At 41.9% G+C, this 144179-nt stretch overlaps 3 protein-coding genes across 10 annotated transcripts; 1 reads left to right on the top strand and 2 right to left on the bottom strand.

Annotated features, from left to right (window-relative positions):
- Positions 1–56630: 56630 nt before the first annotated feature.
- spocd1 (SPOC domain containing 1) lies at positions 56631–83971 on the bottom strand. Of its 5 annotated transcripts, none has more exons than XM_008117910.2 (16): positions 83825–83971; positions 81763–82049; positions 77581–78940; positions 76263–76316; positions 71677–71781; positions 71121–71205; positions 70046–70166; positions 69055–69214; positions 67196–67312; positions 66043–66168; positions 64721–64817; positions 63737–63863; positions 63433–63568; positions 62398–62487; positions 60959–61145; positions 56631–57546 (listed from the first exon to the last, which is right to left on the bottom strand). In XM_008117910.2, the coding sequence occupies exons 2-16, from the start codon at positions 81996–81998 to the stop codon at positions 56681–56683; spliced, it is 3867 nt and encodes a 1288-aa protein (XP_008116117.1). In that variant the 5' UTR covers positions 81999–82049; positions 83825–83971; the 3' UTR covers positions 56631–56680. The 5 variants fall into 5 exon arrangements, with proteins under 5 accessions (XP_008116117.1, XP_062818463.1, XP_062818464.1 ...); XM_062962393.1 differs by having other exon boundaries at positions 64721–64814; XM_062962395.1 differs by lacking the exon at positions 56631–57546 and adding an exon at positions 57601–57832.
- A 2952-nt stretch (positions 83972–86923) lies between these two features.
- Positions 86924–115125, bottom strand: ptp4a2 (protein tyrosine phosphatase 4A2). 3 transcript variants are annotated; one of them, XM_008117912.3, is made up of 6 exons: positions 114965–115125; positions 99028–99708; positions 96773–96865; positions 91103–91233; positions 89870–89944; positions 86924–87206 (listed from the first exon to the last, which is right to left on the bottom strand). In XM_008117912.3, exons 2-6 carry the CDS (start codon positions 99121–99123, stop codon positions 87098–87100), a joined length of 504 nt encoding a protein of 167 aa, XP_008116119.1. In that variant the 5' UTR covers positions 99124–99708; positions 114965–115125; the 3' UTR covers positions 86924–87097. The 3 variants fall into 3 exon arrangements, with proteins under 3 accessions (XP_008116119.1, XP_008116120.1, XP_003225586.1); XM_008117913.3 differs by lacking the exon at positions 114965–115125 and adding an exon at positions 114576–114728; XM_003225538.4 differs by lacking the exon at positions 114965–115125 and adding an exon at positions 100667–100803.
- A 4353-nt stretch (positions 115126–119478) lies between these two features.
- khdrbs1 (KH RNA binding domain containing, signal transduction associated 1) lies at positions 119479–136542 on the top strand. Of its 2 annotated transcripts, none has more exons than XM_062962623.1 (9): positions 119479–120064; positions 127695–127819; positions 128222–128338; positions 129501–129647; positions 130052–130185; positions 131227–131347; positions 132345–132412; positions 132846–132904; positions 135171–136542. In XM_062962623.1, exons 1-9 carry the CDS (start codon positions 119710–119712, stop codon positions 135266–135268), a joined length of 1224 nt encoding a protein of 407 aa, XP_062818693.1. In that variant the 5' UTR covers positions 119479–119709; the 3' UTR covers positions 135269–136542. The 2 variants fall into 2 exon arrangements, with proteins under 2 accessions (XP_062818693.1, XP_062818692.1); XM_062962622.1 differs by having other exon boundaries at positions 119480–120064; positions 131227–131440.
- Positions 136543–144179: the final 7637 nt, after the last annotated feature.

Below are 144179 nucleotides of genomic sequence, written 5' to 3'. Positions count from 1 at the left end.
GTGTGTTAAAGCACTGAGCTGCTGAACATGCAGACCAAAAAGTCCCAGGTTCAAATCCCAGGAGCGGAGTGAGAGCCCGCTGTTAGCTCCAGCTTCTGCCAACCTAGCAGTTCAAAAACATGCCAATGTGAGTAGATCAATAGGTACCGCTCCGGCAGGAAGGTAACGGCGCTCCATGCAGTCATGCCAGCCACATGACCTTGGAGATGTCTACAGACAACGCCGGCTCTTCAGCTTAGAAATTGAGATGAACACCAACCCCTAGAGTCAGACATGACTGGACTTAACGTCAGGGGAAACCTTTACCTTTACCTATAGAATAAAATCTCTTTATCTGCATATTCAGTTACCCACAGTGGAAATATTACATAGGTCACCTTTAGCTATTGTTTGGATTTCTATTTCTATTTCAATCACAATAAGCTATGGAAATGGTCTTCAAAAATTAGTATCCAAAGGATACAAGCGATTTTCACAATGCTATCTCAGAAACAAGGACATAAAACCTTAAAGGCATCAGGATCCAATCTGATCATGAATACAACACAGAATAGGGTAAAGGTAAAGGTTTTTCCCATTATGTCCAGTCGTGTCCGACTCTGGGAGGCTGGTGTTCATCTCCATTTCTAAGCTGAAGAGCCGGCGTTGTCCGTAGACACCTCCAAGATCGTGTAGCCATTGGCATGACTGCGTGGAGCACTGTTACCTTCCCGCCGGAGTAATACCTATTGATCTACTCACATTTGCATGTTTTCGAACTGCTAGGTTGGCAGAAGCTGGGACTGACAGTGGGTGCTCACTCCACTCCCCGGATTCAAATCTGCAACCTTTCGGTCTGCAAGTTCAGTAGCTCAGCACTTTAACACGCTCTAATACAGAATGTCAATCATTAATTCTTAATCATTTTTTTGATATTGTGCCACCATGGTTATGCAGTGAGCATGACAAACTATGCACTTCTCACCTCTTTGCACATGCTTGTGCAGTGTTGCAGTGCACTAATGCACTATCATAATGCAATTCCCGGAGTATCAAATTGTGCTCCATTTCATTGTTGCAGGATCTCAGCCGCAAATAGGTCTTTTTAATGTAGATACACAACCACAGCACCATCACCGCAGGACAGTACGACTCCACCACGCTGCAGTCCAAAATAACCCACCGCCGTTCTCCCAGTGTTGTCACCTTTCTCGGGGGAGCCGTGCCGAGCGAAGCGCACAAAGCCATTTGTTTTAATTAGGCGGACTTAATTGGCTGCATTCTAAGTGGGGGGAAATGGTTCGTAAGGATCGATATACCTCTTGTTCCTCACAAAGGCATTGATCCAACTCCGATAACTCCTGCCAGGCAAGGAGGGGACAAGGTGCGAGTGAGACAATTACCCAAAAAATGGCACAGACCCAAGCAAGAGGCAATTCTCAGAAAAGTCTAGCCATGGCACAATGCTATGGAATTTTGAAAGTTACAGTTTTAGCTTTGTTTGTCAAATACCGATTGCAACTCCCATGATTCCATAGCAATGGGCCATAACAGTTAAAGTGATCTCAAACTGCATCCATTGTACAGTGTAGCCTACTGGTGCACCACTCAAACCACTCCAGGGCCAGGTTTAGCACAGTGGGTTAAACCGCTAAGCTGCAGAAAATCCTGCCGATCGAAAGGTTGGCAGTTCAAGTCCGGGTCAGGGTGAGCACCTGCCATCAGCCCCAGCTCCTTGCCCACCTAGCAGATTTATTTATTTATTTATTTATTTATTTATTTATTTATTTATTTACAGCATTTATATTCCACCCTTCTCACCCCGAAGGGGACTCAGGGCGGATCACATTGCACCTATAGGCATACATTCAATGCCTTTTAACATAGAACAAAGACAAACAAACATAGGCTCCGAGCGGGCCTCGAACTCATGACCTCCTTGGTCAGAGTGATTCATTGCAGTTAATTGCAGCTGGCTTGCTCTCCCGCCTGCGCCACAGCCCGGGCCAGATCGAAAACAGAAAGGTGAGTAGATAAATAGGTACTGCTTTAAGCAGGGAGGTAATAAAAGACGTCCATAAGGACATGCTGGTGATTTAATCCAGAGGATGTCGGCATGGAATATGGAGAGAAAACACCACCCCTGCAGCCCCCTTGGCCAGAGTCAAACACAGTCTCCAGATGCCAAAAATGAAAATTTATTTATTTATTTATTTATTATTACAATATTTATATCCCGCCCTTCTCACCCAATAGGGGACTCAGGGCGGCTTACAATAAAACAGCTCGGGCTGTGGCACAGGCTGGAGAGAACCTGCAATGAATCACTGCAATGAATCACTCTGACCAGGAGGTCATGAGTTTGAGGCCCGCTCGGAGCCATGTTTGTCTTGTCTTTGTTCTATGTTAAAAGGCATTGAATGTTTGCCTATATGTGTAATGTGATCCGCCCTGAGTCCCCTTCGGGGTGAGAAGGGCGGAATATAAATGCTGTAAATAAATAAAATAAATAAATAAACACATATATAAAACTGTACAATACATTGTGAATCAATTAAAAAGTTATTAAATTACATCAGACATTCATAAAAACACTTATAAAATACAGACGGGCAGAAAAAGATGAGGAAAGCCTTTACCTCTGTTTCTGTATTGTCTGCCCTTGTTAACTGTATAATGGCATTGAATGTTTGCCATATATAAGCCCTGAGTCCCGTCGGGTTAGGGTTAGATAATTAAATAGTTGATGAGCAGTATTACTAAGTATTTAAGTATATTTTCCAACCTCAAAGTGAACCTATCACTGGGTTTTCTGGGACTGTGAGTGTGTGCCAGCTTAGCTTTCCAGAGGTTTGCCATCACCTTCCTCTAATGCTGAGAGTTGTCCACAGCTATCTGTGGCTGAGCAGTGATGCGAACCCTGGTCTCCAAGCAATCCTCGTCCTGCTCTCAAACCACAACATCACATCTATCTGCTGCATGGAAGATAAAGCCATAATCCCTACCAATCTGACGCTTCTGAAGGTGGAGTGGAGGCGGAGTGGGAAGAATCTCCTGCAACCGTAAACATCCTGCTTTCCTGTGGCCTGGATCCGTCAATGTCCAATAAAAACACTGCAGAGGAGAGAGATCAATGGACAGCCAAATGAGGAAGGAGGGGCAGCTGCTGTGGAGCATGTCTTGCCCAGCGATGGCTGGGTTCATGAAAATGGCAGTGTGTCCCCCGAGCGCATGGCAGAGGAATCCGACAGCCGGCCGGGGCTTTAATAAAGCAGCTGTCTCGCACATCTCGAGGACAGTCGATAGGCCTGTAATTTTCCATTTATTTCCTCGAGGTTGTTGTCAGGTTTCACGTACTCACCAGGAAAGGAAGGAAAGGAGTATGTCAGCACAGAGACGCAAGGCTTCCAATGCACCCACGTCCGAGTCCTATCCACCAAATTACTGTTAAAAAGCCGCACACTGTATCATAGTCCAAAGTCATACGCAGCAGTCAGCCAAAATAAAGGCAAGACTCAAGAGTAGTTCAAAGTCTTTTCCACAATGTTCAAAGCAAAGTAATCTCAACAACTGCAAGACAAAAGGTATTCCACACACCAAGGCTCACCAGCTGAAGCAGTTGCACCAACGTTGCTTCCAGCAACTCACTAATCCAGCCTCATCTATTGGTCCTCTTCTCAGTCAATGGACTGGATCTCCTCAGTTGAATGGCATCCAATCGTAATTCAAACCTAACTGGAATACTTAGTTACCAATCTATGTTTGCCTCTAACTCAGATGCTTCCCCTTCGTCCTCAACACAAGCCAGGACAACAAATAGATCCCACGTGTCTCTCGTTTTACCCAGTGTTTGAGTCGCTATGCAATTCCTTTTATAACTCACACCAGACTTCATTGTGGTGAGGCCAAGCTGAAAGTATACGTGACAATAAGGACCTCATCCCATGAGTGGTGGGAAAACAGGGGAAAGCGGAAGGAACCGTCTTGCTTCATTCCCTCCTGTTGAGATCCATCTTCTGAAATAGCCAGCCATCCCACATCCCTTTCCCATCTTTCCCTATTGGTTGCAGTTTGGAGTCAAGGAGCACCCAACTCCTGAAAATGTATTCTGGGCTCTGTTTCCAGAAACAGAGTCCCATGGAGTCCCACCAGAAGTGTCCTTACATTGTGTGATGGCCTCCGTTGGACTCCGTTTCTGAAGCACATGGAAACGGAGCCCAGGCTGCATGGGATGAGGTCCTTAGAAACAAATTGTTTGTTTCCAGAATTTTGACGAATTCTGGGTGTTATGTGAGAATGGGAAACTGTGCTTTCTGCTTATGCCCAGAAACACCTTTTCCTTTACATTACTTTGGATATTTGTGTGTGTCCTCTGTGCCCTGAAGGCAAGACCAAGGAGTCTGTCTGGGCATGAATCATTTCCGCTTTGCTTGGTGGCTCCAGAAGCTACAGAGAATGTGCTGAATTTTAGTACTACCTGCTAGTTGCTAAATTATCTTTCTTCCCTAAATAGTTTCAGGAATTTGGACAACTCCTCTTAACTTCTGACTAGAACCAAAAGTTTGATCACTGTCCCATTGACCTAGAAGCCAGTAGCATCCACTGTTTCCATCCCTGTGGCCATCCGTGTCTCACAATGGGTTACAATTATTATGACAACAGCAAAGCACCCAACAAATAAAAGCTGCCCTCAGGCAACCTCTAGCTTTCTAAACCCTTTGCCCCAGAGGAGTGGAAGATTGGCACCTGTCAATCTTTGCCTCCTCTTAAAGCCTCCCAGCTCCCTGGACATGCATATTCATATGTTTGTGTCAGCACCGCAGAGGCTCCGAGGGGGTCTCTTGACGGGCACCCAGCCCATTAACTATTCATGGAATACACCAGGCCAACGTGTAAATACTAATTACTTTGGCAGATCGCTGGCTTATTAAGTGGAGATTTCAAGCGTTGCTCTGACAATTACGCTCTGGCAGGAAACAGTCTGGCATGTTCCACAGACGGCACACAGCTACTCACCACCACGTTCCTCTGCTTCTCCCTTCCCCTGTTGCAGTTTTATTAATCCTATGTGGAGCAAGTGCTACAGGGCCACAGAACAGAGATACTTTGGAACTGAAACACGAGGATGTAATTGCTCGGACTACAACTCCCGCCATCCCCCAGTCATCGTGGCCATTGCCACACTGACCATTGCATTTGCGGAGGTGCACTGAACTAGTATAACAGTTGGAATCCTGTGAGCGGTATACATTGGCATAGCTTGATGTTATGCACAGGTATTGTTGGGAACTGACGAGCTGTTAAGTTCTAATCACCCCCTTTATGAGGTACATTCCCATTAAAATGGCAGAGTAAAAATGCAGCGGTGAGACTTACGCGATGTGAGTTTTGGAAGGCCTCTGTGTCTTTAGGAAGGCAAAGGAACACAAAGTTAGCTTTAAAGTTTAAAAGCATTTATTGAGGTAAAAGGAAATCCATTGATGGATAGAAAAGGTTTGGAGCTAACTAGCTGATCTATCATGTTCTAATACACATAGACGGATCAAAATAACAAAGGTATAGATAGCTACATCTTGGTTAGTAGAGGGGACAATATGCGTCCTCTCTGGAACAAAGCAGGAAGCAGGAATGGCGACCAAGCCTCGTGGGTCGCTTCTTCTCTAGGGCCATAACATTCCAAAGGCCAAATTGGGGGAAGTTGCGTCAAAGCCCTAGGAGAGATCACATTTCTAAAGCATCAAAGGGTGGGGCTGACCTAAACAGGACATGAGGGAGGAAACAATAGTAAAGCCTAATCAAGGCATGCATGGAACTGGGGAAGGTGTCCCTAACTCTTTTTCTAGGCTTCCTATCTAACCATAGAGACTTAAGCAGTGCAGGATGACATTTTTCCAACAGGTATTACTTGTTTTGGATGAGGCACAATTTGGTGAAGAGAAAAGGAAAGGAGATGACAGCATGGGAGATGCTGGCTGATCTTCTCTCCCTCAAAGGCCAGAGGAATTAGAATATGGAAGTCGGTTGCCTCACTGGTCACTGGGACTGAAGCACAGTGAAATTGTACTAGGCAGTTCTTCTCTCTCTTAGAAGCCAAAGGAAGTGGAGCATGGTGGGAGGGTCTCTCGTCAAATAACAATGGACCTGGATCAGCCTGCTCTTCTCTCCCTCAAATGTTATAACATTGGAATTTGATGGTAGGTCACTGATGCCAAATCACAATGAGTCTGGTCAGGCTGTTCTCTCCCTCAAAAACCAAAGGAACTGAAACATGGAGATAAGCATCTCATCAGTCATTGGGACCAAACCACAATGGATTTTGACCAAACTACTCTTCTCTCCCTCAAAGGTAAGAAGCATTGAGGCATGAGCCGGGCTGTGGCGCAGATAGTAACCAGCTCCAATAAATCACTATTGACCGAGAGGTCATGAGTTCGAAGCCCGGGTCGGGTTAAGCCCCGACCATTAAATAGCCCGGCTTGCTGTTGACCTATGCAGCCCCGAAAGACAGTTGCACCTGTCAAGTAGAGAAATTTAGGTACGCTTTATGCAGGAGGCTAATTTAACTAATTTACAACACCATAAAACTGCCAGCAAAACACGAGGAAAGGAATGAGGAAGTACAGCCACTAGTGGATGGTGAAGCAACAACTCCCCCTGTGGCCGGAATCATGAAGCTGGAAAAATGTTAAAATGCCTCTGTGTCTGTCTATACTGTATGTTATTTGTCTGTTGGCATTGAATGTTTGCCATATATGTGTTCATTGTAATCCACCCTGAGTCTCCTTCAGGGTGAGAAGGGTGGAATATAAATACTGTAAATAAATATATAAATAAATGGCTGTAGGATGCACAAAATACAATGGATCTGGACTAAGTTGTTATCTCCCTCAAAGATTGGAGAATTGGAACACAGAGATAGGCCTCTCACCAGTCCCTGGACCAAAGCACAATGGATCTTAGCCAGGCTGCTCTTCTCTCCCTCAAAGGTCAGAAAAATGGAATATGAACGTAGGCCTCTCACCAGTCACTGATGCCAAAACTCAATGGATCTGGATCAGGCTGTTCTTCTCTCTTTCAGAGGCCAGAGGAATTGAGACATGGAGGTTGGCATCTCACTAGTCACTGTGGCCAAAGAACAATGCATGCAGATCAGGTTGATCTCTCCTTCAAAGATCAGAGGAATCGGGACATGGAGGTAGGCCTCTCAACAGTCACTGACACCAAAATATAATGGATCTGGACCAGGCTGCTCTTCTCTCCCTCAGAGACGTCACGATGGCAACAATGATGAGGATGAGATTCTCCTTGCTCTTAATCAAGGTAGTATTTTGTGTGGAGGAGGACACCATTGAATGGGACCAACATTTCTCCACATTGTGGCGGCTGCTGCTTCTGTTACTGCTGTTGTTAAGTCACCCATTGCAAACTGTGTCACCTCCATCCCAAGAGGTTTTGCATAGTTTTGAGAAGATTGTGCTCCCATGTCACATCCACTTCCACTACCTAGCTTCACCGAGCTGGGTATCAGGAGGCCTCATTAATGTCAGCAAAGTACCTCGGCCAAGTAGCTAAGTCAAAAATGCAAACAAAGGAATTACAGTGAAATCAGCTGAGAAGTCAACCATTTCAAAGGAAGCTGGGGGAGGAATGCCCCCCCAGGGAGAAGCCAACTCACAAAGACAGCAATTTTGACAGGCTTTGAGTTCGGGGAAGGGAACTTCTGAAAAGAAGTGGCAATGTGGAGGGAACAGGGGAAAGAAAAGGGGCCGGATGTTGCGTTCCAGCACTTAGGTATTCTCTTGTATGAATTAATGAATGGGTTATTGTACTAGCCATGGGTCATGACATCAATAATATATATTGTATAAGAAATTGCTGAATTTCAAGGTATTCACAGTGCTGCCCCCTAGAGGAACATTGCACCAAGACCTCTCAACACAGCACCCCCTAGAGGGCAAAGCTGGCACAACTCCTCCTGAGGACAATGCATCACATTCTTCCTGGTGATACAGAATCACCATGTTTTTTCTTGGACAAAAGTGTCAGTGTTTGGGGTGTTATAGTGTGAAATGTTGAATCAAATTGTTGCTGTTGGATGTGTCTGCATTCTGGCAAGCTTTCCAGCAGCACAGGAGTTAATTACGTGCCAGCCCTGATTGATTGTCTGCAAGGCCAATGGGTCAAGACTTCTGTTTCAACTGCGTGGACGGAACATTTGTCATGACTGTGGAATGTTGGGAGGTGCCTGCTAGTACTGATTGCAAACTCCCGAACAGAGTGGACGTGCCATGCTGTCCTGATAGCGATGGTGTTTGGAGTTGTATATAGTCTGTAAATAAAAATTTAGTACCGCTGAGATCAGCAGATAATTTACGACTGAGGTGTCGTTTTTGTCGGTGCCACTTTCGCTGGCTGCTTAAGTGGTCTGACTAGTGAGAAGAAGGTGAGAGACCTGACTCATAAATAAATCAGGGTGTTAATTAACCCCTGACAAAAAGGACTTTGTTGTTGTTATTGTTGTTGTTACTATGTGTCCCATACTGAAAGTATCTATTGAAATTGACCTCATTGGAGACCTTTAGGCATCTCTTGTCACCAACAGACAGCTGATTAAAGGCTTCTGAAAACTATAGCCCCCAAAAGCAACTTTTCCAAGCACTGAAAATATTTCAGACTAGGTCCATCTTTTCTCTGTTGTTTCCCCAATTTTGCATTTCTTGAGCTGGGGGCTTCTAATGGTCAGAAATACACTTCTGCTTCAGGGAGAGACCAATAATGTTTATATAATGTAAATCTGTATTAATGCAGTTAACTGGTAAGTATGCGACACCTCTCTTCTGCCGAATTCGACACTGGGAAATGGATTGTATTGTCTTCCGTTGTGCCCATCTCTGCGACCAAGCCACTCGGCAACAAGGACAGGAGAAAAACGTAGTTACCTTAAGTGCCGCAATTCGAATGAAGCAAGACTTATCATAGAAACAAGGCCGGGATGATCAACTGAACTTTGATAGCAGATGAAGGGAGGGAAGCAACGTTTTAGTATCCACCCCACGTTCTTCTCCGAAATGTCAAAAGTATGCTTTTCTATAAGAGCATAATAATCAAACTTGCCAAGTGTGGGAGCTGACTCCGATGTTACCCTTTGTGGGCCCATCCTGCAAATCTGCCTCCAGAAAAACAGAAGAAAACAAAACTCCACTCATCCTTAGTAATTGCCGACTGCATCCAGTCCTGTCCAAACAGCCTGTTTTCGGTGACGCAGCAACCGCAGAAGTGAGGCAGCTGGGTTCTGTTTAGTACCCCGCACAAGTAATGATCTGACGCCACGTGTGGCATTGGAAGACATCAACCGAAGGGCCACCGAGATCCCATTAACGAGCCTCTGAGAGATAATTAAGCAGCAGTTAGTGAAACAGTCATTTAGCAGAAGGGGGGATGAAAAGGAACCTGTCAGCTGGATAGCTAAGGCCCCTTCGCCATAGCTGTTGCGTCGCACACCCACGCATCTCCCGGCCCCGGCATTTGCCTTGGATCCTTAAGAAAGATCTTTGCACATCAGCGCAGTAATGGATCAAACTCAGCAACATGTGAGATGAGAAGATAAATGCAGGTGTTTTCTTGCACACTCTACCCATGACAGTCATTTCTGGAAAGCTGGTACAGAAGGAAGACCAGCAAAACAATTGCAGCTGGTGACTTCCATGGATGCAAATGTAAAATTGATGTTGTGACTCAGCTGGAGTCTCAGAGTGACTCTGATGGGGATTACGGAATTCAGGTTCAAAATGACTCTGATAGGGATTTTGGGATTCAGGTTCAAAGTGTTCCTGTTGTAGAAGATGAGAAACAGGGAGGTTTTCCCACAGCAGGGAGTGATGTTGATGATACTGAAACTAGCCAGGTGCAAATTGACTCAGAAAAGGAGGACAGTTCTCAGTCTGATAGCATGCTGACAGACGCTAATGAGCTGGCTGGCCTTGATGAAACGGAATCTCTAGATCAAGCTGACCACTTGGAATTCAGGATTCGAAGGAGTGTGAGAACAGCAAACAAGAAGGAGGTCAGGGGCCAAAGAAATGCTTTCATGCTTTGCAAAGGGTATTAAAACAGTTTGTTGAGAGACAAACCTTTGTCAAAGCAATTTCTTGCTCAAGCCAAGAACCAAGCTCTCGTTTTCCTGGATTATCTTGCAGCCTTTGTGTGTTCATGTTCATGGGACTTTGTCATGCTCTAATGGGGCGTTGTTTATTCCTGGTGATTTCTTGGATTATGCTCTAAGGCAGGGGTCCCCAAACTAAGGCCCGGGGGCCGGATGCGGCCCATCAAAGCCATTTATCCGGCCCCCACAGCACAAGGGCAGAAGGGGGTTGGGCTAAATGACCCAAGGGGTCTCTTCTTCTCTTACAACCATTATTATTATTATTATTATTATTATTATTATTATTATTATTATTATTGTTAACATTGAGGCTGGTGGCCATCTGTCAGGGGTGCTTTGCTTGTGCTTTTGGTGCACAAAGGCAGAAGGGGATTGGACTCAATGGCCCAAAGGGTCTCTTCCAACCCTCTTTTTTATTATTGTTGTTGTTGTTATTATTATTATTATTATTATTAATTATTATTGCTCTGTGGCCAACTATAGTTCGGCCCTCCAACGGTCCGAAGGATCGTGAACTGGCCCCCTGTTTAAAAAGTTTGGGGACCCCTGCTCTAAGGCTTTGTTTTGTAACGATCTTTTGGAACTTTACTTCTGCTTTTAAAGAACTATTTATCCTCTATTTTCTAATATACTACAAAAGACTTCAACCTGTGTGCAGCCTGGTGTATATAGCAAGGTGAAGCTAACCTGAGGTGTGACAATTGATGCCTTTCGAGACCACTATAACTGCCATGGAATCATGGGAATAGCGGTTGCACATCCTTCTCTGTCAAAGTCCTGGTGCCTCACCAAACTACACATCCCAGGGTCCCATTGCATTAAGTCGCCACAGTGTTTAACAGCATAGTGTAGATACATCCCGAATTTGAAAGGATATTATAAGGAAGAGAAAACAGACATTGTTTCCTGCTGCCCTGGAAACTAGGATTCAATGGAGCAGTGGGTTCAAATGACAGGGGAGATTCCACTTGAAGATTAGGAAGAACTTCCTGACTGTAAGGAGAGTTGTTCAACCGTGGAACCAGTGGAGGCTCCTTCTCTTGAGGCTTTCAAACATGGACTGGATGGACATCTGTCGAGGGTGCTTGGATTGTGCTTTTCCTGCCTGGAAGAAAAGGTTTGGATGGTCCTTGGGATCTCTTCCAACTCTACAATTCTATGATCCTATGTCAACAGAGTTCTGGAGCTATCCGTGGTCCTGGGTGCATTCTAGGGTCTAGAGCTGTGTCTTGGTTTGTATTGCATATTGATTGCATCATCCAGAGTGTACTATAGTCTGTAAAGAGTTAATTACTGAGAAGCTGTGATGACCTTGATGTGTGGCTGGAACTGGGGAGTGTCCAGACACAAGTGTGTGTGCATTACTGATTACATCTGTTCTGTCTGCCTAGAGTGAGAGTCCTGTGTCTATTGTCTGCAAGCCTGTTTGTCTTGTACAGTAAAACTTTGTATATAGTTTTACCAGCGTCTCTGGGTGTCTCTTCGTTCTGCATTCCACTAACTCCATCCAACTACTGCTGCGCTGCGTAATTACTCTGACAATTTCAGCACCTCGAAGAGCTCCTTCAAATTTTGATTTGAACGAAAGTGGATTTATTGGCTCATTGAAAGAGAAGCCAGCCTCTCAAAGGCCACCATACCAATCGTGGTCCTACTGGGCCAGACCTAGCTTAGTCTCTGACTTCCAATATTAGCTAGGAAATATTGTAAAGAAACTTCCAAACTGCGCAGGACAGTAGGAGTCCTTAGATGACTCCACGATGTCTTGGTGCAAATGCTCTAAATGGATGAAATGAAATCAATAGAGCTGCTTTGCCCTCTAAATGTCTGGCTCCACACAGCATGGAAAAGGTACTTGTTTGGACCACATCTTTCAGAATCCCATGCATTCCAATGTAGCCAACAGCTTCATCGGTTTTCAGCTGGAAGATTTTGTGTGAATGTCTCCAGGCCTGTGACTCCTGTGTCAGGGATAGTGTGAATCCGTGCTGGGTTTCAGTTCAAACTTTAGAGGCGGAATGAGACATGCTGTGCCATACCCACCAAATCAGGTTGAATGTTTCCTTTTCTATTCAGGTTGAAGCCGAGAGCGCATTCCCCCCCCCCCCCTTCGGCGTCGTGTGACATGAAGGCTGTCAGCCGCTGGTGTTTTCCAGCTCTTGCCGGTCTGATTGATTGCAGGATTGATTGATTGCAGGGATGGGAATGGATTGATTGCAGGGAGCAGGCGCTCCCCTTAATGTCTCCTTCAAGCCTGTAATGATTGTGATGGATGAGGGCCCTGGATCAGCTTCGAAACCGGCAGGTGCTCCTGACCCATCCTGGCAGGGCTCAGATACACCAGAGGCAACTAAATTCAGCCTTTTTTTCCCTAGCTATTATTAGCCTTCATTGTACCAGTCTTAATCCCAGATCAAAACATCCCAGGAGGCGGGTTTTGTCCTCCTTTGCTCAAGTTCAATCATTCCCAAACTCTAGACCTCCAGGTGTTTTGGACTTCAACTCCCAGAAGCCTCGGTTACCTTGGCCAATGACGAGGGATTCTAGGAGCTGAGCTGTAAAAGGCACCATGATAAAATGGATTGACTGGAAAGGCAGGTGTCAGCAGCTGATTGGCTGAGCCAGTCAGGAACCAACATTCTGATTGGCTACCATCTCTGGCTTGCTGCTGAAACGGTTTTAACTGCCATTCTTACCTCGGAGAGTGAAGAGAGTGCTGACTGGAAACAGTCAGAAAGGAAATGGCTGATTATTTCTAAGGCAAATGAGGCATACTTAAAGACTGTTTAAAAGGACTGTTAATTCCCTCTGTTCTCTGTAAGAATTCAGGGAGACTGCTGTATATATTGTTGCTCTGTTTGATCTTTTGAACTGAAGTAAAGTTGCTGTTACTTATTACACAAACCTGAGTGACACATTACCGTATATACACGAGTATAAGCCGACCCGAATATAAGCCGAAGCTGAGTCCACCTGAACATTAGGAAGGACTTCCTGACTATAAGAAGAGCTGGGTTGTTGTATGTTTTCCGGGCTGTATGGCCATGTTCCAGAAGTATACTCTCCTGACATTTCGCCCACATCTATGGCAGGCATCCTCAGAGGTTGTGAGGTATGGAGAAACTAAGCAAGGAAGGTTTATATATCTGTGGAAGTTCCTGGGTGGAGGAAAGAACTCTTGTCTGTTGGAGGCCAGTGTGAATGTTGTAATTACCGTATATACTCGAGTATAAGCCGACCGAATATAAGCTGAGGCACCTAATTTTACCACAAAAAAACTGGGAAAACATTGACTCCAGTATAAGCTGAGGGTGGGGAATTTCAGAAATAAAAACAGATACCAATAAAATTACATTAATTGAAGCATCAGTAGATTAAATGTTTTTGAATATTTACATAAAGCTCTTATTTAAGATAAGACTGTCCAACTCTGATCAAATCATTATTCTCATCTTCTTCAATGTAAATGTGCTTATGTATCCTTTTAATAATAATAGAGTAAAATAATACATGTAATAATAATAATAATAAATACAGGAAAATAATACAAGTAATAATAAATAGAGTAAAACAATAAATGCAATAATAATAATAATAATAAATACAGGAAAATAATACAATTAATAATAAATAGAGTAAAATAATAATTGCAATAATAATAAGACCAGAGTGAAATAATAAATGTATTATTAATAGTAAAAATAGAGTAAAATAAATGTAATAGTAGCAACAATAATAGAGAAAAATAATAAATGTAATAATACCAATAATAATAGAAAAATATATATATTCTCGAGTATAAGCTGACCCAAATATAAGCCAACCAGGCCCCTCACCTGAGTATAAGCCGAGGGGGGCTTTTTTAGTCTTAAAAAAGGGCTGAAAAACTAGGCTTATACTCGAGTATATACAGTATAAGATTCATTCCACAGCTCTGTTCTAAATGGGATTAATTCGTAAGGTTTAAGATAGTCTCCAAAGCCAATCTTGGTTTTAAGGACCAGAGACCATACAAAAGTGGCCTGAATACCATTGTTAGAATAAACATATTGAGTCAGTTGAATTGACCAACACTATTTTGTAGTAAATTCAATAGATCTGGTCCATTTTTGACTCATCCATTCGATTTTGGCCTTCAAAATAGTCCTTGGCTATTTAATCCGACCAAGTCTCAACCCAAGGGGCATTGAGAGTGAGAAGGGTTTCAGTCTCACCTGAAATATTCCCGAAAGTCAGCTGCGAGGCTTCGGCTCAGCGCCATATATCACTCCCGAAGCCGAATACATAAACCTGACATGGAAATGATGTTGATGATGTGCCATGCTCCTCAATTTCGAGCTGACAGGAGCAATTCGAATGGCTGCCTCTGAGAGACGGATGGCTTTCACCCATTTTCACCTGCTTGCCAGCATCCAGGTCTTGCGAGGATCCTGCTCAGGGTTGGGTTTTCCTTGGACCTCCCACATCCAGCAGGACAAAAGTGAGCAGCCCAAAATGTCACCTGTCAGTCACACATCATTGTGGAACTTCAGCACATTTTCCTCCAAGTTGCTTTTCAATAACCTGGCAGATGAAAATACACTTCAAATCCCTCTGAATTGGCATATGCAAACTCTGGCAATTTTGAGCTTCGACTCCCACAATTCCCAACAGCTGGGACGATGGGAGTTGAAGTCCAAAACACCTGGCGGTCCAAAGTTTGCCCATGCCTGATATAGATGTATATTTTGTGTGTTGAGAGCCATGTTGGTATAATGTTTTGAGCATTACCCTATGATTCTGGAGTCCAGGGTTCGAATTCTACTTTGTCATGGAAACCCACTGGGTGACCTTGGGCAAGTCACATTATCTCAGCCTCAGAGGGAGGCAAAAGTAAAGCCCCCTTTGAGCTCACATTTCCATAATCGGTTGCATCTACACTGTAGAATGAATGCACCTGAACTGCCTTGACTCAATCGTGGGATTTGTAGTTTGACAAGGCCTTGAGCCTTTGCTGAAGAGAGCTGGTGCCCACCCAAACTATAGCTCCTATGATTCCATCGCATTGTGTCATAGCAGTTAAAGTGTAATGCACCTGAACTACCTTGACTCAATGTTACGGAATCATGGGATTTGTAGTTTGACAAGGCCTTGAGCTTTCTCTGCTGAAGAGAGCTGGTGCCCACCCAAACTATAGCTCCTATGATTCCATCGCATTGTGTCATAGCAGTTAAAGTGTTATGCACCTGAATTGGCGGGGTATAAAAATAAAGTTATATTATTATTATTATTATTATTATTATTATTATTATTATTATTATTATCTGCCTTGACTCTATGTTACAGAATTGTGGGAGTTGTAGCTTGACAAGGCATTGAGCCTTCTCTGCTGAAAATAGTTGGTGCCTGCTCAAACTATGACTCCTATGATTCCATCTCATTGTGTCATAGCAGTTAAAGTGCAATGCACCTGAACTGCCTTGACTCAATGTTACGGAATCGTGGGATTTGTAGTTTGACAAGGCCTTGAGCTTTCTCTGCTGAAGAGAGCTGGTGCCCACCCAAACTAAAACTCCCATGATTCCATTGCATTGTGTCATAGCAGTTGAAGTGTTATGCACCTGAACTGCCTTGACTCTATGTTACAGAATCGTGGGATTTGTAGTTTGACAAGGCCTTGAGCTTTCTCTGCTGAAGAGAGCTGGTTCCCACTCAAACTACAGCTCCTATGATTCCATCGCATTGTGTCATAGCAGTTAAAGTGTTATGCACCTGAAAATAAAGTTATTATATTATTATTATTATCATTATTATTGTTATTATTATTATTATTATTATTATTATTATTATTATTATTATTATTATCTGCCTTGACTCTATGTTACAGAATCGTGGGACTTGTAGTTTGACAAGGCCTTGACACCTGGAGGGCCCAAAACACCTGGATGGCCCAAGTTTGCCCATGCCTGCCATAAAGCTTGGAGTGGATTCACCTCTTCCTTGACAAAGAACACTCTGTCTTCTGATGGAACTGATTCTGATCGTGGGAAGTCTGTCCCTTTTCTGTTATGGGTAAAACATCCCATAAACATTTTCTATGTTTTCTGCAGTCCCCGAAATCCAAAGAAGGTCTAACCATTGCCATTTAGAAGCCTTACACCTGGTTTTCGGTCAAGAAAGCAGTCCCTTTGGGGCCAAAGGAAGACACCGAGAGAGCGCCAGCCGATATTCTCCCTCCTGCCTAATTGACCTTAAATAAAAATTGGCTCCTTCCTCCCCGCTCAAAGGAAATCGAAGCCATTTAATAGAAAGCTTTAAGGGCTGAGTTCTGGTAAGCAAAGAGGAGGAGAAAGGGGGGAACAAACACAATCTGAGAGGGGACGCTCTTGTGCGACACGATGCAGAAGGATCTTGAGCTTAGGAGAGTGAGCTCCACAAATAGAAGAGTTTGGACCAGACAGGACCGGAATATTTTCCTGCTTGTTTTACACTAGTCCTTTTTAAAGGGAGAGATAACACTAGGAGCCCCCGGTGATGCAGCGGGTTAAACACCTGAGCTGCTAAATTTGCTGGCCGAAAGGTCGGCGGTTTGAATTTGGGAGAGTGGGGTGAGCTCCCAATGTTAGCCCCAGCTTCTGCCAACCTAGCAGTTTGAAAACATGCAAATGTGAGTAGATCAATAGGTACCGCTCCGGTGGGAAAGTAACGGTGCTCCATGCAGTCATGCCAATGGCCACATGAGCTTGGAGGTGTCTACGGACAATGCTGGCTCTTCGGCTTAGAAATGGAGATGAGCACCAACCCCCAGAGTCGGTCACGACTGGACTTAACATCAGGGGAAACTTTTACTTTATAGTTTGGGATCATAGGGGTTTTCATAAAATCCGGATGCCTCACCAAACTACAAATCCCAGCATTGCATAGCACTGAGACATGACAATTAAAGAGATGAAGTCCTGAAAGAGGAACTCGTGAAGTAGCTTCCCCTTTTGCTTTGGCTCCGCACTAAGATTCCTGTATGATGCAAATCTAATGCGCACTCTAATTTTGGCAAGGTAATTTAGCCAAAAAGAGGTGAGCATTAGATTCGAATAAATAAGGTATTTTTCCGCCTTCTTCGTTGCGATTCCCAAATCTTTCTCATCGCTCGCCCTTATCTAGTGCACACCGTTCTTCTTCTCGGCAAAGCAATTGCTCTCAGCAGCCCAGATCATTTAGGACTGGCTGACCTTCTCGGGGCGGCTATACTTTCCGCGAGATTATCTTCCAGACCGGAGGAACAGCCGCAGGCATCGGAGCTTATTCTCCCAGGGATATATCGAGAAACGGGCTGTCTCTTCCCCCCCCCCCCCCCCTTGTCTATTGAGTGCGGAAGAGGAACAGGAGCAGACGGTTGCCATAGAGACCCAAGGAGGCTGGGAAGCGCACAGACGGAGCGCGGAGCCGGCCAGTCGACCAACAAAGACGTGCCACAGAGGATGCCAACCACATCCCAATGGAGAGGCAGCTTCTGAAATCCGGGAGCCAGTGCTCATCTCTGTCTTTGTTCGACACCAAGATCCTACAGAGTCTCAATCTGTCCTTGCGTACCTTCGTTCCATGGTGGTTGCGACATCGTGTCACCAACCCTTCCAATGTGCAATGGGGAATGTTGCCCAGTCTCTGCTTTTTCAGACCTATGGAACAAAAAGGGACACTGAAAGCATGGGCACCATCCAGGAAGGCATGACTGCATAGTGGAATCCTGTAAACTCAGGCTGCATCTACAAGGGCTATCCAGAAAGTAGATTACATTTTGGAATTAAAAATGAACAAATTATAGGAGAAAATATTTACCATATGCAGTTGAAAACCAGACCCAAACGCCACTTCTCAGCATAGTCCCCATTGAAATCTAGGCACTTATCATAGCAATAAAAGTGTTTGGAAAGTCCTTCCCCGCCAAACTTTGCCGCTCTTCTGTTTTGCAAGTGCTTGCAAGGAAGGTTATGACGACCGTTTTTTGGGACAGGAAAGGTGTGCTTCTTGCAAAACCTTAGAAGAGCGATCCAGGATGAGTGTGGGGGAAAGTTGAGCACATGCACAGGCTCAGCTGCGGAAAGGGACACACGCCTGGTTGAGGACGCAAGCCAAGCGGCAATGTTTGGTGGGGAAGGACTTTCCAAACTCTTTTATTGCTATGATAAGTGCCTAGATTTCAATGGGGACTATGTTGAGAAGTGGTATTTGGGTCTGGCTTTCAACTGCATATGGTAAATGTTTTCTCCTATACTTTGTTCATTTTTAATTCCAAAATGTAATCTACTTTCTGGATAGCCCATGTAGTATAGGGTTTTGAATCGGCACCTAAGCCATATAGGGTTTGATTCTGAACCTAAATTGTATAGGAGTTTGAACCTGAACCTCAGCTGTATAGAGTTTTTAATCTGAACCTAAACCATAGGTACCATCTAGACACTTATCATAGCGATGAATGAGCTTGGCAACTCCTTCCCCACAAAACTCTGCCGCTTGCATCCTCAATGCAGCGTTTTGGCAATGATGCACAGCTGCGGGAAGAGGTGACCGGCTGGTTGAGGATGCAAGTGGTTGAGTTTTGTGGGGAAGGAGTTGCCAAGCTCATTCATTCCTATGGTAAGTGCCTAGATTTGAATGGCAACTATGCTGAGAAGTGGTACTTGGGTGTGGCTTTCAACTGCATATGGTAAACGTTTCTCCTATACTTTGTTCATTTTTAATTCCAAAACGTAATCTACTTAACCCTTTGCACCACGGAGGGCTTATTCAACAGGTGACTTAGCAGTACATCTACACTGTAAAATTAATGCACTTTGAAACCATTTCAACCACCCATAGCTCAATGTTATGGAATCGTGGGAGTTGTCATCTAACGAGACAACAGCCCTCTTTGGCAGAGAAGACTTTGGGAAACTCCGGCTTTCATGATCCCATAGTATTGAGCCATGGCAGTCAAAGTGCAATCATTCTACAGTTGAAATGAACTGCTAAATGGACTATTGAATAGAGAGTTAACACAAAGGTAAATCCAATTGATGCAATGGCTCTGTGAAATGGCTGTATGTGTGCAACTCCCCTTGTACAACCGCCCAACACAAATCTGGCCTAAAGGAGCTCTCCAATGTGTTGGATTTCATGTCCAGCACCTTGGACAGCTCCTATAGTTTGCTAAGCCTCAGAGCAATCTGAGATTGAGCAATCTGCTCCCATTGAGATCAAAGCCAGTTTAGTGCAATGTTTTCAGTGTTGGAATAGGACCTAGAAGACTGGAGTTCAAATCTCCGGTCAGCCATGCAGACATTTGGCTAGTCCTCCTCTCTCATCCTTGAAGGCAACGGTGAAGCTCCTTGGAATAAATGCTGCCAAGGAAATCCTAGAAGAGGGGTCACCTTAGGCCAGAGCGGACTTGGAGACACAACAGCAATAACAACAACAACAATGCTGGTAAACCCCTGACCCGGCCATTAGGGTCCGATGCTCCAGCCACCGAGAGCTGCTTTCTGACAAGTTCGGTGACACACAAGTCTCCAGAGAGAATCCTCTGGAAAGAGTGACAGCGAAACCCCTGACGCTGACAACCGCTATTCACCCATCACTTGCCTTTGACAGTTTCAGTGTCTTTCTCTCCGCAGGGAGAGAGATAAAGCATTTCAGGAAGATCTCTGCTTCCAAGCTCAGACTCCGAGAGGCAGACATTTCCAAAGGCCAGGCCCACTATTCGAGCTCTTTTGAGTCCTTGGTCAACCAGAGCAGCCCTTCCAATTTTGCTGGTTTGGCCACAATGGCAGTATCTTTAATATGGGCATACTAGTTTGTCCTTCCTTCCTTCCTTCCTTCCCTCCTTCCTTCCTTCCTTCCTTCCTTTCCTCTCTCCCTCCATTCTTCTTTCTTACCTCCCTTCCCATCTTTCTTTCCCATTGACATCATAGGAGTCCCCAGTGGCACAGTGGGTTAAACTCTTGTGCCGGCAGGACTGCTGACTTGAAGGTTGGCAGTTCAAATCCAACCCGGGGAGGAGTTCCATCTATCGGCTCCATCTCCATGCAGGGACATGAGAGAAGCCTCCCACAAGGATAGTAAAAAACTTCAAAAACATCTGGGTATCCCCTGGGCAACGTCCTTGCAGACAGCCAATTTTCTCACATCAGAAGCGACTTGCAGTTTCACAAGTCGCTCCTGACATGAAAAAAAAAATTACATTGCAGAGGGTCACTTTATCGAGCAACAGCCTTTGTGAGACAGAGGCTGGAACTACATTACCATGTAATCCAGATTATCAAGGCCAATAATCAAGATTATCTGCTTTGAACTGGATTATATGAGTCTACACTGCCCTATAATCCAGTCAAACTGGATAATCTGGATTATATATTGCAACATAGAAGGGGCTAGACAGAATACTTGGATAGATAGATGATAGAGAGATAGAGAGAGAGAGAGAGAGAGAGAGAGAGAGAGAGAGAGAGATAAGATAGATGAGATAGATAGAGATAGATAGATGAGATAGATAGATGAAATAGATGATAGATAGATAGATAGATAGATAGATAGATAGATAGATAGATAGATAGATAGATAGATAGATGATAGATAGGGCTCGGGCTATGGAGCAGGCTGGAGAGCAGCTGCAATGAATCACTGCAATGAATCACTCTGACCAGGAGGTCATGAGTTCGAGGCCCGCTCGGAGCCTATGTTTGTCTTCTCTTTGTTCTATGTTAAAAGGCATTGAATGTTTGCCTATATGTGTAATGTGATCCGCCCTGAGTCCCCTTTGGGGTGAGAAGGGCGGAATATAAATGCTGTAAATAAAAATAGATAGATAGATAGATAGATAGATAGATAGATAGATAGATAGATATCAAACCTATCTTGCAAATGTCAAAATCCAACACACATTTGCATAGAAGAAAGCTGTAGCCATGGAGTTTGAAGGTGGTTGCGCTCCACTTTTGCTGAATTCTGACATTGTCAAGCTCTCCTTCACAAGTCCTCACTTCTTTTGATTTCTTGGCTGCAATTTCCTTTATGATTAAGGACTGACTCCAACCTGAATTTATTTCAAGAAAGTGGATGATCGTAAATGCAAATAAAATACTCTGGGCACATGGATATTTTGGTTGTGACTCTTTTGGTGCCCCACTCTTTTGGTAAGAGCAGACTAGATAAACACTGGGTTGGGATGGAGAAGAGTTTGGATGCTGTGCAATCTGCAAAGAATGACCCAAAAGATAAGTTATGCTGACACTGTTTGGGGTCAATCCTGTGTAATTCACTAATAAGATGCTTGCAGATAGGAAAGATCCCGATTTGTCTCGGTGGAGTAAATAAGTTCACCCTCTCTCCGTCGATTCTACAGGCCCAGTGGATTTCCAGGCCGTTACTCTTCCGCCTAATTTGATTCGGTGCATTCATTAGTCACAAGGCAACTGAGCCAGACCTCCAGGGACGCCGGGAGCAAACACAGGGACAACGTCAGAGTCACGTCCCGTAAGGAAAACGGCTGCTAGTGAAGCAAATGAGGCCTTGGTTGCAGTGGAAGAGAGACCCCGGCGCTTGGTCCTGACAGTCGCTTCGTTCCACCAGCCCTAGACATCACCCTAGAGATTCCTTTGACTCTGTTGCCAAGAAATCTGGATGCAAACTTTGAAAGTTGCACACCACGTTTAGCACCCTATAAGCTATGTTATTTGTATCTGGTGTCCTGAAAGTAAAATAATAGAATCCTAAAGTTGGAAGGAACCCAAAGGCCATTCAGTCCAATCCACTTCTGCTGCGAAGGAAGTCACCATTCAAACCCTCTCAATGGATAGCCATCCAGACTCTGGTTCTGTCTATTCCATCATCCATATACTGAATAGTTCAGGACAGTAGACGATCTCATAAGACCATAGGTAAGCAAAGAGACCTCCAAAGACCATCTAGATGGTCTCATAAAACCATAGGTAAGGAAAGAAACCCTCAAAGGCCATCTAGATGATCTCATAAGGTCATCAGAAGACCATAGATAAGGAAAGGACCTCAAAGACCATCTAGATGGTTTCATAAGACCATAGGTAGGGAAAGGAACACCCAAAGGCCATCTAGACAATCTCATAAAACCATAGGTAAGGAAAAGGACCCACAAAGGCCATCTAGAGGTCTCATAGGACCATAGGTAAGGAGACCTCTAAAAGCTATTTAGATGGTCTCATAAGGCTGTAGCTAAGCAAAGAGACCTTCAAAGACCATCTAGATGATCTCATAAGACCATAGGTAAGTAAAGAGACCTCCAAAGACCATCTAGATGATCTCATAAGACCATAGGTAAGTAAAGAGACCTCCAAAGACCATCTAGATGATCTCATAAGACCATAGGTAAATAAAGAAACCTTCAAAGACCATCTAGATGATCTCATAAAACCATAGGTAAGTAAAGAGACCTCCAAAGACCATCTAGATGATCTCATAAGACCATAGGTAAGTAAAGAGACCTCCAAAGACCATCTAGATGATCTCATAAGACCATAGGTAAGCAAAGAGACCTCCAAAGACCAGGTAGACTTAGGTCAATCCTAAGTCTAAAGTTTAGGACAGGGGCCAGGGAAATGACCCTGGAGGACTGCATCTGGCCCACGGGCCATAGTTTGGAGACCCCTGGTATATCCCAAAAGCCACTTCTTTCCAGGACAAAAAGGAGCCATTGCACAGAAGCTGTCTTTGGGTTTGGTCAGTCAACCAATTTCCAACCCACCTCACAATTGCATCGTCTCACCCACATTTTATTCACTTTTAAAAAACACTATCTTAAGTCCCAGTCTTGGAAGAAAGTCAAGAAATAAATCAGTCAAACAGACAAACCGATAACCAGATAAAGTGAAATACTGTGTGGTTTTTCTTTAGGCCAAATGCAATTGCTAGTCTGAGCTGGAGCAGACTCATTAAAGGAATGGAAACTAAGTGTGTCAACACTGGCCTAAGTCCCATTGATTGAATCATTATGTTTTAATCGGCCTGTTCCAATTGGGACTTATCTATAGGATTTAAGTCTCCGAAGTCTCCTAGGGTTTCATTATCGTGGGTGGAGATCTCATTTTGTCTTGTAAAATTTAACAATGAGGGGGAATCAACCCAGGAATATTTTTGTTTGCTTGTTTAGCCAAGAACCTAAGGCACTTGAATGCAGAGGTTGGTGCAGTTCGAAAAATATCATCAGTGCCCAAAAGGAAATAAAAATTGCTACCAATGCTAAGCATAAACGTTACCCAGTTTGCCTGCTCCCCTTCGCTCGGTTTAATTGCTTCGTTAGCATTAAGTGTGAAGGAATTGCACTTGAATTATCTGCAAAAACAAACATATTTGGAAAGTGTTTGCATAGAGGAATCGTTCGGTCTGCAGGAACAATATAGCCACAGATTGGATATGATTCCTTCATCAGCGTTCTTGTGAGAGAAGCACCCTTTGGGTTCGGTCATTCAACCGATTACAAATCCACCTCACAGTAGTATTATCTAGGCCTCATTTTACTTGTTTGTTTTCAAGAAGATCATGGGGGGACATTGTCGAAAGCCTTGGGAGTCCTTGGAGAGGTCACAGACTCTCGGCCTCAAAAGAAGGAAATAACAAACATCCCCTACAGCAGGAAGAAGAAGAGCAAATGTTGGTTCAGGACCTTGGATAGCACCAAATAGGGCTGGGCTTAGCACAGAGGGCTTTTTTTCCCCCCGTGTCAGGAGCGACTTGAGAAACTGCAAGTCGCTCCTGGTGTGAGAGAATTGGCCATCTGCAAGGACGTTGCCCCGGGAACGCCCGGATGTTTTGATGTTTTTACTATTCTTGTGGGAGGCTTCTCGCATGTCCCCGCATGGAGCTGGAGCTGATAGAGGGAGCTCATCCGCGCTTTCCCCGGATGGGATCCAAACCCGGCAGCTTTCAGATCAGCAACTCATCCTTCAAGTCACAAGGCTTTAATCCACTACACCAGTGATGGCCAACTTATGACACGTGTGTCAGCACTGACACGCCTAGCCATTTTTGCTGACACGCTGCCACATACAGATTGATTGGATGACTATGTCTTTTGTGGCCAAATTTGGTGTGATTTGGTCCAGTTGTTTTGTTGTTTACTCCATGGGAATTATGCACATTACACACACACACACACACACACTTGTGAGATATATATATCACATTCTATTATTATTCTATTATTATTGTAGTATATTATTATATTATGACCATTATATTATTATTATATTATTCATTATTCATGACTACATTGAAACTACAATAGAGAGAAATCAGTGTGGAAACTGCAAGAGGTACCATAGATTGTTGCACATGGAAATAATGGTAGTAAATAGTTTTTGATTTATTAAATAAAGTTATATATTACAATTATATATTTTTGTTATTTAAACTATATATATTGTGAAATTATGGGGGGGGGGTCTCGAAGTGACACACCACCCAAGTCATGCTAGGTTTTTTGGTGAATTTTGACACACCAAGTGCAAAAGGTTGACCATCATTGCACTACACAAAAGTACACAGAAATCTATGAATACGTGTAAAGATACAATTGTCCTATTGCTAACTAATATCCAGAATAGAACATAGGTAACAAACTGATTATAATCATTACAGGCGCAAGAGTAATGCACAAATGAAAACTGTTTACAACATTGCATCAAACATTATTTTCATGCTTGTATGTTTTTTCAGTAACAGATAAGTATATTCAGGGACTGAGTACAACACTTTGAATTTCAGTATTGTCCCACACAGATAAAAGTCTTAAGAATGCATGGTCAATGAAATAAACAACTGATCATTTCTTCTGAAAATTGTGGTTCACACTTTAGATAAATTCTGCATTGTCCCATGCAAGTTAATGTCTCGGAGATGCGTATAAAGGAATGTAAAACATAAAGGAGTGAAGAACAACAAGGATTCCCGGGTATTTTGCAATCCTCGTTTCTGGATCAAGATCCCTTCTTCAGGTTGCTTCTGAGGGTTCTGTTTGTGGTAGAATCTCCTGAAGCTTTTGTAAACTATATTTTAAAAAGACAACGTAATAGATTTGCTGTTGCCAGCACCCAGTAACATTAAACAATTCCTCATTTAATCCACCTCGCCATCGGGGGCTCCTAAACCACTAGCAGTAGAAAATCCTGCCAATCAAAAGGTCGGCAATTCGGGCCCAGGTTGGGGTGAGCACCCACCGTCAGCCCCACCTCCCTGCCCACCTAGCAGATTGAAAGCAGAAATGCGAGTAGATAAATAAGTACTTTTAGTGGGGAGGTAATAAAATGCGCCCTTAGGGACATCGATTGGGAGGACATCTAAGGACGACAAAATTCTTCGGCATGGAAGATGGAGCGAGAGCACCCTCCCGTGGCCAGAATCGAGCACAGTTTCCAAGATGCCGGAAATGGGAAAAGTGGGAAATGCCTTTACCTCTGTCTGTGTGTTGTCTGTCCTTGTTAGTTGTATAACTGCGTTGAATGCTTGCCGTATGTGTGTTTGGTAATCTGCCCTCAGTCCCCTCGGGGAGATAGAGCGGAATATAAATAAAGTATATTAGATAAAGGTAAAGGTTTCCCCTGACGTTAAGTCCAGTTGTGACTGACTCTGGGGGTTGGTGCTCATCTCCATTTCTAAGCCGAAGAGCCGGCGTTGTCCGTAGACACCTCCAAAGTCATGACAGCATGGAGTGCCGTTACCTTCCCGCTGAGAAACATACATTTGTATGTTTTCGAACTGCTAGGTTGGCAGGAGCTGGGGCTAACAGCGGGCGCTCATTCCACTCTCGGGATTTGAACCTGGGACCTTTCGGTCTGCAAGTTTAGCAGCTCAGCGCTTTAACACACTGCGCCACCACCAGGGGCCCAACAGTATCTTTACTTCAGTTCAAAAGATCAAATAGGGCAACAATATATACAGCAGTCTCTCTGAATTCACACAGAAAACAGAGGGAATAAACAGTCCTTTTAAACAGTCTTTAAATATGCCTCATTTCCTTATAAATAACCAGGCTTCAGAGAGTTGGCAGCCATTTTCTTCCTGACTATTTCCAGTCAGCGTTCTCTTCACTCTCCGAGGTGAAAGTGGCAGTTAAAACCGTTTGTCTCAGCAGCAAGCTAGAGATAGTAGCCAGTTGGAATTCTGGCTCCTAGCTGGCTCAGCCAATCAGCTGTCAATATATGCCTTTCCAGTCAACCTATTATATCATGGTGCCTTTTACAAATACTCACAGGCATGTGGTTTGGAGAAATGAGCCAAGAAACAGGATGCATCTCAAAACCCTAAAGGCCATCTAGACTAACCCCATTCTGCCAGGCAGGAATGTGGTTCGGAGAAACGAATCCTATGAACCAAGAAATGGGCTGCATCTCAAAACTTGGACATTCATCGAAATGGAAGGGGTTCCCAAATGCCATCTAGTCTAACCCCATTCTGACAGGCAGGAAGACACAACCAACGGATGGGCATTCACACCAGAGAAGGAGACCCCACTGGACTCCCAGACAGTATATAATAATAATAATAATAATAATAATAATAATAATAATAATAATAACAACTTTATTTTTGTACCCTGCCTCCATCTCCCCGAACGGACTTGGGATGGCTTACATATGGCACAAGGTGCCGAAAACAACACATAAAATAAACACACCATACAATACAAAATAAAACCACCAGTATATAAAATTACAATTTGTACTCAGAACAGTGCCAAAAACCTAAAGGGTCTTCTGTCATAAAAACATGACCAACTGTAAACAAGAAGAAAGGAAAGGGATAGTGCAAGTTGTAACTAAGGAACAAGGGAATGGGATATTCCACTGTGGAATAGCTCTTCCCATCAGGAAAAAAAGTCCCTTGTGCTCTGCTACTGTCCATCCCTTTCACCGTGATGCTCCATTTCAGGTTTCTTTGCCCTCCTAGACTGAACCAGGCTCCTTCCAAGCAGAAAGCGTCCTTTCTGGGTTTATGAACACCCGTGATCAATATCCCAGCCTTTCCAGTGGCCTCTTTCTCCGGCTTAAGAGGCCCATAATCTCATTGCTTTGTTCACACTCAGATGGTCTCCTGCCAAAAGAACGGGAGAGGCGATCACACTGCTTGGCGTTATCTGTTTTGTGCAGCAGGGCAGGTGGAAAGATCGTGCTCCGGAGCAGCCAAAACGTCAATATTATACATCATTCCAAGAAAAAGGCCAACAGTAAGGCAGCAGGCTTCCCCAGCTTGGAGCCTTCCAGATGTTTTGCTCCCAGATGGCCATAAGGAATCAGCTCTGGGTTTTAGTCTGAACTTTAAGGGAACTCTCCCAGTTGCTGAGCATTTTACAGCCTAGATTTGTAATGATATAATATACTTTATAGGGGCCCCTGATGGCACCGTGTGTTAAAGAGCTGAGCTGCTTAACTTGCAGACTAAAAGGTCCCAGGTTCAAATCCCGGGAGTGAAATGAGCACCTGCTGTTAGCCCCAGCTCCTGCCAACCTAGCAGTTCAAAACATACAAATGTGAGTAGATCAATAGCTCCAGCAGGAAGGTAACAGCGCTCCATGCAGTCATGCTGGCCACATGACTTTGGAGGTGTCTACGGACAACGCTGGCTCTTCGGCTTAGAAATGGAGATGAGCACCAACCCCCAGAGTCGGTCACGACTGGACTTAACGTCAGGGGAAAACCTTTACCTTTACCTCAAGATACTGTTAATTGTTATACAAGCCTAAGTGACACTTTATTATACTGCAGGGTATATCTTGGTTCAGAAACTGCGGCAAAGCTTCTATTTATTTATATCTACAACCTATAACTATTCCTGCCTGGCAGAATGGGGTTAGGCTAGATGTCCTTTGGGGACACCTTCAATTTCGATGAATGTCGAGGTGTTTAGATGCATCCCGTTCCAGTGGCCAATAGGATTCGTTTCTGCAAGCCGCATTCTCTTGCACGTCTCTGTCCTTGTCATTATTTGTGGAAGCGCTGCCAATTTCTGGGCTAATATTTGCACGTTGGGGGACGGTGGCTCCACCTGGACCGCCTCCCCACCTGAGTCCCTGCTTCCGCTGAACCCGCTCTTTAATTGATTCGTGCAGGTGCGGCAAAGTCTCCCTCGCATGGCAACCAGCTGATGCTCAAATCAATTACCCGCCCAAGGCAAGCGCGCCACTTGCATCGCTTTCGCGCCACCAGATGTCAATCAGAAAGTTGAAGAAGACTGTGATGCTGGGCATAGACTGGGAGGAATAGAACCTCATTTCATGGCATGCAATCCGAAGGTGGAAGCAACAGCAAATATCTCACTATGGGTCCGTCTACATTGATGATTTGATGCTAATTGAAGTGCCATGTGGCTCCATGGTATGGACTGCTGGACTTTATAGTTTAGGCAGCAGCAAAGAAGGCTCAAGACCTATAAAACCACATCTCCCATTATTCCCGAGCTTTGAGCTCAAGCTGCATTCATTCTACAGTGTAAATGTACCAACAAAGGACTAAACTTGGTAGAAGGTGGCCAGGCTTTGAAGCAGCAATGCTACTCTGTACTATTGAAGCTGACCAACCAAAGGTTCCCCTAGGTAGCAGGCAGTCAGGCTTTGAAGTAGTGAGGCTATTCATTGCAATTCTAGCAGCCCAAAAAGCCATAGAATGCAAGTACCCAGCCTTCCAAGCATCAAGCCTATACCATTGTATTCCAGCTCACCAAACAAGGATTCCCATAAAAAGAAAACAGACAGGCTTTGAGGCTGCAAGGCTATTCACTGCTATTCCACCTGGCCAACAAAGGATTCCCATAAGCCACAGCAACGCGTGGCCGGGCACAGCTGGTCTATATATATATAAAACCACGCGTGTAACACTTTACGATTTACACAGAGAGATTATAAGATCGCAATATAAACAATGGCCAAAAAGTTGCCTTTTTCTTCATGGCTGCTCTGTGCTTTGGCTTCTTTCCTCTTCCTACCAGTGCCTTCCAGTTAGGCCAGTCCCAACTGGAATGGTTAAGCAATTAAGCTGGTCATCACAAGCAAAGCAGTGTCAAACTGGGTTAAAACTGAAGTGTAGATGCACCTGGTGAAGCAAAGGGAAGAGAAAAGGCGCACGGCCTCAGGAGCCAGGAAGCAGAGCATGGAATTGGTGCAAAGCAAAATCCCAGTTTTCCCTTTTCGCGTTTGCACAGAGTCCCCTATTTTTTCATCTTTAAACATACAGAGATGCATGAAAAAATCAACGTTACTGGGAAGAGACAGGCGTAAAGGCCTGGGAAGCAATTAAGAGGCAGTGAGGCATAATTAGTGTTGAAAATGCAAGCACTGGCAACGAAATAAAGTCGCATTCGGAGGCAATCAGGGCCATGCCTGAATTATGAACCATTCGCTGAATTGCTAATTATGCTCAATGAGTGAATCACATCTTATGGAGGTCCCTGACTTAACACACCCTCCCGCAGCTGGTATTGGCCATTTTTGCTGCTGCATCACACTGTCGGCTCATGTTCGGCTTGAATCGACAAAGCTAATGAGAGACCCCAAAAGTTTAGGCTGAGAAGACACGGTGGTGCAGTAGGTTAAGTTGCAGAGCTGTTGTCCTTGCTGACTGAAGGCTTAGCAGTTCGAATCCGAGGATTGGGGTGAGCTCCCACTGTTAGCCCCAGCTTCTGCCAACCTAAATAAAAATAAATACAGTCAATGCAGTTTATCTTTCCTTAGTTGTTTATCCAAAATCTGACTTGATCATTCTAAGTATTGTTTAAATCTTCTATTGCTCTGTTACATATAGGTAAGGTAAAGGTTTCCCCTGACGTTAAGTCCAGTCGTGTCCGACTCTGGGAGTTGGTGCTCATCTCCATTTCTAAGCCGAAGAGCCGGCGTTGTCCGTAGACACCTATGGTCATGTGGCCGGCATGACTGCATGGAACGCCGTTACCTTCCCGCTGGAGCGGTACCTATTGATCTACTCACATTTGCATGTTTTCGAACTGCTAGGTTGGCAGAAGCTGGAGCTAACAGCGGGCGCTCACTCCGCTCCCCTGGTTTAAACCTGGGACCTTTCGGTCTGGAAGTTCAGCAGCTCAGCACTTTAACACTCTGAGCCACCGGAGGCTCCTCTGTTACATATTCATATTTATTATTTTATTATATTTATTATTATATATTTATTTTATTTATTCTATATTTATTTTATTTATTATATTTTTATTTTTATTAGATGTATTATATTTAAGTTTATATTTTTTATTGTTTGTATGTTATATTAGAGCCCCTGATGGATCAGCAGGTTAAACCACTGAGCTGCTAATGACCGAAAGGTCCCAGGTTCAAACCCGGGGAGGGGAGTGAGCGCCCGCTGTTAGCCCCAGCTTCTGCCAACCTAGCAGTTCGAAAACATGCAAATGTGAGTAGATCAATAGGTACCACTCCGGTGGGAAGGTAACAGCGTTCCATGCAGTCATGCTGGCCACATGACCTTGGAGGTGTTTACGGACAATGCCGGCTCTTCGGCTTAGAAATAGAGATGAGCACCAACCCCCAGAGTCGGACATGACTGGACTTAATGTCAGGGGAGAACCTTTACCTATATGTAACAGAGCAATCGAAGATTTAAACAATACTTAGAATGATCAAGTCAGATTTTGGATAAACAACTAAGAAAAGATAAACTGCATTGACTGTATTTATTTTTATTTAGGTTGGCAGAAGCTGGGGCTAACAGTGGGAGCTCACCCCCATCCTGGGATTCGAACCGCTACACCTTCAGTCAGCAAGGTCAGCAGCTCAGCGGCTTAACCTACTGCACCACCGTGTCTTCTCAGCCTAAACTTTTGGGGTCTCTCATTAGCTTTGTCAATACAAGCCGAACATGAGCCGACAGTTTGATGCAGCAGCAAAAATGGCCAATACCAGCTGCGGCCACATGACCTTGGAGGTGTCTACGGACAACGCCGGCTCTTTGGCTTAGAAATGGAGATGAGCACCAACCCCCAGAGTCGGGCACGACTAGACTTAATCAGGGGAAAACCTTTAGATTTACCTATATGGGGAAAAAAATCCTTTGCTCGTCTTGGAAGGCAGCTTCATCCACAGATTTGGCCTTTCTGTGCATGGCGGTCCCAAAGGGCCAAAGCTGGAGGCTGTCATGGCACACACATAAAGGCACATGGCATCCGCAATAAATCAGAATATAATCGCAACAGGGGGTCACTCCCGGCAGGACCGCACTTAGCGACTAATACGTGACGAGCAGAGCCCACAGGGGTCCGGATTAATTATTCATATTTTAGCAAATTCAGACACATCGCTCTTAAAGGTCTAACAAGTTGTTCCAGTCCCCGAGGGAACGCTCCATGCCACGGGCTCGTCTCCTTTCATATTCCCCTTCTGCTTCAAAAATAATTTTGTCTTCATTATTCGTATCTTTTTTCCACCTCTCTTTCCACCCTCTGCTTTAAATCAAATCCTTTTTACTTTTCACCCCATTGCATTGCTGCTCTGTGCACAGAAGTTGGTATTGTTTGGGACGAGGGGATCATTATTATGACTACATATTATGCAACAAAATCTGGAAAATGTTCTATTCCTGGTTTAAAAGTGTTATTTCCGGTCCTTATTGTTGTTATTATTATTACATTAGAGTCTCACTTATCCAAGCCTCGCTTATCCAAGCCTCTGGGTTATCCAAGCCATTTTTGTAGTCAATGTTTTCAATATATTGTGATATTTTGGTGCTAAATTTGTAAATACAGTAATTACAGTAGTACAGTAGAGTCTCACTTATCCAAGCCTCGCTTATCCAAGCCTCTGGATAATCCAAGCCATTTTTGTAGTCAATGTTTTCAATCTATCGTGATATTTTGGTGCCAAGTTCGTAAATACAGTAATTACAGCATATCATTACTGCGTATTGAACTACTTTTTCTGTCAAATTTGTTGTATAACGTGATGTTTTGGTGCTTAATTGGTAAAATCATAACCTAATTTGATGCTTAATAGACTTTTCCTTAATCCCTCCTTATTATCCAAGATATTCGCTTATCCAAGCTTCTGCCGGCCCGTTTAGCTTGGATAAGTGAGATTCTACTGTATTAACATATTTTAACTATATTGCAACCCACCTCGAGCCTTGACCATATAAAAGGTATTATTAGTATTAGTATTACAGTAGAGTCTCACCCCTAACATAGGATTCCCCCAAGCAGGAAGCAGCCAGACTTTGAAGTTGCAAGGCCATTCAGTGCTAACCAAGGTGGCCAATTGCAACATTCACGCTTTTTCCCACTCTGGACACTCTATAGATATATAAACTCCACTTGCATAGTTTTCCAACAGACCTCACAACCTCTGAGGATGCCTGCCATAGATGTGGGCGAAACGCCAGGAGAGAATGCTTCTGGAAGATGGCCAAACAGCCCGAAAAACTCACAGCAACCCAGTAAATTATTATTATTATTATTATTATTATTATTATTATTATTATTATTATTAGGGTGATATTTTTCACATTTTCTTTTGAGATGTGTCCAGGCATTCTAAAAATTTAATGGGGTTTTAATATGGATAGTTTGTTTAACTGGGTTTTTTTTAAACTTTATTATTATTCGGTTTTCAGCTTTCACTTATTCAAGCCGAAAGGCGGGGATAAAAAATTAATTATTTAATGGTTGGATTGATTAATTTAATTATTGATGTCCTTAATACGTGGGCTTATTTTCTTTTTAAATATTTTAAGGTGAGGGTTTTTTTGTTTTTTTTCCAGCCGTCTTTGCTGTAAGCAGCTTTGAGCGAAAGGCCTTGCCGAAGTGAAATGAAGCAAGCTGAAGTCAAATTAAATTTTTAGATTAAAAAAAGAGAGGTGCAAAGAAAGTCCACAAAGTTTGGCTACAGAAACAGAAGTTTCAACCATACTTTCTCCAATTCAGGACCTACTAATAGTTAATTACTTAATGAATAAGAAATAAATCCTTCTTCTTGTGCCCATTTTACAGAGGGAAAACTGAGGCACAGCTTGGCAAAACTGTAATCAAGAAATCAACCCATCCTCTTCCCAAACTAATAACTTAAAGTAAGTCTCTGGAGCATTGTTTCCTTTCGTTATACCATGTACCGTATATACTCGAGTATAAGCCGACCCAAATATAAGCTGAGGCACCTAATTTTACAACAAAAAAACTGGGAAAATATTGACTCCAGTATAAGCCGAGGATGGTAAATTTCAGAAATAAAAATAGATACCAAAAAATTACATTAATGGAGGCATCAGTAGGCTAAATGTTTCTGAATATTTACATAAAGCTCAAATTTAAGATAAGACTGTCCAACTCTGATCAAATCATTATTCTCACCTTCTTCAATGTAAATGTGCTTATGTATCCTTTTAATAATAATAGAGTAAAATAATACATGTAATAATAATAATAATAATTACAGGAAAATAATACATGTAATAATAAATAGAATAAAATAATAAATGTAATAATAATAATAAGATCAGAGTGAAATAATAAATGTATTAATACCAATAATAATAGAGAAAAATAATAAATGTACCATATATTTTCGAGTATAAGCTGACCCAAATATAAGCCAACCAGGACCCTCACCCAAGTATAAGCCAAGGGGGGCTTTTTCAGTCTTAAAAAAAAGGGGCTGAAAAACTAGGCTTATACTCGAGTATATACAGTAATTTTAAACCCCTTTGCCATTGATCCCCTCCTGCTAGGCTTTCCTTCCCTCAGACCAGTGTTGAGTTACAACACTAGCAAAGCACAATTTCGAGCCTGGGTCTACATATATGTAAATGTAATGTGCATTTTTCCCATGGAGTAAACAACAAAACCACTGAACCAAATCACACCAAATTTGGCTACAAAAAACATAGTCATTCAATCTATGTATTTCAATAAAAAGCTAGAAAAATAAAGTCCAAATTTCAGAGGACTAGGAAGAGCCGTTCTCCCCCATTGCTGCCAGTCAGAAGGGTAGGCCCCGCTCCCTTTAGGCCCACCCCTTTTGTGTCATAGCAACCCCCTCAGCCACAATGGCGCCTGGGGGGACAGACAGGGTTCACTCAGGCCAGCTAACACCTCCCAACAAAAGATTCCCACAAGGAGGAAGCAGCCAGGCTTTAAAGCTGAAAAGCCATTGCATCCTAATCATTCTGGCTAATTGCAGCATTCATACTTGCTTCCAACTGACAAAAAAAGGAACAACCAGAAATATTGGATATTCACAAGCTTTAGAAAATAACATATATTAACTAACACCAATTCGTCAATACTTTATTTCCTATACCACCACACTTCGCCACAGCAGCGCATGGCCGGGCACAGCTAGTTACTATTAAGGAGAAAATGCAGCAAAAGCTAAGTGGTGATGAATGCCCATTGCACCACATGCCTGAAACGATTCAGCACGGGCGAATCTGTCAGATCCCATCATATGTGTTTTTGGTATTAGTGACAATTCTGGCATGAGCCCGGGGCTCAAAAAACATGTTCTGAGCTTTAACTCTGTTATAGCTCAGCAAGAGGCAGAGGATTTTTCTGATGATGGGTCAGAGAATTAGGGAGGTGATGGGTTTCATAGTGAGGAGTCTGTGACTGATCGGAGAAATGAGACAGATGTTGTGGATTCCTGTGCTCGTTCCCAAGAAACAGGGGAAAGTGGAAGTTCCAGTTCCCTTGAGAAAAGGCCTTGAGCCAATGAAGAGTGTTCTCAGGAAACTAGATTAGGCCTGAGAACACAAGGAGTGAAAAATAGACAAACGAGATATTCTCAGAGAATCCAAAATAAGACCTTGAAGACCAGGTGTCTTTGGTATGAATTCATGGGTGCCTGGCCGGGCTTAAATTAAGTGATGCGGGCTTCACAGTGTTGTGAAAACATGTCTAAAAAGCATGAAAAGTTTAGAAAGTTCTGATCTAGACACTAGAGCAGGCACGGGCAAACTTCAGTCCTCCAGGAGTTTTGGACTTCAACTCCCACAATTCCTAACAGGCAGATGAAAAATAGACAAATGAGATATTATCAGAGAATCCAAAATAAGACCTTGAAGACCAGGTGTCTTCAGTATGACTTCATGGGTGCCTGGACGGACTTAAATTAAGTGATGCGGGCTTCACCGTGTTGTGAAAGCATGTCTAAAAAGCATGAAAAGTTTGGAAAGCTCTGGTCTAGACACTAGAGCAGGCATGGGCAAACTTCGGCCCTCCAAAACTCCTGGAGAGCCGAAGTTTGCTCATGCCAGTGCTAGAGTCTTATGGATGCAGCCTAGAATTGCATTGACCTTTTTAGCTGCCACATCACACTTTTGACTCATGTTCAGCTTGTGGTTTTTCCGCATTTTGTTTTCCAGAGAAAACCTGGAATGGAATCACTGACCCACTGGCTTGGGATCCAACGGGTTACAGTCCTGTTTGTTCCTGCCAGCTCCCTCCGCAAAAAGGCATCTCCCGTTTTAGTCAGATAAGAGGAAACCTGACGGTGGAGCAAAGTGGAGGAAGTTAGGAAGATGAAGGGAAGATCAAAGAGCATCCTTCATCTTTTTTAATAAGCCATCGCCTAAATAAATCCGGGAGGCCGAAACGAGGAAGGACATTCCAAACAAGATCAAAGCCCCGTTTGAACGCTGCCGCAAGAGAAAGCAAAGCCAAGGAAGAACTGAAAGGGAGGGGAGAGAAAAGAAAGAGAAAAAGAAAGGAGTGAATGAGAGGCGGGTAAACGAGTGCAGTTCGGAAGCGGGACTGGCGGCATCACAGGAGCCGGCGGAGTCAGCGTTTTGAAAAGAACGAGGCACCAAAGGCTGCGGAGAAAAAGGGAGATTTTCTCCATACTCTCTGCCTCTGCTCCCATCAAAAGAGCCTTTGCGAATCAAAGAACCCGGACCTTTCCCCATCACTTGCGCCGAGTGATTTGATCATAGGTAATGCATCCTTTTAGCGGCTGGTTTGGCTGCTTCCTGGGTGTGTAGCATTTGCCATGACAGGTTTCTGGGATCCGAAGTTGGAGAACGGTAGCATAACTCTACCATGAAGCAGTTGTGCATCATGGCAAGATTGCCAATGTACAAAACAATCGTGCAGAATAGCATCACACTGTCACTTCATTGTAAGATTGCAATGCTGTGCACCCAAATGCGCAATAGAGTACAATGTACAATCCACAGCCAATGACGTGCAGCACCCAATGTGCAAAACACAGTGCTTCTTCATTGCAAGACTGTGATGCGCTACAAGCAAGTGTGCCATAGATTTCAATGTACAATGCACAGACAATGATGCACAGCACTCAATGTGGAAAACACAATGGTGCAGAATAGCATCACACTGTCACTTCGTTGTAAGATTGCAATGCTGTGCACCCAAATGTGCAATAGAGTGCAATGTACAATCCACAGCCAATGACGTGCAGCACCCAATGTGCAAAACACAGTGCTTCTTCATTGCAAGACTGTGATGCGCTACAAGCAAGTGTGCCATAGATTTCAATGTACAATGCACAGACAATGATGCACAGCACTCAATGTGGAAAACACAATGGTGCAGAATAGCATCACACTGTCACTTCGTTGTAAGATTGCAATGCTCTGCACCCAAATGTGCAATAGAGTGCAATGTACAATCCACAGCCAATGACGTGCAGCACCCAATGTGCAGAACACAATGGTTCCGCACATTGAAATAGCATCCCAATGTCACTTCATTGCAAGACTGTGATGCGCTACAAGCAAGTGTGCCATAGATTTCAATGTACAATGCACAGACAATGATGCACAGCACTCAATGTGGAAAACACAATGGTGCAGAATAGCATCACACTGTCACTTCGTTGTAAGATTGCAATGCTGTGCACCCAAATGTGCAATAGAGTGCAATGTACAATCCACAGCCAATGACGTGCAGCACCCAATGTGCAAAACACAATGGTTCCGCACATTGAAATAGCATCCCAATGTCGCTTCATTGCAAGACTGTGATGCACTACAAGCAAATGTGCAATAGATTGCAATGTACAATGCACAACCAATGATGCATAGCACCAAATGTGGAAAACAGAATGGTGTGGGGCCGGGCTGTGATGCAGGGGGCTGGGCTGTGGCGCAGGCTGGTTAGCAGCCAGCTGCAATAAATCACTCTGACCAAGAGGTCATGAGTTCGAAGTCAGGCCCTGTCGGGGTGAGCACCCGAGAATTGAAATAAAATATAGCCCCTGCTTGTTGTTGACCTAAGCAACCCGAAATATAGTTAAAGATAATTTAGGTACCACTTATATGTGGGGAGGCTAATTTACAACACCATAAAAATCATCCAGCCGCTGTTGGAATGAGGAAGTTGCCGTCACAGTGGATGATGAAGCAGCTGCTTCCCCTGTGGCCAGAATGAAGCATACCCTCAGGAAGGTGGAAGCTGGAGAAGGTTTAAATTGCCTCTGTGTCTGTCTCTGTTCTATGTTATATGGCATTGAATGTTTGCCTTATATGTGTCAATGTGATCTGCCCTGAGTTCCCTTTGGAGTGAGAAGGGTGGAATATAAATACTGTAAATAAATAAATAAATAAATAATAACATCCCAATGTCACTTCAAAACAAGATTGCGATGTTGTGCAACCTAATGTGTAATAGAGTGAAATGTACAATGCATAACTAATGATGCACAGCCCTCAATATGCAAAACACAATAGTGTGCAATAGCATCCCAATGTCACTTCAAAACAAGATTGCGATGTTGTGCAACCGAATGCATAATAGAGTGAACTGTACAATGCATTACCAATGATGCACAGCGCCAATATTCAACAAACAACGTTTTGTAATAGCATCCCAATGTCACTTCATTGCAAGATTGCGATGCCGTACAAGCAAAGGTGAAATAGATTGCCGTGTAAAATACACAGTCAATGATGCAAAGCACCAAATGTGGAAAACACAATGGTGTGGGATAGCATCCTATACTCAACTCCGTCGTCAACACAGATGTTATGAAACTGCCATTTGGTGACTTAACTGGCTCGACAGAAAGGATTCCTAATGTGAATTAATGTGTTGAACTTTGGCCTGCATTGTCATATCTATTAAATGACTCTCTCCAGAATCAACTTATCGGCGGTTTAATAAGACGATTTCATTTAATGGATTTTTAAAAAGATCTTTTTTATCATCGGGTTTTTATTTCTGTCTTGTCGTAACTTTGTTTTAAGCTAGCTTGGTCCCCATGTCGGGGGAAAGGCAGGACATAAAGTAAATGCCACATGTCTTTGAGTCAAAGACGCCATCGAATGTAAGTCACATATTAATTTAAGAATCACCAACAGAAGAAAGCTATATGTGTGTGTGTGTGTGTGTGTGTATACACACATTAGAGTCTCGCTTTTCCAACATAAACCGGCCAGCAGAACGTTGGATAAGTGAAAATGTTGGATAATGAGGAGGGATTAAGGAAAAGCCTATTAAACGTCAAATTATCGTATATACTTGCGTATAAACCGACCCAAATATAAGCCAAGGCACCTAATTTTACCACAAAAAAAACTGGGAAAACATTGACTCCAGTATAAGCCGAGGGTGGGAAATTTCAGAAATAAAAATAGATACCAATAAAATTACATTAATTGAGGCATCAGTAGGTTAAATGTTTTTGAATATTTACATAAAGCTCAAATTTAAGATAAGACTGTCCAACTCTGATCAAATCATTATTCTCATCTTCTTCAATGTAAACATGCTTATGTATCCTTTTAATAATAAATACAAGAAAATAATACAAGTAATAATAAATAGAGTAAAATAATAAATGCTGACCCAAATATAAGCCAACCAGGCTTATACTTGAGTCAATGATTTCCCAGTTTTTTTGTGGTAAAATTAGATGCCTCAGCTTATATTTGGGTCGGCTTATATTCGAGTATATACGGTATTTCTATGCTTTCCGCACTCCGCCCAGGGACAAGTTCCTTCCAAATCTGGATTTTGATCCATACTTTGAAGGAGTTATCACGTCTGTTTGGGTAACTGGATGCAACCTTTTTCTCCCTTTAGTTCAGACTAAAACCCAAAGCAGATCCAGCCCAATGCATCGAAAGGGAAGCCATTGATCACCACAACATATAAGTGACTAGAAGATTAATATGTCAAACTTGCTTATTCTTGTTCCTTAGTATGCCCAATGCAGCATGTTTTTAATCATTTCAAGGTATTTAGGGATGTACTAAATAGCGAGGATGCAGCTTGTCTTGGACTGCAGCTTCCATAATCCCCAAACCCAAGGGAGTTGTAGTTGGGGGAAACGAACCAAAAGTCCAGGTCCTGGGATGTACATGAATGTAATAATCCTTTGGAAACATAATCCTCCGGTTGTTTCCCTACAAACAAGGTAATCTTCTGCAGCTTGGAAAACAAGGCCGTTCCAGTGCCGGTAACGTCAAAAACCGCATCTTAACAGAGCAATTTCCGAGTTTTTCAATAAACCAGAGTTTGGGTTCGTTTAGTTCCTTCTTTGAACCAACAATTTGGCTTTTGATTGAGCAAGATTTTAAAGCTGTTGCTTCTTGAAAGGAAATACGTGGGGAGGAGAGAAGACCAAAGGTAGAATCAGCGGAAGAATGTTTGCAGAATGCATAAATATCGCAGGAGTATAAAAAGTGAGTTTTATATGAACCTACATCTCCGTACCCGTACCTTCCCTTTGCTGCCTTTTCCCTTCAAAGGGTCTCTAGATGCCTCATCTAGTTAACAAGCTTTTAAACAGGAGCTCCAGATGTTGCTGGGCCGAATTCCTGCCGCCTTCCAGATGTTCCCGGATCGCAACATCCAGCACTCCCCACTGGAGCGGCTGGGATTTCCAGTCTGACAACATCTGGATGATGACACGAATCCAATCCCGGCTGTGCTTGAGGCCTTAATTAATCACTCCGAAAGACCATGTGAATTGTCCTGGCTGAGAATTAATGTTATGTGTTTTAATTTCATTTTTTGTTAGAGTCTAATTTGACCCTCAGGGTGTTGAAGGCTTAACTAGCCGTGATGGTATTTCAACCCAACAAGTGTCATGCTCTTTTGAATCATATCCCAGCGACGAGGAATTAAATGAATGGTGTGTGAGAGACAGCGTAAGGACGGGGTTTGAATGGTAGGCCAAGACCCTGGGAGACCACGGTTCAAATCCCCGCTCAGCCATGGAATCCCACTGGAAGGCTTTGAACAAGTTTCCCATCCTTGGAGGAAGGCAATGGCATGAACGGTTGTGCCTTCTGCCCACCAATCAGAATGTGGATCTCTTGGTTGTCTCTCTTACCTTGACTCCTCCCACCACTGAGAGCTATGCCAATCAAAGTGTGAACCCATTGGGTGTCTCTTGCTATCCTGGCTCTATGTCTTCTATCCCACCAACCAGAGAGTGGTGTTGAACTCTAGGCTGCAAGAGCACTCTGAAAACCACACTTGAGCCAGTATCAAAAGCAAAGCAGTTTATTGTTAGATATATATGCAAGCAAATAACGCAGAGTCAATTAAACTAATAGTCCACTAATGAAATGTCCTTAATAGTTCAGTAGAAAGTTCATCAAAGTCTCACCAAGTTGTCATCCACAAATAGGGCTCGAATAAATCCAACAAAGAGTCAAAAGGTATCCAAGAGTTGCAGGGATCAGGGACAAGACGTAGTAAAATCCATCGGCTATAATCCACATGAACGACAGTCAAAGAAATGTATATTATTATTTATTTACATTTATACATTTATTGTAATGTATATTATTATTTATTATATTGTTCAATGTATTATGATGTGTTGTTTTTTATATTCTGTTATATTGTATTGTTCTAGGCATGGCCCCATGTAAGCCACCCCGAGTCCCCATCGGGGAGATGGTGGCGGGGTATAAATAAAGTTGTTGTTATTATTATTATTATTATTATTATTATTATTATTATTATTATTATTATTATTATGGCAGCAGGAACAAGATTGCCAAGGCAGGGTATACTCGAGAGTCACAAGGCACAACCCTCCACAGAGAATCCTGGAACGGCACGGGAGCAAGGCAAGGATCAAGAGATGTTTCTCCCAAGGAAAGGCAATGTTGACACCGCAAGGAGAAACGGGCGCGAGGTCCCTTTAAGGGATTCTCAAGGTTGTTTTGCCTTGAGAATCCAGGTCTCTCTCGTTTCACAAGGGAAAGCTGAATCGACAGCGTTTGAGAGCTAAGTGTTTATTGCGCCTTAGACATTCTCTCTCACTTCTTTCTTGTGAGATAGATTGTCTGCGGTCAAAGAATGTTTCCTCCCCAGCCGCCTCTCCATCTGATGATTCCAAACCTGGGAGATCATCGGAATGTTCCCCAATTAGCTGTTGATTTGAAGGTTTAACAACAGGCAGCTGCAAGGTCACTGGGCTCGGATCCCAGTCTTGTAGAGGCCCGTCATCCGATTCAGCCTCCGAGTTAACCTCTATCTCCTGAGAAGGGCCTGATCCTGACGGCTGGGCTACAACAAGAGGATTAGTTGGATGTTTCTATTGCCCTGGCTCCTCCCACTATTGACCATTGTGTCTTCTTCCCCTCCAATCAGGATATGACCATAAGCTGCCTCTATTACCAAACAATCAGAAGGTGGACCAATTGGATGTCAATGGGTGTCTCCTCCCACCATTGATGGTTGTACCTTTTTGCCCACCGATCAGAATGTGGACTATCTGGCTCTCTTAGTTATTCTGATTCCTCCCACTATTGATAGCTCTACCTTCTTTACCACCAATCAGAATGTGGACCAGGTTACTGTGTGTTATTCTGACTCCTCCCACCATTGATGGTTCTATCTTCTTCCCCATCAGAATGTGGACTACCTGGCTCTCTTAGTTCTTCTGGCTAGCTTCAGTATCATCTTCAGAATCATCAACACCATTCCCTGCTGTGGCAAAGCCTCCCTGCTCCTCATCTGCCACAGCAGGAACACTCTGAACCTGAATCCCATAATTCCCATTAGAGTCATCTTGAACCTTGTAATGAAGTACGAATTTTTGGTTTACAGATGTTATGTTTAATTGTGTGTTTGTGTTTTAAAAGGGTAAGTATTACAGTTATTGCATCTCAGCACTCAGAGGCTGGTTGCCATGGAGAAGTAGGCGGGGCCAACTGCCGTTTTTTGAAGAAGTGCAGAGTTTAAAAAAGGGATTCAGTCTGTGCTCTGATGAGGCACAGGGAAGATTGATCCTAAGTTGAGGGGATCAAAGGGACTCAATTGTTCATTTTGAGTCAGTTTAAAATAAGTTTGGTGACTTATTTAATGTAGTCTGTGTCCTGGTAAGGAACAGAGAATCTGTGATCGTATATCACAGGGGTGATTGCGGTTTAAAAGTAGCAGAGAAAGAAGTTCTAACTACTTTAAGTAAAAGAAGTGACACTTTAGAGAGTTTGACTCATCTCATTCTAGTATTGTAACTGTTAATAAAAATACCTCCCAGTGAGAAACAACATTGTAACCACTAAGCTCTGTGCTTGAATAAACTTGTTATTGTTCTTCCAACATCTAAGCCTCTGTCGTATATATTATAAACCAAGTTATGCTGCCATCTAAAATGAATTAAGAAGAAAGAAAGAAAAAGTAAAAGGTCTCCTCCCTGAGTCTTTGGTGGTTGCATCTTTACAAAGTGGTGGCAGCGGTGGGATAAAAAGATTCCCCCTGCCTGAAAGAACCTTAGTCGTTCTTATATCTTTACAAACCTGAATTTCATCATCTTGAACCTGAATCCCATAATCCCCATCAGAGTCACTCTGCGGCTCTAGCTGAGTCACAGCAATGTGGATCATCCATGGGTGAAGTTTGATGTTTCTCCTCCGAACTTCAGCCTGCTGTTACTTCTTTTTTCTTTCTTTCTTTCTCCGCTTCTTTCTCTCGTCCTGGTTTTCCCTCTCATCTCAGGAGCTCCATTACTTTGCTGTGCAAACTTACACCGGCACTTCTCCTCGCCATCGCAACAATCACACACTCCGAGGAGCGACATCATTTGAGCAAGCCAGGCCTGACAAAAGGGCATGATTGCTTTCGCTTCTCTTTATTCCTCCTCAGACGGAGGCCCCGTGCTCTCCATCCCAGCAAACTGATAACCGGCGATTGCCTCCCTGACTTGTTTGCAGAGCAATTTTCTGTGGATACAGCTGTTTTCAGAAGGAAAGCCAGGAAGGAAGCAAAATGCGCTGAAATGATGGGGCCGATAACCCAGCTGAGAAGCATCAAAATACGATGGGGAAAGCAGGAGGTGGTCCAAAGGCATAATTTGATCCCCTCTCAGGTAGATTTGGAGATGAAAGGAAGGCTGTTTCGTTGCAAATAAATATAAAACATGGCTACCAAGGGATTTTAAATTATTCTGTGCATTCACAGCACATTCCATGAGATTTGCATGCTCACAGTTGCTTCTAAATGGCAGGCAAAGCCTGAGGCAAGTTGCTGGGAGACGGCCAGATCCATCCAGCTTCACCCCAGCCGAGGCCTCCTCAATTTGGAGAAGATGAACCAACAGAAGGAAACCAAATTCCAGCCAAGAAAGGCGGCACAATTATCTAAAGGGTGCACATCTGTCAGGAATGCACGGATATTTGGCACCCAGTGCAGGAATTCACAACTAAAGCACTCCTGAAAGACACCCATCCAATTTCTGTTTGTAGATCTCCAAAGATGGAGAGCCCACCAATTTCTGCGGCTATCAATTCCACTATCAACCTGAAGTAAAGGTTTTCCCCTGATGTTAAGTCCAGTCGTGTCCGACTCTGGGGGTTGGTGTTCATCTCCATTTCTAAGCCGAAGAGCCGGCGTTGTCTGTAGACACCTCCAAGGTCATGTGGCCGGCATGACTGCATGGAGCGCCGTTACCTTCCCGCCGGAGTGGTACCCTGTTTCCCGTAAAATAAGACATCTTCAGAAAATAAGACCTAGTAGAGGTTTTGCTGAATTGCAAAACCGAAAGTAAGACCTAGAAAAGTTTTTGTTTGGAACACCAGAGAATGCAGGATCGGTAAATGTACGTATCATAAAGTGTTGTACATGGAAATATTGGTAGTAACAAGAAATTCTTGATAAGATTCACAGTTTTTCTGGTTATGCTGGTTTATGATAACTACTGTACAGTATATAATAAATGTTCATTTTTTTGTTAAACAATAAATGTGAATTCTTCTTCATGGAAAAATAAGACATCCCCTGAAAATAAGACCTAGAGCATCTTTGGGAGCAAAAATTAATATAAGACACTGTCTTATTTTCGGGGAAACACGGTACCTATTGATCTACTCACATTGGCATGATTTCGAACTGCTAGGTTGACAGGAGCTGGAGCTAACAGTGGGTGCTCACTCCACTCCCGGGGTTTGAACCTGGAACCTTTTGGTCTCCAGCTCAGTGCTTTAACACAGTTCGCCACTGGGGCTCCATCGATCTGAAAGTCAAGATATTATTTAAATCTATCTGGAATCTCCTTTGCTTTGATTTGAATCCTTTGGTCTAATTTTTGGAACATCAGAAGTCTAGCTGACTCCATGTTCTACATGACATCCCATCAGATCTTTAAAGATGGCTATCATGTCACAGCTTAGTCTTCTCTCTTCCAAGCTAAACATATCAAGGTCCATCAGATGTTCCTCGAAACACTTGATTTTCAGATCTTGGGTCATCTTGGCCTCCCTTCTGCTTAAAGACCTTCAAAGATGGAGAGTCCACCAATTTCTGTGGTTATCAATTCCACTGTCAGTCTGAAAGTCAAGATATTCTTTAAATCTATCTGGAATCTCCTTTCGTTTAATTTGAATCCTTTGGTCTAGTTTTTTGGAACATCAGAAGTCTAGCTGACTCCATGTTCTACATGACATCCTATCAGATCTTTAAAGATGGCTATCATGTCATGGCTTAGTCTTCTCTCCTTCAAGCTAAACATATCAAGGTCCATCAGATGTTCCTCGAAACACTTGATTTCCAGATCTTGGGTCATCTTGGCCTCCCTTCTGCTTAAAGACCTTCAAAGATGGAGAGCTCAACGCCTTCCATGACAATCTATTTTACTATCAAACAGTCTTGCAGACCTTAATGTTTACATGGGGTCTCTTTTCATGGGGTGCATGGTCTGGTTCATGGAGAAGCAGATGTTGAGCTGACTCCATGTTCTACATGACATCCTTTCCAAGCTCTGAAGATGGCCATTATTATTACAATTATTTATTACAATATTTATATCCCGCCCTTCTCACCCAACAGGGGACTCACCTCTATGTCACCTCTCAGTCTTCTCTCCTCCAAGATGAACATATCCGGATCAATCAGATGTTTCCAAATCTTGGATCATCTTGGTCATCCTTCCCTGAATAAATTCCATCTTCTCAATATAGTTTGTCACCCTGAAATGGACATCTTAGGATTCCTACATGTGAAGCTTGACCAAAGCAGACTAGAACAAGACTACCCTTGATTTGGACACTAAGCCATCGATACAGCCTAAAACAACATTGGCCTTTTTGGCTGTTGCATCACCCTGATGACTTTTGGCTTGTAGTCCTATTTGGTCCTCCAGGACATCAGCTCCCAGTAGGCCCAGTTAGCTGAGGTTTCTGAGAGTGGAAGACCTAAACAACTGGAAGACCAAAGACTGGGAACTATTGCCTTGGATCAGGCATGGGCTAACTTTGGCCATCCAGGTGTTTTGGACTTTAACTCCCACAATTCCTAACAGCCTACTGTCCAAAACACCTTGAGGGCCAAAGTTTGCCCATGCCTGCCTTAGATCCTTTTCTCATATATTGTTTTCAATGCATATGTTCTGATATCCAGGGAATAACATACACCTGCAAAGAACATCTACAGGATTTTGTAGGAATGTAATACATTTTCAGTTCTTCCTGGCCTTGATGCCAGGGCCTCAAGGTGGGTCAAGCCCATGCATTTCCATCAGCGTTGACAAAGCCAAAGGGGCAAATCTGGAGAATGTCGCTCGCTTCTGTCAAGTGTCCTTATTAGCAGCAACCCATCAGCTACATCTGCATATTCCTCTCCTCATTCTCCATTCTGTTTAGGCTTCGGCGCTCTGGGCAGATTCTCAAAACGGGTCTCTCTGAAGAAAAAATGCAATGCTAATTAAATATTTGGGAGAGTTTTGAGAAGAAGAACTGCATGAATAAATGGTGAGGGATTGGTTGAGGAGGAGGTGGATGATTCCTGACGCAGAGCCCAAGGAACCGAACTGCCAGGTTGTTGTTTGGATCCCACCGGGAACCTGGATTCATTAGACTTCTGGGGAGAAGGGTTGGCACAGATACACAGCATGATGGGAGCAGCAGTTCCTTGACACAAAAAAGATAAAGAAAGTGACTCCACCTGAGTCCCATCTGAGTCCCTGGCCATTAGCAAGCTCCTCCTAATGTTTAGGTGAATCTTTTCCTACAATTTGAACCCATTTCTCCATTGTGTCCTGGTCTACAATGTGTCCGTCTGGAAACCGATGTCTTCACTGCAGAAGAACATGTGGGTCAAGAATAGGTTTCCACAGCCACCTACGCATCCACCACCAAGACATTACACTTGGAGAACCATCATATTCGGACAATCAGGGATCGCCTCATAGCTTTCTCCTCAATGGGACATCCTTTCAGTATTTAAATATGGCTCTCGTGTCTCATCTCAACCTTCTCTTCTTTCAGATCCAGCCCTTCAAGTCGCTCCTCATAGGGATTAATAGCTTCCAGACCTTTGACCATTTTGGTGGCCCTTCTCTAAACACCTTCCAGCTTGTAAACTGGATTGCATTGCCCAGAACTGCATGCAGGATTATTATTTGAGGTGAAATCTGACCGAAGTCCAAAACACCTGGAGGGCTGAAGTTTGCCCATGCCTGTTTTATAGCATCTTTGCAATGTCATAATAATAATAATGGAACCAAGACCACCTAACCCATTAGCATTATGGAGAATCAAACCAAAACGAAGTCTATACTGGCTCGGTCGTCGCCCAGGATAAAAAGGACTGCGGTGGATGCTGCTGATTCTGGACATCCACCAACAAGTGGGCTACGGAATCATCAAAACCCAAATGAACTTTGAAAACAATAGACATTGACAAAATCACAATCTGCCAATTGCAAAAGGCCACCCTACTGGGATCTGCACGCATCATCCGAAAATACATCACACAGTCCTAGACACTTGGGAAGTGTTCTACTTGTGGTTTTGTGATATGAAATCCAGCATATCTATCTTGTTTGCTGTGTCATAATAAAATAATAATAATAATAATAATAATAATAATAATAATAATAATAATAACAACAACAACACCTCCTTATGCTATTGCTAAGAGGCCCTAGATGGAAATGCCACCCTCTTTCCTTCCTTCCGTCCTACTTCCTTCCTGCTGACGGCTCAATTATCAGCATTCGGCTCCTGTTTGCCCGCAGATCCCATAATCAGCCGTCTGCCTGTGTGTATTCTGGCAAAAATTAATCATAATTGCTGAAAGCACGACACATCGCTCTTGTAACTTTGGTCCTTTAATTAGGAGAGCGTAATTGGATACAGCGCTCCCTGTAAATCCAATTATTCGAGATTAGAGAAGCAGCAGCCGGCAGGACAGGCAGGGCCTGGGAACTGGATTCGGGACGGAAAGGGAAAGAGTCTCCCATCGGAAGCCCAAGACAATCAGAACCGGGATCCCAATCCTGATCCCACTTTGGATCAGAACCAGGATCCCCATCAGAGACCTCTTAATTAAAGGATTCGATGGTCAACATCTGTCCAAGGTGATGACTATTTAAGCATTTGTAGGTCCTCCAGTGCTAATCAATGGTCAAAATCCATCAAAAATCATTCTGGAAGAGCTAGAGATTCCTAGAGAGAATATTTCTGAAGTCATTTGTAGGTCCTCCAGCTCCATTCAATGATCAACCTCCATCAGAAGTTGACCATAGGGTCACATTGGAGGACCCAAAGATTCCTAGTAAGGAGAAGGAGGAGAATGATTAATGATAGTTGTTGTTGGTGGTGGAGGTGTTGTGTTTATTTTTATTTGTAATTATTATCTATGATTATTATTTTATTATGACACAGCAAACAAGATAGACATGCTGGATTTCGTAATCTATGATTATATAATAATAATCTATGATGATGATGATGATGATTATTATTGTTGTTGTTGTTATTACTATTGTTGTCTTTACTATTATTTGTTATTATTATCTGTGATTATGATTATTTGTGATGGTTATTATTATTTAGCATCTGTAATTATTATGATCTGTGATTATTATTATTATTTGTGATGGTTATTATAATTGTTATGTTTATTATTATTTGTGATTATTTTATTTGTTGTTATTATTATCTATAATTATGATTATGATCGGGTGAGAAGGGCGGGGTATAAATGTTGTAAATAAATATGTGATGGTTGTTATTGTTGTTGTTGCATTTACTATTATTTGTGTTTATTATTCTTATTCTTATAGATAGAGTATGATACAGCAAACTAGATGTATATGCTGGATTTCATATCACAAAATCACAAGTCGAACATTTCCCAAGTGTTTAGGACTGTTCTTCTTCTTCTTCTTCTTCTTCTTCTTATTATTATTATTATTATTATTATTATTATTAGTGATTTTTCCATTTTGACAAAGGTCCTGCAACCTTAAACCCTTGCAAAAGCAAAGGTCCCACTGTGCTTAAATAAGCATCCAACACAGGACTCTGGCTCATAATGATAATAACATTCATATTAATAGTATTAATTTCCCCCTTATTAGCCTTATTTCAGTGGTATATTAAGGCCACCTTTATGGGGCCTCTTTAGCTTAGCTGACTTTGTTTGAAGCAGCCAATTTCCCTTATTACATACCACACTTTTCCCCTTGAAGCTATAAAATGAAATTGCAGGTTTTGCTAAGGCTCCCTTTTTCCAAAAAAAAAAAAAAAAACTGCCGTAAACGATTATATATATATTCCTAATTGTTTTAAATGAGCACTGGGTAATTTGGAGTCCTTTATGCACACAAAGGTATGTTTTCATGCTATAAAGACTTCAGAGCAGGTCCAGTTCTGAACTGGAATAATAATAATATTATTAATAATACTAATAATAAAGACTGGACTTCAGGAGAAGCCCATTTCTGAGCAACAACAACAACAACAACAACAACAACGAGATTGAACTTCAAGGCAGGCCCAGTTCTGAGCTATAACAACAACAACAACAACAACAACAACAACAACAACAGATTGACCTTCCAGACAGACTCGGTTCTGAGCTATAATGATATAATAATAATAATAATAATAATAATAATAATAATAATAATAATAATAATAGAGATTGAACTTCAAGGCAGGCCCAGTTTTGAGCTATAACAACAATAACAATAGCAACAACAACAAATCCAGCATATCTATCTTGTTTGCTGTGTCATACAATGTCGTTGTGTCAATAATAATAATAATAATAATAATAATAATAATAGAAATTGAACTTCAAGGCAGGCCCAGTTTTGAGCCATAACAACAACAACAACAGCAACAGCAACAGCAACAACAACAACCACAACCACAAGAACAGATTGAACTTCCAGGCAGAACCGGTTCTGACAATAATAATAATAATAATAATAATAATAATAATAATAATAATAGAACTTCAAGACAGGCCCAGTTTTGAGCCATAACAACAACAACAACAACAACAACAACAACAACAACAACAACAACAGCAACAGCAACAGCAACAGCAACAGCAGCAGCAGCAGCAGCAACAGATTGAACTTCCGGGCAGACTCGGTTCTGAGCTATAATGATATAATAATAATAATAATAATAATAATAATAATAATAATAATAATAGAGATTGAACTTCAAGGCAGGCCCAGTTTTGAGCCATAACAACAACAACAACAACAACAACAGCAACAACAACAACGACAACAACAACACAACAGATTGAACTTCCAGGCAGACCTAGTTCTTAGCTATACTGATGATGATAATGATGATGATAATAATAATAATAATAATAATAATAATAATAATAATAAGGGTGCAGTGGCCTTATTAAATAGGCCTCTAATTCCTCCACTTTCTCCCAAAAGGCAGCAGCAAATGGCTTCACGTCTCGCTCCTGATCCTGTGAAATAGACGTCGCCGGAGCAGAAGGCGCACAGAAGCTTCCCGTTAAAATTTAAATGTCAAAATCATTATTCTCTTGTAGCAAAGCACAGCTCCGGAAGGGAAGAAGAGGCAGAAAGGAAATGCCAGGAAATGGCATCTCCTGCCAATGGGGAAGGATGGGGCGCCCAGCCACCGTTTGCAAAAACTTCCCTGGTTTTGGATGGTGGGATGTGCAGCTTGGCTCACTTGCCGGAGTGATGCAAAAGCAGCGGAAACAGCTTTGTATCAATGGTATAATAGGACATCTATGGTTAAGGCTTCACTCAATGCGCTGAATGATGTTGTAGGCAAAGGCCCATGTTGGTGCTAGAAACCGGGTTTTCCAAAAATAGCAGCTTGACTTATTATTATTATTATTATATGAGGCATTGAGCCTAAATTTCCCCCATTATATGGAATATTCTCCATTTAAAGCAGATTAGTATTACAGTATTATTGTTACTGACTGTCTGAAAATGGAGAGTATCCCACAAAATGGGGAAAACATAGATTCAATACCCCTGCATAAGAAGAAGAAGAAGAAGAAGAAGAAGAAGAAGAAGAAGAAGAAGAAGAAGAAGAAGAAGAAGAAGAAGAAGAAGAAGAAGAAGAAGAAGAAGAAGAAGAAGAAGAAGAAGCAGCAGCAGCAGCAGCAGCAGCAGCAGCAGCAGCAGCAGCCGGCATTTGGCCTAAGGTTTTTCCATGTATAATAATAATAATAATACTGTGGGACTTCCGAATCCAGACTGACAAAGTTCTGGAACACAACACACCAGACATCACAGTTGCGGAAAAGAAAAAGGTTTGGATCATTGATGTCGCCATCCCAGGTGACAGTCGCATTGACGAAAAACAACAGGAAAAACCCAGCCGCTATCAGGACCTCAAGACTGAACTTCAAAGACTATGGCAGAAACCAGTGCAGGTGGTCCCGGTGGTGATCGGCACATTGGGTGCCGTGCCAAAAAATCTCAGCTGGCATTTGGAAACAATAGACATTGACAAAATTACGATCTGCCAACTGCAAAAGGCCACCCTACTGGGATCTGCACGCATCATCCGAAAATACATCACACAGTCCTAGACACTTGGGAAGTGTTCGACTTGTGGTTTTGTGATACGAAATCCAGCATATCTATCTTGTTTGCTGTGTCATAATAAAATAATAATAATAATAATAATAATAATAATAATAATAATAATAATAATAATAATTAAAGTGTGTGTCCTTTCTTACAGATGCCTTCTACATAGATACTCCTTGCTGTCACTTGATGCTCCAGTCTTCGGGAGAGACTGATGGTAGAATTTAAAGTGCTTTTTTCCATGCGCTCCATGCGCAGGCAGCCAGACAGCCAGTGGGATCCTGGGCCTCTTCTGCCCCCTGCTGCCTCCCCAGGATTTATTTTGCAGCATTTAATCAGAATTACATGGAAAAACCAAGCCCAGGAGTAGATTCAGAGGCAAGATGGCAAAGCCAGGGCCCAAGGTTCGTGTCTCAAGCAAAGACACAAAAGTGGGCATATAAGTCAAAATAAATACAGTCAATGCAGTTTATCTTTCCGTAGTTGTTTATCCAAAATCTGACTTGATCATTCTAAGAATGGTTTAAATCTGCTCTTGCTCTGTTACATATCCATATTTATTATTTCATATTATTATTATTACATATTTATATTTATTATATTTTTATTATATGTATTATATTTAAGTTTATATTTTTATTGTTTGTATTTTATATTATATGTGATAATTATAATTGACACAACGACATTGTATGTCACAGCAAACAAGATAGATATGCTGGATTTCATATCACAAATCAAACACTTCCCAAGCGTTTAGGACTTATTATTATTATTATTATTATTATTATTATTATTATTATTATTGTATGACACAGCAAACAAGATTCGTATTGCAAAATCACAAGTCGAACACTTCCCAAGTGTCTAGGACTGTGTGATATTATTATTATTATTATTATTATTATTATTATTATTATTATTTTATTATGACACAGCAAACAAGATAGATATGCTGGATTTCATATCACAAAATCACAAGTTGAATACTTCCCAAGTGTATGGGACTGTGTTGTTGTTGTTGTTGTTGTTGTTGTTGTTGTTGTTGTTGTTGTTATTATTATTATTGTATGACACAGCAAACAAGATTCGTATCACAAAATCACAAGTCGAACACTTCCCAAGTGTCTAGGACTGTGTGATATTATTATTATTATTATTATTATTATTATTATTATTATTATTATTATTATTATTTTATTATGACACAGCAAACAAGATAGATATGCTGGATTTCGTATCACAAAATCACAAGTCGAACACTTCCCAAGTGTCTAGGACTGTATGATATTATTATTATTATTATTATTATTATTATTATTATTATTATTATTATTATTATTATTATTATTATACATATCCATTTGCTTAAATAATAATTATCCTGATGAGGCGCCTTCAAGCCAAGGCTAACAGATATGGAATAAATTCATTATATATTACTCAATTCTAACAATATATCAATAATATTCGAGTCTATTGCATCACAAAGGACTAGAAGAAAGGATATATGGAGTTTATGGGAGCATTTCTTGCTGTGCTCCCCATTGAGAAGCGCACAAAATCCCTCCCCATAACAGAGCATTAATCCATGGTGTGTTTGCCTTCCTGGCAGCTGCCGGCCGCATTAGGATAATTAATTGTATTAGGTGCTGCTGGATTAGCCCATTATGAATGTGCCGATGTTCTGATTTCACTTTAATTAATTTGTTTTGTTTACAATGCGCAGCATCTGGCGGAGTCCCATTGGAACGGGGCAAGGCGCCTCTCTTGGGGACTCAGAACTTCCTCGTAATTGGCGATATTTTTAGGCCTGCGCTTAAATACACATTTATAAGGGACCCGGGAGCGATGAAGCAGGCTCCACACTGTAGAGTTAATCCGGTTTGATACCACTTTGGATGCATCGACAGAAAGTTATAGTTTGGAGAGACATAGGTCGTTACTACTACCTGTGGTCTCTTCCAACTCTGAGTCTTTATTATTACTACTACTAGTAGTACTACTTGTGGTCTCTTCCAAATATGAGTTTTTATTACTAGTAGTAGTATTATTTGTGATCTCTTCCAACTCTGAGTCTTTATTACTACTAGTAGTACTACTTGTGGTCTCTTTCAACTCTGAGTCTTTATTATTATTACTACTAGTACTACTTATGGTCTCTTCCAACTCTGAGTCTTTATTACTACTAGTACTACTTGTGGTCTCTTCCAACTCTGAGGCTTTATTACTACTATTACTAGTACTACTTGTGGTCTCTTTCAACTCTGAGTCTTTATTATTACTGCTAGTACTACTACTCATGGTCTCTTCCAACTCTTGAGTCTTTATTATTACTGCTAGTAGTACAACTTGTGGTCTCTTCCAGCTCTGAGTCTTTGTGATTATTACTACTAGTAGTACTACGTGTGGTCTCTTCCAACTCTGAGTCTTTATTATTATTAGTAGTGGTAGTACTACTTGTGGTCTCTTCCAACTCTGAGTCTTTATTATTACTACTAGTACTACTTGTGGTCTCTTCCAACTCTAAGTCTTTATTATTACTACTAGTACTACTTGTGGTCTCTTCCAACCCTGAGTCTTTGTGATTACTGCTAGTACTACTACTAATGGTCTCTTCCAACTCTTGGGTCTTTATTATTACTGCTAGTAGTACAACTTGTGGTCTCTTCCAACTCTGAGTCTTTATTATTACTACTAGTACTACTACTAATGGTCTCTTCCAACTCTTGAGTCTTTATTATTACTACTAGTAGTACTACTTGTGGTCTCTTCCAATTCTTATGAAACAATATTGTTGTTATTCAGTCTCACTTTGGGAGGAAACGGCTGGATAGAAAACAAGTGATGGGTTGGGTTGTCGGAGAGCTCCATTTTAGGGGAACTCCATACTACAACGCCCAGAATAAAGTGTTCAAGACAACAGCAGATCCCAGCCACCTTTTTCTAAACAATGCCTGCTTTTTTGCAATCGTCAGACCAGGTTCCGGCTTGATGTAAGCCAGTGGAGGGCTGGAGGGACGGGGAGACCTGCTATTATGAGAGGGGAATGGAGCAAGATAGCCTCCCGGCCCCTCTCCGCCATGTGATTTTTCACATTTTCCTGGCATAATGTTATCTCCGGCTCTGGAGGACCTTGACTGTCGCAAAGCCACATTTTCCAGTTGCCCACTTTCGCAGGCAGCGCATCCAGATAAGAGAGCCAGAGAACAGCACCTCTTAAAAAAAAAATACCAAAGGCTTTATTGCTTCGAACTCTTTTGAAAAGTTTAACGGAAAAACCAGGGGAAGCAGCCATGCTGGAGTTAGGTGATCTCAGCTCCGCAAGACAGAGGGTTCGGGGCCCGGCGTGCCAAGCTCCAAAGGCCACAATAAGACGTCGATGAGTTGAAGGAAAAAAGAACCGAGGCATTTATTCATCTCGGCCAAAACGAATGCTAGCAGGCTCTGCACTCCAAAGGCTGGCATAACCTTTGGGGCCGGGCTGTGGTGCAGGCTGGTTAGCAGCCAGCTGCAATAAATCACTCTGACCAAGAGGTCATGAGTTCAAGGCCAACCCGTGTCAACAATTAAAATGAAAAATAGCCCCTGCTCGTTGTTGACCTAAGCAACCTGAAAGATAGTTGCATCTATCAAGTAGGAAATTTAGGTACCACTTATATGTGGGGAGGCTAATTTACGACACCATAGAAATCACCCAGCCGCCGTTGGAATGAGGAAGTGCCGTCGCAGTGGATGATGAAGCAGCTGCTCCCCCTCTGGCCGGAATCAAGCATATCCTCAGGAAGCTGGAAGGTAGAGAAGGTTTAAATTGCCTCTGCGTCTGTCTCTGTTCTGTTATATGGCATTGAATGTTTGCCTTATATGTGTACAACGTGATCCACCCTGAGTCTCCTTCAGGGTCAGAAGGGCGGAATATAAATACAGTAGAAAAAGTAGTTCAATATGCAGTAGTGTTATGTTGTAATTACTGTATTTACGAATTTAGCATCAAAATATCACGATATATTGAAAACATTGACTACAAAAATGCCTTGGATAATCCAGAACCTTGGATAAGCGAATCTTGGATAAGTGAGACTCTATTGCAGGGGTCCCCAAACTAAGGCCCGGGGGCCGGATGCGGCCCTCCAAGGTAATTTACCTGGCCCCCGCCCTCATTTATAATATAATATTTGTATATCAGTTTTAATAATATAATATATTGTATATACATATAATATTGATAGTAATATTATCATTTTATACAATATAATACTAACAATAATACCATATAATAATATTAATTATATGTTATATATTACATATAATATTACGGTATAGTGGTATAGTTCAATATAGTATAATGCTAATATTGTGCTATGCTAATAATATAATATATTGTATGTACATACAGCTGCTCTGAGTTCCCTTCGGGGTGAGAAGGGTGGGATATAAATGTAGTAAATAAATGTAGTACAGTAGAGTCTCACTTATCCAACACTCGCTTATCCAACGTTCTGGATTATCCAACACATTTTTGTAGTCAATGTTTTCAATACATTGTGATATTTTGGTGCTAAATTTGTAAATACAGAAATTACTACATAGCATTACTGCGTAATGAACTATTTTTTCTGTTAAATGTGTTGTATAACATGATGTTTTGGTGCTTAATTTGTAAAATCATAACCTAATTTGATGTTTAATAGGCTTTTCCTTAATCCCTCCTTATTATCCAACATATTCGCTTATCCAACATTCTGCCAGCCCGTTTATGTTGGATAAGTGAGACTCTACTGTAAATGAACAAATAAATAATTTTGGACTTAAGCTCGCCCAAAGTCTGAAATGACTTGAAGACACACAACAACAACAACAACAACCCTAATTAACCTGACTATCTCATTGGCCAGAAGCAGGCCCATACTTCCTATTGAAATCCTGATAGGTTTGGGTTGGTTAAAATTATTTTCATTTTTAAATATTGTATCGTTCTTTCATTGTTATTGTTGTTGTTTTGCACTACAAATAAGATATGTGCAGTGTGCATAGGAATTTGTTTGGATTTTTTCCCCAAATGATAATTCGGCCCCTCAACAGTCTGAAGGATTGTGGACCGGCCCTCTGCTTTAAAAGTTTGAGGACCCCTGCTCTACTGTATTGAGTTATACCTTTTCTCTCGTATTACTTCCATCTTTTACCATCTTTGCCAAAATCAACCTTTCCCTCCGTTGGTTGACCAATACGCTTTCAACGTAGACAACCCTCTTTATGGTTATACTTTTTTTAATTAAGATTTTGAATTACAACTATAATCCTCAAAGGGCTGAAGGGGGTGGAATCTGTCCGCTCAAAGTGGCCAAGAGCTGTTGGAGGTGGGCAAAGGTGCCGTCCTCCCCCTGGACCAAGGGGAAGTCCAGCCCTACGGCGGCCTGAGAGAAGGTGGAGGTGATTTCGGGGGGCACCGCGGGGAGACCGAAGGCTGCCGGTTGCGGCTCCTGGCTCTGGAGGCAGGTCTGCAACTGGTCCATCAGGGATAAAGTCCCCTCCAAGAGTGAACCGGACTCTCCGGCGACAGAACCGGGGTTCAAGGCCGGAGGTGGGACCAGAGGTGCATTGCAAGGAGACATCACCCCGGTGAAAAGGGGGTCACTGAAGAATTCTGGTGCTGGCACACCGCAGGTTCCATGCTGCTCCGGACCCATGAGGAGCCCCAACATGTTCCAGATCTGCGAAGGGTCGGAGTCCACGCAAAGTGGGACTTGATCCCCAGCCGGACACGGAGGCCCGATCCAAGGGGGCTCCTCAAAAGCGGCCGGAGGAGCTCCGTCTCCCGGCCCTTCGGGATTGAAACACTGAGGGTCCCTTTGAAACACATCCCTGCAAAACTCTTCGGTGAAGCCCAGGAGGGTCTCCTGGGGGGACGGATCTCCTCGAGGAAACACGGGCGGAACCTGGTTCTCCTTCCAAGAGACGGGCCCACCTTTGGGAAGACGGGGCGGCGGAGGAGGAGGAGGAGGCGGTGAAGGAGGGGCCGAGCACCTGGTTTGGGGGCTGTCGCTAAATCGAACCACCTTCTTCTTGGGATTCGGCGAAAGGCTCACCATCGTTTCCAAAGCACTTTGAGATGTTCTCTTGGGCAGAAGCAGCCCCAGCAACAAAGACGGGTGGGATGGATCCAGGCCTGCAGGAGGGAACACAGCAATGGAAATAAAAATTAGTCATAGTAATACAGTAGAGTCTCGCTTATCCAACGTAAACGGGCTGGCAGAACGTTGGATAAGCGAATATGTTGGATAATAAGGAGATATTGGGATGGATCCAGGCCTGCAGGAGGGAACAAAGCCATGGAAATAAAAATTAGTCATAGTAATACAGTAGAGTCTCGCTTATCCAACATAAACGGGCCGGCAGAACGTTGGATAAGCGAATATGTTGGATAATAAGGAGATATTGGGATGGATCCAGGCCTGCAGGAGGGAACAAAGCAATGGAAATAAAAATTAGTCATAGTAGTACAGTAGAGTCTCGTTGGATAAGCGAATATGTTGAATAATGAGGAGGGATCAAGGAAAAGTCTATTAAACATCAAATTATGTTATGATTTTACAAATTAAGCACCAAAACATCATGTTATACAACAAATCTGACAGAAAAAAATTGTTCAATACACAGTAATGCTATGTAGTAATGACTGTATTTACAAATTTAGCACCAAAATATCACGATGTATTGAAAACATTGACTACAAAAATGTGTTGGATAATCCAGAACGTTGGATAAGTGAATGTTGGATAAGTGAGACTCTACTGTATTAGTAGTAATCTTAATAGTGTAGCAGTAGTCTTATTAGTACTAGTAGTATTCGTGGTAAAATAGCACACTTGGTACATGATTGCACAGTTTTCTGGCATTTAGCAATGATAAATAATAATACTGTAATAATAATAATAATAATAATAATAATAATAATAATAATAATAATAATAATAATAATAATAATAATAATAATAACTGCAAAAGGCCACCCTGCTAGGATCTGCGCGCATCATCCGAAAATACATCACACAGTCCTAGACACTTGGGAAGTGTTCGACTTGTGATTTTGTGATATGAAATCCAGCATGTCTATCTTGTTTGCTGTGTCATACAATAAAATAATAATAATAATAATAATAACTGCAAAAGGCCACCCTGCTAGGATCTGCGCGCATCATCCGAAAATACATCACACAGTCCTAGACACTTGGGAAGTGTTCGACTTGTGATTTTGTGATATGAAATCCAGCATGTCTATCTTGTTTGCTGTGTCATACAATAAAATAATAATAATAATAATAATAATAATAATAATAATAATAATAATAATAATAATAATAATACAAGTCCACTCCAAATGTTGGCGGGGAAATGTTAATATCCGGCTGCAGCAGGGCCATCGAATGCCATGGAAAGGTCACACTGAAGGATATGAAAGATTAATAAAAAAGAAACAGGTGGGGGAAACAATTTGTGAAGTCGGGCCTTTTTTTTTTGTTACAGAAAGATAGAAGAAATCCTGGAATAAAGAGCACAGGCAGACAAAGCCAACTCCTTGCTCACATTAGTAAAGGACTCCAAAATCTCCTTCTGTTGTCGTCTTCTTCTCAAGGACCCTGCTCTGCTTTGCAAAATAATAACTTAATATCTCTCGGTTCAACATTATCTGTTCTCTGGAGCTATAATTGGGTTTTTGCTAAGGGGGAAACACAGACTATCTCGCTGCTGTTTGCAAACGGCCCTTTTCATGCGGTCGGTCGTCCCGGGGGAAATTCCGCTCCCCAAACCATTCCGACTCTCATTTGTTTGCCTTAAATCTCCTGCCTTTCAGTGTCATTAAACACTTCCAAGTTTTTGAGAAGAGAAAACTTTTGCTCCATGCCTTGGTGCCAATAATCTCATAAACCCATGTCCTTTCCTCCTCTGTTTGTTTTCTTTTTTTCTGACCAAACTGCTTACACAAACAAAACTTCGAGTGGAAGACAAATGACAGTATTAGTGTATACCATATTTTCCCAAAAATAAGATCAGGTCTTATATTAATTTTTTTTATCCAAAATGTGGGGCTTATTTTTCAGGGGATGCCTTAATTTTTTCCCATAAACTATGAACTACATTTATTCACATACAACAAACCGTACATGTATTTGTTTATTCCTCTCTTGCCCAAAGGCACCCACTTAACAAATACCGAATAATAATGTATATTATCATTTATTTTCAGTATGAATAATGTCAATAATACATTTATTTATTTATATGTAATTATATATTAATATCATTATTATTTTGCAACTCAATAAGTTGGTCGTGGTGCAATGGACGTACTCAATGCATCCATCTGGCTCTTTATCTTAATTATAATCTAAAATATATATTATCATTTATTTTAAGTATTAAATCAGTGATATTAATGATTATGATAATGATATTGATAATGATTATTATTATTTTGTAACTCAATATGTTCATCATGGGTTGCAATGGACATAATTCAATGCATCCATCTGGCTGATGATCTTAATTATAATGTATATTATCAATTATTTTAAGCATTAAGTCAGTGATATTGATGATGATGATGATGACAATGGTGACGATGATCATGATTATTATTTTGTAATTCAATATGTCCATCATGGGTTGCAATGGACATATTCAATGTATCCATCTGGCTGATGATCGTAATTTAATTATAATGTATATTATCAATTATTTTAAGCATTAAGTCAGTGATATTGATGATGATGATGATGATGATGATGATGATGGTGACGATGATGAAGATTATTATTTTGTAATTCAATATGTCCATCATGGGTTGCAATGGACATACTCAATGCATCCATCTGGCTGATGATCTTAATTATAATGTATATTATCAATTATTTAAACATTAAGTCAGTGATATTGATGATGATGATGATGATGATGATGGTGACAGTGATGACGATTATTATTTTGTAATTCAATATGTCCATCATGGGTTGCAATTGACATATTCAATGCATCCATCTGGCTGATGATCTTAATTATAATGTATATTATCAATTATTTTAAGCATTAAGTCAGTGATATTGATGATGATGATGATGATGATGGTGACAGTGATGACGATTATTATTTTGTAATTCAATATGTCCATCAGGGGTTGCAATTGACATATTCAATGCATCCATCTGGCGGATGATCTTAATTTAATTATAATTTACAACTTAAATTATCATTTAGTGTAAGGATTGATAATGTCAATAACGGTATTTATTTATATAATGCCAATGACTGATATATTTATACTATTATTTTAATCATTTGAGACATATGTGTGTTGCAAGGGAATGTAGATGTCTGGCTGATGCTGATATTAACAGGAGCTTATCTTTGCAAAGTATTATGAGCATCACGCTAGGGCTTCTTTTCCGGTGTATTTTTGTGGAAACAGACCTTTCGCAAAAAAGGAAGATGGAGCAGAGCACTGGTTTGCAGCGACACAAAGTGTGATGCCAGAGGGGCCGCCCTTCGCTGTTCCAAACAAGTTTCCCTTTCGGAGTCTCTACCTGGTCCTCCAAGTGGACGGAGTTTGGAAGGCACCGGTTGGTAGGCCGCCAAAGGCACCACAAACACCTCCATCCCAGGGTTCTCCACCACGCCATAGCGCTGCTTGTTGTTCAGATATGTGTAGAGCATGTTGTACAGGCTGGAGTCCCGGGAGAGGCTGGGCTGGAACCGTATCACTCCCATCTCCTAGGGAAAAAAAGAAGGAAAAGAACGCTGCAAAACTTTGGAGTTGCCATTGATATGATACAGGCCGTCTCTTATAAACAACTCCTAGTTCAGAATAGGGCTGAGATCACAGGAAGGAAGGGAAATCCACTCCTGGAAGAGTTATTATAAGGGGTGAAAGGTGTCTGCACAGAAGATTTATCTCCAATCCTTGTTTCCACAACAAGCCACATTTTGCAAAATCCAATTTTCACAGGGATGGAAAGTTAGTGGGAGGCACAGGCAGCAAAACTAAATATTACAGGGGTGTTAACCCATCTCTATGCCATCCAAAGGAGCCCCGGTAGTGAAGTGCGTTAAAGCACTGAGCTGGAGACCGAAAGGTCCCAGGTTCAAACCCCGGGAGCGGCGTGAGTGGCCGCTGTTGCTCCAGCTCCTGCCAACCTAGCAGTTCTAAAACATGCCTATGTGAGTAGATCAATAGGTACCGCTCCGGTGGGAAGGTAACGGCGCTCCATGCAGTCATGCCAGTGGCCACATGACCTTGGAGGTGTCTATGGACAACGCCAGCTCTTCGGCTTAGAAAAGGAGATGAGCACCAACCCCCAGAGTCAGACATGATTGGACTTAACGTCAGGGGAAATCCTTTACCTTTACCTATGCCATCCAAATCTAATATATTTGGCTGGAGTTACACTTTAAAAAGTCCCTGTTGCGATTTGCAAACAAAGGCAATTTAAGGACACCCTACAGAACCTCTCTTGTTTGTAACTTGGGGGCTGTCTATATTGAGTCCCTATGGGGAGATAGGGCAGGATATAAATAAAGTATTATTATTTGAAACACAACAAGATGAGTCCACAGCAGACACTCTGCTGGCTGTTGTATTGGATCACATGTCGGACACTTCCCAAGTGTCTAGGACTGTGTGACGTATATTATTATTATTATTATTATTATTATTATTATTATTATTATTATTATTATTTTAGCAAAAGAGCCAGAGGAGAAAGAGGAGGGGAGGGAGAAATATACAGTAAGACACTTCGGTCATAAAAACAAAATGCACAGCTATAATATGGGGGACACCATCAAAGCCCTCCCGACAGAAGACCATTCAGCCATAGATATGATTGAGATAGATAGGTTGGTAGATATGACTGAGAAAGATATATGGTAGGTATATCCTCCTGCCTGAAGGGTTGGACTGGATATCCTCTGGGGTCTCCTCCAACATTAGTATTTTATGAGATGCCTTTTTAAATCTAGATACCTTGCTTTTTGCTGGCCATATGGCATCTAAATAGGCCCAGACGTCCTCCGGAACAATGCAGCCCTTTGACTGAAGATAATGAGGTAAACCCTAGAATAAATTCATCATTATTGTTGTTATTATTATCATCATCGTCGTCGTCATTTACAAACCTGTGACCCAGTTTGGCCAACTCACACGCTATCTCAAAAAAGTGCTAAATCCACTGTCTTTCAATAATCCATATAGCAGTGTTCTATAGAAGCAATGCAAACCCAAAACGAGGGCCATAAGGAGGCCATAAGGAGGCCTAATAGAGATGTGATTTGAACCAGCAATGTCATAGATTGTGCTATTAAAACAACACAACATTTCTAGACTACAACATTATTTTTAAACCATCCAATGACCCTAATCATTTTCAAACCCTTGGAGCCTTATTTTTTAACTTTCGTGATTATAGAAAACATATAGAAAATCTATATATATAAAAGAGTGATGGCATCACGGCGACCCACAAAACAACAAAACTACAGACCCCCCAACCTCGAAATTTGACAACACAACCCATCATCCACGGCTCTAGGTTGATACAACAAAAAGAAAAGAAAAATAAAGTCCTAATTAGAGAGAGAGGAATAATTGCTTTTATCCAATTGCTGCCAGTTAGAAGGCTAAGCTCCTCCAACTTGGTCTCCTAGCAACCCAATAAAAATAATTAAAAACACTAAAAAATAATTAAAAACACTAAAAAATTAATACAATAAAATACTATAACAGAAAATAACTAAAAATAATACAAGAAAATAATAAAATATAATAAAAAGATAACTTACAATAAAAATTATAAAAAAATACAAATAACGTCAAATAAAACTTACACAATTTTTAACCAAAACCACCACCATTTTGCCACAGCAACGCGTGGCCGGGCACAGCTAGTAACATATATAGACTTTAAAAGAGCAAAAATGAGCCTTGTTTTTACTTCTGACATTAATAATAGTTATAATAATATAATAGTAGTATTTTTAATATTATAATGATAGAAAGTACCTGGCAGAGCTGATCGCTTGGGCCAGAAACAGGATAGGCCTTGGCCCAAAACTGCTTTATGCTGAACATGCGGATGAATCCGATCCAGGAGGGCTCTTCCACCCGTTGCTTTTTGGGAAAGAGAGCAGGGACGGGACTGAGGAAAGAGGAAGACATTTGCAGGTTAAACAGTCAAGACATGTCTTTAATAAACAAACGCATCAAGTATCTACTTGCCAGAGTTTCCCTGGTTATTTTACTTTCCACCCCATTTCTACCAATTTTGAAAAGTTTGTTAAGGTGAGAAAATACATATAATACAGACCTGTCCTCCTGCAAAGCTTTCCCTTCTCCCTCTGAGAATATAGGCTTGGTTTTCTGGCTGAAACTGCGTTTGTTTGAAGGGGGCTTCTGCCTTGCGTTGCAGTCAGCAGTCACCTTTCCTGTAGAAGCTGAAGAAATTGAATTATTTTCAATTATTTTCAATCCCTGATTCTTATGAACAACGGTCAGAGTATAGCGTCTTTTATCAGTTAGATTCCAAGATTAACTTTGACTTTTGTTTTTAAAAGGAAGTGTTGCCCATCCAAATGCCCAAATCCAAAACTTCAGCTTTGTTACACAGCGCAGCAGGCTCAAGTCGAGACCGGTATAGAAGTACAGTAGAGTCCCGGTTATTCGACATAAACAGGCAGGCCAAATGTCGAATAATTGGATATGACGGATAATAGGGAGGCCCTATTATCCAGCAAGCCGGTTGAAGGGAGTGTCCCGTGCACGTTGCTAGGTAGATAGAAAGCTACCTAGCAACGTGCAGGAGCGCTTCTGCTCCGCCTCTTGGGAGGTGCCCATGCGCGTTGCTAGGTAGATAACAAGCTACCTAACAACGCTCAGGGGTGCTTCCTAAGCCGAGTGCTCACCCCTCCGCCCCTTGGGAAGCGCCTGTGCGCGTTGCTAGGTAGCTTGCTATCTACCCAGCAACGCGCACAGGCGCCTCCCAAGGGGCAAAGCAGCGAGCACTCGGCTTAGCGAAGTACCTGTGCGCGTTGCTAGGTAGCTTGCTATCTACCTAGCAACGCGCACGGGCGCTTCTCTGCTCGCCGGCCTGCCTCTTGGGAGGTGCCTGTGCGCGTTGCTAGGTAGATAGCAAGCTACCTAGCAACGTGCATGAGCGCCTCCCAAGGGGCCTCGGACGTCAGATAATACGGAGTGTCGGTTAACCGGAAGTCGGTTAACCGGAACTCTACTGTAGTAGTATTATTATTATTAGCCTAATGAGGTTTGGATGTAAAATTCAAGGAAAACTTACCAGGAGATCTAAAGCCATCCGATGGTTCCCCTGCGTCCCTTCTAAGCTCCGTCGGCCTCTTGGATATGATCTTGCCCTGAGATGGAGGCGTTTCCTTCTAAGAAATACAGGACGATCAATTGTTACGCTATCAACTTTTAAGTTTTGTGAATTAAAACTGGCCCCTACCAATTTACAGTAAGTAATTCGTCTTCTTCAAAGAAGCCTCTTAAAGCTTTAGTTGTAAGGACAGTAGGTCCTCAGTATCCGAAATATGCTATTTTACTCCAATGCCTAATAGCTGGAAAATATTGCGCTGTATGCAATAAACACTCTCAAATGTACCGTATATACTCGAGTATAAGCTGACCCGAATATAAGCTGAGGCACCTAATTTTAACACAAAAAACTGGGAAAACATTGACTCCAGTATAAGCCGAGGGTGGTAAATTTCAGAAATAAAAATAGATACCAATAAAATTACATTAATTGAGGCATCAGTAGGTTAAATTTGAATATTTACATAAAGCTCAAATTTAAGATAAGACTGTCCAACTCTGATCAAATCATTATTCTCATCTTCTTCAATGTAAACGTGCTTATGTATCCTTTTAATAATAATAGAGTAAAATAATACATGTAATAATAATAATAATAATAATAATAATAAATACAGGAAAATAATACATGTAATAATAGAGTAAAATAATACATGTAATAATAATAATAATAATAATAATAATAATAATAATAATAATAATAATAATAATAATAAATACAGGAAAATAATACATGTAATAATAGAGTAAAATAATACATGTAATAATAATAATAATAATAATAATAATAATAATAATAAAAAATACAGGAAAATAATACATGTAATAATAGAGTAAAATAATACATGTAATAATAATAATAATAATATCAGAGTGAAATAATAAATGTATTATTAATAACAAAAAATAAATGTAATAGTAGCAACAATAATAGAGAAAAATAATAAATGTAATAATACCAATAATAATAGAGAAAAATAATAAATGTACCATATATTCTCGAGTATAAGCTGACCCAGATATAAGCCAACCAGGCCCCTGAGTATAAGCCGAGGGGGGCTTTTTCAGTCTTAAAAAAAGGGCTGAAAAACTAGGCTTATACTCGAGTATATACAGTATGTGTATTTGAATGAATTAAAATAAATAAATATAAAAGTTTAAAAAATCCAATGCCTGCAATGCGACTGCCAACCTCTTAGAGATCCATTGATCGCAGGCCGATTTCTTACTTATAGATCTTCCTTAACATCTATGTGCTGCACTGGCTATTCTCGAACTACTCACAAACATCTCCTTTGCTGTCAGGTCCTCCTCAACGTCTCTGTCTATCTCTACGATGCCTTTGTGGGTGAATTTGGAGGAGCAACACTTTGGGGCTTCTCGCTCCTCTTTCTGGATAATTTCCAGTACCTGAAAAGGGGCGCAAAATGTCTCATTTGGGGCTGCTTTACACAGTTTTCTGCTCAATTCTGCTCTAATGCCCTTTAAGCAAAAAGGGTAAAACCTGTGATTGCCAAAGCATGGATGCATGCTAGGAAACCAGGACTAATAATAATAATAATAATAATAATAATAATAATAATCACACAGTCCTAGACACTTGGGAAGTGTTCAACTTGTGATTTTGTGATACGAAATCCAGCATATCTATTTTGTTTGCTGTGTCATACAACAATAATAATGTTTTATCGGCTAAATGACTTTTTAACAGAGGCTGGATAGCCAACTGCCTGGAGGGATTTGTTCGAGTCTTCCTGAATGGCAGGAGGAGGGTTGGGCTGGATGGCCTTTGGGGTCCCCTCCAATGCTATCAATCCATGGTACTATGATTTAGGATTTTTAACAGAGGCTGGGTGGACATCTGTCACGAGGGATCGGATGATGTTGGGCTGAGTGGTCTTTGTTGGTCTCTTCCAACTATAGGAGCCAGACTGTGGCACAGGCTGGTTAGCAGCCAGCTGCAATAAATCACTCTGACCAAAAGGTCATGCGTTCGAGGCCAGCCCGTGTCGGGTGAGCACCCGACAATTAAAAATAAAATATAGCCCCTGCTCGTTGATGACCTAAGCAACCTGATAGTTGCATCTATCAAGTAGGAAATTTAGGTACCACTTATATATGGGGAGGCTAATTTATGACACCATAAAAATCACCCAGCCGCCGTCGGAATGAGGAAGTTGCCGTCGCAGTGGATGATGAAGCAGCTGCTCCCCCTGTGGCCGGAATCAAGCATACCCTCAGGAAGCTGGAAGCTGGATAAGGTTTAAATTGCCTCTGTGTCTGTCTCTGTCTCTCTTCTATGTTCTATGTTATATGGCATTGAATGTTTGCCTTGTATGTGCACAATGTGATCCGCCCTGAGTCCCCTTCGGGGTGAGAAGGGCGGAATATAAATACTGTAAATAAATAAATAAATAAATAAGAGTCTATGATGTACCCGTTTGCTCTCTTTGACCCTCCACTCCGCCAGCTCCTTGGGCGCCAACTCTAAAGAGGTCATCTGAACGAGCCGTTTGGGGGTGATTTCTCCTAGGACCACCTTCTGAAAGAGGGGCTGAAAGAAAACCAGAGGAGAAAAACAACCAGTGGTTGGGATACGACAACATAATTAATCCTATAAGAGGCTGCTCTGAATCCAAGGACAATGCAGACTTGGGATGTAGTTGGTCTCTAGGAACTCTTTAGGGACCCCAGCACAACTCTGTAGTCAACTTCTGCAAAAAAATTTAGGTTTTCCAGAGTACCATATATACTTGAGTATAAGCCGACCCGAATATAAACCGAGGCACCTAATTTTACCACAAAAAAACTGGGAAAACATTGACTCCAGTATAAGCCGAGGGTGGGAAATTTCAGAAATAAAAATAGATACCAATAAAATTACATTAATTGAGGCATCAGTAGGTTAAATGTTTTTGAATACAGTAGAGTCTCACTTATCCAAGCTAAACGGGCCAGCAGAACCTTGGATAAGAGAATATCTAGGATAATAAGGAGGGATTAAGGAAAAGCCTATTAAACATCAAATTAGGTTATGATTTGACAAATTAAGCACCAGAACATCATGTTATACAACAAATTTGACAGAAAAAGTACAGTAGAGTCTCACTTATCCAAGCCTCGCTTATCCAAGCTTCTGGATAATCCAAGCCATTTTCGTAGTCAATGTTTTCAATATATCGTGATATTTTGGTGCTAAATTCGTAAATACAGTAATTACAACATAACATTGCTGCATATTGAACCGCTTTTTCTGTCAAATTTGTTGTAAAACATGATGTTTTGGTGCTTAATTTGTAAAATCATAGCCTAATTTGATGTTTAATAGGCTTTTCCTTCATCCCTCCTTATTATCCAAGATATTCGCTTATCCAAGCTTCTGCCAGCCCGTTTAGCTTGGATAAGTGAGTCTCTACTGTAGTTCAATACACAGTAATGCTATGTAGTAATTACTGTATTTATGAATTTAGCACCAAAAGATCATGATATATTGAAAACATTGACTACAAAAATATGTTGGATAATCCAGAACGTTGGATAAGCGAGTGTTGGATAAGTGAGACTCTACTGTACCAATAAAATTACATTAATTGAGGCATCAGTAGGTTAAATGTTTTTGAATATTTACATAAAGCTCAAATTTAAGATAAGACTGTCCAACTCTGATCAAATCATTATTCTCATCTCATAAAATAATACATGTAATAACAATAGTAATAAATACAGGAAAATAATACATGTAATAATAAATAGAGTAAAATAATACATGTATTAATAATAATAATAAATAGAGTAAAATAAATGTAATAGTAGCATCAATAATAGAGAAAAATAATAAATGTAATAATACCAATAATAATAGAGAAAAATAATAAATGTACCATATATTCTCGAGTATAAGCTGACCCAAGCCAACCTGGACCCTCACCCGAGTATAAGTCGAGGGGGGCCTTTTTAGCCTTAAAAAAAGGGCTGAAAAACTAGGCTTATACTCGAGTATATACAGTAAGTCTATGGCCAATGTGTTGCAGAAACAGAATGGAGAGGACAAAATAAAAGAACTGTTTTGCCTTGGGGTGAAGGGATATCCACTGGCCGAGCCAATTAAGGAAAGCCTCAACAATTAAACATATAGAGAGGGAATTAAGATGAATGGATAGCAAGAGCAGCAAAAGGGCCTTAGTAATGGGAGAGAGCAGGAGGTCTCTCCGCTCGCCCTTCGCTGCAACCTCTGCTTAATGCAGAGGAGCATGTTGCTCATTACAGGTGTTACAAGGCCCAGAAAGGATGCCTGACCTGATTTTCCGGTGACCTCAGGTTGAACAGCAGGCTACGGTACTTGCTTCGGTAATGATGGTCCACGGAGCAGGAGAGGCGGAAGAGCTCCCTCTCCACCTGCCGGGCGATCCTGGAGACGTCCTTGCCCGGGAGAGTCACCTCGGGCGAAGCTTCCAACCTGGAAGGCAGCAGGAAAAGAAGCTTTGGCCTCTCCGCAGAGAGCCCGGTTGGCAAAGACAGGTGTCCTTCCCATGCCTGCCATAGATGTGGGCGAAATGTCAGGAGAGAATGCTTCTGGAACATGGCCATACAGCCTGGAAAACTCACAGCAGCCAATAGGCTGTTAGGAATTTTGGTAGTTGAAGTCCAAAATACCTGGAGGAAGGCCAAAATTTGCCCATGCAAAGGTGGATGTGTCACATAAGAAGTGTTATGTGCATGTCTATTCCAGGGCTCAAATATTCATCAGGAATTTATATGATAGTGTACAAGGTTTATCCAGAAAGTAGGTTAAAGGTAAAGGTAAAGGTTTCCCCTTCCATTTGCTATTATGCTGCACTTGTTTTCTTTTTAATGGTTTGTGTATTTAGTTTTATTTTTTAACAGAATTTGACCACCTTCTAACTTTTGCATTTGTTGAATTTTAACGGCGAGGTTTTCAACTCTTGTGAGCCACATTAGAGAAAGGGAGGAGGGGAAGAAGGATAGAAGAGAGAAAGTTTCCCATTTTATGTATCAGACCAATCGGCAATTATAATATAATATAATAGCTAGAGCCGGGACTTCAACCAGGAAGAGCCAAGTTCAGCCTCCCCTCCTTAGCCATAACATACTGATAAACCTTATCACATTCCCTTTCTAGCAGAGTTTGTTATGTGGATAGCTCCGTATATGCCAGCCTTGCACTCTTTGGGAGGAGTTGGAAATGTATAAAATAAAAGGAAATTAAATTAGGCCTTGACCTGTATCAAAGCCCCCTTCATCTCTGCACAAAAATATGCAGATTTACCTTTTCTGGAGGGTCTCGTTCAAGGCATCGACAACCTTGCTGCGACTCTGTTTCTCAGACAACTGGGCTGGAGCGGTGGAAACATTCAATCCCTGGCTTCTCTTCTTAGCATTGCTATCCTCTTAGGACAAAGAAAGGGAAGAACATCAGATTTTCCATTTTTTTCCCCACAGAAGCAACATTATACAAAGCCTTAGAAAAGTTCCATTTTCTCTGTAGTTAAATTTTTAGTTGCAACAGTGAAGGGCTTCTGCAATAAATCTCTTTTTTCCAGATGAAAGTGGTGAAAGGGTTTAAAACATTATTTATTTATTTATTTATTTATTTATTATTACCATCATCATCCTGCTTTTTCTCTCTAAAAAAAGAGACTCAAAGTGGCTCAAGTTAAAACCAACACAATACAATTTAAAACCTGACAATCTACAAACATTACAACAGAATTAAATGTGTACAATATTAAAAAATACAGTGAAATGCCTGAAAACTAACTGAAAACCTATGCATTAATTAATGCAATAGGGTTAAATCTCTATGTATGATGGCCATCATCAATCGTCCACAAGACTTACAATACAAAAGAAACCCTTTAAGCCTACAGGTCCAAACTTAGAAGACCCAACATTACCAGAAAAAAATAATAATAATAATAATAATAATAATAATAATAATAATAATAATAATGATGATGATGATGATGATGATGATGATGAGTTTTTTGGGCTGTATGGCCATGTCCCAGAAGCATTCTCTCCTGACGTTTCACCCACATCTATGGCAGGCACCCTCAGAGATTGAGGGGGTCTGTGAGCAAAACGTCAGGAGAGAATGCTCCTGGAATAATGGCCATAAAGCTCGGAAAACACACAGCAACCCAGTGATTCTGGACATGAAAGCATTCAATTATTATTATTATTATTATTATTATTATTATTATTACTGTATTATTATTAGTATTTCTTACCTGCCTGTCCTCGTGCCTCAAGGCAGGTTATAACCTACTTAAAAACACATAATCATTCTATAAATATACACATATTAAAACATATTAAAATACTTATATAGATCCACTTACCTAAATTTAAACCTTTGTTTGCTGAATCCAGCTGCCTTTCATTTCTCCTACCTGGAGATATAGTAACAAAGCTGCCTTGGCTTCCCTTCAGTTGCAGGAATTTCAGTGATAGTCAATATTTGGGGGGGGGGGGGGGGGGTGAGAATATCAAGTTAGTGCTTCCCTAAGCCATTTTTCTCAGACTCAATGAACAAGAGAGAGTGAATGAATCAAAGAAATAAACTGTACTCTTCTAAACCCACAGCTTAAGTTCTTTGGAGAAGATGGGCATATATCTAATATCCAGCAGGCTCTTGACTATATGCTGCCATTTCCTTTTATCTTGATAAGAGAATTCTCCACACATTAAATGCCTATTTTACCCCAAAAAGGTCATCTTAAAATAGCTTTCTGTGTATTAACTTATAAGGCCTACTTTCTAAACCAGTGGAACCTGATATATCAAGACTAAAACATACTAAAAAACCAGATGTTATATCGAAAATTGGGGAAAGTATTTGAATTAGCATAAAGTTATCCAGAATATCGGCATGGCATGAGATCTAGACATTTGCACCTCACTGTTGGAAGAATCCTCCACTTCTATGACCCTTCCCGAATGGAAGTTATCACGGCTAGCAATGGGACTTCCAAGGAGCTTGACTCGTGACCCGGACAATTCCTGGAGGGAGAAAAAGCCATAAAACAAAATCCAAGAAGTACAAGATGGTTGGGGGCAGATTCCAAAGAGGCATTCCATACTTGATAGAGAAGGCTACAGCTTGGCAAAGAGCTTTCCAAACTTTTTGTGTAGCTGCCATACTTTTGAGACATGCCTCCTTTTGCAGCACAGTCATTCAGTTTCACTGGCAAACCAGAGGTTAAACCAATCCCTTATCTTGCACCATTTCCTCTATAGCCACTCCATAGTTTGTCACAAATATCACTGTCAACAAATTTTCTTTTCTTAATTAAAAACCTATCCATTTTAATGGTGCATTATTGCCACTCTATTTAACCTCAGCAGACTGAAAGCCTAAACCAAGGTCACCACAACATCTATTATAAAACTCCAATATGCCGATGGCAACGTAGTCTGTGCGCATTCAGAAGAAGACCTACAGGCCACTCTAAACTCCTTTGCAGAAGCATACGAGATGCTCGGCCTCTCATTGAACATCGAGAAAAGTGCTCTTCCAACAGGCATCAGCTAACCCCTCTGCAAAGCCAGGAATACAGCGTAATGGTGTCACAATAGAAAATGTTGACCACTTCCACTACCTTGGCAGCCACCTCTCCACAAAAGTCAACATCGACACAACACTGCATGAGCTCTGCGAGTGCAGCATTTTTCCGAATGAAGCAGAGAGTGTTTGATGACCGGGACATCCGTAGAGATACCAAGGTGCTTGTTTACAAAGCCATTGTCCTCCCAACCCTGCTCTACTCCTGCGAAACGTGGACGGTCTACAGACGTCACACTCAACTCCTGGAGCGTTTCCATCAGCGTTGCCTCAGAAAAATCCTGCAAATCTCTTGGGAAGACAGGCGGACAATTGTCAGCGTGCTGGAAGATGCAAAGACTACCAGCATTGAAGCAATGCTCCTACGCCATCAACTCCACTGGACTGGCCATGTTGTCCAAATGCCCGATCACCGTCTCCCAAAGCAGTTACTCTACTCCCAACTCAAGAATGGGAAACATAATGTTGGTGGACAGGAAAAGAGATTTAAAGATGGGCTTAAAGCCAAAAACTGTGGAACAGATACTGAGAACTGGGAAGCCCTGGCCCTTGAGCTCTCGAACTGGAGGTCAGCTGTGACCAGCAGTGCTGCGGAGTTCGAAGAGGCACGAATGGAGGGCTTAAGGGAGAAACGTGCCAAGAGGAAGGAGCGTCAAGCCAACCCTGACCAGGACTGCCTTCCACCTGGAAACCAATGTCCTCACTGCAGGAGAACATGCGGGTCAAGAAAAGGTCTCTTCAGCCATCTACGGATCCATCCCCAAGATAGCGAAGACAGAGGACCATCATCCTCGACCTACGAGGCATTGCCTAAGTAAATAAGTAAGTATTGCCACTCAATCAACAAATTGTGTAAATTATAAAAATTATAACGGTACCAACACTTGAACAGCACCAGGACTGCACTTCTGTAGTGATTAAACTGCTTTGGATATTTTTAAATGAAGGGTGGATGGCCATCTGTTGGGAAAGCTTTGGCTGTTCTCTTCCTGCCTGGCTGATGGGGGTTGGACTGGATGCCCTTTGGGGGTCCCTTCCAATACTAGTGAAATATAGAGTGCCTGCGGGTCTAGTGGAATCTCCTCTGGAGGTTTTTGAACTGAGGATAGATGGCCATCTGTCGGGAGGGCTTTGACTGTGTTTTCCTGCTAGGTAGCCTTTGTTTGGGGGGGGGGAGCATTTTGCATGTGACACACCTGTGGACTCCAGGTGATACAGAGGTATGTCCCGACATTTTGAAAAGCTCTGGCCTAGCAGACACACCAGGGAATTCGAGTTTTTGATTCACCTTTGTTTGCAATGTGGATTGCCAAGCCCAAACTGACAAAATGTTCGGCTCCATTCCACATTACATACCTAGCACTTTCTCTCTGGGCTTCAACAGAGCAGCCAGCCAAGAGACTAACTCAAAAGACACATCGAGGCTCACTCGGGATTGTGAAACACGCTTTCCAGCTTTTCCTGTCTCTATACACCAAATGCAAAATCTGAAAAAACATGTTTTCCACACAAAGCGGCACCAACATTAACCATGTGAGCACAATGCTTTGAAAAATTCTAAAGAGCACTTCATCCAAGCCACTCGATGAATGATTGCCAATGATGGCTGTTATAACCACTATTGTTGCTATCATTTTAAAAAGAAATCAAAGAGGGTATCAATGTTGTGTACATATGGGCGGTCAACCAATTGAGAATGGTAGTGCGCATTAGATTCAGTGGCGCATGAGACAAGAGCCAATACAGTAGTAAAACGCAGATTGAACAGACAAAGGAGACTTCGAACAGTCTCTCCAGGATACTGATATTTATCAACTCATTAGAATCACTAATTAGGACATACACCCTGCAGCCTGGTTCACATAATTACAGTAACAATACTCTTGGAAAAACCCCGGAACGTCAAACTTTTGTCTGTCTTCCATCTGAAACAGCTAACAGCCTCAGAGCCAGGCAAAAACACTTTGTCCTGCAGCAAATACAGATAGCCCTTTGCATTTTTGCAACAGAGACAATACACATTCCAACAACTAACTGCAAGGCGAATGATTAAGATGGGTAAAACGCTGATATTTTAACACAGTCCAAAGGTCTACCCGCACAAAAGGAAGTCCCCAAAGCATTATACAAATTAACTTTCGCTTAACAAAAACACTTTGGACAGGAACTGTCATGCATTCCAATCTTTTTCGGATTTTGGAATACCTATATTTATATACCTAATGAGATACTTTGGAGATATGATCCTAATCAAAACACGCAATTCCATTTATGTTCCATATATGCATCTTATACAAATAGCCCAAAGGAATATTTTTATACACAGTACAGTAGAGTCTCACTTATCCAACACTCGCTTATCCAACATTCTGGATTATCCAACGCATTTTTGTAGTCAATGTTTTCAATACATCGTGATATTTTGGTGCTAAATTCGTGAATACAGTAATTACTATGTAGCATTACTGCATATTGAACTACTTTTTCTGTCAAATTTGTTGTATAACATGATGTTTTGGTGCTTAATTTGTAAAATCATAACCTAATTTGATGTTTAATAGGCTTCTCCTTCATCTCTCCTTATTATCCAACATATTCGCTTATCCAACATTCTGCCGGCCCGTTTATGTTGGATAAGTGAGATTCTACTGTATTTAAAATAATTTTGCACATACAACACAGTTTATGTATACTGAACCAGGAGACAGTAAACATTGTCACAGTCTCAGCCATTCCTTTGTCCAATTTCAGAGGATTCTTCAAATGCTTTAGAGTTTCTGCCATAACATTTCACTAAATAAAGGCAAGATCATATCAATTCCATTGCTATTACGGGACAATTTCACCCACTCTCCAATGCTACGCCGCTAATGCATGGAAACCCTTCCTCTGACAAAGATTTTCCAGTATCAAAAATGTCCAACTCAGGATTCCTATCATTCCACGATTCTATGATGCAAGGCTGAAAACACAGGTTCGGTTTGGGGGTCCTCCTGGAATTAGCAGTGGACCTAGAGGAACAGATTTTAAGTAATTTTATTTCATAGAATCATAGAATAGAGCTGAAAGAGACCCCAACAGCTATCCAGTTCAACTCCATGACGCCATTCAGGAAAAGCAAACAAAGATCCCTTAAATTGTGGGACAATAATGGACACTGGTCAATTATTTCAGGTGAGAAGATCTGACAAAAACAGAATAGAGATGCACCATGACTTCCCTTGATCTGGACACTAAATGCCTTTGGATGCAGCCCAAAATCCCATTGACTTTTTTAGCTACAGCATCACATTGTTGGCTCATGTTCAACTTGTTGTCCATGAAGACTCCAAGATCCCTTTCACATGGAACTCTGTTGTGGAGCCAGACGTCTCCCATACTGTATCTCTGCATTTCGCTTTTCCTTTCTAAGTGAAGTTTCCATATTTCTCCTTGTTGAAATCCATTTTGTTAGCTCAGACCAATCCGTTCTCTCATCTGTTGAGGTCCTTTTGGATCCTGATCCTGTTTCCTGGAGCATTCGCTCTCCCTCCCTATTTACTCCCATTGGCAAACCTGATCCACCTTCTCTCTAGTCTAAACTTTCATCCAAGTCACTGATAAAGATCCTGAACAGCCCCGAAAGGCCCAGGGAAGAACCCTCTTCTTTCCAGAGTCACTTCTTTCCAGGATGAAGAGAAACCAATGGAGAGAAGCACCCTTTCGGTTTGGCCATTTAACCAATGAATTAAATTTTAATTATTTTAATCTTCTATCCGCACAGTAAATGTACTTTTAAAAAAAAATCTTGTATTTGCTTTTAAACTGGGATCAGATTGTGTGGTTGTTAGCTGCCTCGAGTCCCCACCCCCACCCCGGTGAGAAAGGCAGGGTATAAATAAATAGATAAAATAAAAAATAAACAAGGAAGAAAACATACGTAAAAGACAATTTGTACGCCCTGAGACTGACGTGGCGGCAGACTTTCTTCTTCCTTAGACAGAAAAAGAACACACCACGGATAAGCCACGTGTCTAGCCATTTTGTCACCCTGAATACTCTTCCAAGTTTTACTATTTGTGCATCAAGCCTGGAAAATATTAGCAAAGAGGTTCTTTCAATCTGTTCTTGGTTACGTGATTCCCTCCCACCAGAAACTTCCCAAAATGTCCCTCTCAGGAATTTCAAAAGGTGCTGCAAGCACTTCCATCTACAGAATACGATAGATCAGCTAAGATTACCTTTGACTTAAGGGAAGATACTGCTGGGATTTTTAGGTTGATGAATATAGGTGGTTATTGTATCATACCATAGAACTACCCCTGAAGTTTTAAAAGGCAATGGGCTTTAGAGATCCTAACATCTTAACCTAGATCTGTAGGTTTGGAAACTTTTCATTTATCAGTATTTATGCCTTCTATAGGAGCCGCTGTAAATGTTAATAGCGGTCAAGGCAACTGGAGAAAGAAACTGCTATATAAAACAAGTAGATTAATAAGAGATACAAACATCAGATAAAGAATGAAGAGATTTTAGATTAGTGGTTTGCTTATTTTTGCCTATCTGTCAGTTTTGCTTTGTGCAAGTGTGTTGAATCATGTGTTTTATTCCTGTGTTTACAATCTGTTTTCTTAATAGGTGCTTAGTTGCAGTTTGTTGTTGTAGTAAGTGAAATTGAGATGTATAGCTTTTCAAACACATAACCTTAAAATCTTGTTTGCATGTTCAATTATCCTTGTGTAACTATATATGCTTTTTGAATCAAATATTTTAAGAGAGAAAAATAAGAGATTGCTCCATCCCACCCTGCTTTGCTCCGATTCCCTTAACTGATTTGTAAATCTTTCATTATCTTTGCTTCAAAACTCTCCCCGACACTAAACCTTACAGTGCATGACTGCTATCCATAGAGGCAATAATGATAAGCATACTCCCACAGGACTGTTTTCTTTGACAGGTCGAGGATTCGTGTTTCCTTCGGCATTGTTGATGTCTCCATCACGGCCTTCTTCGTTCACCATTACTCCTCTGCTGATCATACTGTGCTTAATGGCAACATTATCTGCGAATGACGGATATGTCGACTCTGATGGAGGGCCATCAATACCATCATCTAAATGGATATTTCCACTCTCTAGCTGGTTTTCCTCCCCTACGAAACACACAGGAACTTGCTCGTCTATGGCTTCGTCTATTTCCAGCAGAAACCAACATCTATCTGGGTTCTTGTTCCTAGAAACTGGGTCTCTTTGGCTTACCGTTTCCGGTTCTTCCACCTCCGTCCGATCTTCATTCGACGCGTTCCGATCTGGAACCGTTCTTTTGCCTGAGGATGCTGTCGTTTTGGTTCTCCGAGGAGACATATCCTTAAGCCCTGATTTATGGCCCAAATGCAACGGAACATGAGGTCGAGACCCACAACTGACCTGATGTCCCTCTTCACTGGTCGCTTTATCCGACAAACGGGAAGCACTGGTTCTTTTAGGAGCTACGTTGGGGAATTTGGCTTTACCAACCAACTTTTTAGCCGAACAAGAAGAGTCTGTTTTGCTTGTGTGAGAAGTCTTTCTATGGGAAGCGGGGAAGACGTTTATTCCACTGGGTTGGCCAACATCCTCCCTAAGTGCTTCTTTAGAAAACACTGAATGAGGTCCTTTGGGGAACTTTCCTCCTTTGTGACTGGTCTGTTCCCCAAGAGCCTGTTTAACCATCTTGTTCCCATAGTCTATGAACATTTTGGGGGGCTTGAAAGAAGTAGCCTTCAGCTTCGATGCCTCAGAAACCCGGGCAGGATCTCCCTGCTTTCTCTCTATTACTTTTACATCCTCTTGTATGTCGCAAAGATCTATGACAGAATTGTCATCGTCCGGGTCCGTAAAAGAAAACCTTGCAAAAACACCCTGCTCGCATATAGCGGTGATATCTGGAGAGCTGATCCGACAGCCCTGCTTTTCAGCGCTGTGATCTGTGTCTGATCTTCCGGAATGTCGTACCTTTCCAGGGCTGTTCAGCTCCATATTTCCTCCCACAGTCTCTGATCCCCCAGAATTTAGACGTTTTACCAGGCTCTTCAGCTCCGAATCCCTTTGCAGCTCATCCCTTTTTCCCTTTTCCAGTGGCTTGTCATCGTTTCTTATTTGGAGAGGCTTCTGTGAGTTTTTAGGAGAGCTTTTGTCCAGCACATTGTGCAGGGCACTTCGCAATTTTTTCAAGACATCCCCCTTATCTATGCGCGCTTTTGGCGGCCGCTCCTTCGCATTCAGAGCCTTTAAGTAATGTATATCCTTGGCTTTTTCCCCATGATACATGTCTTCCAACAATACATAACATGGTTTCATTGTTGCACATTCCTTGATGCCTGTGCTCAGGGAAGATTTTGACAAATGTTCAGGTTTAGAAAACGTCTTTTCTCCGCTTTTTCTTTTACTTGTTCCCTGAATTTTACCATCAAGGCCCGTGGAGAAATCCTCTTCAGACAATATGGATTCTTGTTTGGAGCCCTGCTCTCCATCAGGTTTAAAAGGAAAAGCTCGCTGTTCCTCATAGGGTCCTTTCTCTGAAATATAGTCATTATCAGACATTCCTTTCTCTGCTGCCTGCCCATTCTGTGCAAAACGGCTGTGGAAAGAAAAAGAAAAAAAGAAGTGTTCATTCCAATAATGATATAATATATAAGGCACAGCCCCACTTAGCTATTCCCTCAACTCCCCTTTCACGCATTGTCCTTTCCCATCCTTTATTAAATCTGGGACCAGAAGTTAATCCGTATCTTTAAATGTAGGTGTATTCTTCATTCAAGTATAAAGTAGGAGGTGCAATTACAGCTTGCTTTGGTCTTCTACATTTAAGTAATTTTCTTTTATTAGCTACACTAAAGGTCCTGGTTTTTTTCTGGGTAGATAAGGCATAAATAAAAATAAAAGATAAAGATAAAGGCTTGAAAATAAACTCTGTGAATCTGGTTGCATGTCTTTTAATAGTGTTCCCGGCTCTGGAACTCTCTTCCCAGGGAGATTAGGCTGGCTTCTTCCTTGCCCATCTTTCAACAAGAACTGAAAACCTGGATGTTCCGGAGCATTTTTGAATAAACAAGCCTATCAGATATGTAATCTGTTAATTTATTTATTTATTACATTTATATCCCACTCTTCTCACACCAGAGGGGACTCAGAGCAGCTTACAAATCAAATGTACATACAATATATTATTAGTATAGCACAATATAAGCATTAAATTACTATATTGTACTATATCATTATATGGTAATATTATTAGTAATATTACATTTAATATATAATATATAATTAATATTATCACATTATATTATTAGTATAATATTGTATTACATTATAATATAATTATCAATATTATAAGTATATACAATATATTATATATTTATTAATTATTGTATGTTATATATATATAATAATAATTAACAATCCTATTGTGCACTTTATCATTACTCCTCAAGCTATATGCTTCAGCACTTTAACGGAACCATTCCCTCGTTCTATCCCTACTTATCTCGATTTTATCTACAAAACCCTCTTGGCGCCTGTAATAGTTACCCTCTGTTGCATGTCCCGATGTGGCTCAGGTTAAAGTAACTGTTATATTTATTGTTATTTTATCACTGTTTTTAAATTTTGTCATATGTTAAATTATGTTGTTATTTGGGCTTGTCCCTGTTGTAAGCCGTCCCAAGTCCCTTTTGGGTGATGGTGGCAAGATACAAAAATAAAGTATTATTATTATTATTATTATTATTATTATTATTATTATTATTATTATTATTTTATTATGACACAGCAAACAAGATAGATATGCTGGATTTCGTGTCACAAAATCACAAGTCGAACACTTCCCAAGTGTCTAGGACTGTGTGATGTATTTTTGGATGATGCGCGCAGATCCCAGTAGGGTGGCCTTTTGCAGTTGTCAATGGCTATGGTTTCCAAATGCCGGCTGAGATCTTTTGGCACGGCACCCAATGTGCCGATCACCACCGGGACCACCTGCACTGGCTTCTGCCAGAGTCTTTGAAATTCAATCTTGAGGTCCTGATAGCGGCTGAGTTTTTCCTGTTGTTTTTTGTCAATGCGACTGTCACCTGGAATTATTATTATTATTTCATCTCATTTTAATTATGTTATATCCCACCTTGAGCTTCTGCTTGTTAGCTCTCATCCAGTCCATCACAGCTGACAGGCGCTGGTCCAGGATTTGGGGGGCTTACTTGAATTTCAGTGGAATAGAGTAGTAGAGTTGTGTGTCATCTGCGTACAGATGTCACCCAATTCCAAAACTCCGGGTGACCTCACCCAGCGGTTTCATGTAGATGTTGAAAAGCACGGGCAATAGAATGGAACCTTGTGGGACCCCACAGGTCAATGGCCAAGGATTCAAGCAGGTGTCACCCAGCTTCACCAACTGGGTGAGATCCTCCAGGAAGGAGTGGAACCACTGTAATGCCATGCCCCCAAGACCCATTCCGGAGAGCCGCCCCAGAAGGATGCCATGGTCGATGCTATCGAAAGCCACTGAGCTATCCAAGAGAACCAACAAGGACACACTCTCGCTGTCTAGCCTTCTGCAGAGGTCATCCACCAAGGTGACTAAAGCTGTCTCCGCTCCATGACCAGGTCTAAAACCAGACTACGGTAGACCAAGATAATCCGTTTCATCCAATATTCCCTAGAGTTGAGAAACCACCACTCGCTCCAGAACCTTGCCCAAAAAGGGGAGATTAGAAATGGGCTGGTAGTTGTTTAATACCAAGGAATCCAGGAACATCTTATTCAAATTTGGTCTTACTATTGCCTTTTTTTTTTTTTAAGGAGCCCAGATGGCGAAGTGTGTCAAAGCACTGAGCTGTTGAACTTACAGACCCAAAGGTCCCAGGTTCAAACCCCGGGAGCAGTGTGAGCGACCACTGTTAGCTCTGGCTTCTGCCAACCTAGCAGTTCAAAAACATGCCAATGTGAGTAGATCAATAGGTACCGCTCCGGTGGGAACGTAACGGCGCTCCATGCAGTCATGCCAGTGGCCACATGACCTTGGAGGTGTCTACAAACAACGCCGGCTCTTAGGCTTAGAAATGGAGATAAGCACCAACCACCAGAGTCAGACATGACTGGACTTCAGGGGAACCTTTACCTTTACCTTTACTATTGCCTTTTTTAGGCTCAATGTTCCAACAAGGCGTTTATAATCCTCGTAAACCACTCAGCCAATCCCCACTGGCAAATTTGATAAGCCAGGAAGGGCAAGGGTCTAGAGCACATGTGGTCCCTCTCACGTCTCACACAAAAGGACAACAACTTTGGTAGATCATTCAAAGAGAGGTGGAAGTGGGAAATACATGGAAACCTCAACAACGAAGGAGGTATCCAACAAGGCAAGGGATTCTAGCCTCAAACGCTTTCTGGAATGGCAATTACCTGAATACGTCTCCTTCACTGCCTTTGCCATCAAGAACTGGAGACCTTGAGTGAACCCTGTGATCCTTCTGAGTTACAGAGCCTTCTTTTTTCAGTCTTCCTTTTCGGGGCTCTCTTATGTCACCATGACCATCTGGATCCTGCAGTTTCTTGTGCCTGCTTTCATCGTCGATGTTTAAAACCAGCTCCAAACCTTTGTTTAAGTCATCCAGTTTATAGGTTGTGCTTTTCTCCATTTTGTGATTTCTCCATTCACACAACTGGGCCCTTTCTAAGTGGGGCGCATCCTTAGGAGAGGCAAGTAACAAATTATTATTATTATTATTACTATTATTATTATTATTATTGGTCATACAAAAACTGATCTATTGCACTCCCTTACTAAGATTGTTTTTATTTGTCCACTTAATATATTTATTTTAACTGTTAATTTTAATTTTCTTTTGTTTGCCTATTTTGCTTATTTTGCTACTGCACATATCACTGAATGTTTGTCATTTTGTTTTTGAAAGTCCCCCTGAGTCCCCTTGGGGAAAGTGGGCAGGTTAGATATAAAGCTTTATTTTTATTGGATCGCTGTGAGTTTTCCAGGTATATGGTCATGTTCCAGAAACATTCTCTGCTGACGTTTTGCTCAAATTTATGGCAGGCATCCTCAGAGGTTGTGAAATCTGTTGGAAACGAGGAAAGTGAGGATTATATATCTGTGGTACGTCCATGGTGGGAAAAAGAACTCTTGTCTGTTTGCGGCAAGTGTGAATGTTCCCCCAGACAAGAAGCAGCCAGGCTTTGAAGCTGCAAGGCTATTCAATGCTAATCAAGCTGGCCAAGTGCAACGTTCACACATGCCTCAAACAGACAAGAGTCCTTTCTCCCACTCTGGACATTATTCCACAAAAATATAAACCCCACTTGCCTAGTTTCTAATTGACCTCACAACCTCTGGGGATGCCTGCCATAGATGTGGGTGAAATGTCAGGAGAGAGTGCTTCTGGAACATGGCCATACAGCCTGGAAAACTCACAGCAACCCAGTGATTCTGGCCATGAACGCCTTCAACAACAAATTTATTATTATTATTATTATTATTATTATTATTATTATTATTATTATTATTATTGAGTCCCCATAAGTTAGAAAGGACTTAAAGAATTGCTACATATATATATATATATATATATGCACAGTAGAGTATCACTTATCCAAGCTAAATGAGCTGGCAGAACCTTGGATAAGCGAATATCTTGGATAATAAGGAGGGAATAAGGAAAAGCCTATTAAACATCAAATTAGGTTATGATTTTACAAATGAAGCAACAAAACATCATGTTAGACAACAAATTTGACATAAAAAGTAGTTCAACAAGCAGTAATGTTATGTTGTAATTATTGTATTTACGAATTTAGCACCAAAATATCACGATACAGTTGAGTCTCACTTATCCAACATAAACGGGCTGGCAGAATGTTGGATAAGCGAAGATGTTGGATAATAAGGAGGCATTAAGGAAAAGCCTATTAAACATCAAATGAGGTTATGATTTTACAAATGAAGCACCAAAACATCATGTTAGACAACAAATTTGGCAAAAAAAAAGTAGTTCTATACGCAGTACTGCTATGTAGTAATTACTGTATTTATGAATTTAGCACCAAAATCTCACGATATATTGAACACATTGACTACAAAAATGCGTCGGATAATCCAGAACGTTGGATAAGCGAGGCTTGGATAAGTGAGACTCTACTGTATATTATACAATTTAATACCACAGGCTTAAGTTGCTGAGGGTGAAAAGGAAGGGGCCTGTTAGGAATTGTGGGAGTTGGAGTCCAAAACACCTGGAGGGCCAAAGTTTGCCCATGCCTGTAATACAATATGGTTTAGTTCTCCAGGCGTTTTGGACTACAACTCCCAGAATCCTCAGCTGCCTTGGCCAATGATGTGGGATTCTGAGAGCTGAAGTCACCTATAAAGCCAAAGTTTTCTATATTATATTAATATACTATACATTATCATTTATATGACATTATATTACAGTTTGTTTTTACTGGTTTATACCTAAAGAAAAAAGGATTCCTCTGCCGTCCTTTGCCCACCATCGTCTCCATCACTGAAGAGCCCCAGGAAGAGAGCGGGCTTGAGCCACGCCCACTTCTACCTGCCACGCCCAATCCCAGGCGCCAGGCACGCGTCGTGTCCTTCACCGCGCAAGCGCACAAGGGGTGGAGCATTGGCGGGGGGAAAGAAAGCACAGGCGCGTCGACGAATCAGGAGCGGCGCCTCCAGCCCACGTGACGCAGCCTGGCGCTCGAAAAGGACACCGTTGCAGGGAAGGGGCGGGGCCTGGGTTTAAAAAGGAGGGAAAAAAAACGACCGTCGGTGGCAGTTGGTCGAATGCGCGCGCATCCTGAGGAGGCACTTCTTGATGGCAAAGCTGCTCTCCAAGGTGCTGAATCCCATCCGTTGTGGTTCTTACAACAGTTGAACCAAGGCATGGGCTTTTTATTTACTTACTTCGTTTCAAAAGCATTGAATTAAATTAGTATAAAACTAATAAAACTACCACTCTGGGGCCAGAGTGAAGAAGGGATGCCAGGAAGTCACCATTCCATCATGTCTCCTGTGTCAATATAACAATATAATAATGTATAATACAGTAGAGTCTCACTTATCCAACGTTCTGGATTATCCAAGGCATTTTTGTCGTCAATGTTTACAATACATCATGATACTTTGGTGCTAAATTCGTAAATACAGTAATTACTACATAGCATTACTGCATATTATTATGCAGTCGCACAATATAATTTACAATAATATATGATTATAACATATTGTGTATACATGTAATATTCATAATATTATATTGTAATACGATATATTAATAATGCAATATAATATTAATTATATATTATATTTTACATGTAATATTACTAATAATATTACAATATATCAATACAGTACAGTATTGTAATTTATTACTAGTATTGTACTATGCTAATATAATGCCCTTGTTTTACTGTTTTTTGATTTCTTGATGTAATGCCTATTATCATTAATTGTATTTTTAATGGTGCTATGTTATGTTGTTTTATATTTTGTTATATTGTATTGCTCTGGGCATGGCCCCATGTTAGCCGCCCCGAGTCCCCGTTGGGGAGATGGTGGCGGGATATAAATAAAGTTTTTTTATTATTATTATTATTATTATTATTATATATAATATTGTATGTAAATTTAATTTGTAAGCCGCTCTGAGTTCCCTTCGGGGTGAGAAGGGCGGCATATAAATGTAGCAAATAAATAAATAATAATAAATAATATTGAACTACTTTTTCTTTCAAATTTGTTGTATAACATGTTTTGGTACATAATTTGTAAAATCATAACCTAATTTGATGTTTAATAGGCTTTTCCTTAATCTCTCCTTATTATCCAAGATATTCACTTATCCAAGGTTCTGCCAGCCCATTTAGCTTGGATAAGTGAGACTCTACTGTAATATTATGCTATACTGATAATATATTGTATATACATATAATATTGATAATATTTTAATATACAATATAAGAATACACTATTATAATTGTAGATTATATATTACATGTAATATTACCAATAATGTTGCAGTAGAGTAGTATAGTACAGTATAGTATTATATGTTTACAGTATGCTATGCTAATAATATAATATATTGTGTGTACGTATCATTTGTAAACGGGGCCCCTGGTGGCACAGTGTGTTAAAGCGCAGAGCTGCTGAACTTGCAGACCAAAAGGTCCCAGGTTCAAATCCTGGGAGCGGAATGAGCGCCTGCTGTTCACCCCAGCTCCTGCCAACCTAGCAGTTCAAAAACATGCAAATGTGAGTAGATCAATAGTTATTGCTCTGGCGGGAAGGTAACGGCGCTCCATGCAGTCATGCCAGCCACATGACCTTGGAGGTGTCTATGGACAACTCCGGCTCTTCGGCTTAGAAACAGAGATGAGCACCAAACCCCAGAGTCGGTCATGACTGGACTTAACATCAGGAGAAACCTTTACCTTTATCACTTGTAAGCCGCCCTGAGTCCTCTTCAGGGTGAGAAGGGCAGGATAGAAATGTCGCAAATACATGAGGCACGAAATTGCGGACAAGCATACAGATGCAAAGTTATGTATTCTGCTCCAGTCGCACAAGGTTGGAGGATTCTTTTAGGTAGTGCTATTTTGCCAGGTTGTCTTTTGATCTACCCATTCCACTCACAGCAGCAACTTCCCATTGCACATAGGAGGAAGGCAATGCCAGTTAGCTTGTAGAGTTTAGGTGTAGGTTTAAGACATCTAGTGATTATTATCCATGGTTCACCTGCTTCACAAAATGAGCTATATATGAGGCTAGTCTGGGGAGTGGGCATACCAATTGAGAAATCAAGAGGCCAGTGAGCACTGAAGTGCTGTTGAAGGTAAGCTTCTTTCCAGTTTATTTAAGCGAAGGTCTTCCAGTCAAGAGGCATAGTCTTTCCATCCAGTCTGTGTGTAATGAATTGCCTTTGCGGAACCTGCCCACCCAGCCTACATTGGGAAAGCACTGCCAAATGCCTTTACAGAACTGAATCTATAGGCAACACTGAAGAACATATCTGAAATATCAGCCACCATATTATTTGGGCACCAGAGAACTAGAAAGTCACTCATTTTAATGACCCAGAATCCTCAGATGTATGAAGGAAGCCCCCAAAGTCAAGAAGAATTCCTCTCCCCATTGAGATCATGGAGTGTTTGTGTATGAATTGAAATATGCTTGAAGTTGCTACTTGGTTAAGAAAAGAACATTAGGCTTACTGATAGCTCCCTCCCCTGTCAACTATAAACTGGACATACGGACACCACCTACTTCCATGGCATTAGGCTGTCAACTGCTCATGTACAGCTGGAAAGACTCCACTTGAATGCTGCCCTGCTGGTTTCCAGCAAAAGTAACAGAATTAACTTTATACAGCACTAAAAGAAATTCCCCTCCAACATGACACTGTCTGCACAGCCCAAATACTCTGCTTTTCCTTGAAACATAAAATTGACTTTATTAATTTCTCTCCAAAAAGTTAAAAATACAGAAGGTTCATGGAAATTTTGTCTCTTGGCAGGTGATCAGAACTGCAACATGAGAAGACAATCCTTCACTGAAATGTTGTAATTTTATTATTATTATTATTTATCACAATCATCATCATTTAGGACCAAGGCTGAGGAGCAGCAACTCCACTATGGGAAAGGAGGCCATCCCCTTCCAGAATTACGTTTCCAGATTTCACAAGTCCAGAAAGACCTCCACGAAGAGGGGGCTCCCGCTTTACTGCACGATGCAGTGGCCGTTGGCGTCCCGGAAGCGTAGCCGCATCTTCGGCCGGTATTTCTCCAGGTAAAGCAGCTGTTTGGAGTTGAACGCTCCCCTCCTTTTCCTGAAAGGGAAGCACACACATCCAGGGCATGAAATTACTACCTAAATGAAGCACACATCTCAAATAGAGGGTATTACCCCTTCACTCACAGAATCAAACACTTGCCACCTTGGCCAACTGCATCCTGACTTCTTGCAGTTGCTGGGAGCCATTGCAGCAAAAATGTCTTGCTTCTTCTCTCTGCTTAGCAGAGACTCACTGGCAACCACAAGTTTTGTCTTCTTGCTGTTCCAGTGCAAATTTGTGGCCCTTCTAGGTCAGAGCTGAGGCATGGGTTCCTCTCCTGTCAACATGATCATTTTTGTGTATTTCCTTGCAGTGTGATAAAGAGTGGTTTTACTCTAACTAGCAAGGTTAATAAGAGAACTCAGTCTGTGTAGCAGCAATCTCCCTTAACATGAGAAGGGAGGTGGGGAGTGCACCGTGGCCTCATGATAGAAAAAGTTTAAGCATCTTTCCCTTTAATAACAAGTGCCTGCTAAACTGCACAGTCTCTCTCACACTTCCTTCAGATCTCAAAGATGCACCTCTCCTGAAGTGTACATAATATGCAAATTTAATTAGGCAAGTAGTCAGAAAAAGAACAGGCGATTAGCCAAAGTGTTTAATCTACTGGCAGCCCCAGTTACAGGAAAAGCCTTGGTTCTTTACTTAAGGCAGTGAGCTGAAACTTTGGACTACACCAGAACCTTTCCTGTGTGCGGGGAAATCTTCCTGAAGTACAGCCCTCCAAAAGCTGTTGAAAAGCAACTTTTCAAATTCTTTACTGGGTGTTGCACTTCAGCAATCCCTGGAAAGCCACCCAATTTTCCCTCCAGTATGAAAGCTTAGGGTTGCAACTTCTGAGGCCAAGATGCCCAAGAAAAGCTAGTCAGGGATAGATTAACTTGACAGCAGGGCTGTATTTGCCTATGTGGCTAATTTTATTTTCACCCCAAAGGCACAGGAATAAAAAATGGTCTCCATTTTATCCACAATCCACTTTGTTGAGCCACAAGGAGATTGCAACTCATACCAGGGAACGGTGTTCCTAACTGCCTGGGGCTTTTCTCCTGCCAGAGAGTGCAACATAATGAACTCAGGGCTGCATGCTGCATTAGTTTGCATTAAGACCTCACACAAAGCCTGGCTTCCATGGGAACCAGGGCTTATCGGGGATGAGCATCTTTGCTAGTGCAGCAGCTTTCCGTGAAATCAGGCTTAACAAGCCCAAGGCTTTCAAGGCCAGAGTTCCTTTATCACCAGGCCCACAGGTGCAAAGAGTTGGCACCTCTCTCCTTTCCTCCCTCCTCCACAACAAGCAATGTATGTTGTAGGATGACGTTTGTAGTTTGTCAAAGCAGAAAAGGGAGCAAGATAGCCAGCTCCTAGCAAAGGCAAATGAATAGAACAGAGATGAATAGAACAGAGATGGAAGGTCTGTGGCTTGTTCAGCCACTCCTTACAGAAAGGGGAGCCATCATATCAGCAATTCTTTAAAGGGCTTATTGTGAATTTTTACATCTTTTTACATCTTTGCCCCTTCATTTGAAGCATCCCACTGTGCTTAAGTATACTGTAGCCACATACAGACCTGACAGTAAAGCGTGATTCTTTAAGAATAAGACTGCATTTTGGGTTTTTGCTCTCCATTCCTATATCCTTGGGCATGGGGTGAGAAGGCTAAACATTCCCCAGACTTAAAGCAGAACCATGGTCAGATATTAACTAAGATTTTTGCAAACTAGCTTTCCATATTTGGGCAGGAACGGAAACAACTCTATCCCAAAATGCAACCTAGGATTCATGTTTCCTGTCCTGGCAGACCAAATGGAAAGTGCACATGTATGAGTTAGCATCATATTTGACAGCCCAGCCAACCTCATGAGATTACTAGAAGAAAGGGGGGAGAGAGGAGACCATGGGCAGTGGATCTTAAATACACTTAAGTCTCTTTTTAGACGGGGGCGCCAGGGCTGTAAGAGATGGGGCACGATACAATACTGTGAGGGAGGATCATTATGCTTTCCTTGCTTGATGTAGGACCTCAGCACACATCATGCTATTCTGTGCACCTTCAGTAGGAACATGAGAGTTTAAACATGAATAAAAAGTAAATGCTGTGCAAGTGAGTGTGTCTCTGAATAAATCCATCAGGCTATACAGCAGTTCTGAGCAAAATAGATGATATCTGCACTCCTCTTGAAAGGCGGAAGAATGCTAGCTCCATCAGGAGGCGGCTGCTGCATGGAAAGCTACTCTGGATTTCTTTGGGAAGGCTGCCTCCTACCAACACAGTCAGGAACAGCAAATTAATGTTTCTGATCAGCAAAGGAAAATGACAGTGCCAACCAGAGTAAGGTAAGTTATAAATATTTTTCTGCTGAAAGAACTGGTCAGTCTTACAAGGCTGTTCTCTGAATCTCTCTTTTGCCTGAACTTGCTTGCTCTTACAAGTACAATTATACCAGTCAGAAGACTGGCTTTTAAAAGAAGTATAATCACCAGCCAGAAGAAGGAGCAGTCCGGCCCTCAAGCCAAATACTTGCATCTATCACAAGTTCAGGAATGCTATGTGAAAGCTACAACGTCGAGACAGCCTTGTGATAAGCAAACAATTGCTCAATGCAAGGAACGACCCAAAATGAAAGTGGAGGGAAGCATCCAATGGCCCTTTGACTTACTGTCTTATGAACTGCACAGCATCCTCATACTTCATTCCACATTCAATGAGTGCGAGGGCAACCAGAACTGGGGCTCTGGGGAGAGAAGATCAAGACAAAGTTAAAGCAGGTCCACAACACCCCTCAAGAATAAATCTTCTAAATATAAAACAGTACTAAATTGAAGGCCTTGCAAGTGCCCAAGATAGAACAGAAACCCAGCAAGACTGCTGGGAAAGTCTACTGCCAATCAATGAGGCAGGATGGACCAAGCCATCTGAAGTTTCGTAAAGAGGGTTTCAAAGTCTTCCCACAATTAGTCAGGGGCACCTTTTCAGTCAAACAGCTTTTAATTAATTGGATTATCAGCTCAGTATTACAGCTCCAGCTGTGAGTAGCATGAAGGGGACGAGGGCAAAAGTTGTTGGCCTCCCATCTCAGCCAGCCTGTTCCCTTACAATACAGAGCATGTTCAGGAGAGCAAGTAAGACAGGAGCACACAACCATGAAGCAGAACTTTTCTCCAGCTGGGAGAGAAGCAGTGGTCATTGAGATGCCACATCTTCAAGAGCAAGAGCACACACCAGGTCTATGGCACTAAGGCAGGTTACAATCCCCACTTCATAAACATGCATCTTTTCCAAGGCAAGTCAATGTTTGCAGCTGCAGGGATGGCATTCTTGTGCTCCAAGTCTAAAAGAGAGTTCGCCTGGGAGATGCCCCCCCCCCAATAACCTGAAACAATTTCCCAAATCATGAGTACAAAAAATGTGCTTCCCAGGCCACACAAGGTTTCTCCAGGGCATTTTTGTGTCCCTCGGGACAACCTATCAACATGGAGGTGTTTTGGCCTGATTTGGCCCCCCTCTTGGGTCATTTTAGGCCAGAAGGGGCTTTTAAAACCAGAAGCGACTTTCAGTCGTGTCCGATTTTAAGAAAAAGGCCACTCTGGGTCCTAAAAGCCTGGAAGGAGGTGAAAAAAAGCTCCTAAAGCAGGCCTGCCCAATCTGTGGCCCTTCAGACGTCAGCTTCCAGGATTCCTGACCATTGAACAAGCTGGCTAGAGCTTCTGGAGATAGAGGCCCAAACCCCTGGAGGCCTACAAGTTGTGCAGGCCTGTCCTAGAAGTTACTGGGGACATTTATAAGGCAAAAATGGGGGTTATGGTGATGGGGACCTTGCCCTATGTTCCAGGGATAGCAAGTCTCCTTAGCCTCCCACAGTTGTCCCCCTGCCCTAAGGGAAAAGGCCTACCTTCCCAGCCCGGCCACACAGTGTACAGCGACGCAGCAGCCAGGTTCTTCACGGAATTTGGTTTTCAACAGATTGAGCCAGTCATCCACGATTTCACTTGGTGGCGGGGCTCCATCGTCAAATGGCCAGTCCTTCAGAGAAAGGGGAGAAAACGTGTTGCTTAGTGCTCCACTTGGAAAGAGCCATCGTGCTTCTTCTCAGAAAGACCTTTAGCTTCTCAATCAGACAGGGCTGAATCTGCCCTCACCATCTCCTTTTACCTTTCACTTTGGGCACTGCTTCCACTTAATAATGCAATAAAATTTGAGAAATGTTCTGTTCCAGGTTTGAAAGTGTTATTTCCTGTTTAATTGCGCAGTCCTTACTTTAAAACAGTTGTTATACTCCAGAAACTTCATATTTGTGGCTGTGACAAACAGCGTTGAATTATTTGAGACTCTATGAGATATTCATTGAAAAACTATGCAAAATGTGCTGCAGGATGTCCTGCAAAAGCAAAGTTTTTGCAGTTTAATAAACTTTTCTATGTTTTTTACGATAAAACCAATTAGGAAATGACATTAATAACCCAGGAACAAAAATCATATTACATAGTGTAATTCAAGATAGCTACAAATTCGTATCAGAAGCTGTGAGCAGGTGAATTAAACCAATTAGTCGAAAGCATGAAACGGCTAACTCGATTTTGCAGAAACCACACCTTCCAATTTAATGACTGCATCAGGCAGGACGGGAAAGACATGAGCAGACGTCTTTAAAACAGCATTACAACCTTGAATAATTAGTTCAGTTTTATTGCTTTAGTCATAGCAAATTAGTGTGCTTTTTACGGGTGCAAAAGGGAGCAGAGCCGGCACATTCAAAATCAGAGGGATGCAAAACATAGAGAATTGATGTTCAAGCTCATTCAGGAGACTCTAAATGCAATTTAATTAATAACGTGGCCACCCACATTCAGACTCAGGAGCTTCTTCGAAAGAGGAAGCTGCTGATTTCATTATATCAATTTTCTTGGTCACAAGGAGGAGTTACATTTAAGATTGGACTGAGAAGGACAGCTTTCAAGAAGTACTTCTTTATCTTTGAGTGAGCCAATAGGCAACATGCAACTTCCAAGGGAATATTAGAGGGGGGGGGGGGAGAGAGAGAGACCAGGCATAATATGTGTAACATAAAACTGATGACATAGACAATGAGAAAGCTAAAAGATCTTCTACACCTCAGCTCAACCATAAATCAAAATTTGGCTGTAGTCAAGAAATCAGAAGCAGACTAAGACTTGAAAGGGCCGCTATAAAGGAACCAGATAATATTCTTCAGTATAAAGATATATCACCAAACATCAGCTTCAGGACCATCTGTGCCACAGCAGTTTTGATTTTAATGTACGGCTGTGAAAGCTGGGCAGTTAAGGACATTGACGAGAAGAAAACTGACTCTTCGAAATGTAGTACTGGAGGACAATTCTATGGATTCTATGGACTGTGAAAAATCCAAATCACTGGGCCCAGGAGCAAACCAAGCCTGATCTCTCCCTAGAAAACAACATGACTCAAGAGAGAAGACTGCACTCTGGATGTGTAATGAGACGCATGACGCACCAGCAAAGGCAATAATGCATTTGGGGACTATCCAAAGGATATTCCTGTCACCTACAATTGGAAAATCCTGCCGAAATGATACCCGCACTTCTTTAGACCTATCTGGAAGAGCCTGAATTGTATCAGTCACACAATATGACTAGATCATCAGAGCTAACCATAAAATAGAGATTGATCAAAATCACAACTGCAGAAGGAAAGAAATCCCTAGTTTGCTTTGAAGGGACAGGTTTAAAGATACATCCGGTGTGACATAGAAAAAACAGGAGACAATGGATGAGCAAAAGACAATCCTCAGGTAAGAAAGGAAGTGGGACAGAAAGACAAAGCATATTGTCTACTTTGAACTTGTAAGGAAACCCAAAGCTTCAACACATTTCTGATGGAAAGGATTCTTTTCAGTCCGATCAAAAGCACACCACGTTATCAGGGTGGAAACAGACAAGATCACAGTTCCTGGAAGAGACCTCCGGCAACGGAATAAAATACCCGGTGCTGAGACTGTAAAGCCTGAGGTTTTTCACAGGTTAACAGCTCCCTAAGGCTGTGGTTGTGGTGGTTTATCAGACCAGATGCCGGTGCAAAGGGGGACTTCCAGCTCTCAGATGAAGAGAAGTACAGGAGATTACTCAACAGGAAGGCTACCAAAACTGAGAATCATTTGGCATCAGCGCATTTTGGTTTCACCAGATCCAGCACAGGGGCACTGACAGAAAAACAAACACCACAGGGGTGTTCACCCTCCTCTATGCAATCCAAAGCTAATATTTATATACATTTGGTTGAATTTAGACATAAAAAAGTTTGTTTCTAAGACACACTCCCCCTACTCCCCTAAACATATCTAAAAAGCGAGTGCAACTTATTATTGTTGTTGGTGGGGTGCTTCTTACAACTGATGGCATTTTAGAAACGAAGGAATACATTATTTTACACAAGAGGCTGAACCAACAAGAGCCATCCGGGGCCAAAAGCTGCTCCCATTGACCAATGGCTACATCTTTCACCCCTGAGCCCATAACAGAGGAAAAGCATGTGTTTCCCCCCTACACTGAGCGATTTCTCTGCAAACACCCTATAGTAAACCCAAGCCTCTTAAAAAAAAAAAGAACCCAGCCCTTGCATTTGCTGTGTATTACCTTCAGTCAGGCCTGCTGTTGGACAGGAGGCTATTTTTGAAAGATACATGAACCTGCAAACACTTTGGCAGCTGGCAGGGCCTGGCGCCAAGGCCACCCTCCCACCCCCTCACCCTTTACTCCGCTTAATCCCTTCACTGCATGCGCTTGTTTACCAACACTGCCAGAGCAAACAAGCCGGACCAAGTTGATGTCCTCATCCGCCATCTGCCAGAGGAGGGAGAGTGACTGCTGTAGGTGATTCCCATACATCCCTACAAGTAATATCTCAAAGGAATGCATGTATAGCCCCACCTTATCTCCAAGGAGGGGGGACAAAATGGAACTCGCATATGTCCCCCAGGATCATCCCGGGCCCTGTGTCTCTAGCACAGTGGTTCTCAACCTGTGGGGCTCCCAGATCCCAGAAATCCTAACAACTGGTAAACTGGCTGGGATTTCTGGGAGTTGTAGGCCAAAACACCTGGGGACAACACAGGTTTAGATCCACTGTCTAGCAACAAGTCATATTAATGAAATATGCTGGGAGAAACGGGGAAATTGTTATTTGCTCATTCTAGGGTACATCTATATTGCTGACTTAATGCAGTTTGGCACCACTTCAACTTCTGTGACACAATACAATGGAATCCTGAGAGTTGTAGTTTGGGGATGCACCAGGACGTTTAAGGCAGAGGAGGCTAAAAACTTTGTAAAACAACAACAGCTGTCATGAGCCCATAGCATTAACTATTAAGACACATTCACATGGCGTTATTTCATTAGAGAGCAATATATCATTTTACTAAGCACAGAGCGACACTTGCAGAAAGCACAGGAAGTTGTCGACTCAAGGCCACAGATCCTAATCGCGTTGTGTCAACAACAGAACAGCTAATACTGAAAAATGCATGCCATTCCAAGGCTGCAGTTAGTGCACTGAAGAATGAACAATCTGTAGTAGAATTACATCTCATGCCGATTTTGCGCATTACGCTTGATTGTTACAAAATGAAAGAATGACAGTCCAATCATTTAGGCACTTTCCTCTCTTCTAAAAAACATTTTATTGATTCTCCTTTTATTTGGGATTTACACTTTACAGGGGCAGAAGGAAATGAAGGCATAAAAATGATGAATTCTCTTAGCTGAGATGCAGAAAACACGAAGAAGCTGCTCACAGATGAATTCGAGACATTTAATCCATGCCTCACAAGCTTTTAAAATAATAACTTAAAAAATTAGGTGGAAATGAAAAGACAGATAGACTTCTGAGATAGGCGCGAAGTGAATGATGAACAATTACGCTGAAAACACTGTGCTGAAGAAGCAAAGGGGTATCAAAGGGAAGCGTTTGATTCCCTACAAAGCTATTCAAACGCCCGAAGCCCCTGCCTGAAATAATGGAGACAATTATTGCTAGATTTGAGGAACGTTTAGAAACTTAAGAATAAAGGAAGCAGGAAAGATCATTTGAGAATTTGAAGTAATTTGGTTAAAGGTTCAGACACACTTTTTGCCTTGCCATCGCAGGCAGAACCCGATTATGTGATTCTGCTCTGATTTAATGAAGCTCAAATTTGTGAACAAAAATTAAATAGCTGTTATCAGGGAGGGCAGATAGGAAGGACTTCTTAACTGGAGTATAGAAGGTTTCTTTGGAGTAATTTCAAACTCCTCGATGAACCTTGAAAATAGAGTTCCAAGAGTGGGGAAATAACGAGAATTTTGGATATCTTCTATGTTTACTCAAATCTAATGCTCATCTTTTTTGGCTAAATTACGTTAAAATGAGGGTAGGGATTAGATGCATCCCAAGTTTTCTTTTTCATTGCCGTAAGCTTTGGTGTTCTAACACTTTTGTTTTTAAAGAAGAAATTATAAGTATGTAGTCACTGTAATGCACACCTTTTTTTGGCCAAATTCCAAAGAGTGCACTTTTTGTTGCTGTGCATGACATTCACCAAAAACACTTTTTTTTTGTTCCAGAGTTTTGAAAATTGAGGTGTGCCTTAGATTTTATGATGTCAAGATGGTATTTTGAAAACTGAGGTGTGCCTTAGATTTGATGATGTCAAGATGGTATTGGCACAGTGAGATAATACGGGGGATCCCTGTTCTTTTCGCTATGGGATGGAGACATCCTTTTCTTTTCGGGCTGCAATCTAACCAAGGAAGCTATAACGGGAATCTAAGGCAGATCTTCCAACCCAAAATACATTATCATGCCACTTGCTGGAAACACAACACTCATCCTGGATTTAAGACTGGCCTGACTTCTATCCTGGAGATCTAGTTGACAAAAGGCTGGGGAGCTTGTTTTATGGCCCATCTGGCTAGAAATGGGCAGTCTATCAGGATTTCCCCTAAACTAAGCATGTAGATATTCCATGCTACAGGCTAGCCAACCTTCACAATGCACCAGAGCAGCACACTAAGGCTCCATTCATTCCACCGTTTCCCTTCCTACACTGGCAATATGGTGGACGTGCAGGACTGCTGAATTAAGAACAGCTCAGGATTCTCTTCTCTTTCCAGGACAGATATGGCCCCTCCATCCCATAGCAAATAGAACGGGGATCCCCCATATTATCTCACTGTGCCAAAAGCTACTCTCAGCCCCCGTGATCACATAGCATTGAATCAAGGCAGTTAAAGTGATTCATTTTACAGTGTAAATGCACCCCAAAATTTTCCTCTCCATGCTGGAAGCTTTGGTGCCCTAATACTTTTGTTTTTCAAGGAATCCTAAGCAGGAAATAACAGTAATGTGCACCTTTTTTGGCCAAATATGGCACTTTTTGCCGCTACTCATTACATTAGGCAGTACTTTTTTTTGGTTTCAGGCTTTTGAAAGTTGAGATGCACATTAAATTCGATGGCGCATGGGACTCGCATCAATATGGACATTTCAAAAACATACTCAAGTAGCTGGGGAGACAAATACTCACAAGAACTTGGATTCCTTCTTTTTCAACAGGCGCTTTGTCATAGGTAGCATCACAGACTCGCACCAAGGTGGTTACTCCGTACTTCTTCAGCTCCTTTGAGAAGAGAGACAGAAAATACGTCGAACTGACATTTCTAAGCAAGACTGAAACGAACACAAAGAAAAAGACTCTTTTGCTTTGAAGGCTTGATCGATCCCTGATGACAGACAGCAGTTTGTCGCCTCCCAAGGGATAGCAGCATTTTGCAGTAGAAGCAAATGGGAGAGTGACTGTCCAGCACCAACGTCAACTGCCCAAGAACATCAGGACAAAAAGAATGAAGGGGAAGGTACTAAAAAGAGGACCTGCTAAAGAAAAGGGGCACAAGGAAGCTGTCAGCTCTTTAAGCCACAGGAGGCAAGCCTGCATTCACTGTGAAGTAACTGGGGGCATATCAGATGTCAAACATTGACAAAAAGTATAACCTACCAGCATCAAACTATCTCATAACAGAGGAAAAGTGACAAGAAAATGTAGTTGAGTTATATACCACTTGTTGGGAGCATAAAATAGGGGTTTTGGGCATAGTTGCCAGTTTCTGAACCAACATAACCCCATACTGAAAACATGGAAAAAGTGCCAACTGCACATGAAAAAGGAATCATACAACCATAGCCAAAGATGAGAAAGCAATATATTTAGCATCTCTCTTGCCTCTGAATTCTCAGCAAATAATAAAAACAGGGCAGAGGGAAAGGTGCTTCCGCGATATCCCTCCTGGTGTATAGGCCTGCAACAGTTATTCAAACAAGCCCCAAGAAAAAATAGTAACTGCCTCAGTGGCACTGAATTAACAGTAGCCTCAAAATTACACTGATTTTATCACCGCAGAAGCCTTTTGTTTTTCCATATTACTTCTTTGTCATCCTGACAAGGCTGACAAGATCTAACAGTGGCATAAAAGAAACCAAATTTAAAAAATGGGTTTTTAACTGGAAGGAGAGGGAATGTAATATTGTTAAGTGGTAAGCCTCTGGAGCATGAATAAAAAATCCAGAGGAAATATGGAACAGCAAATAGAACACCAACAACCTCTCCTTTCAATGGTAGCATGTGGCTGTCTGGTTAACCCAGCCCTCAGACAGTTTACGTCTGATGAAGAGAGAGCCTTGTCTCCTGGCAATGCCCTGAAGGGACAAATTACTATCTGGGTAAGGAAACACTCTAGTTTGGGTGTAAAACATGGAAAATAAGTAGTCTTATTTTTCCTACCAAGAAAATTGTATCACTATGGCTGATGCATCAAGCTCTCCATTTAGTTTTTAAACACACACTTTCTACCAATAGATTTATACCGAAGGCTACCATCTCTATTAGATGAAGCAGCAAAGGAATGTTCTGGCCACCAGCAAGACAATCCCTCCAAGAAGAGTCCTAAACACATGGTTAAGCAGCGGAATTTGGTGCACCAATTATAACATGATGCATGAAAAGGAGCGGTGAGAAATTAGGTCACTTGTGCCAATGCAGGGTGGCATCCGCTTATTTGACACAAAGAGGATGGGGGAGATGACCTTCATGACATTGTCATCCATGCTGCAGGGCCACACAGACATTGAGGTCACCGGGATCAATAATGGCCGGTTGGCAGTCAACCAACAAGGGGGAGGAGGCAATCTGGGGATTTCTAAACAGAAAAAGCAATGGACAATGTTAACACGTGGCAAGGATACGTAAGCAACCTCGGTCTTTGCGTGCAATTACATTTCTTCTCCTAAATATGGAAACCGAACTGCATAGGAAGTTAGGAAGGAAGCAATTCATGGATGCATCAATACTGTAGAAACGATGCAGTTTAACACCACTTTTAACTGTCATGGCTTAATCCTGTGAACTGTAGTTTTACAAGACTGTTACAGCCTTCTCCACCAAAGGGTACTGGTGCCTCACCAAACAACAATTCTCAGGGGAGAAAGAAAAAAGAAAAGAAAACAGTTTGGGAGTCAGAGAAAATGAAAGGAAGGAAGGAAGGAAGATAAAGAGGAAGAAATGAGTAGAAGGGAATGGAGGAGAGGGAGGAATTAATAGAGAAAGAGGGAAAGAAAGGAAGGGAGAAAGGAATGCAGGACTGTATCTAAGGTAGGACCTGCACTAGTCAAAGATTTGTTTCTGCCACCCTGAAAGAAATGTCGTAGTGCCTGCTCCAACCCCTGAGCAACACTTCTAACGGACAAGGGCCTGCTTCACCCTTTGTGTTTCCTGCACCCATTCCTTACCTCCGTGAACTTGGTGAGGGTGGCATTGGTTGGGTTGTGGGTGATCAGGAAGCGCATACTCTCGTAGGTGATCTCCACCGGAGCGGGACGGTTCATAGTGGCGAGGGGGGAGGGAATGTGTCAGGAGGGGAAATCAAATCTTGCAACGTTTCACAGCAGAAAACATTAAAAAAAAAGACCACTGAAGTGTCCAGGGATCGTTCAGAGCTTTTCCTCGTTGGGTTTGTCCTTCAGGTTGATTCTTCACATCCAGAAAAGCTGGTTTTCCTTGAGCATCCGCTGGGATTCGACTTCAGCCTTGGCGGCTGTAGGTAATACTCCCCTTCAGGTTCCTACTACATGCAAACAAACGCAGGAGGCGGCCTTTTCTACATTTAGGCACTGGTGAGGCACAAAGAAAATGTAAGGGCAGATCTTCTCTCTCCCCTTGGGTTCAGCCAGGCTTGGCTTCTCTAGCGTCACTAAGAGGAAGAGGTTTCCAATGTGCGGGAGATAACCCCATATATTTGAGGCGTGTGTCTCGATGTCAGAAAGTCTTCTTCAAGGCAAAGTTCGCTTATGGCACGAAAGACCCCAGCCCCTGGCTTACTTCCCGGCCAGGGAGCGGTGCTGGGCCCGGCAGAAGTCGGCCCGGACTCTCAGAATCGCCATAAATGTGGGGCGGAGACTCAAATGGAAAACCTGAGAAGAGGAGGAAAAAAAACATCCATGCTTAGAAATACACCAAGAACCCATCTACACTGACCATCAAATGCAGACTCAAACTGGAATTGAAAGAGATTATTCCATAGGAGACCCAAACGGGGATCACACAAACAACGGAGCACTGATCCACATTAAGACATTTCTTTGGCATGCTTTCGTGAGAGTATTTTGCCTAGCCACCTCAGCCTACAGCCAGCTTCAAATTGCATTAAACTGTCAGTGTTGACAGGGCTCAAGAAAACCTGCAGACAAAAAGCCAAAACACTCAAAAGTGTTACCATTTCAGAAAGCAAACTCGTAACCTGAGAATATTTATTCATATAACAAATGCAATACTGCAATATCATACTAATTTTTATGAAGGAGTAAAGAAAAAAATAATAAAAAGCAACAGTAATACAAAGAAAGCAGATTTTCAAACTCTAAACACTATAACTGCTACATCTTACAAAACTAAATCCAAAACAAACACAATAGCATAAAGCATAGCTGCACTAATAAACACATACTAGACACACAACTACAATAACTATTCTACGAACCTCACACTTTCTATTGATTGCTACCCCTTGTTATCCTCCTCCCTTTAGCTAATGCTCTATAACCACACTTCTGGCAGACTTTCCTCTAATTCAGGCATGGGCAAACTTCGGCTCTTGAGGTGTTTTGGACTTCGACTCCCACAATTCCTAACAGCCGGTAAGCTGTTAGGAATTGTGGGAGCTGAAGTCCAAAACACCTAGAGGGCTGAAGTTTGCCCATTCCTGATTCATCAATCCAACAGTTGAAAGTTTGTCCTATCTTGCAGTGCAGCAACTTTCCTGTACTTTCAACTACCTGGTTTTGATTAATCAAGGCTAGTTTTCTAATTGATGACCCACTTTTTAGAGCCTTGCGCCTGTGGCTAAGATATCTCTAGATCACATTATCCCACCTGTTCTTGCTTCCCAAAAGGCCCATCGCAATTCTGCACCAACCAGGCCTTTCAGCTGCAAGCCATACGCTGGAATCCACAAGCAAAGACAACTGATAGAAACCTGTTTGCAGCTTCTAAGCTGCTCCGGGGCGACTTTGTTTCGACAGAAACATAGCCAAGAGGGCTTCACGGAGCACTCCCTCCTCCTCCTCCCGGACCGCATGCACATAAGACATGCCAGGAGAAAGCCGAAAGCCAAGAGCTGCCTGGCTTGCCACTTTCACAAGGCAGAGAGTGTTCCATGACGCACGATACAAGACAAATACCAGGAAACGCTAACCTGCATCGTTCCCGTGTTGATCTTGGCCGAGGCGATGACGTGCGCCGGCTAAGACAATGCATTAAGGAAGGGATTGCTCTCCAGTAACCTGGCGACCGGGGGGGGGGGGGGGGGTTGATTGAAGATGAACCCTCCAGCGCAATCGCAAAGCAATCCCAACCACAAGCAACAGGCTGGAGGGAGGCGCTCTCTCCTGGAACAAGCCACCCGATGCCTGGTGCCCCTGCCACCATTTCACAGATCTAGGAACCTCCAAATGCTGAATTTTCAATTGAAAGCATACAGCTTTCTATCCCTTCCGACTCCTGAGAGGCATGGTTGAATTTTAAAACTAGAACACTATGTAACAAGATTTTTGTCCTTCGGTTATAAATGTGATTTCCTAATTGGTTCTATCATAAAAACATGGAAAGTGTTCATTAAACTGCAAATGCTTTGTTTTTGCGGGAGAGACATTCTGCTGCACATTTTGCTCTAGTTTTTCAATGAGTATCTCATTGAGTATCAACCAATTCAACATAGTTTGTGGCAACCACAAAACAAAGTTTCTGGAGTAGAACAACTACTTTCAAAGTCTGTTCCTGGTTTGAAAGTGTTGTTGCCTGTTTAATTCTGCAGTGCTTACTTCGAAAGTAGTTGTTCTACTCCAGAAACTTCGTTTTTGTGGCTGCCACAAATTATGTTGAATTGATATTCTATGAAATACTCATTGAAAAGCTATAGCAAAATGTGCTGCAGGATGCCCCTCCCACACAAAAAAATTGGGTTATATAGTGTTATTCCAATATCCTCCAATTTTAGACAGGCATGGTTTGGATTGAAAAGCCATGTTGCTTGAGGAGCAAAGGTGCCCCAAACCTATGCATAAATGGAGTCAGGATGAGTAGCGACTGCAGGAAGGGGCGGGAAGAGAAGCAAAACAGGCAGGGGACCCATTTCAGGAGATCTGCTTGCAAAACTGCTGCTTATCTCTCTTCTGACATGTCAGCACTGTGTGGCGTGGCAGAATCCTCCAAAGACTACCACCAACTTTATGTTGCCTAGAATTAAAATGCACAGGACACAAAGCGGCCCCTTATCAATTAGCACTACAAACCAAACATGCCAGGCGGAAAAGACTGGCATCGCTCTTCTGTTTCTATCTCTTTAGATTACAAGAACTGCCTTGGTTTCATGGATTGTAAGCAAGGCTGGGGGTGATGTGGATAAAAATGTCTTAAGTGTTCACCCTTTCCTATGCTATCCAAAGCTAACAGTATATATATTTTTGGCTGGAGTTACACTGTTGAAAGTCCCTGTTCTGACTTACTGCACATACAAATTCAACTTAAGAACAACCATACGGAACACATCTGATTCATAACTTGGGGACTGCCTGTACTGAAGTCTACACAGAATCAAAAAATCACAGAGCTGGAAGGGACCCCCATAGCCATCCAGTCCAACCCCCTTCTGCCAGGGAGGAAGACACAATACAAGTCCTCCTGACAGATGGTCATCCAGCTTCCGCTTAAAAATGTCCAGAGAAAGCACCCACCACAGGCAAACATCCTTGCCGTTATTCTCTGTAATTTCTCCAGAGCAAGGTTGCCCATAGAAAGCAACCAGACTAAACACAGACAGTCTTTGCTTATCAGCATTCCCACCTGCACTCCTTAATCAAGGCCAGTGATGTGTACATCTATGGGACTCTCAATAAATAGCAAGAATGACACCTGCAAGGACCATTCTAACTATGACAATAACAATGAAGAAAGCTTCAACTAAATCATAAGCTATAAGTTTTATTTCTATATATGCAAGACTTACCAGGCGGGCATGGTTATATTGAATCGATTTGTATCCTATCTTTCGCCAAAAGTGATTCTCAGCTATTCAGACCACAAGAGGCAAGCATCACATTGGAAGAAAGATACAACACAAAGCTGGGATTTCCGAAAGGTTAGCCTCTTAACATCTTCCAGGAAATTCAAAGGACCTTGTCCCACCTCAGTGACTAACCATTTTATATTGCCGTTAGATTTCAGGAAGGACAGGCCACCTTATCAGACGAAAGCTATGTTGCTGTCAGCAGTGACATCAGAGGAAATTATTCTATATTTACAATCCCACTCCAAGTATGTGTATATACATACACATACACACACACACACACACACACACACACACACACACACACATATATATATATATATATATATACTATAAATACCATCAGAAGCGAGAATTCAGTGGGTAGCACTTCATTCACAGGAGTCACAGGGCAGCACTTCAAGGTTATGCCACTGCAACGGTGCTTGTGTTTTAAGATGTGGAAAGTCCCTGCTCTTTTTGTTGTAAGTCAGAAATATTTTTAAACTGAGAATGTGTTGTATTTTGGCATTACTGTAATAAGTTTTGTCAAATCTTGGTTTTTCTGGGGGGTTTTAATAGATTGCTCACAGGGCTAGGATGCTGGCACAAAGACACAGGCAGATTTACCGTTAGGTAAAATATAGTCTGTATTTTATTATCACCATTTATTGCAATGGGGTAGGCTGTTAGGAATTGGGGAGTTTAAGCCCCAAATACCTGGAGGGCTGAAGTATGCCCATACCTGCTTTAGACCCTGATGGCAGCAGCAGCAAAGGCAACAATTAATTGGAGTTCACACCTTATTTTCTTATAGTCTGAAGGTAAACAAATATCCAAGGAGGTGAAAGTGTGTCTTACAAAGACCACAGTCAGAGGACGCAGACAATGGCCTCACTGAGGATTTGGCTACACTTTCTGAAATTTGACCAGTACAAAAGGATACAAACAACAGAGCTCTTTGTACAACAAAGCAAAGGCTTTTAGTCCAAAAGTATCAGGGGAAATCAGGATGACATTACCACTGAAGGGAAGGTATTGGATAAGTTTGCAGTCTGTGAACTAGATTCAAACTGAAGTTACTGAACCCGAAAGCTTTGAGGGAGTCTACAGTCGGATGCTGGTAACTTGGGGACTGCCTGTATTTATCCATATATATTTACAGGACAGGCAAGGGCGTAATTTCAAACAATTAGATGCTGAAGAAATCTGAAAAGTTATTCACTTACATAAAGGGAATGCTACCAGACCTGTCTCCTTACTTCTGCCTTCCAAAAATACCTGTTTCAAGTAAGTGGAAATCTACTCCTCCTTGAATCAATAATAAAGGGCAGTAAGAAGATTTTAGCCAGCCAGCATGGCATAGTGCTTTAGTGGTTTGGAGTTTTGGACTATTGGAGATGAGAGCCCAAAGTGCTTACTCAGCCATGGAAACTTACTAGGTGATCTTGGGCAGGCCACTCTCTCTCAGCCCAAGGGAAACAAAAGCACACCTCCTGTAAACAATGTTGCCAAGAAAACTCCATGAGAGGTAACTAGTACCCCCCAAGGACTTGGTTAGCAAGTCAGTTTTAACAAGTACGAGACTTACAAAGCTATTCATCCAGAAATATGCATCTGCAAGTATTTAAAGCCACTGAAGCTCCTTGTCACCCCACCAGCACTATAAGAACCCCAGTGACATCAACAATGATGCCCACCGAGGTTGAGATTCTGAAGCTTTGCCTTTCTGAAACCTTAAGGAAAACTACAAGGACACTCGTAGGTGATAAGCAAATCATGGGGTTGCATTCTAGATTTATTATAAACTTTCTAAAAGCAATTATAAATTTCCATCCACCATCTACAAAATGGAAGTATTAACTAACACTTCTTACAAGAGCATATGTGTATATGTGTGCTTTCAGATTACCCATAGACTTGTGGCAACAAAATGAATTTCAGAGTTTTCTAGACAAGGAATACGCAGAGGTATTTTGAACCAGTTTCTTCTCCTAAGCTAGCCATTTAAAAAGTTTTAAAACAGCTCAATCCAGAGTCTTCTAGGAAATATACAGGAAATGTGTGTGGACAGGGGGCTCAAGGAAGTTGCCCCACAGGTTTCGGACAAGCGGGAGCTGATATGATTGGGCAGGAAAGCACAGACAGATTTCAGAAAAGTGAAGGAGCAGCTGTGTGAGCCCAAACCTTATTTGCCAGGCTTTTGGTCTCAATACAACCCTATTGCACAGTTCTGTCTGGTATATTAGGTTCAGCTAAAATAACCTGCCAAAGGTCCAAGGACTGGCCATGCATTTTGCAGCAGGAAGAGGATAGAACCAGGATCACTTCAGGGGTATCACACTCTTTCCAAAACAACCACCTCACCTGTAATGCCACCTACACCATTATCCCATCACTGTCCAGATGAGTTTCTTACTGAGAAGGAAGTCTTATCCAACCCTTCCTGCCCTTAAAGACTTATTGGAACTTGCATTTCAGCTTTTTGCCTGGGAGGCTTTGCGGCTGTGAGACAGGCTGCAGCAGCTGCTGTTTCCAAGGACTGTGAAGACAAATACTTTGGGAAAGGTTAACCAGATCATCTTTCAAAATAACAGAGCAAGGCAGTGGGGTACAAAGCAGAACCTGCTAATTTGTCAGCCAGTCATCAAAGATTAGCCTCCAGTGTGTGCAAGCAACACCTTGCCATTTAGTTTATCTGAACTCAGTTTTCCTCTGAGCTGAATTCCATGCTTCATTACATTGTATGTGCCCAGGACGCTGGAGAAAGAAAGGGGTGCAAAAAATATCTCAAGAGTCTTCTCATTTCCTCAAGGCAAGAACAATAGAACATGGGCCAACACTCCCGTGACTCCCGGTTTCTTGAAATTTAGCTGGTGGGATCACTGAGGAATGAGAGCATGGGTTTTGGAATGTTGTTAGAGATCATCTGATCATGTCACATCTCAGCAAGTTATTGATGAAGAAACAGTTCCGGCATCTGCCAGGATTTCCAGCAATAGCCAGCTTTTCTTCATTCAGAATAGTGCTTAGCCTCCATGCCTCAATTCTGGGAGAGGATATAATCTTGACTATATTGGCCCTCTTTCCTTTGTAACGATACACCCCTGATAAACTTGTGTACTGCCAAAAATTAAAGCTTTTTTGCCTCCATTAAATTACTATGGGCCTTGTGATTAGAATTACCAAGTCAAGTACTTAACTGATTGTGGAGTTTGTATGTTCCTTCAAAGGCTTCCAAATTTAATCTGGTCAACTCAGCTGACAAAATTTTAGCTTTACAGCGCGCTCTTCAGACTCAAGAAGAGCACCCTGCAAACACTTTAAAGCACTGAAAAAGGGCAAAATGCGACCCTTGTTGAGATGTGTTTGAAATCCCTAGACGCCAAAAATCAAATCTTAATACTAAATGCCAAATATTGATACCAAATGACATGGACTCTTGAAATCCTCAAAGCAACTACAGTAGAGTCTCACTTATCCAACCTTCACTTATCCAACATTCTGTATTATACAATGCAGTTTGTCTTTTAGTAGTCATTGTTTTTGTAGTCAATGGTTTCAATACATTGCGATGTTTTGATGCTAAATTTGTAAATACAGTAATTACTACATAACGTTGCCATGTATTGAACTGCTTTTTCTGTTGATTTGTTGTAAAACATGATGTTTTGGTGCTTAATTTGTAAAATCATAATTTGATGTTTAATAGTCTTTTCCTTAATCCCTCATTATCCAACATTTTTGCTTATCCAATGTTCTGCCGGCCTGTTTATGTTGGATAAGTGAGACTCTACTGTACATACAAGCTATAACTCCGAGTATATAAACACAAACATCCCAGCAATTCATCCAAAATGAATAGCTATTTGTTCTTAGGCTAGTCACTGACTTTAAATTCTTTCCAGATGCCTATTTTAACTGAAGTTAAAGGGAACAACCAAAGAGCTACCTCTTATTGCTCTAAATTTCCTATGTCTTACAGCCCCTTACCATTGCTCTTTTCTTTTCCATCATTAGCAGCTCCTTATCCTTTTTTCTGGAAAATTATGTGCAACTTCGCAATATTATTGATGTAGGTCAACCAATTGAAAAGTAACTTTGCATCTAAGCATCCTGCAACAAAGTATAAGCAGGCCACCAAAAAAAAAAAACTACTATAAAAACTGTTCAGAAACAATTTGCCTAAAACACCCAAATGGTTTTGTCCTGAGAATGCCAGCTGCTTTCTCCCAGTTCACTCAACAGTTTTTGTTGTGTTGCTGTTACAAACATACACAAAACAGGCCACCCTTTTCGACAGGCAGTTCCAGTAACTACATAGAAGTGACTAGTTGCAAAATAGTTCGGTTTCGCTTTAAGTCCATTGACCAAACTCTTTGACTGATTTTTTTATTTTATTTTGGGGGGGGGGGGGTCGGGTGGAATTTAATTAGAAACAAGTTGTAGAATTCTGGAAGAACCAGAACAGCTTAAGAGGCACCCTTTCAAAGAGGCACTTCCTATATCTCCAACTTATCTGAGTTTATTTCTTAAACATACGGTCACTAAAAATGAGAAGTGATGAAAATACAAGAAGTACAGGACTTATTTTTGTACCATATAAAAGAAAATGAAAACAATGTGCACCAAGCAGCTGACAGAGGAAGCCAATGGCCATGTAACGGTCTGTAAATAAAGATGATGCAAATGAATGTCAAAATGAAGTGAATTTAAAATAACGAAAAGAAGTTGTGGGATTCCCATCTGAATATCTCTAATTATACAAATGTGTGCTTCTGGTACCGTCAGTGCTCAATGGGGGGGAAGCATATGGGTGGAAACAGGGCAGTTTTTGTAAATATAAAATCCATTCTCCGCCTTGAGCCAGATGTCAGCCTGGAGCAACCTGATGACCCACCGCCCACAATCTTCCATGACCTGTGTCAACAAGTTCTGTTTGTCCAAATGAGTAATTATTTGTTGTCCCAGATGAGCAAGCAGAATGTATTTCCAGTAAGAAGGTCACTGGAAGGAACTGTGAGAAAAAGGTTTGAACTCCATATAAGAGTTTAAAAGATTATATAGAATATACAGAGAAGAATTTATAGAAAATGGGTGTGTGTGTGCCTTTATGTCTCCTGTCAACCAATGGAGACTTCATGGATACACACATACGGCCAAAATACTGAGCTAAATAAACTGTGCTAGATCCAGTTTGCCACAACACAGAAGCAACTTCAAGTACTCTTTCCATGTCAGACCACATTGAATTCACCACATAGAGTAAAGTTTATTTAGTTCAGCATTTTGAGTATCAGAAGGAGCCAAAATGATAGCCGAACCACAATGAATACACACTTGATTGCTTCCTCAGCATCTGGCAGTCAGAGATATACTTTTCTACAGTTCACACTAGGTCCTATAGTTCAGACTATGTTATTTTAAAACATCCTAATTTATTTCAGATTCAACATTACACTAGAGCTTCTTACTCCCATGGAAATATGTGTAAGACAGCCCCTAGCAACTTTTAAAATGGTGTTGCACCCAAACCTTTTCTACACAGGTCTACTCAAAAAGCACTTTTTCATAGGTGGGTCATGAGATCAGGTCTGACGTGCTTTTACAACGAAATTAAAGCTGAACTTTTACTTCAAACAAATCAGATTGAATTTTACTAACCTGTTTATTCCAAGCTATTTCAAAGCATTTAGTGACGTGCTTCCATATTAAAAGTAATTCTGAAACCGCATCACAGCACCTAAAAAGAACTCATCTCCTTGCTTACACAGAAAAATCAGGAAGCTTACCTGCACTTTAAAAAAATTACAAGCAAGATTGCTGAAATGCTGTCTCCTTTCCCTCCTGAGGCCCCTCAGTATTTCACCAGCAAAGCATTCCACAGCAGGGCAAAGTACAACAGCAGGGACAGCAAAGATATTACATGCAGTTCAGCTTGATATGAAACAAGTTCTTGTTCAGTTTATGAGCACCACACTGAAAACTAGCCACTAAGCAAGTGAAGCATTTAGCCACGTCTATATACCTCAACCACAAGCTGTTTAAAACATACCATGGGCTACCAAAAAGATGCTGGGAGTTTCAGAAGATCGCTTGACTTGCCTTACAAACACAAAAACCCAGTTATTTGCAATACTTTCTCACCTTTCTAACACAGTGGAAAGAAGGAAACATCACCTTCACAGTTAGTACGAATGTTAAAACCAACGCAGCATTGTGAAATCTCTGAGACCTTAGGCTAGGCTGACAAATAAAGGAAGATTACTAGACACCACCAGCAATGTGTTATGAGAATTATAAACCCCAGGGCAGGGCCCTACCAGACTGCACAGTAACAAAGATCTGATCAAAACAGCCTCACTCAGCCATGAGAAAAAAATAAAGAAGAGGCAAGCAAGAAGATATTGATTATTCCTTGCACCACCAAAATGAAGTACAGTCCAACTGTGATGTGAAACCCACTTTAGACACTTCAATGAGAACAAGCCCTTGAACCTTCCCCCAGAGGAGAGCAAAACCTATGTCTTTTAACTGGTATCTGCTTCCACTTCTTCCAGCCCCAGAGAAGCAAGCCAGCCCCATGGAGGGCTGACCAAAGATAACATGTCTGTGCTTTGAGTCACAGAGGGAGGTGCATCATCTTCCTTACTACTGCAATTCTGAGTCACAACCTGCTCTATTCATTCAAGAAGAAGAGGGTGGGTATTTTTATCATTTTCTAATCACACAAGAGCCTGAGAACCAAGCTGTTTCTGGGTACTGAAAATGAGACCCAGACACCTGAGGAAAGGGGCTTTGTGAGAAACTGATGCAATTAAACAGAGGATCTACCAAGTGACTTCAAATCTCTGCTCTCACGTCACAAACCCCTGTACGCAATTCATGTCCAGCACTGAATTCTCCCCCTCCGTCACCACAATTCGCTTCCTTGTAATTCCTTTTACCACCTGGCCTGCTGTACTTCCACACCTGTATTTGTAACTCTAGGTGTTGGCTGTTCAACAGAATTACCTGCACTTACTCACCTGTGGCACATATACACCTGTGCCCTTCCCCTGAATTCCCAGTATCTTATGTCCCAGGGCTTACCTTCTGTTACACAATCTTGCTACACTGGCTCCCAATGCTCTTTGGTACTTCAGAGCTGTTCTTCACTTCACTTATGGCCTCCTATACAGTCCTGCCATAAACCCCCTTCTGAGGTGATCTGCCATGCCATGCCCTTTGTAGTCCTGCCCTGTAACTAACTCACTACAGTTCCCAAGCCTTGTAGTATTTCCCCATCCTTGGGTATCCTGTTCCCTTCTGGCATAACTACCTACACTATCCCTTGATAAGCCTAGCAATCTTTTAGAAAATTGCTACTGTGGCATCTATTCCAAATCTTTTTTCCTAATACCACTGAGGAAACAAACACAACATCACAACTCACCTCTACCAGAGTTGCCAAAGGGATTGTTTCACAAATTCTTGGGAGACAAAAAGAAAACCTTTCTCCAGATAATACATAAATATTTCAATTATCAAGTATTTTCATTATCCATCATTTCCATTTTCCCTGGCAGTAATTTCCAAAGCAATTGTTGGACTTAAGTCTGTTGCCACTAAAGCAACCAAGAAATCTATGCTCCAACTTTTCATGAAACGCTGTTCACTTCATCAAATGTAGAAAGTCTTATCTAGAACTTCTGACACACATACATTACAGATAGTGCTGATAAACGGAGTTCATGAGGATTATCATGCAGAATGAATTGAAGAGAGCAAAAGTGTTACTGACAAGTGGCCACTCATAAATGGTGCTGCTGATAACACACATCTGGGAACTTGTAAGCCAACACACATACTGTGATAAGAAACCACTATACAGATCAGAGTATAAGTAACAGAATTTATATTTTCAAAATGGGACTCTCCATTTTTTTTCCTTTTCTGTAGCCAAAAGGGATTTCCAGATAGTGTAAATCATCTCAGATCCTAATAGGGCCTAACTTGAATGTACATAGCTTTCCCTACTTTCTGTCCCCATGCAGTAACCAACTGTAGGCACCAAGTTTGAGAACATCAGCCTTCACTTTCCTATCTATCTATCTAGAGGGGGAGGCTGGAGTTACACTTTAAAAATGTACCAATTCCTACTTACAAATAAATGTATCTTAAGGACAAACCCACAGAACCTATCTTCTTGGTAACTTGTGGACTGCCTGTACTTGAAATTCTAAGTAACAGCCCACCAATCTGATGAAGCAGACTGTAATACACAAACGCTTATACCACGATATAGCTGTTAGTCATTAAAAGGACTCTTTGTAGCTCATTCTCACAGTTTTACTTCTCGGCTTGCGGCTTCTCTGAAGGACTAATGCCACTTCCAAGTCCAACTATGTGTATTTCAGCATCCTCCTCTTCAAGCTTCCTCCAACACTGCCCAATGCCATTATCTCTCCTTACCAAGCTTAGCAACACTCCCCCTAACCTCCTGTTCCAAGCTACATATACTTATCACTCATTCTCCAATGCAACCCCACCTCATCATTACCTCTAAGTTAGATCAAACCGCCACCGCTGAAAGCAACAATTCTAGCCCAAGACTTCACTTTCTTCTGGTCTCCCCAATTTCTCCAATTTCTCTGTCCTGTCACAACTTGTCAGCAGACCTTCCCCCAATGTCACATTGCAAGTTACAAGCATCCATGTCGTCTCATTATACCACAAGGGGAAATCAGTAGCTCTGCAGTCAACCTTTCTCCTCCACTCCAACCTTGCACTGCAAATATAGGGCATGCCCCTCATTCATTCCAGTTTCTTCCCCTCACCCATCCGCCCACATAAACCCATCCACCACCACACCCTGCCTGCTGCTCATGGTGCTCTGCCAATCCATCACCTCAGGCTAAGCACATGGCCCCTTTCAACAATGTTCACAACCTCAGAGATGGAAGGAGAGACCACAACCACTCCAACCCCCCTCTGCCTGGCAGGAGAACACAAGCAAAACACTCCTGACAGATAGTCATCCAGTCTCTGCTTAAAAGCCTTTACAGAAGGCTTGCCAAAGCAGCATATTCCACTGTTGAACAGCTTTTCTTATGGTCAGAATGTTCTTCCTAATATTGAAGTGGAATCTATTTCCTGCACTTTGAATCCATAGTTCCATTGTGTATTAGTCTCCAGAGTAACAGAAAACAATGTTGTCCCCTGCAACAACCAGTATTCCCTACAACTAGCTCTGCTGGTTAGGGCTGTGGGGGCTGCTGTCCAGGAACGTCTGAAAGGCTGCCGTTTCCCACCATTCTCAGCCTGAACAATTCATCCCTGCACTTCTCATCACTCACTGAAAGCCTGTCTTCTTCCCTAGCTTCTAAATATTTTAGGCATGAGAGAAAACAGAAACAGTTCAACCAGAGAAGTCGATCATAGCAGAGCACTTGATGAACCAACCTGGACACAGCATATTATTTGAGAACACAGAAATACTGGACAATTCTAACAAGCACCACATCAGACTACACAGAGAAGCCACTGAAATCCACAAGCATGAGGACCATTTCAAGAGAAAGGAGGAAACCATGAAAATTAACAAAATCTGGAGGGCAGTATTTAAAAAAACTCTGAAATCAGTACAGTGAATAAAGAAGAACATTAAGAAAACAGGGGAATTCCAGACAGGAAACATTCAGGGCCAGCTAATTATCTCCCAACAATGGATTCAACAAGAATGTGAATGGATATTATCGTTCTTTTAATCTGTCCATTTTATAATGTTTTCTACTTGGATTTGGATTGTCATTTACATGATTTTAATATGTTGTAGGCCACTTTGGGGCTCGGGAGGGAAAAAAGCAGGATATAAATAAAGATTTGTTGTTGTTATTATTATTCCCCCAGACAGGAAGCAGCCAAGCTTTGAAGCTGCAAGGCTATTCAAGGTGATCACTTGCAACATTTACACTTGCCTCAAGCAGACAAGAGTTCTTTCTCTGAATTTCCTGAACAATCATGTTATTGAGTTGCTGTATGACCATGTTCCAGAAACATTCTCTCCTGACATTTCACCCACATCTATGGCAGGCATCTTCAGAGATCATGAGGTCTGTTAGAAAGCGAGTGAGGTTCATTTTAGTTTCCTGCCATAGATATGGGCGAAACGTCAGGAGAGAATGCTTCTGGAACATGGCCATACAGGCCAGAAAACTCACAGCAACCCAGAAACAAGGAGTGGTGATAAAGCTTCAGTGGAGACACCTTTCCCCCAATACAATCGGATTCCACACTGCCAACCTAGCAGTTCGAAAAGATGCAAATGTGAGTAGATAAATAGGTACCGCTCCGGCAGGAAGGTAAGGGCGCTCCATGCAGTCATGCCGGCCACATGACCTTGGAGGTGTCTATGGACAACGCTGGCTCTTCAGCTTAGAAATGGAGATGACCACCAACCCCCAGAATCGGTCACGACTGGACTTAACGTCAGAGGAAAACCTTTACCTTTACCTATATACAGTAGAGCAGGGGTCCCCAAACTAAGGCCCGGGGGCCAGATGCGGCCCTCCGAGGTCATTTACCTGGCCCCAGCCCTCAGTTTTATAATATAATATATTGTATATACATATAATATTGATCATAATATTATAATGTAATACAATATAACACTAATAATAATACCATATAATAATATTAATTATATATTCTATATTACATATAATATTACTAATAATATTACAGTATAGTGGTATAGTTCAATATAGTAATATATAATGCTAATATTGTGCTATGCTAATAATATAATATATTGTATGTTCATATAATTTGTAAGCCACTCTGAGTCCCCTTTGGGGTGAGAAGGGTGTGATACAAATGTAGTAAATAAATAATAAATAAATTTTAGACTTAGGCTCACCCAAAGTCTGAAATGACTTGAAGGCACACAACCACAACAACAACAACAACAACAACCCTAATTAACTTGACTATCTCATTGGCCAGAAGCAGGACCACACTTCCCATTGAAACCCTGATCAATGTATGTTGGTTAAAATTGTTTTTATTTTTAAATATTTATTGGTCTTTCGTTGTTGTTGTTGTTTTTGCACTACAAATAAGACATATGCATCGGAATTTGTATTTTTTTTCAAATGATAATCCGGCCCCTCAACAGTCTGAAGGATTGTGGACTGGCCCTCGGCTTAAAAAGTTTGAGGACCCCTGCAGTAGAGTCTCACCTTATCCAAGGTTCTGGATTATCCAAGGCATTTTTGTAGTCAATGTTTTCAATATATCATGATATTTTGGTGCTAAATTCGTACATACAGTAATTACAACATAACATTACTGCATATTGAACTACTTTTTCTGTCAAATTTGTTGTATAACGTGATGTTTTGGTGCTTAATTTGTAAAACCATAACCTAATTTGATGTTTAATAGGCTTTTCCTTAATCCCTCCTTATTATCCAAAATATTCGTTTATCCAAGGTTCTGCCGGCCCGCTTAGCTTGGATAAGTGAGACTCTACTGTATTCCAGTTCAAAGCAGGTAACGTGGGGTTTTATTCAGCTGTGTGGATGGGCTCAGGGACACTGACAGGGAAGGGTAACATCGAGGCCTTCACACACAAAACAACACCCGAGACCTCACAAACACACAGACTGGCAACCTGTGAGGCCCTGTATGCTACGTTCTCTCCCTCCGGTGGCAAACAGAGGCCTCGCCCGCCCCCGGCTTCCTCTCACCCACCGGGAGCATCAGTTGAGGCCTGCCTGGCTCCTTCTCCCGAGGGCCGGGCGGGGAAGCGCCTCAGCCTGGACAGCGAAGCGGAGGCGACTGAGGGAAGAAGCAGAGGCAGCCTCCCAAAACCGGCCTTGACTGGCAGTCGCTGGTGACGCAAGCACGCACGTTCCCCGCTCGGCGCTCGCAGAAGACAGACAGGCGGCCGGCCACCAATCACGAGCCCCGCCGGGGGTCATTCGCCCGCCCTTTTTTCCCCCACCGCGCAGGCGCACTCGCCGAGGAGGGCCCCACCTTCCTCCCTCCCTCCTCTCCTTGGTAACTCCCTTCGCCTTTTCCCTCTCCGCTCACCCTTCCCCCCAAACTTCCCGAATGGTACGTCCCGCCGCTCGTCTCACCTCATCTCACCGACAGAGGCTCGGGCGCTTTCGGCTTTCGCCTTTCTGTTCTTCTTTTTCTCCTTCTTCCCCTTCCTCCTCCTTCTCCTTCTCCATTCGCCATAGGCTGACGCGCGCAGCCCGCCCCTTTGACGACTCTTTTCCCTCCCCTTTGGGAATGGTCTCGCCGGCCCCGCCCCCTGTTTTGTGACGCAGGCAGTTCTCCCTCTTGTCCTCTCTCTTCCCCCCCCCCCCCATTGCCAAAGAGAAAGTGGTATGTTCCGCTCTAAAAGGGAAACGCACGCTGCCAAGGACTGAAGTGTTGCCCAAGTTTTGTCAAGTGTGTTATCTGTTTTCTTTGTGTCTCTTTCCTTCCTTCTTGTGTTTCCTCTCTCCTTGATGTTGTCTCCTGTGGGCTGGTTATGTTCCAGAAGCATTCTCTCATGACGTTTCGCCTGCATCAATGGCAGGCAGCCTCTAAGGTTGTGAGGTCTGTTGGGAAATTATGCCAGTGGGGTTTATATATCTGTGGAATGATGTCCAGGGTGGGAGAAAGAACACTTGTTTGAGGCAAGTGTGAATGTTGCAATTTATCACCTCGATTAGCATTGAATAGCCTTGCAGCTTCAAAGCCTGGCTATTTCCTGCCAGGGGGAATCCTTTGTTGGGAGGTGTTAGCTGGCCCTGTTTGTTTCCTGTCTGGGATTCCCATATTTTCTGAGAATTGTTCTTTATTCACTGTCCTTTATTCATAGTTTTTAAAATACTGGTACAGTAGAGTCTCACTTATCCAACGTTCTGGATTATCCAACGTAGTCTGACTCCCACCCGAATCCACTGTTCTTTCTCTAGGCAGCAAGGACTGAATGTTTTACAGATTCAATTTTCGACAGTGTTGTTACTGTAAGTTCATTTTATGCAATTCTGTCTTTATTCGTAGTAAATTTGTTAGTAGTCAATCTTTTCAATACATTGCAATGTTTTGGTGCTAAATTAGTAAATACAGTAATTACTACATAACTTTACTGTGTATTGAACTGCTTTTTCTGTCCATCTGTTGCAAACATGGTGCTTAATTTGTAAAATCATAACGTAATTTGATATTTAATAGGCTTTTCCTTAATCCCTCCTTATTATCCAACATTTTCACTAATCCAACATTCTGCTGACCCATTTACATCAGATAAGTGAGACTCTACTGTAGTCAGATTTTGTTCATTTTCATTGTTTCCTCCTTTCTGTTGAAATTGTCAACACGCTTTTGCATTGAGACTCAACCCCACAATGGATTCACTGGCAATTAAAGTGGTGTCAAACTGCATTAAATCTAAAGTGTAGTTCCACTCTGGGTCAGCTAAAATACCCAAACAAGGGCAATGTCACTCCAGGTATCGGGCAAATTGAGCCTCCACCCTGGCACTTGATGACTGAACAAACATTTATATTTCTCTCATATAAGCGAATGACTACCATATTGCCATACAATGCAGGGCCTTTTTTTCCTTTTTCCTCCTGATACTCGTCTTGATGTCATCATCTAAAAACATGTAATTTCCCCGCCAAATGGAAAATTACCAGTGGCTTGCTTTGGTAAATAAGGAGAAAGCAGGTTTGGTTTTATGGGGGTGGAAAATTTCGCCTTCCTCAAGGAAAGGGTGAGGGTTTGGCCAAGTCTGCCTCAGACTCAGATTTTAAAGCACATTTGTAGCCTTATGTTTTATAAATACAGAATCTTGACAATAACAGTCAGTGGGCAATGGGGCTAATGACCTGCAGAAGTTCTCTAAAGGAGAATTAAGCTGGATAGTTACATGCCGGGGAATGATTTATTCTTTGGGAATGCAAAGGGCTATGGAGCTCCTTCAAATTAAGTGATTCTAAAATGTATTTCTAACCTGAACTTTTAAAGTTCCAAAAAGGCAAGAGATCTGTACTTATATACTTGATTTGGAACGGAAAAGAAAGTAATGGGGGGCAGACTTTTTGAGGTTTCTTGAAATGTCTCAAAACACACCAATCACTATTGGTAACACTGTTGTTCTTTGCCAATTTCAATAGTAGTCCAATTTCAATTTGTAAGTCCTTGTATTTTGTAGTATTTTTCAGATTTTTGTCCTCTACTATCCCTGGTACTCCAATATCCTGCAATTATGAGTATTATACTACAAGTCACCTTTGATGTGGGAGAATCGGCCATCTACAAAAATGTTGCCAAGGGGATGCCCGGATGTATTACCATCCTGCGGAGAAAACTTTCTCATGCCAAATTCTTAAATCAAGTAATAGCTTTCTAGGATCTACAGAGATGATTGCAAGCACACCTCAGCAAGCGAGAGTCCAAAAGTGGTAGGCTAAAACCTGGAACCTCAATAATAATAATAATAATAATAATAAACAACTTTATTTATACCCCGCTACCATCTCCCCGTGGGGACTCGGGGCGGCTCACATTGTTACAAAAGTAAGAACACAAATACATTAGCACAATATACAAAGGTTAAAACACAATAAGGCAATAAAACAAAAGTTGATACAACAGTAATAATATCAAACAACCACCAATACAATTCAGTCAAACTTCATAGGTGGGGGGACTGCAGCAGCAATATAAAGATAGAATGATTAGATTAAAATACCCTGATAAGAGGGACATAGTAAAATTCAGAATAGAATTATAGTAAGGCTGGTCATCCAATGGCTGTCTCTCCAAAGGCCAACCTAAACATCCAAGTTTTCAATTGTTTCTTAAAGGAGGATAGAGATGGCACCAACCTGATCTCCCTAGGGAGGGAGTTCCAGAGTCCGGGGCCACGGCTGAGAAGGCCCTCTCTCTCGTCCCCACCAGACGCATCTGTGAAGAAGGCAGAAGCGAGAGGCGGGCCTCCCTGGAAGATCTCAGAGATTGCCTGAGATTCATAGGGGACGACGCGGTCATGAAGATAGGCAGGTCCCATACCGTTTAGAGCTTTATAGGTAATAACCTGCACCTTGAATTCGGCTTGGAATATTATCGGCAGCCAGTGAAGCCGCTTAAACAGGGGGGTTGACTGCTCCCTGTAAGCAGCTCGTTAGTAACCTGGCTGCCGACCGTTGTACCAACTGCAATTTCCGGACTGTCTTCAAGGGCAGCCCTACGTAGAGTGTTTTACAGTAGTCCATCCTTGAGGTAACTAGAGCGTGGACCACCATGGTCAAGCCAGATGGCTGACGCCGGATGAGAGACACCCTCTTGGACACACAGAAGACTGTCTGTTCAGCGCCTTGGAAGGCGCTGAACAGACAGTGCTCTGGCACCACGAGATGCAGAGCCAATCTTAAGAAATGGTGCCACAAAGTAGCATCCACAATATGCGAGTATGGAAAAGAGCAAACCACAGACTACATACTACAATGCAGCCCGAACCCTGCCACATGCACAATGGAGGACCTCTTACAGTGATACTAGAGGCAAGTGGCCAGCTTTTGGTCAAAGGAAATTTAGTATAATGCCAAGTTTGTTAACTTAGTGTTATATATACAGTAGAGTCTCACTTATCCAACATTCTGGATTATCCAACACATTTTTGTAGTCAATGATTTCAAAATATCGTGACATTTTGGTGCTAAATCCGTAAATACAGTAATTAATACATAGCATTACTGCGTATTGAACTACTTTTTCCATCAAATTTGTTGTATAACATGTTTTGGTGCTTAATTTGTAAAATCATAACCTAATTTGATGTTTAATTGGCTTTGTTAAAATCCCTCCTTATTATCCAACATATTCACTTATCCAACATTCTGCCGGCCTGTTTATGTTGAATAAGTGAGATTCTACTGTATATATATATATACACACATACCTACCTACATATATATATATATATATATATATATACAGTAGAGTCTCACTTATCCAAGCCTCGCTTATCCAAATTTCTGGATTATCCAAGCTATTTTTGTAGTCAAGGTTTTCAATATATTGTGATATCTTGGTGCTAAATTCGTAAATACAATAATTACAACATAGCATTACTGTGTATGGAACTACTTTTTTTGTCAAATGTGTTGTATAACATGATGTTTTGGTGCTTAATTTGTAAAATCATAACCTACTTTGATGTTTAATAGGTTTTTCCTTAATCCCTCATTATCCAAGATATTCGCTTATCCAAGCTTTTGCCGGCCCGTTTAGCTTGGATAAGTGAGACTCTACTGTATATACAGTATATACATACATACAGATATACACATACATAGACACACATGTTATAACTATTCTCAATTCGCTTCTGCCACGATAAATTAAATATTATTATTGGGCCTTCCCCACCACGGCCGCCATTACCGCGAGACGAGACAAGAGGGGATGACGCATGCGTACTCCATCCTGGCCCTTCCCACCCCTGCCCGCCTTTGATGCGAGGGAGGTGCGCATGCGCAGTTCATCCTAGTCCCTCCTCCCTCCAAGGCCGCCATCGCCTCGAGGAGACGAGACAAGAAAGGACGACGCATGCGTCCCCCATTTTGCCCGCCATCTCTGCGAAGGAGGCAACCGCGCAGGCGCAGTAACTCCCGCGCAGGCGCAGTCCGGGCTCGACGCGAGGCGACGGTTGGCGTTGGTGGCGCGAGGCAGGGAAGGCGAGAGACGCAAGCGCCAGAGAGGCCTTGTCTGAAGCAGAGGCCTGCCTCGGTTTCCCGTTCCTTCCGCTTCCTGCCTGCCTAGCTCGGTCGCCGTGGCAACCCTGTTTCCTCAGGCGCCCGTGCCGCTCTTTCCGCCGCGGATGCAGCGCCGCGAGGACCTGGCGGGGCCCGTCGCCCGCTTAGGCCGCGGCTCGGGCCCGGCCTCTTCCGCGGCCGCCTCCGCCCCCGGCCCGGGGCGCCTTCAGTCCCCGCAGGCCGCCTCCGCCGGCTCCTCGCCACGCAGGCCTCCCAGGGGCGGCGGGGGGCTCCGCGGGGCCGGGCAGCCGCCCCCGCTGCTGCCGACCGGGCCCACCCCGCTGCTGCCCGGCACCGGGACCAGCGCCGCCGCCTCCGCCGCCAAGGACGAGGCCGAGAGCAAGTTCCTGCCGCAGCTGCTGGCCGAGAAGGACAGCCTGGACCCCTCCTTCACTCACGCCATGCAGCTCCTGCAGGCCGGTAAGGACAAAGGCACAAAGGGACGGGGCCTGGCGTCTAGGAGGGCCCGAATTGTTATCAGGATTATGTATTATTGGATCACTGAAGGAGAAATTAATAGAATGTTAAATCTCCAAATAATAATAGCTAATGAGAAAAATAATAAACTTGATTTGTACCTTCCCCATCTCCCAAAGGGACTCGGGGCGGCGCACAACATGAATGAATACAGCTGAGTACATAAAATAAGCAGATAATAACACATTAAATCAATATAAAAATAAACAAGATGAGCCCAAACACAACTAAACAAAATTAACAATAAAAATTATAAAACACTAGTTAAACATAGTCATTCCTATGAGTTGAAAGGGGCTTACTACTCAAGTCTGGGTATATCCATGTAAACAGGCCTTATCCACATTAAAGTGTTGACTAATCATTGCTAAAAGCCTATTTAAACAGCAATGTCTTCAAATGTCTAATCGTAGAATCATAGAGTTGGAAGAGACCTCGTGGGCTATCCAGTCCAACCCCCTGCCAAGAAACAGGAAAATCGCATTCAAAGCACACATGCGCACACACGGATGGCCATTCAGCCTCTGCTTAAAAGCCTGCAAAGAAGGAGCTTCTACCAGACTCCAAGGCAGAGAGTTCCACTGTTGAACAGCCCTCACAGTTAAGAAGTTCTTCCTAATGTTCAGGAGAAATCTCATTTCCTGTAGTTTGAAGCCATTGTTCTGCATCCTTGTCTCCAGGGCAGCAAAAAACAAATTTGCTCCCTCTTCCCTTTGGCTTCCTCTCACATATTTATGCATGGCTATCATGTCTTCTCCCAACCTTCTGAGAGGTCATTTGAATGTGATTTTCCTGCTTCCTGGCAGGGGGTTGGACTGAATGGCCAACTAGGTCTCTTCCAACTCTGTGATTCTAGGATTCTCTTCTGCAGGCTAAACATGCCAAGCTCTTTAAGCCGCTCCTCATAGGGCTTGTTCTCCAGACGCTTGATCATTTTAGTTGCCTTTCTCTGGACACATTACAGCTTGTCAATATTTCCCTTCTGTTGTGGTTCCCAGGCTCATAATAGACTCAAGATTTTGTGTGCTTTGTTGGCAGAATGAATGATGGGACTTTTTGGACAACAAATCCCAGAACAAAATGATGGTTGTGCTGGCTGGGAGAAGTTCTGGGAGTTTCCTGTCCAAAAAAGTCACATCTTTCAAAGTTTGTAGTGCTGGTTGGGGAAGATTCTGGGAGTTGTCACACTATTTTCAGTTGGGGAGGAGTCTGGGAGTAGTAGTCAGGCAAAGTACATTAATCCAAGATTTGTCATTAATAAATTGGATTTCCAGGGCAAGAGAGCATGATTCCTAGTACTTACCTGACCTACCCTTCCACCAAAACGCTGCTAGGGATTGGAATAGTACCCCAGGAAGTAGTGGTGTTGTCTACACACTGTATAACAGCACAAAAAAAAATAGCGCTTTCCACGTGGCTACCTTTGCATTTGCCACCTTTTGGGGGCTGTGTTAATTGTGTCTGCCATTGTCTGCCTTCCACCAGTTTTAAAGAACCAGCTAGTAATGATTTCAAGGGTATCAAGACGTTTTTCCAGGCTTATTTATTTATTTAGACGTTCTGAGGAATGAACCTAAGATGCTGAATTTGCTCGCAGAGCTAAATCATCTACAATCATTGCTGCTGTATTAACTGAATTATGCTCCACTCATCTTCTAAAAGCAGCAGATATGGTATATATTCCAGAAAGGTAGTCATGAGTCCTTTCTCTCCCTTCTCACCGCCTTGCAACTGACCACAGACCACATTATAGTAGCAGAAGATAGCTTCATAGGCCTTAAAAACCAATTTCCAGCCACATTGACCATGTCTACCATTCTAAGGGCATTTTTTGCACACATTATCCAGGGGCAAATGCTCTTTTTGCACTCAGGGTACACTGGTGTCCCAGTTTTAGCTTCCAAATGGGTCTGAAATATGGGATTACTCCTTTATTGTGATTAAAACCTCTTTGATTTCATGGGAGTGGAATCTATCAGCTGGATTACTAAAGTGATTAATGAGGTATAGAATTCAGAGCCCTTGTTTCTTTAATGGTAGAATGGAAGGGGAATGTGGCATGTGTCGCTTCTATTACTCTGGAGGTTGGCATAATGCTGAGAGTGCTTCTCTCAATGTTATGGCTGGTTGCAAGTAAACAAAAGACCGTCCATTGTTTCTTGGATTCTGTACTAGGTTGGGGTGTTGGGCTATATCTTTTTCTCATGGAATTCTGACCCATTCTGATTCAGAACCAGATGTTGGGGGTATAGCTTAATCTCTTAACACTACGGGATCTCTCCTGTTGCAGCACACAAGTTTTCCTACAGCTAATTATTATGTCTAGAAAACTTTGTCCATCCTATTCTTTCTCTAGCAAGAACTAAGTTCTCCATTGTTATCTCCCCTCTGAAATTGCTGGCAACCACAAGGCACACACCCTCTGCTTCTTAATTACCGATTTAGAGGCAACCAAGGAATTTCCTGCTTATTATTCCCATTTGGGAGGGTGGATTTTGAGGTGGGCTGTTTCCCTGACCCTTTGAGCTAGATTGGGGCATTATATAGGTTAAATGAGCCACATATTCTACTTCCCTCTAATGCAGTGGTTCTCAACCAGGTGTTTTGGCCTACAAGTCCCAGAAATCGGAGCCAGTTTACCAGCTGTTAAGATTTCTGGGAGTTGAAGGCCAAAACATCTGCGGGCCCACAGGTTGAGAACCACTACTCTAGTAGAAAAGCTGTGCTAGTACTCTTTCTCTTTTTCCCCTTGAACATGGAATAGAGGAGGGTGCTGCTGCCCACCGAATAGTCACATGGCAGTCTCTACCCCACCCCCCCACCCCCTTTGTAAATTTCAGTCTTCCTTTTGTTGGATGCATGTACATGGCTCAAGGCTGTAGGAGTATTGTAATTTCCAAAGCTATTGCTTTAAATTGGCACATATAAAAGAAAACGCCACAATCCTTTGGTTCTCTTCTGTGGAGTTTCCACATCAGCCTTTTACTGGTTAAAGTTGCCATGATGCCAGTCAGTCTGTTCTGAAGAAGTGTGTGAGTTACATTCTTTTCCCTTATAAGGTGGTAGCAGGTATAGAAATATCTGTGGTCAGAGGTGGAATTGAAGAATTAGTTTGGGGAGTTTCCCCCTAAGCATTGCCTTTATTCCTTTCTGTTTCATTCCAAGAATGGAGGTTTGGAAAGCAGGCTTGGCTTCTGTCTCTCCTCTTTCCTGCTGGGACCAATGGCTTTGTAATTCACATCTTGTTCATTGTTATGCGCTTCTCCATTGGCCTTTCTTTCATGCCTCCCCGGCAGACTGGAATCGACAGCCTTTGTCTCGCTGGCACCCTCCTTCCCCATCTTGGTCTTGACGTGTCTAATCGCCACAGTGCAGCTGCTGCGCTTTCAGCCTCTTCCTATATCAAGTGAAGCCAACTGCCTGGAAATAACTAGGCAGAATTTAGAACAAAAGGAAAGACTGAAGTTTGGGCTGATGGCTGAGAAGGGGATGGTTCTTGATGTAAGGGTTTGTCAGATTTACAAAGCAGAGGTCGTTCAAATCGGGCGAATATCTTCACTTCAAACCCATTTTAACCAGGCAGGATGATGGGCCCTTTTCTTTGTTTTGCACTTTTACAGTTGAGAAGCTTCATATTCTATCGTTGTACAAGTGCCTAGGCCTATTAGTAGGGGATCTTTGCAAGCAAAGTGCCAGAGATTTTGAAGAAGTAAAATCCACCAACAATTTGCAGAAAACCTTTTTAAGTCCCCTCCAGAAAGAAAAATTCCAAATCATGAACATAATTTCACAAAACATTTATGAAGAATACAGCTTGTCTGTTTCTCACAAGAATAATTATTTCTTTGGTCTTGTGTTAATGTTTTCTTGGAACAATGGCTACAACAAATGATCAGTTTAAGGCCTTCCATCAAACAAATTAGTGAACTATATGCCTGCATTAATTCCAGTTAAAGGAAGTGGCCCTTGGAATCAAAGAGGCTAACAGCAGTTTTGACTTAACAAGCTCTTCGGTTCCAAGGATCTATTCTAGTTAGGACCAGAATTGAATGTAGCCAAAGACATGGAAATCAACCTTAACACTACTGTGTTCCTTTGTGACAATTTCTGATAACAATGCTATAGCGAGAATAGATGTCCCAGTGGTTTTTGAAAGGCTCTCCATCCTGAACAACTAAACGGGCTGTTTCTAAAAGGTGTGTCTGCTACTCCATGAAAGAAAAAAGAGCCTAAAATCCACAACTGGACAATGCTTATCTTAAATTCATAACAATAAAGTATAATTTTTGAGTACAAACAGTGAACCATTATACTCTTCTGATCAAGTTACTCCCGAGAACAGAGGCAAGAACCTATGGTCATCCAAATGTTGCTGGGCTCAGAAATCCCATAGAGACCCATCAGTCTGGCTGAATGTGCAGAATAATGGAATAGACGTTTCTCAGCATCTGGAAATCGGCAGGTTCCCCAGTTTTGTCCTAGAAGCATAAACCCGTTGCATTTTCCTGACATTCATAACTGCCTGTGAGTATTTGCCAGTCTAGTAAATAGCCATTAATTCTTTAATTAGCATTGCCCTCTGCCCATCTTTTTCCTCCAGGGGCATTATGAATGCCTTTTCAGAGCCTTGCCGGTGTAGTCATACAAGGGAGGCACAATCTAGCCAATTCACATAGAGAGAATGCTGTTCTCTTCCCGTTTATTAGCAAAATCCTGGGTCTGTGAGTGGGCGTTGAAATGTAATACTGAACATTTTGTTATTTCTGCCAAACAACTCTTTGGCAGAGTATTTTTCTCATTTTTAAGCCCATTTTAACCCATTTGCTTCTGCAATCATTGCATCTCCAATGCTTTTTATGCTTTTGTGCGTGAGTTGAAGACAAAGCAAGACTGCTGGAAACTGATAGCTAAGCTGAGCTTTCCTTCCAGTTGGACTCCAGAGATGAGCTCGTTTGAGTTTTATGTTGATCCTAAACACATACTGATTGAGATATCTCACAGTTTCAACACAGGAACAGACATCTTCTGTAACAAAAGGTGTGCATTGCAAACTGTATGAAGGTGAGGATCACATTGGTTCTGCTGTCTTTGCACTGGGAACCAGCACTTGATCCAAGCTAACTATATGCAAAGAGTAGCTATAGGCAGGTGGCAAGGGAGTGGTCCTAAACATAAGGAGATGGGAATGTATCATGTTTGAAGTGCCTGCCAGCAGCTACAATCCCTGTGAGTCATGTAGAACCTGACCCCTGAGTAGATCCTTGTGCCTCCCTAGTCAGGGCAGTTGCTCCGTGATCAAAGTCCTGGAAACCACAAATACTCCCTTTGAGGAGTGGCTTAAAGAGCTGGGTCTGTTTAGCCTGCAGAAGAGAAGGATGAGAGGAGATATAGTCACCATATTTAAATATCTGAAAGGCTGTCATAAGAAGCAGGCTTGTTTTCTGCAGCTCTGGAGACTAGGACTCAGTAGAGCCATGGTTTGAAATGACAGGAAATGACATCTCACCTGAACCTTAGGAAGAACTTCCTGATCGTAAGAAGAGCTGTTTAGCAGTGGAACACTCTTCCTCAGAATCCAGTGGAGGCTCCTTCCCTGGAAGCTCTTAAACAGAGGTTGGATGGCCATTTGTCAGGATTGTGCTTTTCCTGCATAGCATCATGGGATTGGACTAGATTGCCCATGTTGTCTCAACCAACTATGATTCTATGAAGGGATGGCTTCTTTTGTGGGAAGTTTGTTCATGCCTTCTTATGCACATCTGTGGAGGAATAAGATTGTGTTTACGGTCAACTGTCCTTGCTGAGCTAACTCAAGGTCTTGAGGCTGTTAACAACATCAATTAAGCTCCCTTCCACAAATCGTTCATTCTGGAGATTCTGAAGTCAGAACGCAACAGCAATACTTGGCTTCCTCTTAGAATAGAATTTACTTGGTTATATCTGTCTGGCTGCATGTAGGTCCAGCTCTTCTTGCAGAAGGCAGTCTCCCCATCCATCCCCTAAAATATGTAGCTTTTAGCAGAATAAATTGGTTTCTGTGCTTGAGTAATTCTCTCAACAGGATGTGCTTTAAAAACCTTAATACTGTGTGCCGAAAGAAAACCCAGAAAAATTCAACATGCTTCACCGAGTTCTGTAAAAATTAATTTAATATTCAAGAGCCTGACTCCAGTAGAAGGTCTGTTCAAAGTCACTTTAAAAAAGGAAATTTTCAGATCAAAGTCTATTTTAATTTTACTTATTTCAGTTGGGAATGCTTCTTTCAATTCTAACCTTTTTATGACTCCTCTAATATTTTTACTTCAGACCCCCTTTTGTTCTGTTGTTACTGAAAAAGTTTTCTTTTAAAACTTTCTGCAAGTTGTAAATTCTTGTTCTTCCGTCCTCAAAAACATCACTCTAAATTAGAGTTGAAAAAGCTCTGCCACAAAATACATTGCTACCAGCTTGCAGTTCTTAAGTTTCACTCAGACATGCACACAGAAATCTCTAGAGCTTGGAGGGCAGCCCAGTGTTTTCAGTGGCAAATTGTGAGCTTGCCTGTTAAATTCTTAAGATTGCTGCTGGTGCCAAGGCATGCATGTTCAAGTCCTGGACGTCAGAACAGGGCCACCCTTCTCCAGAAATAACCCTCTCTCCTCCCCAGAAAAGCCAGCCAGAACAGACCTTATTGTGGAATGGCCTTGCACAAGGAATGTCCACGTCTGGCATTCCAGCAGAGCAAAGGGGCCAGTACTCTAGAGAGAGTTTTGAAAAATATTTGGGCTTCAGATCATTTAGAGTGCAGATTCTAGAAGTCAGAACAGTTTAAATGTAGATTAAATATCCATGACATACTGAAATGGTTCCAAAATGGCTCCTGCCTAGACAAAATGAAGTAGGTAGCTATAAATTCTGCCACTAAATGTTTGGTGGTGACAAGTCAGAAATAAACAGGTATTAAATACACAGAACAGTTGTGTAAATGCTTACAAAACATCGCTATAAAGTGATTCATATAAGGCAGTATATAGCATAAAGATCTAAGGAAGTCAGCAACCTAATAATCAAAGTAGTCTTGCTACATGTAGTAACCTTGTCAGGAGGCTAATGCTACTTCTTTATTTCTTTATTCGGCAGCTTTTTCCAGAAATGTCTCATGTCATACAAATCCTTAGTGGGATACTTGTGATATATCAACCATACATTTTATGGAAATGTACTCTGAAATGGGCTATTATCAGAATATCTGTCATGTTTCCAATTGTATTATTTTTGTAATTATGTCCAGTCACTGTTTATACAATGGTCTTTATACGTTTTTCAGTTGTCCCTATTTGCTCATCAGGAAAATAGAAAATACCATGAATTTCACTAGTGGTTGTGTGTGTGTGTTTGGGGTGCCTTTATTTTGTTAGCCTATTGATTCGATTGTCTTAAAAACTAAACGGGATTTGTTTTTTGAGATTGAGCCTTGAGGTTGAGGCAAGTCTTGACCAGCTTGCTCTTGGCCTCATCCATCACTGTTCCTGCTTACATACAGAAATGAGAACAAAGACTCGTCTACAACTGAAATATGTTTTGTCTTGTTTAGAAATTGACAAGATCCAAAAGGGCGAATCAAAGAAGGATGAGGAAGAGACCTACTTGGATCTGTTTTCCCATAAAAACATGAAGCTGAAGGAACGGGTTCTGATCCCAGTCAAGCAGTACCCCAAGGTAACGCTCAGCACACCTCTAGTAACTCATGTAAAATAGAGGTTCATGTTGTCCTGGCAATATATGAGAGAGATGCAGATGTATTGAAATACAGTTCCCATATTCCTTCATATTTGGTCATGTAGGCTGGGATTATGGAAATTGTAATCCAAGATATTGAGTAGGCACCAGGTTTACTATCCCGGCTTTATACTCCTTGCTACTGTGAAAGTCATACAGTCCCAGTTTCAGAGGAGGGCAAAGGCAAACTCCCCTGAACAGATTTTTCAAGGGAACCCTGTGATAGGGTCTTAGAGAATCTCCATAATCCAAAAATAACTTGAAGGCCTAAACAGCAATAAGAATAATTAACTTCAGTTACTGGAAATGAGGGGGAAAAAACATGTCTGTTTGTCGTTTTAGTTTAACTTTGTTGGAAAGATACTTGGACCCCAAGGCAACACCATCAAGCGGCTGCAAGAAGAAACCGGAGCAAAAATCTCCGTTTTGGGGAAAGGATCCATGAGAGACAAGGCAAAGGTAGGAACCGTGACCTGGAAATACAGCAACTGTCACATTGCAGAACTCATTCAAATGTTTCTCCTTGCAGCTTCCTCATTGCAGTCATCCCCCTTTTTTGAGACTATATGGTATTTTTAGTACTCTTGGATGTTGCTTTGCTTCGTTTTCAGTGTATGGTATGCATTTAAGACATGCTCTTAGAGAACTCTCTCAAACTCTTCCAGCTTTATGAGATTGTTACATATGAAGCTGGGCTCCGAACTGATATGGCTTCCGCAAACGTGCTTATTCAGGATCAGTAGAGTGCTATCCTACGTAACAGTGTTTGAGGGTTGGGATTTGATATTACATGGCATTGGATTTGTAGACAAGCTATTTCTCTGCATGGCCAAATCCCTGTTTTGGTCATGGCGTCTTGCTCACCTGTTTTCTTGCTTCCCGAGTTGATTGAAAAGCCCCTTCTCTCAAAAGCAGCATCAGTATGACTACCTCCAAAGCTAAAAGTCATGCTTTGATCACATTATTAAGACAATAGGTCTGTTCAGGCATTTGCAAATATCAGTGCCATATAACTGAAGAGGATGGCCTCGGATGTGTCAGTTCTTCCCTCGGGCAATATGTGATTGGTATGAGCTAGAGGCAGGTGCTTCTACATACATCCTAGCTCACAGCGTTGACTGACTATTCAACAAATTATCTGTGGTTTGGCTTTGGTTGAGACTACCAAAGACACAGGCTATGGATCAGAGGACAAATCAGCCTAGATGCATGGCCCTATGCAGAAAGGTTTTGAGGGAGCACCACAAGTCCCTCAGGTTCTCATTAGTGTTAGTTGGAGCCTTCTGACTGTGATGGATTCTGCCCATGAGGGACTTGAATCAAGATCTCTGCTTCACTGTGGACCTATTTGCTGATTCTAAGTACATACATTTAAATTGCGAGCAGATGTGAAACACTCTTGCAGTGATAAAATAATGATGAAATCCCCCTTAATATTCAGTAAAGTATTCCCAATATCTGTTCCTTTTAATTGGTACAGTGGGTAACAAATTCCAGAAGACTCTTGGTATGCATTCTTATACTGTTTTGACCAATAATCATCCAATAATGATTGCATGTGAATATTGGGACAGTTTGAATTTTAAAAACAGTGTCCATCCATAATGATGTTTGTTTTCAGGAGGAAGAGCTGCGCAAAGGAGGTGATCCCAAATACGCTCACTTGAATATGGAGCTACATGTCTTCATTGAAGTTTTTGGACCGCCCTGCGAGGCTTATGCTCTTATGGCCCATGCCATGGAAGAAGTCAAGAAGTTCCTTGTTCCGGTACATAATTACCTTTTCCCATAACTTCAGTATATAAAATTAGTAGGATTTGGTCTCCGTGTGTGATGTTCTTCAGAGTAGGACTGTGGAATAGTGTCTTTGGTGATGATTAGCACATCCATCCAAATCTGAATTTATTATTGCTTGGGAGCTCTCACCAGTAATATACTGTGCTAATTTCACAGGTTAATCCCACAGATTTGGCCAGATTAGCCACTTTCACTGTTTCCAGTTTTATAACCAGTGCTGAATGGATACTGGTTAGCCCCAAAATATTATTAGAACTACCCTGACTATGCTGTTGTCTTTCTGGGAAAATTACTTCTAAGTTGCTAGCCGTAAGGAAGACCTTGTCACGTTTTGAAAGGCTCATTTATCTTACTTCCCCCTCTTTTCTTGGTCAGGACATGATGGACGACATCTGCCAGGAGCAGTTTTTGGAGCTGTCCTATCTCAATGGAGTGCCGGAGCCGACACGTGGCCGTGGGATCCCTGTGAGGGGAAGGGGAGCCATCCCGCCACCTCCCCCTGTCCCCAGGTAACAGATGGAAGGGTCTCTGGATTTGGCTTCTGGCCCGTTACAGTTACGTCTTGAAAAGCTTTTAACTTTGTGCGCTTCAGGCCCTTTGGAGAGGTGGGGAAGCAAAGCAGACTTGGTAGATATAGAATCATAAAATTCTAGAGCTAGAAGAGACATTGTGGGCCATGCAGTCCAACCCCCTGCCAAGAAGCAGGAAAATCGCATTCAAAGCACCCCTGACAGATGGCCATCCAGTCTCTGCTTCAAAGCCTCTAAAGAAGGAGCCTCCACCACACACACTGCCCCAGAAAATATTTCCATTTCTTTTATGTATAGAGTAGGTCAGCATTACATAGTGGTCAGTGCTCTTTAGTTTTTACCCAGTTTGTGTCCCCAGATGTTATTGAACAACAGCTCCCAGCACTTTTGGTTATCTGCCATGCGGACTGGGGATAATGGGGATTGCAACCCCACACTCCTTGTGGCTCTGAAGTTGGGAAAAGATTCAAGGGCCTTTTAAAGTCAGGCATCACATTCACAACCCTTGTGTCGAAATCCAAAGCTCTCTCTCTTGGCTAAACAGACAAACGGCAGCCTTCTGGATGTTCCTGTATCCCAGGCATGGGCAAACCTGGGCTCTCCGGGCGTTTTGGATTTCAACTCCCACAATTTGTTAGGAATTGTGGAAGTTGAAGTCCAAAACTCTTGGAAGGCCCAAGTGTGCCCATGCCTGCTGTATCCCAACTTCCATTAACTCTAGCTAGTCATGGTGTCTTAATCATGAAGAATACAGGAGTTTTGGTCCAGCATCTGAAGGGGGGCCACATACAATGACATTCGGCCTGAATGCCTTGGGTTTAACATATGTATTCTAAGTGGTCCTTCTGATTGTGTTTCACAAAGCACTTTCACCCAGTGTTAATTTTGTCACTGATCTTTGATGCAAGGCCTCAACGTTAGCCCTCCCTTGTAGATTGGTGTCCTCATCCTGTGGGGAAGAAAGGGACTTCCGTGAGCAAAACTTCCGTGCCTGAGTGTTCTTCCTTCCTTCTTTTTCAGGGGCCGTGGGGTGGGCCCGCCTCCCCCCCCTCCGCGTGGAGCCCTGGTCCGAGGGGCCCCGGTGAGAGGCGCCATCGCCAGAGGAGCATCCGTGGCCCGAGGCGTGCCCCCACTGCCAGCGGTGAGAGGCGCCCCTGCCCCAAGAGCGCGTGCCGCGGGCATTCAGAGAATACCTCTTCCTCCCCCTCCTGCACCAGAGACCTATGAAGATTATGTAAGAAACTTTCAGTGTTGTGCCCGTTCTCAGGGATCTAGTGCATGCCAAGCCCCTTCATTCAAAAGAGCAGGATGCCATGCAGGTAAAGCAAACCTACACCCCACGAGAAGACTCTACTTCAATGGCCCTTGGCTGAGAAGCCCTGAAGGAAACCATGTTTCATTTAAACGTCTCTTGACACTGTTTGCCATACAGTAAATTCGGTTAATCACCAATCTCTTCCCACTTTTGATCCTGGCTTGAGAACGAACTGAACTGAATACAGAGGAAGTAGTTACAAGCAGAAGCTGTCCTGAGTGGTCTCCTTGTCTGTTACTTTAACTAAACTGCTTATACAACTTGTGCTCTGATGGGCTGCAGGAAAGCTGTAGAGTTGGACCATTGCTTCAATACTATTCTCATATGTGTTAACTTACAAAATTCTGTTAAATTCTCAAAGCTGCATTGCTTGCAGTATGAATGCCACTGATTAAGCAACAAAACAGAAATTGTGGCAGCATCCTTTGTGTTTCTCTGAATGTCCATCTGCATTTATTATTTTGTGTTTTAGAACATTATAATCTAATCCAGGCATGCCTCCTTCTCTTACTTCCTATCGTGAACATACTGTTAGACTTCTTTAACGTGGAAACTGTAGATCGTATCCCGGTTTGTTCTCCCAGATAAATTTCACAAAGGGGAAACTGGAAGCCTTTCATTATTACATGCGAAAGAAAGAAACAGAGCCCAGTAATGGGTTCTATTGTCTGAACTGGGCGACAGTAAACATTTCATGTTTTTGCATATATTTTTCTTCTCTTTCATGACTTGGACTTGGTCAGCCCTTTGTTGTTGTCTTCTGCTTGCACTTGTCAATTTTGTTGTTGCTGACAATTTCTCTCTCTCTCTCAATCTGTCTCAGGGCTATGATGATGCTTATGCAGAGCAAAGTTACGAAGGATATGAAGGTTACTATAGCCAGGGTCAACAGTAAGTATTGCTGTTGGTTGTTGGCTCAATTGAGATGCTTCTTTCCAGATGGCAAGGTCCCTTGAGATGTATAACACCTTCTGCTTGGTCAGATGGCTGACTTCACAGCAGGGGTGCATTTCACAGGAGGCAGCAGTACCCAGCAATGCTGTAGGCATGGGAAGCATAATCCGCCTGTCAGCAAAGGACAAGAGGAAATGGGTTCCTCTCTTGTCACAGACTGCTTACGGTGGCATTTGGGGCTGAACAGCTGCTTTCTTTGGTTCTTTGGTATTGTAAGGAAGTGCAGTGTCTGTACCGGGGGATTGCTAGCTATTGCACAGAACAGCCAGAATGGGCCTAAATAACAGCTGTGACACTGTCAAGAAAGATGGCACTCCCTCCCCCCCCCCCCCCCCATTGCAGGGAATAACTGCCCCATCTTGTTTTGCAGGGAAACCGAATATTATGACTACCGACACGGTGAGGCTCAAGAATCATATGAGGCATATGGTAAGTCTGCACTCTGTTGTTATATTTTTTCGTGTTAGGAGCTACTTGAGAAACTGCAAGTCGCTTCTGGTGTGAGAGAATTGGCCATCTGCAAGGATATTGCCCAGGGGACGCCCGGATGTTTTGATGTTTTTACCATCCTTGTGGGAGGCTTCTCTCATGTCCCCGCATGGAGCTGGAGCTGATAGAGGGAGCTCATCCATACTCTCTGTTGTTGTTGTTGTTATTATTTACTATATTTATATACAATTAAAATGCAATTCAGTATACCCAGTCCTCCAAAAATCCCACACACAACCTCCCCCACAATATGCCCCTTATTCTCCAAATGCCAGCCTGCAGAAAAAAGTCTTGACCTGCTTGCAGTGGCAAGGGGTAAAGAAGTCTTGAAAATGGCTGTTTTTTATGTAAATTTTTCACTGAATTCTGGCTTGATCTGAGCACAGAATATAATCTGCTTTCCCCGGCTCAACTGGGATGTGATGCTTTCAGGAGTAACCTCTTAGAACAGTCCAGGTTCCTTGGTGCGGTCTCCTCTTTCTTATTCAGAAAGATTGGCATTGCTTGCTAGTCTGATAGGAAGGTATTACTTGTTGTAAGGCTTTATACAGCTTAGGTTTTCTGAGAAATTGCCTTACTTCATATAGATGACCTGCATCCTTATTGTACTCAGATTGCTTATTGTAATATTTTGGTTCTCACCATCTCAGATAGTCTCTCTCAGAATTAGCTGAACTCTCACAGTTGGGAAGACTCACCTATTTACCAAGAGATTTTCCTATTAATTTTTGTAAATAAACAATTATGGGAAAGTGCAATTATGGTGAGCCATAGGTTTCTGTGCCATAATATTCAAAGCATTACAATATATTCCAAATGGTCATTCTGCCTTCAATAAATCTGGATTGAGACCTGTAGAAATACTAGGCAAAATTTGCACAACGCTAAAGCCCCTGCCTTACAAAATTTCAGTAAGCATATTATGGGCAAGCTTTCCAACTCAAAATTTGTCAGGATGAAAAGTTGTTTTTCTAAAGTGGCCCCTGAGCGTCTTCTCAAGAAGATGCTGGAGTTCTGTGCCCAATAAATACTTCGTTCCACACTGCCACAGTAATAAATTTCATTAATGTCCCCAGTATGCAACAGCAAGTTTATTTAGCTACCAAGGGATTGAAAATAAATTGAACCAGTTGCTGCACCTTAAGCTAGGAGGAAGATATTTTCCTTCCAGATCCAGGGATTGGCAGCTGCAAATGTCGCCCCATTTGACTCTGTCCCGGTGCCCTTTTCCTCAGGCGGTTCTGAGCACAAACAGCATCTGCCTCTCCTTAGGATTGCTGTTGCTGCTGGGGTTGCCAGCCTTCCTTCTGCCACGCCAGGCGCTCTATTGTTATTTCTTAATTAGTTCCATTGCAGCAATCTTCTTTGGCGCCTGCTTGCCTGCCGACACAATTAGAAAAATCATTCAGGCCACGGCTGAGAAACAGTGCGGAGCCCAAGGCTTTTTGCCTGTAGGGACGCTGTAGTTTCATTACTCTAGCACTGGCTTCCTCTACGGAACCAGCCACACAGAACTGTGAAAGCACAGCTCTTTGGAGAAGTGGGTGGGTAATGAAGAGCATCAATTTCATCTGTTCTTGGAAGGAACTTTGCATTTCTGTGTTTTGGTTTTCTGACCAAACACTTATACTGAAACCCATATAGTGATGCAGGTTAGCATGTCCAGGGATTACACCTGCGTTAAGTGCCCTTTCTGACATGGCACAAGAGGTCTCCCTTATCTCCTTGCGTCACAGGGGGCAGTGTCTAGATAGATATCTGCATCATTTGTCAGAGAAGGCTCAAGACCTAAAACTACGTACCATGATTCCATAGCATTGAATCAGGGTAGTAAATGTGGATTCATTCTACAGCATAGATCCACCCTCTCTTCCATTGCTAGAAGCTTTGGGGTTCTAACACTTTAATATTTAAAGAAGAAATGATAAGCATACAGCCTCTACTCTTTTCCATTGCTAGAATCTTTGGGATCCTGACACTATCATTTTTAAAGAAGGAATTCTAAGCAGGCAGCAACTGTAACAGTCAAATTGCACTGCGCATCACATTCTGGAGCAAATTCTTTCTTTGGTTTCAGGGTTTTGAATGTTGAGGTACGCATTATATCTTTGATGGCGCATGGGACTCGAGTCCTTCCTAGAAAGCGGGCTTTCGGGCGCTCATCCTGGGCCCTCCGTGTGCCAATGTGGTCTCTTCTCTCCTTCAGGCCAAGATGACTGGAACGGGACCCGTCCCTCCCTGAAGGCCCCTCCAACCCGCCCCGTGAAAGGGGCCTACAGGGAGCACCCCTACGGACGCTACTGAGAGCAGCCTCCACTGAAGGGGAAGCATCCCTTTCGAGCAAACCGTTGTTTCTGATTCTTGTATCTCCCCGGATCCCCGTTGCTTTGCCCGCGACAGACAAGTAATTGTCTCCCTGATTTTTCTCTGGCTCCCTTTTTCTCCTGCCTCCATCCTGCCCCAGAACCACTTGACCCTGCATTCTGGCTTCTGTATGTAGTACTTTTTTAAAAAAACAGTAATAATAAGTTAGATTTAGGAAACGGGATTCAGTTTTTAAGTGTGTAGACTGCTTTTTTTTTCTGTTTAGATGCATAATAAACTCGACTGTACCTTTAAAAAGAAAACGTTGCGATAAAAATGTTAGTTTCTAAAGTGGACATGCTTGCTTAACCGTTCTGAAATTAAAACTTTGTTAATCTTTTAAAGTAATTTTTTTGGTTGGTTTGTTGGGTTTTATAGGCCACTCATAAATGTCGTAGTCACAGAACCCCAAAGTAGGATCGATTTTTTCTTTTTTTAAAACGAATTAAAACCATAATGTAATGCTAGTGACTGCCGCAGGTTTAAAAGTACGCGCAAAATGTCCAAAAAACGTTTGCCCTTAAAAAAGCAGATTGCTTGATTAATCTTCGGTTTAAATGTTAATAGAAAAGATCCTGCTTTATTAACAAATTAAATGTTGTTGTTTTCCTTCAATTAATGATCCCTTCCTCTCCTTACAAAATAAAAAAGTAGGTTTGTAACATTGTTGGTTTTGAAAACTAGCCCCAGGTGTTGAGATGCTAAAGTGGTGGAGTATTTTCCAGCAAAAAAGTTGTTCTTATCTTAATTTTGCATGAAATACCTTTTAAGAGAAATTGACATCTAGCTGCGCTGTAATTCTTTTTTTTATATTGCTCTAATTGCCCAGTGTTTTTGATATTAGGAAGTATTAAATGATTAGCTGTGCATTGTGTCTCTCTCTTTCTTTTTTTTCCCTTAAAGGAAGATTCTGAACACTGTTTGCAGGACATAATAATAACACAATCCAGGCTCCAAAATTGGCCAAACTCTCTAATGTTGAGCCATTTGTGTGTGTGTGTGTGTGTCAGTAGCATTATGTTAAAAAGGGACGTTGCAGCTGAAAAACCAAGGAGAGCTTAGATTTTGTACATAACGTTTGTACGCTCCCAATTGGCGGTTGTTTGAAAGGTTTAATGCTACTCCGTGTGTAAGCCTGCCTTAAATAGGTAGCTTAAAAATTGTCAAGATGTCTGCAGCGGTTTGTCAATAAAGTTGAGTCCTTTTTTAATCAACGTAAATGTGATGATTTGTCATTTTTATAATTTAGGTAAATGGTCAAACAGTAAAATAGGTTTTCCTTTCTCAGTATATTTAAATTAATGCTAAAGCACAACTATGTTGTGCCTTGCCTCGATCCAAAAGGAGAGGCGGGTAATAAATAAAATTATTACTATTCGTATTAAACTATGTAACAAAATTTGAAAATTTTTCTGTTCCTGTTTTGAAAGTGTGATTTCCTGTTTAATTGTGTGGTACTTACTTTGAAAGGAGTTGTTCTACTCCAGAAACTTTGTTTTTGTGACTGCCATTTCTAACCTTTCAGTGTACCATTTTAACCTTTTGTGCAGACCACAAAAACAAAGGTTTTGTAGTTTAATAAACTTTTTCCATGTTTTTATGATAGAACCAATTAGGAAATGACATCTTTAACCTAGGAACAAAAGTTGTGTTACATAGTGTTATTACATGTATTTAAAAGACTCTTAAAATCAATTTTTTAAAAAGGTGTTTTATATATATGTATATATATATTTATGTACATATATATAAGCCAGATGAGTTTTATATTTCTATACAAAATGTTATTTTTCACCCCATGGAAATTTGAGCCTGTTGTTTCTGAAGCTGGCCTTTGAGAGGCAGCATTAAATGTTCGGTTTCATTGAACTGCTGCTGTTTTGAGCTTAAGTCTATGGGCGGCGGCAGCTACTTCATAGACACACACAAACCTAAAAAAGCTCTTGCTTTCAACAGGCCCTATTCTTTTGCAAACCCTCCATTTGTTTTGGTGAGGCTTGCAGATTGTTCCCTTTGCAGAAAAGCTTCAGAGCGTTTGACCTTAAAGTCTTGCTTTGTCAAAAGTATAGCACAGTGTCCTCAAAAATTTCACATGCCTTTTTTTTTAACTAATAGGAAACCGAATCTTCCTTCTCGGGGCCCGAGATTTCCTTCTCCCAAGACAACCAGACCGGGTTTCAAAGCCATTCATTACAGAGCACAAGCGGAAGCTTAGTAGGGCGCAGGAAAGAGATTAAGCGGCATAAATATCCACAACTTTGCAAACAGCCATTCTGCCCCCTGGTTCAATTGAGAGAGAGAAAACCAACTTTCTTGTCTGGGGAAAATTTCAATCAGCGGTTCCCAAACTTTTTTGGTCATGGAACCCATCAGAAGACTTTGATTTTCTGTAGAACCCTAACTCTATACCTGAAAGATCATAGAAGGAACCCCAAAGATCATACAATCCAACCTCATTCTGCCATATAGGCAGACACCACCCAAACCTTCTCAAAAGATGGCCATCCAGCCTGCAGATAAAATCTTATTGTTGGAAGGAACCCCCAAGGGCCATCCAGTCCAACCTCTTTTGATTTGGCAGGAAGACAATCAAAACTCCCAACAGATGGCCATCTGGCCTGTGAATAATCAAATCTTAAGAGTTGGAAGGGACCCCAGAATCATACAATTCAATCTGCCATATGGGAATACCCAAGCTCTCCCGACAGATGGCCATCCAGACTCTGCTTAACAGAGTCTTAAAGACTGCGCCATGCTGAGATACATTCTGAATCATTTTATGAAACGTTCTCCCCATTTTATTTATATAACGTCTAGTTTTTGAATCAATTGTACTCAATTGATATCTTATTAATTATTTCCCAATATCAAAAAAGAAAGATAACATTCCTAAAAGAAATGTGAGGTCAATGTGAGAAATTGACTCGTAAAATGTTGAAATGTGTAGCCAGTAATATACTGGATAGCAGAAGTTGCAGAACAAGATAGCAGTTAGGGAGATTGTAAATTAAATAGGTGGCTTCGTAGTGGTTAGTTATAAATCTAAATTTTTAAGACTTCTTCACGGAACCCATGTTATGCTTTCATGGAACCCCAGGGCTCCGTGGAACACAGTTTGGGAAGCGCTGATCGAACTCTTACCAGGCATCCAGGCCAAATGGCTGTTTCCAAGTTTGCCATAATAGCGGCACAGATGGCTGTTAGGGTTGGGGCACCTTGTTTATCTTCTTGGCACCACAAACAGAAATAAGCATTTAAAATTGGGAATTCACTGGGAATGTAACTGCTGGGTGGTGGAAAAAAAGAATCCACTGTTACTGTCAAAAATTGCTTATAGCATGATTGAAGGAAGCTACTTTTAAAAGCCAGACAAAAAAAAGCAAACAACAAAAAGAAGAGAGTTGTCTTTGTAGATTGTTATATTTTTTATATTAAAAAACCATGTAAATAACTGAATTTTCCACAACGGTTTGGAGTCAGCTTTCAGGGCTCTTAATGTCTTGCTTGATGAAAAGATCGCCCAAAACCCCCCTTTTAAAGGAAAATTATCGCAGGAGAAATCAGGATGTCTTAAAGCTAACATGCACCGAAAAACTCAAAAAGGTAACCTAAATGTCTGATTTTAATAGCACATTTCTTTTTACATTAAACTGTGACGGCAACTTGCATAAACTTCTTTATTTCTCTATTAATGAAGCAGTTCTTCAAATGTTAAATTTTAAATGTAAAACATTGTTTTTTAAAACCAAAAAAAAGAAAAACGAGATGGTTTTTAAAAAGAGATAACTTAAAATACATCCACTTGCTTCTGCATAAATTAGCAATAATGTTTTAATACTTGTGCCCTTTTTTGTCAATGTAAACGTGAAAACTTGGGCAAAATAGTGACAATAAGAACCAAAGCATCGAACTTTAAATATCAAAAAACTGGACATAGCTAGTCCTTGGTGTGTTTGCCGACAAAATCTCAGTTATTCAAGTAAAACCTCAACCCTTATTGGCCCAATATTGCTGGTCACTGTATTTAAAAATTGCCTTAGCTCTTAGGTATTAAGTTGCATGTTTTCTTTTTCCTGGAATATTTAAATTGCATGCGAGAATTTTGTGAACATTTCTTTCACTTTGTGTGCTCTTTTGCAGAGACTGACACTATTTCTCTGTTTGCAGGAGGCGCTCTGATGTTTGGGGCGAACAACTCTTGCTGAAGACCTGCTGGGTAAGCGATTCTACTCTTTCCATTCAATTGAATGGAGTCAAAAGACTCTTAGTAACATTTTAAGACTGCATTGACTGGTCCTTGATTTGGGGGCATTTTTACTATATTATTATTATTATTGTTATTATTATTGACACAACGAAATATGACACAGCAAACAAGATAGATATCCTGGATTTCGTATCACAGAATCACAAGTTGAACACTTCCCAAGTGTTTAGGACTGTGTGATGTATTTTTGGATGATGCGTGCAGATCCCAGTACGGTGGCCTTTTGCAGTTGGCAGATCATAATTTTGTCAATGTCTATTGTTTCCAAATGCCGGCTGAGATTTTTGGCACGACACCCAATGTACCGATCATTATTATTGTATTAATAATGTTCCTCATTATTATTATTGTTATTATTATTATTATTATTATTAATGGTTCCTGTGAGTTTTCTGGGCCATGCTTGCCTAGCTTCCAGCAGACCTCACAACTTCCGAGGATGCCTGCCATAGATGTGGGAGAAATGTCAGGAGATAATGCTTCCGGAACATGGCCATACAGCCCAGAAAACTCACAACAACCCATACATACTTTGACTTTTATATAGAGAGAAGATATTGCAGATTTTGAATTATCTCCTATTCTCTAAAGTATAAATGTTGCTGCTGTTGTGTACAGTGTTCCCTCACTACTCCGCAGTTCACTTTTTGTGGATTCTTTAATTCACGGTCCTTCAATAAACTCTAAAAGACTATTATAAATCATAAAAAATTACAATTTACAGCCTAAGGAAGGAGAAGCCAAAGGGAATGAAAAGGAGCCCAAGTGGCAATGGGAAGAGGAGGAGATTTATCAACATACGATTGGTTGATAAAGACTTAAAATAGTGTGTAACTACTAAAATAGTGTATAAATATTAAAATAAATATAGTGTCCCTACTTTGCGGATTTTCACTTATTGCGGGTGGTTCTGGAACCTAACCCCAGCGATAAGTGAGGGAACACTGTAAATACAAATAAGGCAGCCCTTCCCCTCCGGTCTAGGAAGCCAAACATGGCGAGTACTTGGAAGGGAGACTGCTAAGGAATGCTAAGTGCTGTGAGCTACCTGTCTTAAAGAGGCAAGGCAAACTGTCTCTTGAGTATTCCTTGCTTAAGAAAACCCTGTGAAATTCTAAGTAGACCAATGATTTGAAGGCACTTGCATATGGCAATGCATTCGTACACACGGAACAACAATGGCAGAGGTTATTTGAGAGCAGGATCCATTCCCTGGCTCTGAAAATGGCCTCCTTGGGAATGGAGGCTGCTGTATAAACAGGCACATGGTCCCTTTGTTTGCCTGCTACCCAAGGATAGCAAAGGAGCTCCCTCTAGCGGTTGCAGAACGATCATTGGTCCGGAATAATCATCAAAAAGAGTCTTTCAGCATGAATTCATTGTTGTGAGTGATAGATCGCTGCTTGGGTTTCCTTGTTTGTACAACTGGGACCAAACTGCAAGCTTAAGAGATTAAAAATAACACCAGGTTAGTCTTCAATGTGTCCCAAGACTGGTTTGCGGAATGGACTAAATTTCCTCCTCTTAAATATAGTTTCTATTTTGCTCTCTTTATTCTCCTTTGGGGAGTTTGCTGGAGCTTTAAAATACAAAGGGAGATGGGAACTGGAAGATAGAGAAGGCTTTTAAAAGTTGTGTTTGGAAGGGGGTAATTGAGCCCAATTGCCCCCATGCAGGAATACATAACTATTGTCCGTTTGATATTGGTTCAAAGGCCTCCAAAAAAAGGAGATGCTTCTTTGGAAGATTTGATAATCGAGGTGTTGACCCATAATTGCTGGTTAGATTACATTCATCTAACCTTCTCTCCTTTTTCTCTCGACAGGAGGCAATCCTCAAAACCAAGAAGATGGCTGAGGGAGGGGAATGGTTATTTAGAGTGTATTCTTCAGCAAGGAGCACTACAGCTTCTAAATCACTGGCCAATTTATTTGTACTAGGACCTCAGAGATTTATTTTTATAACTAGAGTATATATGCCCAGATGTTCAGAGAGCCCATTACCCCAATGCTTTCATCCCTTCATCTTCTTTCCCTCCCCTCATATCTTTTCCTCTTTCCCTTCTTTCACTTTTCTATGCCCTTCCTTCTTTTTCTTTTCCTTCCTTTCTCTTTTGTTTTCTGTCTGTTTTTCTTTCTTTCCTCCTGCCCTCCCTCTCATTCACATGTCACTTTCTTATTGACATCAGCGGGCCACTTCACCTAGCAACAGCTAATCCTTTCCCTAGCAACAGTCCATCCAGTGATATCACAGAGGGCCACTGCACCTAGCAACAGCCTTTGTGGGACAGACATACATACATACTTTGAAATACAGATAGGTAGGTAGGTAGGTAAAGGTTTCCCCTGACAAAGTCCAGTCGTGACCGACTCTGGGGGTTGGTGCTCATCTCCATTTCTAAGCCGAAGAGCCGGCGTTGTCCATAGACATCTCCAAGCTCATGTGGCCGGCATGACTGCATGGAGCGCCGTTAACTTCCTGCCGGAGCGGTACCTATTGATCTACTCACATTTGCATGTTTTTGAACTGCTAGATTGGCAGGAGCTGGAGCTAACAGCAGCCGCTCACGCCGCTCCTGGGGTTTGAACCTGGGACCTTTCGGTCTCCAGCTCAGGGCTTTAACGCCACCAGGGCTCCTCAGATAGATAGATAGATAGATAGATAGATAGATAGATAGATAGATAGATAGATAGATAGATAGATAGATAGATCTGCATACACATATGTTTGTATGTGTGTATTATGCATTTAAGTCATAATCAACACTGGTGACAAGTCCTAAAAACTGAGTGATAAACACCTCAAAATATAGGATGCAATGATTCATTTGCCCGTTGCTGACAAGACACTGGAGGGAAGCCTTAAAATCTCTCCCATTTGCTGCATCCTCCTTCATACCATCAAAAACTTACTCCAAAGAGCTAGAAATCCCTCTAGAACAGGTCTAGAACAAGGAGAAGGGGAGTGTAAACATGACCCTCTTTCACATGACACATGGGGTTTGCACCTTTGCTGGCATAGGTTCACATCACACCATCGCAGGCGAATCCCGTCAGTGTCAATGTCGTCTCTGAACAATTGGGGCAGATGCTGACCTAGTGACACGGTTTTGCCGGGTGCCAGTCCCACGGCTGGTTTCCTGGAGGGTGTTTGTTTACTTGTTTGCCCAACTGTCCCTTGACCTGTTTGTTGCCAGGACGGAGAACGTGAGGCTCTGTGACGTGCTGTCGTTTCTAATACTATTTCAATAAAGGTTCTGCCGTTCTTTTGTAAAGATTGGTTGCACCTTAATCATTCATTTGACCATGTTTCCTTCTTCCACCGGAATATTCAGTTTCCAAGTTGCAAATGGATCACGTTGGGAAATCTGTGCCATTTTCTTTTAATGATTGAACTTTATTATGGTCTCAAACCAGGAGTGCAATTTTCTTTTTAAGTGGAAGCTTTGGGGAACCCAAAAAGGGAATCTAGGGGGCATATGTCGGCCACAGTTTGCCCATCCCTGCCTTAAGGGTCGCATTAAATGTTGTGATAGCCACTAAGATTGTGATAACCTCTAAGATTCAGTGGTGCAGTTTGGGGAAAAGGTTGCAAAAATTGCCTTGAGGCTTCCATGCAGTTTACAGACTCCTGTGTTTACCCACCTTTGCCACAAGGACTAGAAAAACGTTTTAATTCATGTTGTCATGAATATATAATCTGACTGTATAAATGAAATTAATGGGAAATAATTCTGTAATAATAATGCAGACACGTGCATAGCAAAACATGTGGGGACTCATCTCATGGAAACATACATACACACACACTGAGTATGTGTGTGTGTGTAGATATAGATATTCTTCTTTTCTTTTTTTTTAAATTTGTTTTTATTTATCAATCCAAATGTACAAGCTCTCATTTTCCTCATTCTACAATATCTCAAACACATCACATTGCATACAATCCGACAACAACAACAAAAAATCAAGAACATCCCCAAGCATATTTCCCATCAGTCTTTTAACTTTTCCGTTAAGATATAGATATTCTAATTCCATTTGTGGGGAACACAGTTTGGAAAGCTCTGAACAGTTTCTATGGTATTAAAGCAGGGGTCCCCAAACTAAGGCCCGGGGGCCGGATGCGGCCCTCCAAGGCCATTGACCTGGCCCCCGCCCTCAGTTTTAGACTTAGGCTTGCCCAAAGTCTGAAATGACTTGAAGGCACACAACAACAACAATCCTACTTGATTATCTCATTGGTCAGAAGCAGGCTTACACTTCCCACTGAAATCCTGATAAGTTTACAGTATGTTGGTTAAAATTATTTTTAATTTTAAATATTGTATTGTTCTTTCATTTACTAATATTGTAAATGAAATATTGTAAACGAATGATATGGTATCAATATAATATATTGCGTATACATATAATATTGATAATAATATTATAATGTAATACAATATAATATTTATTTATTTATTACAGTATTTCTACCCCACCTTTCTCACCCAATAGGGGACTCAGGGCGGCTAATAATAATACAATATAATAATATTGTATAATATAACAATATTAATTATATGGAGCCCCCAGATGGCGT

The sequence above is a fragment of the Anolis carolinensis genome, unplaced genomic scaffold (genome assembly GCF_035594765.1).
Source record: "Anolis carolinensis isolate JA03-04 unplaced genomic scaffold, rAnoCar3.1.pri scaffold_10, whole genome shotgun sequence".
Classification (NCBI taxonomy): domain Eukaryota; kingdom Metazoa; phylum Chordata; class Lepidosauria; order Squamata; family Dactyloidae; genus Anolis; species Anolis carolinensis.
Note: the sequence above shows the minus strand (reverse complement) of the source record. Positions and strands in the feature narration are given on the sequence as shown.

Excerpts from the sequence above, each read along its gene's own strand:
- spocd1 (XM_008117910.2), bottom strand. The coding sequence starts at position 81,998 with ATGGAGAAAAGCACAACCTATAAACTGGATGACTTAAACAAAGGTTTG. Across the intron at positions 76,317-77,580 it reads AGGTGGAAGAACCGGAAACG|GAAGAAGAAAGTCTGCCGCC; the intron begins GTAAGCCAAAGA and ends TTTCTGTCTAAG. Across the intron at positions 63,864-64,720 it reads GGATGGCTTTAGATCTCCTG|CTTCTACAGGAAAGGTGACT; the intron begins GTAAGTTTTCCT and ends CAATTTCTTCAG.
- ptp4a2 (XM_008117912.3), bottom strand. The coding sequence starts at position 99,123 with ATGAACCGTCCCGCTCCGGTGGAGATCACCTACGAGAGTATGCGCTTC. Across the intron at positions 96,866-99,027 it reads CCCTCACCAAGTTCACGGAG|GAGCTGAAGAAGTACGGAGT; the intron begins GTAAGGAATGGG and ends CTCTTCTCAAAG. Across the intron at positions 91,234-96,772 it reads AAGAAGGAATCCAAGTTCTT|GACTGGCCATTTGACGATGG; the intron begins GTGAGTATTTGT and ends CTTTCTCTGAAG.
- khdrbs1 (XM_062962622.1), top strand. The coding sequence starts at position 119,710 with ATGCAGCGCCGCGAGGACCTGGCGGGGCCCGTCGCCCGCTTAGGCCGC. Across the intron at positions 128,339-129,500 it reads CCATGAGAGACAAGGCAAAG|GAGGAAGAGCTGCGCAAAGG; the intron begins GTAGGAACCGTG and ends GTTTGTTTTCAG. Across the intron at positions 132,413-132,845 it reads TACTATAGCCAGGGTCAACA|GGAAACCGAATATTATGACT; the intron begins GTAAGTATTGCT and ends CTTGTTTTGCAG.